General features: G+C 40.1%; 2 protein-coding genes across 2 annotated transcripts; both read left to right on the top strand.

Moving 5' to 3' along the window:
• Positions 1-30,550: 30,550 nt before the first annotated feature.
• On the top strand, positions 30,551-96,945 carry LPCAT1 (lysophosphatidylcholine acyltransferase 1). The gene is given in 15 exon segments (XM_086609128.1): positions 30,551-30,667; positions 37,520-37,662; positions 39,136-39,350; positions 52,872-52,984; positions 54,498-54,558; positions 57,001-57,059; positions 61,547-61,581; positions 64,204-64,217; positions 64,220-64,257; positions 67,708-67,790; positions 78,687-78,812; positions 86,988-87,141; positions 88,050-88,148; positions 91,376-91,514; positions 96,761-96,945. Coding segments are annotated over 15 exon segments (1,581 nt in total).
• A 12,365-nt stretch (positions 96,946-109,310) lies between these two features.
• On the top strand, positions 109,311-140,142 carry CLPTM1L (CLPTM1 like). Its single transcript, XM_086608504.1, has 17 exons — positions 109,311-109,490; positions 110,202-110,302; positions 112,274-112,463; positions 113,190-113,332; positions 115,299-115,377; positions 119,314-119,431; positions 122,171-122,265; positions 124,392-124,476; positions 126,191-126,294; positions 128,653-128,718; positions 129,822-129,872; positions 130,500-130,582; positions 132,391-132,425; positions 132,729-132,784; positions 132,866-132,910; positions 136,453-136,568; positions 137,851-140,142. The coding sequence occupies exons 1-17, from the start codon at positions 109,311-109,313 to the stop codon at positions 137,933-137,935; spliced, it is 1,632 nt and encodes a 543-aa protein (XP_086464630.1). The 3' UTR covers positions 137,936-140,142.
• The last annotated feature ends 4,037 nt before the right edge of the window (positions 140,143-144,179 follow it).

Raw genomic sequence — 144,179 nt, 5'->3', positions numbered from 1 at the left:
GAACTGTTACACACTCATAGCTAGCATTGTTTCTCTTCTGTGTAGGTATCCTATTTTCCCTCGGATGCTAGTGAATTTGGTCTGGTCTTTGATAAGATAAAGAGAATATGCTGAAATGGTGTTTATATAGTCTTCCCTTTCTTTTATTTTAAACTAATAACTAGTTCAGACTTGGTATAATACATGGCAGCTAGCTTTGACTGTACAAAATCCTTAAGGAACTAGAAATAAGAATATTTTTCCTGCTTTGGTCTCTGATTACATTCACTTCTTGAGAAGGAGTTGTTCCCTGAGAACCATGCATTTGTATGGATCTAAGATTTCTGAAACAAAGCATATTCAACATGCTATTTTGTCACCACTAGTCTTGATCTTGTGTTTATGGTTAAATAAATCAAACTGCAAACAGGTTTGCACACCCTTTTTTCTCTTTCAAGCAGCTGCTTTCAAGGACTCTTGTTGGGTGCCACCCTGGCACAGGGGCAGAAATAGAATTTTTAGGTGATTTTCCTTGTCTCTAAGAATTCGTTAGAGGAAAAATAGTGAACAGATGTTTAAAAACCAGTAAGTTGCAGCCATGAATATTTTCAAAATAAATGTTTTAAAATTACTCATTGTATTACATCCATTCAGGGCTACTTGCAGCTGCTATGACCTACAGGCTGAAGGTCATCTCTTTTCTCGGATCCGTGACAAGCAGCAGAGGAGAATTGGGTCATCTTCATGTTTTGACACAACTTTTTTCTGCTATGTAGCCATACCCCTGAAATAAAACTGCTGGAGGTGTTCCACTGAGGATATTTAACTCTTAATATCCAGAGATCATGAGCACTTACATCTCTGAATGTCGCTATATGGAGTAAATGTTGGTCTCTGGAACAGAGAAGTGGGCACACACACCGATAAACACCCACAATTCATTTCCTTGGCAAGCCAGGCTAGCATTCAAAAAGGAAAATCAGGGGCCATCTGTTAACTAATAAAAGTAAAAACACATTTTAAAAGCAGCTTTAGTCAGCTAGAGCTATCGCTTTTGTGCAGTGGATGAGGCAGTGGTCTTGTGCGGAAAAAAAAAGTGTAATTGTAAGCTCTATCATAAATCATTGCTTTAGGTTCCCTAATTCAGCTTACGTTTCAATACAAAAAAGTAAAAGTGCAAACCGTAGACACAGCACTTCTTAGCACAGTTAAGAGGAATATTTTTCTATTTTTCACTAGAAATTGTTTGCTTCATCTGTAGCAGACTTTTTGTAGCAGACTTTTTATGTTCAGGTGAGAGCCATTAGGCCTAAGGAGTGCCCTTCCATTGCCTCGTAACATTTCCTTCACCTCTATTAAGATACAGACTGTTAAACATCACCATACCCACCAGTTATATTTTTGTTACCGTGATAATTTTGACATTATCAGGCAATGGTAACTGAACACCAAACATTTCGAAGGGAGAATCTACATCAGTGTATGAATCATGGCACGATCTTCAGCTACAGTTACAGTTCTATCACTTGAAAAGGATTGGGAAATTTGCCTTTCTATCCACGAGTGACTGATTTTCAGAATCAATTCAATTTTCAAACGAGTGCAAATTTTACAGAAGAAGTGTTTAATGCACAATATATTATAACAAAATATCTACTTTCTTACATATGCTCGTCACCAAAATACCAGATAATAGCATAAAATGGAAGATTTTGCTGGCTGGGCCTTGCTGGGCCAAGAAAACCTGAAAAGTATCCAGCGTTTTCAAGCATCAGTTTGTTTGGCTATCGCAACAGCCATCCTTCTGTTTTGTTGGACTGCTGCAAACATATTCCCATCAGAAACACTATTTCAGTAAGCAAAAAATTGCTTGTTGATATAACCACCTCGTTTAAGAATTGAGACTTAAATCTCAAAGTTGCATACAAAATGTGTGTGTGACAGGTTCATGGCAATATTTCATCCTCTGGGGCGAATCCAGCAGGATGCGAACTGTTGGCAGTTGTGCTTGTACCAAACTCCAAGCTTGATTTTGAGTTAGTTTTCCTGCAAAAGCTGGAACATCTCACTTGAAACATTCTTCATCGTCACTGGCTGACAAGAACTTCCTTCCCAGCAAACAGTAGCTGTCCCTGCGTGCTGGTTGGAGTGTGAGGTGATAAGAAAACAAACTCAAGCACTAATATTTGGCATAGAAGTTGCATCGTTAACCCCAGTGACACTTCTACTCCCTGAGAAGGCATCTGAGCTTCTGAACCTCAGACAAACATCTTGCAGACAGCACTGCCAGTCTGGGTCTCTTTATTTCCAGTGTAAGAGATGGACAAGCACTTAGCTTTTCCTTTTTCCAAGACCTCATCAGTTCTACCCAAGTGGGCAGGCTTGCTTCACAGTCTCGGTGAAGTCTGAGGTTGTTTGCCATGTTCAGTATTGACGGTGGGACCGAATCGACCAGAACCTTGAGGTGGAACTGCTCCATATATCTCTGACGTGAGCAAACCAGAAGATACCATCTGCCTCCAGCATTTAAAGCAGGATTTATTAGAACTTGGCATAAAACATTGGTGCAAAGTAACTTGTCAGGTAGAGAAATCTCATCAACTGAATGGCATAAATTCTGAGATACGAGTATTTAAACAGGTCTGTTGCTCCTTGAAGCCCTGTAGGGCAGGTCCCTCCCTCCGGACTGCTGCCTGCCTCATCCTGCTCAGACTTACTGTCCTTGGGGCAGCAGCAGTCTCTTCTCTCTCATTAACAGGACGTACATAGGAAACACTGGCTGTCCCAAACTGCAACCACACAAACCAACCAACCAACACTATGAGCAGCAATGTATTCCTCATCTGTCACTGACAGCTGACTATCAGCTGTCATTTGATAAACAAGATCTGTCTTCTCTGCACCGTAAATGGTCCCGAGGTTGTATTCACGGAGGACTGAAAGAAACATTTCCAACCTCGAACCTCCTCCTCCTGCAGCAGTGCTTTGAGCTCACCAGGGTCTTGCTTCAGCAAAGACTCAGTAAAATTCCAAGGTGCCAGGAGGTGGCCAAGGAGCCCTGCTGGTGGAGACGGCCAGCCTGCACAGGCTTTGCTGAACTCCTGAACAAGCACATCTCCACGCGACTGCTCAGTGCCGTATGCATTTTTTTCCAATCGGCGTAAAATGTTGCTTGGTTTTGCACCAAGCATCGCACCAAGATGCTTTCCTGACTTCTCAGCAGACCACTAAAGGACATGTTCAGCACACTAGATTCTTTCATATATCAGACTGCTTATCTGAAGGTATCTCCTGTTCAGCTTCCAATTTCTTGCTTGGTGCATGACATAGATAAGCCTTTCCACTCAATGTTATTGCTGTTAAAAGGTTAAGTCTTTAGCTCATATCAGCCTCGCTGACTGCTTGCCATCTGACTTAACATGGCCACTGACATGGGGGCTGTAAATCCACAATGTATCTGCAGCTTGTAACCCAGTGTTTAAGCTGACATATTGGTCTTTTAACAACCAAGAATCCAATGGGAGGAAATTCCATTGTTATTGAGTGTGTGTGCACAGTTGTAATGACAATTTCTGCTGTAACAAGTAACAAATAATCCAAAGTCTCTTATGTACAAATCAGAAGGGCTGTGGCAGAGACTCTCTGTTCCAAAGAATAAGGCGATAGTGGTGAATCATCCCAGAGACAAATAAACCAGATTTTCTATATGTGAGTACGAGCAGCTTCTCCTGAACGACTCCCATGTCATATACTGTACAGGTCAGAAGTGCAAGAGAGCTGAAATGAAAGCCAAACAGCAACTGTAAATTGGGCATTTCCCGACTTGTGCACAGCAAGCCAGAACTATTCTTTGAATCATTTCGGCATGTGAATTTATTGATTTAGCCCGACATCCTGCATTTCCCTGGAGAAAACAAGCTAGGAGAAATGCTTTTTGCACCACTTCATAGCTCCGCCAAGTCTGAGCAGAATTTGGTAAGATAAAAAGAAATTGCTGAAGTTCATTACTTGAGCAGTGAAGAAGTTCTCAGCATATATCTGTACTCTGTCTGCATGAGTTTATAGTCTTAAAACTTCAAGAATGAAAGCAGTGCTCGAGCATTTGATCTGTGTTGGGACACTGAGGTGGGGCATGTATGTTTGTGTGTGGTGGCTCCTGGCTGCCCAGCTAGGGCTGTCTGGGAAGGGAGTGGCTTTTTAATAAGCTTTTTGATAACCTGAGTGATGATGTAGTTAGTTGCTATGTGGAAGTGTCCTTACAATGATTCAGGGTTTTCAGTGTGGGAGGCTACATCAAAGCTTTCTTCATTCCCAAGTAACAATGAGTGGGGATGAATGGGAAGAAAGGATCTTCTGTAAGTGTGAACAAAGAGTTGACGAAGGAGAACATACACCAGAGGCATTGCCTCACTTCAAGTGTCCCTCTAACCCCTCCAGACATGACGGTGGGAAAGGCAGGTTGATAAGGCATCCTTAGAAGACAGCATTTCCTCTCCATCCTTGTCTCCTCCTTCAGCGGCCAAGAGGATCAGAATACAGGTCAGGCTCCTCCAAGGCTTAGTATGGAGCACTCGCCTCAAACCTGTAAGATTGTGAAGCATGAAGTACTCCTTGTTGTACTTGACCTAGCCACTTAAGCAGATGACTCTGATAGTCTTCATTTCTTTAGATGACCTTATGGCCCCAGGTGGTATTTCATGGCACAAAGGGAGAAACTGAAAATAAGCCAGGTACCTGAAATCGTAAGAAATTACTGACACGCTATGATGGTTGCATCGTTATACCAGGTGGTGGAGAGTATGTCAGAAATATGTTGGGGCATGTTTATGAGGTTGTATGGGAGTCTGTCAAAGTGAGATGCAAGTGATTAAGTGAGATGATGCTGGAGAACCATTCTTAAAAATTTTCTCCACCTGTGTCTCTGTTTCTTGTAGGGTGCTGAAATAGTTCAGCAAATTACTCTTTCAAACATGCCTGGGTTTGCCACCAGATGGACCTACGTGGTCCACTACAGATGAGGATGCTACTATTCCAGCATGTATGCAGCATGAGCCATGAAGGAACAAGAGCCCTAGAGCAAACCAGGGAGCAGACATGCCAGTACAAGGAGAATATTGTTGTTTGGGGAACAACAGCATGTTGCCTCCCACAAAGTACAATTAGTGGGAACACAGCTTCACTGATATAACTGAGTTGTGGGTCAGGATCATAAAAGATAATGAGTAAAGCAATGGTAAAACCTTGTCAGACTACATGAACAGATTTTGTCTCCATTACTCAGCCTCAAGGCTGCAGAGTCTGTTTTAATTGAAAATATGAGGCATCTTACGAGGTAGATTCTGCCTGAAACACCTTGTTTTCTCTTTAAGGATATGAAGGATCAGGTGTAGCTTTCAAATACAAGTCCTTTCTGGGGTGGGGAAGAGTAGGTCACTCACCAGACTGTTATTTCTGGGTCTAGAGAAATAACCTTGCCAAAGCAAAACAAGTCTCATAAGACAAAAAGGAAAGAAAGAGAGAAAAACATAACTTAGAGCAAAGAGGTGGTATATGTGGTGTTGTAAAAGGAGAAGGGGAATGTGCATCTGCGAAAGACTTGGTAAGTGACTTGACAGAAAAATCATTTTCCTAGAAAAAGTGGACACCATATAGAATTTATTTGGGTAAATGATGTGTCTTTTGTGAAAAAGCCATATTTGTAACAATAATACACTAAGGAATATCATATTTATATCACTATGTTGGACAATCATCTGTCTTTGCTTTTTATTTTATATACTGTTAAGTAAGGGAAACTGAACTGGGAACTGATGTTTTATTCAGTGTCTGAAAGTCCATCAAGCAACACAGAAGTTCCAAGTTGAAATTGTATAATAACTCTCTTACGAAAGATCCAAATAAAGGTACTCCATAAGGCTCTGAGCGTATGTAGGAGTGCATTTTCAAACAATTGTGTCTGGAAAGTTGGCTGGAGATCTGGGAAGCTTGGTTGCAGACACATAACAGCTATTCATGTTGTTAATGCAGAGAATATCACAGATTCATGAGGAAACCCTGGAGCAAAACAGTTAATAATATCATGTAAACATTTTCCATACAGAGGTCACATATGACTGACACACAGCATTACCGATTTGATAAAACACTTTCGTAGACTAAAGCAACATAAGCCAGGCTGTCACTCATTTGAGCCTTAGCCTCAAGGCTTATTTAAGATATAGAAATGAAAACGAAGTTCTTTTTACTGATACTCTCTCCTGTTTCTCTTCCACTGGTGCTGGAAGGACCGGTAGGAGTTCAGTACATGTTGGAGGAAATTGTGGTACCTATTGGTGAATGACACTGCTATTTGTACTCTGTGCCCTACATGACCCAATCAATTCTCTCTTGCAATAAACACCACTGCCTGACTAAAGAATTTAATCTGAGAAAAAGTGAACCCAAAACAAATGTCATTTGACCTAGATTGGATTTTTTGTTTGTTTGTTCATTAAAATCGTTCATAAGGTTCCATTTCCTGAGGCAAACCAAGGGCTACAGAAGCAGAGATACGTAACTAAACATAATCCTTGATGATCTTATATTGAAACATCAGTGCTCAGCTACTGCCATACATGCTAATTATCCTGCTCTACTCAAACATTCCAATTAACAGTTCCAACCAGGAATTCATAAATATCAAACCTTACTAAAAAAGTCTACCTTCTATGTTTATCTCTATTGTATTAGTAATTTTATATCAGGCGCTCTACCCCAGTTCAGGATTTAGACTATTCCTGTCTCTTCACGCTCCTTTTGTAAAAAAGACCTGTTCCTAGACGGTTATAAGTGAGCGATGCTATTGCAGTTAGCTATCTGGGTCAAGAGTTTCCTTGCTGTTACTGTTACAACCAGTTTCTCAGGATGCTTTTCCTGGTTCAATCTTATGTCCAAGATCAAAATATCACTGAACTTGAGCTAGCCAGAGACTAAAACTGAGGGTATTTTTCTCAGTCCTTGCTAATGCAGGTGTCTAGAAAGGTTCAGGAATACTCCCCTTGATATTAGCTTGCAGACTAGTCATCTAACCTGCCTTGGTGAAGGAAGCCACAGAGCTGGCTGACTGATTTGTGAGCAAAATTAATATTTTGTCAACCTGCTCCATCAGTCTGAAGGACCATAAGCCCAAAAAAGAAATCCAGATATGTTCTAGAAGGCCAGAAGGGTGCCAAAACTTTCCCGGGGAGAATGAAGTATATCATGAAAACTATCAGAAAATTACAGTTGTATCTGGATAGTTCATGGGACCATACTTCCCTGGGCCTAATTTTGGAATAACACCAGCACTCCCGGCCATGCAAGAGGGATGGATGGGGGCTTTCTACACTGACACCACTAAGAAGAGAGCAATGCCTACACCAGAAGAAGACTGTAAACTTTATAAGGTTGCTGTAAGTTGAGTCAACTCCCTCTCCAGATGAACCCGCAGCAATATTTGTGTCATCCCCTACCAGTGGAAAGAATCCCATCATGGTACTGAAAGTAATATGCTGAACCTATGACAATTAATGAAAATATTACATCAATGCAAATGAATTAGTCTTTCTACGGAGAAGGTGTGTGCCATAACTCGCACGCAAAATGATTTTGCTGCTTTACTGACAATTTCTGGAGAAAGTGTCATTGTATTATCCATCAGGAGGCTGTTTATTCCAAAGATAGCATTTTACTGTATGTTTCAATCTATGCTAATTGCCTCATAATCTGTTGCATTAAACCTTGAAGATTTTCATAATTTATTTAATGAAATCTAAGAGCAAAGAGCAGGAGAGCTCCATCATAAGGCTCATCAATTCTCAGAGAAAAACATCACTAAAAAGTCTAGAGAATTGAGAAAACTAGTGTCAAAGTGTTGTGAAAAAGAGAGGTACATTTGTTGACGATTTCCAGTTACTGAAAAAACAAAGGCTAGCTATACAACCTCTCTTTACAGACAGCACCCAGAGTATTTTGATGTTATGGTAGCTCCGATAGTCTAAGGACATAAGCATGGCAAGATTTTTAATCATCATCCCTTATTAGACCAACTCATATTTGGAAAAAAATGTTAGGTTTTTGGGCAGAGAAGCTCTCGTGTACATGAAAGCTTGTCTTCATTTTCCATCACATAATAATGTTGGGGATATACAATATGAAAAACATAACAGTGCAGTTTCTTTAATTTCAGGCTTTTTGGAATCTGTTTTTGAAGAGTCTCAAATCATCAACCTCATCACTGTCGCAAACACGGTGATTGACTTTGCCTGTTACTTCATTTTGATCTTGAGAGTAAACCCAAATGAGTGACATGAGTCCACTTTGGATCAGGACTTGACACCGTTGTGAAGATTTGTCATGAAAAGGAATTAACCTTCATTTTAAACCTTGGCATGCATAGCGAAATTATATTTGTGTGATATATACAGTAATTTTGAGCAGGGGCTTTCTTACAAAAAGATAGACTCCCATGGTCACAAAATTTTATATCTTGGTGACTCTCTCTAGGGTCATCAAATCTGATTTCAGGGACTGATGACTTCATGATAAAAAAGACATTGAGCAATTGCCTTAGACTGTCATTGCAACACATCGATTGCATCCAATTTTGATCTGCATTGAATTTCATTATATTTTTATTATTAGTGTTAAGCACAGCCATGAAAACAAGCTTTGCCCCTGAAGATGCCTGTTTCATAATGCACAGTAATTTAAGAAAAAAATCACTACAGAAATCATTATTCACGTTAGACTGATTGTAAAATGGCTAAATGATGGTTGCCCAAATATAATTATTAATGAGTAATCATCGATAATAAGGGTTTTCCTAATAAAGTCCCTCAGGGACCAGCTGTCAGGATAATATTCCTCAATATTTCCTCGTCAACTCTGAAAGAAAATACAGGCAGGTTATGACTATGCGGGGAGCCCAGAGATCAATCAGCAGAGAAAAGGAACGGTCATTTACACAGCGGGGACCATTACTCGGTCAGATGGTGGAGAACACAGGCAAGGAGAAAAAGGTTATGTATAAACTGTGAACGTTTTTGCTGGCTCAGGGCTCGTATGTAGCCTTTAGAAGTGATAGCACATCTGTCTGGTTCAAGCTCTCCCAAGCAGAAGACCAAGAGAGGCATTGGCTTCTTGCTGCAGCAATCGCTGTCGTGGTCAGCCTGGAGGCACGGTGTGGGCGAAAGGGGAAAGGGTGGCAGCTTCCAGAGTGGCCCAGGGTACACACAGAAGGGACAGGCTGAGTGAAGAAGGCTGCTGCTGAGGATGTGAACCACTGCTGCCTTTTTTTCTTCTTTATTTGTCTCTTCCATCTCAACCTCAAGGCCTGATATTACTGAGAGGTCTGAGTAACATTTTTCCTTGATGGTGGACTCAGATCTCAAAGAAGGACATTTGGATGAAGAAGACAGAGATTGTTTCTAGTTTATAGTAAGAAATCAAGAAGTCTCATAAACAGGGCAGAACTAGTAGTAATAACAGGATGACAAAACAGCAAACTTGACTCACTAAGATCTTCTCTTTGAAAGAGTAATGAGCCTTTCAAATCCTTGGCTTGCAATATTACAGTGTATTGTGGATATATCATGACCACTTAGAATGTTAGAAATACATGTAATTATACTATTCAAAATCATACTAATATGTATTATTACTAAAAGTTAAAAAAAAAAAGAACTTGCAATATTTTAAAGTTACAGGGGTTTTACCCCAATTTTGCAAGATATTTTGGAAAAAAAAATTGTAGTTGACTTTTCCTCATGCAAAGAATGAAGTCATGCAATAGTTTTCCAGAAAAAGAAACCTGTAAACAAACAGAAGTTCAAATTTAAAAGAAACAACTAATAGTCTAAGGCAGTAATGAAACTAATACAGTGTAATTTTTTTTGTTTGTTTTTGTTAATCAGAAAAGATCTCCACTTCAGACAAAGTCATCTGGAGTAAGGGAGTGAGACTCTGAGGAGCAATCGAAGTTGAGTATGCTTCATTAACAGTAATTAACAGCATGTGAGCGGTACTATACTGTTGCAGTGAAAGAGGTTTAAGCAGGATGCAGGAACTCATTACATTACTTTGAGAAAGATTCCACTTACTTTCAATGCTGTTGTAAATCTGCAGTATCTTCAATCACTTTAATATAGTCACTCATGTCAGACAATAATAGAGAAGAGAATTTAGGCCATTGTCCTTTATCAGAATTTATATCTCATGCACGTTAATCCGAATTATTATTTTCAAATCTACTAATATCAAAATAAGTAGTAACTGCCTGCATACGAGAAGTTTTTGTGCATGTGATTATTCCATATCATTTTTTCCAATGTAAAAGTGAAAGCTACAATCTACACAAAAAAGACTTCTCGTCATTTATTTACATTCATTATTAAGCATCTTCTAGTGCTAGGCAACTATTTTTTTCTAAGAAAACACAAGGTCTATATCCAATGGAAATATGTTTGCTAACAGACCACATGGAACAGGATAAACAATTATGTCATTTTGAAACTCCAAGAGGATCAGCTATGCTGTAATTTGTCATGTTATTCTGGCTTTGAATACTTCATGGTAAACTGATTATATAAATTCATGTTGGCTCTCATTTAAAGGTATTTTTGCTTTTGGGTAATACAAGACCGAAAACGATTTTCTCTCTAGATACTGGGGGGTGGGAGTTCTTCTATGGAACCAATATTGCTTAGTGAAAAACCACCAGTTTACAAAACCCTGCAGGTGACTCTACTGTGAAGTAGTTTTATTTGCTAAAAGACTCAAGTATTTCCATCTGCCTTCAGCCAGTCAGAAATTATCCTAGGAAACTTTTCATAGAAGATTGAAATGGAAATGATAGAATTGTTTGCTAAGGAACATATAACCTATAATTGATTTTGCTCCCCTTAGTTTGAATAATACTTTCCTTTATCTAAAATGCATGAGCACATTTACATCTGTGGTTCGTTTTGGCACAAAACTACATTAAAGCTTCTCTCTGAAAAGGAGCTGATTTCTGCCCACATTGTTTACTGTCTTCTCATCCTTCTTCAAATATTAAATCAGTACCACAATCAATTTCAAACTATTAAGTTATAGACTTTAGTATTCTTGATGGATTGTTAGGTCATCCTGCTCAAAAGTGACACACAAAACCAAAAAACAAATAGACATGGTAAGTAAATGTGTTGTGATGTATTTATGCAAATATGCTGGTGGGAAATATGCTCAGTTATCAACTTTCATTAGGCTTCTTGAAGTCTGTAATCATGGCTGACATATGTAAAGTCAAAGAAAGCTTTAAAGAAGACTGTTGTTTAGATTATATATACTAGTTTTCTGGAATTGGTGTAAGATAGTTAGAATAATTACTAATCTAACAAATATTTAAAGTTTCACATTCGGCACCTGAAAGCCTTGACTTCACTGTAATACAGAACTGATTTTTGACAAAAGGAAATCTCCTTGTGATTTTGTGTACTCCCCCTGAGTCCGCTGCCTGCACCCTACCCAAAAAAGAAGATGCTTGAAGGTCATTCGTGGAAAGACAACTGATGTTTCTGTGTTTCCTGTATTTTAACTCAGTTTTCCTGTCTTTGCATATTCTGGTTCATGCATATTGTGTTCATTCATGTTCAGAAGATGTATATGAAGAAAGGTTACACTATCAAAACAATGAAAAATTAACACAGTTCAATAGGGGGAAAACAACGACAACAACAACAACAACAATAAACCACCAAAAAACAAAAACACATCAGCTCTGTCCTGAAGTTCTGAATAAAACATTACATGTCTTGACTGAATGGCTCAGTTCAGAGGTCTGAATGCATAAAGACCATCAGAGAGCAGTGGGTCCAAGACAGACAAGAGATGCATCTACTGCCCACATGGAAGTACTGGACTTCACAGAAGAGGCAAGTTGTTCGTGTTGGTGCTGACAAAGACCAGGGAGATCTGTTATCTGGGGGATCAGATCTGAAACTGAAGTGAGAGCAGGAAACAATTCAGAATAAATTCATGCAATGGATAGTAAAAGATCACAAGGACCACCTTTCCTTTTAAATAAAGAAATGCAGTGAAAGCATTGGAGATGTTTCAAAGGTTAAAAAAAATATTCAAAAACCGCAAAAAATGCCTCTAAGAGAGGGAGACTTTAAGGCTGCAGTCTCTTTAACTTATCAAAGAGAAGACTGAGAAGAGAAATGATTACACAGTATAATCATCTTCATGAGGGAAAAATACTAATACAGGTATTAAGTAGCTTTTCAAACTGGCAGTGAAAAGAGCAACAAGAACTAAAGGCTGAAAGCTAGAGCCTGACATATTCACATTATTAAACAGGCAGAATATTTTAATGGGGAGGGTAGTTTACCTCTGAAACCTGGTAACAGAGGAAGTAGTAGATTATCCATCTCTCATGGTCTTCAAATGAACTATCCTGCACTAACTACGGCTTCTTAATGAAGTAATTACAAAGAAAATGTTAACAGGTACAAAACAGGCTGCTTCTTGTAATCTCACTCTGGGAAATGACTGGACTATTTCAGGTGAAAAACAAACATGCATAAACTCAGAATCAGCTTGAAGCAGGCTCCTTAAAAGGGAAATTTTGCAAGGCTGTAGACAAATTAAATTAAGTCTTAATTATAAGCAGTAGTTCCAGTTCATTCTTTTCAAACAACCATTTGGTTTTACTGGTCTTCTGTACAGACACAATTTCCACAGAGTACTAAGCAAAATTATTGACAGCATCTAGTCACCCCTAAAGTGATTGCTTTCAAATATATACAAAATTCCTGTAGCCTCATAGCCGTATTCATACATATTTCTCATAATCTTGATTAAAATCTCAAATAAAAAAAAACATTTTAGATTCAGAAAAAATATTGTATTCTTTATGACATCAACCTTTTCAAAATGCATTGTAACATTAAGACAATTATCTGGCATATTGTTTAAACCAGAAACAATCTGAAATATAATGCAATTATAGGGATTGAGTAGATATTTTTTAATAGTGAAAACACATCAGGTTTTGAGAGCTTCCAGGTTTTTGAAAACTTTTTTTTCAAATTTTTTCGTCAGTGTAATACTAGGGGTGAAGCACACTGTAGCCTTCAATTACAAAATAAAGAGATAGTTCTGTGCCAAAGACAGACATATCCACATGCATGTAGCAACGTGGACTCATAAACATGGATTGAATGAAAGTAACAGAGTTTGGCTTCATGTTTGCAAATTACATTTTTTCTCCCTCCCCCTCCCCTAAAATTCAACTGTTGTAATGTAAGCCTTATTAGATTTTCTACTTATTATTAACCTGGAGGCCCTTCAGCCTCCTCCCTACTCTCTTTCTTATTCGTTTTTATACTTCTGACCCAATGCAATCTGCCTGCAGGGGCAAATACAGTTATCTCCTTCTAAATTAAAATTGTAACTCATTTGGTACAGTTTACACAAGGCCTCAGCTTTGACACATGCAATTACTATGAACATAGGAGGAACATGATTGCTGAGAGCCACCAGAAATAGAGTTTAATCAGAAAACATGGAGTTGTTCCAACAGATTTATAATTTCACCACTTGCTATTCTTTTATGTTCCTGAGTGTTCAGATAATTAGATACACTGGTTTTTTGCTTCCCAAGAGGCCAGGGAAAGCAAAATTCCTACTTTTACATTAACAAGATGAAATTATAATATAAACAATCTATAACTTTTTGGTTGAAGTGACCAATACATACAACAGTAATATTAGTACTTACAAAATGTTACAAATAATTTGTTCTGTAGTATCTGTGTGTATCTCATGATGTAGACTTATGTGAATTAATTACCCATTCAGATGGATTGCCCAGTCTGCCAGCTTTAACTCACATAAGAACCCCTAGATAACTCACCTTGCCTATCTTAAAAGGTAGCTTTTTAAAATCTTTAAAAAAGTAAGGATCACATTTTGTGCCACTGTTAGGGAATGATCCTCCGGTGTGGTGGATCAGACTGCAGATCTGAAAAAAAATGGAGATGTTACAAAGCCGGATTCATAGCCCTGCCTGATCTCTGTGCCTCAAGCTCACCTCTGAAAAAGGAATTTTAAATACATTTGATTGAGTTCAGTGAAACATAGAGTTGAATCAACAAAGAGACACCACTCACTGTAATTAGAAAGGAAGAGGCAGACTTCAACTGTATGCTGCCTTGCACGAGGCATTACATTCCTCTGATAGAGGTGTTCATGACTTGATTGCTTTTACAAATAAAAGCATCTGAACAGTAAATATAAATAAACAGCCATGTTCAACATTACAGGGCTTTGCAGTCTTTTTACTGAGGTCTGAATGCATTCATTTTAATTATACTTTAATATCAAGTTTCCCGGGCTGATGGATGGGCCTCTGGGAGGACTGTGGGTCAAGGAAGGAGTAAGGTTACAGAAAAGGGTTACAGAAAATACTTTGGGTAAAGAAAATTCATGGCTGATGATGTGCTCTGTAGTACAAATGTGGTCCTGGAGCTCTGGCTGCTTTTTCAAGAGGCCACCTGCTTTCTATTTCTCCTTTTATGTTAGCCATTAATTTTGCTGCCACAGGCACAATTCATACTTACAAGGTTGGAGGCTCAGACAGGAGCAGCTGCTCTTTCAAATGGCACTACTCCATTCCCAAGACAGCCAACTCAGCTGCAACAACATCAGTGACCTGGATACACCGAATTCACCAAAAGATAGACTTTCCCATCCTTAATACACTCTTTTCTGCTGAGTATGTAACAGCAAGGTGAATCACAAGGCCAGAAGGAAACGACTTAGAAGTATGACAAAGTTATGGAAAGGAAGAGTGTGGAAGAGCAATAAAGAGAAGCAAAAGATGGAAAAAAGAAAAGAGAAAAAAAAAAAGGAAAAAAGAGATTACATAAATATTAGTGCTGAGGTTGCCAAGCTGCCTCAAGCAAACTGCCTGGTCTAGAAGCTTTTCTGTGTTAGTAAAAGCCTAACTTAGGCGATAGTACTAGTTACCAAATTTACAAAGACATGGCAAAATAGAGACGTGTTGTGCCATCATGTTTGTTTAAGTTTCGGATGGCTGAGTCCAGCTCCAAAGGCAGATTTATTTCATTTGTCTCCTGGAAGGCATCCTGAGCCATTGGGATACACTGTCCTTCCGGCAGCCTGCACACCTCCAGCCTTCTCCCAGGGACCCTCTACTTGGAGGGCTCTGCAGTAGGAAGGTGAAGCACCAGCAGAGCCATCTCAGGTCTTAGAGAGTTTATGAGCTGAGCCATGTTCATGAGCAACCTGTGCTTTTTTTTTTTCTTTTTTTTTTTTTTTTACCCAAGCCCATTTGGTTTCATCTCGGCCCGTTCTGGGAAAATCCAGCCCAGGGATCCCTGCACCACACTTCCAGAACTGGAAATGCAGATAGTGCTGCTCAAAGCAGTCCAGTGCATTACAGGTGCAGCTCTTGAGCTGCATCAATGCTGATACAAGGAGACAGGAGCCTGCAGCCACGAGCAGGGGCAGGGAAGAGATGGAGGAGAGAAAAGGACCACAGCGGTCCCGAGCAGTCTGCCTTATGTTGCAGTGGAAACACTCCTGAACCAGCTGGAATTTCATCATGCCCCAGTGCACCAGGGAGAGTTAAAGGTTGGGAGCAGTGCCCCAGTAACATATGGGGACAGCAAGGGCTCACAGTGAGCGATTTTGCAATATCCTGAATAGAGAAGGGACTGGCTGTTCCTTGTCTCATCCAGTGCAAGAAGCAAAAGCCATCAAACGAATTCAGGAGCAGCCATGTTCAAAACAAACAAAGGGAAATAGCTCACCACACAGCAGATACAGGAGCTGAAACTCCTCGCCCAAGAGGCTGTGGATGCAAGAATCCTGGTGGGGCTCAAATGGAGGCTGCAGGAGCACTTAAAAGACCCTGAGTGTCGTGGAAGAGACCACAGCAGACTCAAGAAATACCCTCTGCCAGGGAAGTTTTAAAAGGGATGTATTTTATACATTTGCTTTTATTGTTCCCAAGCCATCTGCTTTTGGACACTATTGGAGACAGGATAATGGATTAGTTGGCCCATGATGCATACCAGTACAGCCACTCCTCTGTTCTTAAAATCAATAAATCCTACCAGCTTCCAGTTGGCAGCAGCTGGGAGATTTCCAGGGCTGCAGCTAAACCTCTGTGTTCAAAAATATGCATAATCCCTTTTTTTAACCTGTTTCTGGTCTCCACAACATCTTATGACAATGAATTCTAGACTTTGTATGTAAAATGTGTATAAAGGCGCTTCATCTTTGTTACTTTCAATATGCCAGTTGGCACCTTTATTGGAAGGGCTCTGCTTGCCATATTACCAGAAAATACTGGAAAAACAGGAGATCTTTCTCATACATTCGTACAGCTCGTCTCCAGCCTAAAGCAGTTCATTTACTTACTTATATTTATTTATAACTCAGTGCAAAATTATTCTCATAAAATGTTACAAAATACATATCTTGAGAGGTAGCTTTGAGAGTCCAATGTCAAATCTACTACAGATAAAACACAGGAATTTAAAGGATAAACATTTATTTCTATAGATTATTTGCAGTTCCTTTTATAGTCTTCTGTTGTGCTGATTTTTCATTGAATACAGACTCTTCTGCACTTCTCTATCCTAGTTCAGACACTTACAGGCACATAAATTGAATCTAAGGCAGTAGGTTAGGACACTGAGTACTGTAATATAGACGTGAAAACACCGAACATTAAGTATAGCAGTGGGGCATCTGCAGCACTTAAAAAGAAAGGACTGTGTAAAGGGATATGCTGTATTTTTACGATGGCCATGAAAATTGCTAGTAACGGTGGCTAGATAGGAATGACGGTAGAATAAAACCACTTTTGAAATTAATTTGATTTGTGATGCTAGACTTAAACAATTCTCCTGTGTTTGTAAATAGAGATAAAAGCAAATGTATACACTTCCAGTGTAAAGACAAAATCTCTTGTCACCCGCTAGGAACAGTTTGAATTATTTGCTGGACCGGCATAGGTTTCCACTAGATGGTGCTCCTATATTTACAAAAGCCATAAACGGATTAACCTGCTGCTATGCGAGGAGAGGAACAAGTTGTTCCATGGGCTGGTGAACCAACAAACGTGAAGCGGCTTCTTGCAGATCTCAATCCACCTTCCCAGATACCCAGGCTGCAGTAATTTCGCTCTTTTCTCATGTCTCCTAAGAACTCACATGCATAACTAACATTTTCAATCTCGTTCTCCTTTTCCTACAACTTCTCCTCCTGGTAACCCTCAGCTCCTGCCCGTGCCCCTGAGCTATGAGCTGGCAGCATGCCTTGGCCAAGCAGCAAGAGTGCCCACTGGCCACAGCCTGTGAGACGCCTCTAAGACATCTGCAAAGCAAGTTCATGCAGAAACACCATCTCTCAGAAAGCCACTTTAGGCAAAAATATGTATATAGATTTATTGTGCAGCTTCTTTATCTGGTCATCTTCTTTCTTGCTGCAATTCTTTTTACCTCCTCCACTAGTGCCATAATCTGTTACCATCTTCTTCATTTTTGACAGATGAACAAAAAAACCCACACTTTCCCTAAATAATGTTCCATACAGACACTTTTGCTACTCCTCTGGCAGACACTGTAGTGTTAAATGCCCCCCAAAAAAAGGCATTAATTCCTTTGAATTCTTAGGTGACACCTGCTGATTCCTTCCCCTACTCCTTTCCACCTGAGCAGCTCTTTTATCAGTCAACCTGGTAACAGCAACATACGTAAGAAGGTTGTTGAAATACTGGAGACATTTCAGAGAAGAGCTGCAAAAATGACTGCAGATAGGAAAAAGTATCTCCCATTGAGAGATTCCAAGAGTTCAAATCTTTATTCACCTTAAAAGTGCTTAAGCACCACCAAATCCCAAAAGAAAGGCAAGAATTAATACAGAACATAAAGATACAGACATGGTTAAGTCCAGCACATCATCTGCGTGCAGCAGAGCTGGTTCACAGGGATTTGGAGATACCTCACGCTCACTGGGGGCATGAAGAACAACTGCAGCCAGTTCCTGGGAATGTTGCGCTTGCCGGGCCGACGCAGAGCGAGCAGGCATTGCAAACAGACTAGGCGGTCGCTGAAAGCACCAGGCTCACTGTGAGTCGTGTACAGCCACCCTGCATATGGGCCATGCTCATACTGAGGCTTTCCAGATGCACACAAGCCTGGTCAGAGCCGCTGTACAATTATCTGAAGGGCTGACAGCATAGATTTGTGGGGTGGAAGAAGCTAAAACTGAGCAGATGTGTGTGGCATCCTATTATTATTACCCAGCTGGCTTGAATTGAATGTAATTAACTAATTAACTAAAGTTGAGACCCTGCCTACAAAAGGCAGGCCATTTCCTTGTGGCTGTGGAAGAGGCAATGGCATCCTTAGAGCTGCAGCCTAGTGAGCAACATCTGGTGATCCTGATGTGATGCATCTGAGAGACCCTGAGGACTGTGACTCCCTTGCCAGAGTAGCTGGAGCCAGGGCTGGAGCGAGAGTCCTTTGGCAAAGAAGGTAAAGCTGCAAGCCCTGATGTGATATTCATGGGAGGGAAGTGTGCTGGAGTTGGAATGAATGGACTGGGCCGCTGCTCACTGTAAAGCCTTTACTTTCCTCTAAAAACAAAAAACTGGTAAAATAAAAAGGGGGGATTATGGCATCTAATTATTATTACCCAGATGGCTTGAATTGAATGCAATTAACTAACTAAGGTTGAGACCCTGCCTACAAAAGGTGGGCCATTTCCTCTTGGCTGTGGAAGATGTAATGGCATCTTTGGAGCTGCAGCCCAGGCTGGTGAGCAACAGATGTGTCTATACGAAGTTTTCCCAAAGAGCCTCTTTTTTTTTTTTTTTTGCAAGAACTGTCTGTCTTTGGCTCAAAACAGCTACCACTGGTTGGTGGAACAGATGAATAGCTGGGAGCACCAGCAAAAACTTTGCCTCAAAAGACTGCTGCTATGGTTCACGAAAGTGAGATTTCTCTTTAGGATGTAAGATTTTCCTCTGACATCTGGAAGATCAGTATTTCAAATTGTTGTGACCACAGCACTGTTGATAAATCATTGCTGTGACAGTAGTACACACTGCCATCAGGAAGGATCAGTACTCTGTGTTGCAATGCATCTGGAAGTACTACATGCTCATGGGAGCTGCTGGTGAGATTCATGCACCCAATATCCTGAGCTTATTCACGGAAAGAATGCTTCTCTATTGTTTGTCAGTTACAGTAAGACAGGTTTATCACTTCTAATAGGGAAAGGCAATTTGTTTTCTTCTCTGGGTTGCAAATCCCTTTAATAACCACTTTGCTAGAAAAGAGGAATGGCTCAACTTGACCCTAGGCTGACTGACAGTGAAATTTGCACTGACAGACAAATGAAGAACTCTGAGGTTGAAGCTGACAGCTCAATTTAGCCTACTGTGTGTGAGTGAGATGTATAGAAGAAAGGGACAGACAGAGCTGCTGGAAGTTTGAATTGCAGATGTCCCTTCTATGAAATGGTGCAGCTGATGGAGGCAGCCCACTTTGCCCCACCACTTCAAGCCTTGACTCTGTGCTACAGATTGCACACCTGTGCACCTGGTAAAGCACTGTCCTTAAAGGGAAGCATCATGGACAGTGAGTGCTCAGAACAATGCCCAAAATACAGAACAGGGAGGTGCTGAAGCCAGTGTTGCCACGGTGTATTTGTGGTTGCAGAGTTGGCAGCCAAACACCTTTCATTGCAGTAAATGGTGGAGGTCCTATGCTCTGCTCTCTTCACCAGGGATTTCATAGAATCATAGAATCACAGAATCATAGAACGGTTAGGGTTGGAAGGGACCTTACAGATCATCTAGTTCCAACTACCCTGCCATAGGCAGGGAAACCCTCCACTACACCAGGTTGCCCAAAGCCTCATCCAGCCTGGCCTTGATGACATTTGAGATGGCATTGGTTTCTATTCCACAGCAGAAGCCCTTGGGCTCACTCCATTATCTACAAAGCCATCAGGCTCTCTTACATGTCCCCTTCCACCAGACAGGTACCTGGTGGATTGATGAACGCTGGTCTGAGGAGCCTGTGATGAAAATACAGCACAAGCTTATTGTGCTTTCCTGAACTTGAAGACCCTCTCAAGGGCCAGGCAGCCTCCCCCATGCTCACAGATACATGACTACTAGGTCAATGTATAGGTTTGCAGCCTCTTCAGTGGCTGCTACCAGCTAACCGTAATTGTTAGTTACTTGAAATCCATCAAAGGACAGATATGCACTGCTGCTACACTTTCTGGCATCTCCTCCTTTCAGGAGTCTCCACATGCAGATGTAGAATTCAGCTCCTTCACTCATTGCTGCAGAATGACCCTGCCCCGGCTTAAATGTTAGTGGGTGAAAACTTGAGATTCAGCCATCTGTCTGGGCTACCCATATGTGAGCACCCTGCCTGGAAATCACACAGGAACAAGGAAATACACCAAGAAATACCAAGAATTTTGAAACTTATTGAACTTGGTGCAACAAAAATCAAACTCTATCCATCCTACCAACAGATTTGTGTGTGTAAAAAAAAAAAAAAAAAAAAAAAAAAAAAAATTCAGCCTCCAAAGAAAAAAGCTTGAAACCAAAAGCTGCACACTCCATCACTTACGATTAAACGCAGTGGAATAGAAAAACTGGCTAACAAAACATACCGCTAAAACAAATGCCCACTGTACAATTTGTCAATGCATCTTTACCGCAAAATACATTTTTTTTTTTTGTATTTTGATCATCTTCAGGTTCTTTTCTATGAGGAAAGAGCTCTAAGTAGCAGTCTCAAATGAAGAACAGCAACATACAAGCGTAACAGAGGTTTGAGCAGGTTCGTGGAAGAACACAAGACATTGTGAGTTAATTGACCTGTATCTTTTGCAGAGTGATGTAACACCACATGTTTTGTGTGTGGTCTGTGGTGACAAACTACCTGCATGTAACAAGTTCCTATATGGTAAATGGGACCAAGAACTGAAAGTATGGTGTATGCATCTGCGTGCATGAATATAGAAAAATCATTGCTATCTATTATATTTTTTATAAATATGATGCAGTTGCAATGCTTCTGCTGAACTGGGAGGCTACCAAGCTATATTACGTGCAAGTTGGAGAATAAGCTGCTGACTAGGAATTTGACATTCATCACAAGCGAGAAGGCTAATCTAAGAGGGTGTTCCTTGCATGTTGTGGATCCTGGCATTGTTTGTTTTTGGAAAAGCAGTATAGAAGATTCGCTTCATCATGTCAGAAGGCAGTGCGTCAATGGCACAAAAGAGGCAAAGTTACGGGAATAAAGTTTTCCTATGCTTTCTGAAGAATCTCAATGAGCAGTTAAAAAGGAGGAGAAAAAAAATGCTTTACACCATAGTAGTCGTTCATCTAAAGAAAAAGCTGCCTTCTGAGAAAACTCCTTTTAAGTCATCGTCATTCCTTGACCTCACAAACACTTCATGTGACAACAGTCTCACCAATGTTACAAATAGGGAACTTGAGATTTTTAGGGCAGTTAAGCCCTTAAATATATTCCAACTTGGCTTCCTGTCACATTTTGCTTTTTCTCTCTGATGCTGACTGTGACCATTGCCCAAGTCCCTGGCTGCTGGTAGATCTGCACAGTTCATTAGTTTAACTTCCTAGCCAAAGAGGTAAAGTCCACCACTTCTGGAGCAATGACCATTCAAGCAGAACACCATATGACCACCTAAGTTGATCTCTATACTTCTGCCCAAATCTCAGACAGTAACTTTTGCATTAATTTCTATTTCTATTTAGAAAGACATCAAATCTTTACTAAAAATGTCTAGTGGGAGAGATGTAAGCATCTGAAAGGAAGCCTTTGAATGTTTTCTTTTCCCTAGCCCTTCCCCAAACATCCTCTTCTCCATTTTAATTTGAATCTGGATGCTTTTAGCTTCTACTTACAGTCATTGAATCTTGTTATGATATTGTTCTCTGCAAAGTTAGAGTCATCTACCACTAGAAATCCCCTTAAGTGCATGTAATTATGAATCCTACAGAGTACATCAGACTCCAAATTTCTCACCAGCTGTTTTTTTCCAGATTGTGGAATATTCTTTTGTATTCTGGCTGAAACCTCACTTAAAGGATGGTGCCATTTTTTGAAGGGAGGATGTGATACTCTGGTAGCAATCTCACTCATGCAGCAAGCAAAGGACTGCCAGGGCAGACACATGCTCAATCCAAACAGGAGAGCCATGTAATTGCATGCTTGACATGAGTGGGAGGATGCTAATGCCTGACGATCCCCTTGCTCTCTTAATAAGTTCATCCTCTCTGAATACTGTTTCCCTTCTCTCCATCTCACTGCAATGTGAGCCAGAGAACCTCATCCCATGCCCTAGAGGATACAGATAGGGCTGCTCCACCGAGGGGCTGCAGCTGCTGTGCAGCCATGCAACTGCCGCTGCTTCCCAGGTACAGAATGCAAGTAGCTCTCTATTGCCAGCAACGCCCAGGGGCAATAATCTCCCCAGCTCCCTCGGCAAATCCTCCACTGGCTGACCTGTGATCACTGGTGGTTGGTGGTGGAGCTGTGTGAAGTCACACAGATGAGCTTAAACCTCATGCAAAACATTTTGTTTAACAGGGACTGTTCAGTGGACCAAAGAATCTGTATGACTACTCTTCTCTGCCACTGAGTAGATTTTCTGAGACTTATCCATCCTTGTCAAAGCTTTGGGAAAACGATCTGATCCAGCCAGCAATAGCACACTACGAATGAAGCAAGAGTCACTAGCAGGGAGTTCCTGCTAACCAGTAATTGCATACCTAGTACCACCTTTTTCCACCTTACACAACTGACATTAAAAAATCCATTACCTTTGGCAAGGGCCAATGAAGAGTTTTAAAATCCGAGTACAAGATTGGTACAGAAAAGGACTACACCATGTAAAACTGAATCATTCCAAGTAATTATTACTACTTGATAGGGTTTTAAACTTTCACATTAAATTAATACATCCAGTTTCACCATCCTTATCGCTTGTCATCATGGCCCACTGTTGTAAAATATTTCCATTGAAACGTTACTAACACAAAATGTCATATTCAAATAATTGTCTTTTTATTGGCTATATGATCTTGAATTGAAGAAAAGCTATAGAAAAGTTAAGTACAATCAGCCATATTAATTAACCACTCCAGCACCTACAAATCATTCACAGAATGAAGAACAGCTAAATGATGCTCAGCTCATTCAAGAACCTATCTAAATTTAACTGGTGTATCATGTTAATGAGAGATAAAATGCCCTGCATCCACAAACAGATGGTGCTAGCCCACATTAATAAACTCACTGGAGAACTTAATATGCTTAGATTTAGATGGGCTATTCCACGGGATGACGCAGTCGGTGACGCATTCTGAAGCAACATATCTGTATTTGGCAGTTCTTTATCGTCTTACTCAGTTCTACTGGCTATGCCGTCTGCTCTCCCTGCGTCCTGTCCTGCCTCTGGGTTATCCTGACTGGCAGATACACAGGTGCAGCCCTTCGTGGTTCTTATTTGTGGAAGGCAAATGCAATCAGAATAAACCACTTACTGTTGCACAGCCATATTCTGTATTTTCACACAGTCCCCAGATTTTACTGACCCCAGAGAAGACCTGTGCATCTATCTGTAGTTGGAGAGCAGGCAGCGTACCCCTGCTCTCCCCACCAACACACACACACACGCACCCCAGCAGAGTGGGGAGGGGTATACAGGTATGAAAGATGTGTCTGCCTGTTTCTGCCTTGCCCTGACTCATTTGCCAGGGAGCTGGCATGGGCAGGGGCATGAGCTGGGCATAAAGCCACTGGCATCACTGTGAGTCCCATATGGTCTCTTTTTCACTACAGGCTGTGATTTTGCCTCCCTATAATCTGCCTCCCAAGGCAACAGATTGAATCTGGACATTCTTGCCTAGGATCTTTTGGCAGCTCATCCTATTTGCACTTCCACAAGCATAAAATGTTTGTATGTTATGTTTTGCATATTTAACCAGTGTTACTAGCTTATCGTAAATAAATATTTAAAACATATTAAATGGTAGACTTTACTACTTCAGAAAAATTAAACAAAGCATTTTGTGTGATTGCAAAGTGATATTGGACGTGATTGGGTCATGGTATTAATTTCACCAAGGCTGCTTCTGGTGAATTCATTTCTATGAAATTCATCCAGCTTATCGGCAATCTCCATGATTATTTTGCCACATGAATAATGCACAAAGCTTCCTAAAATAAATCTTTTGGATACCACTTTACTCATCTTCCGAATAACATTAATGCTCTTTAAATAAAGGTTGCCTAATACGAAACTTCTGTAAATACATGCAGCAACTTAGAAATGAGAAATCATAGGAAGTGGGTGGAAGGGAACATGTGCAGACTGAAAGTTCAAATGTGTTGGAATTCAAAAGGTATTTTGGTAAGATATTGTAATATTTGCACAAAGATATAAGTGTGGAGTTTGCAGAAAGCTTAAGATGTTCTTAACTACTTCATATAATGTGATCTGGAAGATGTAAAGTGTTGGTTCAGTAGTTAGTATTCCAACTTGCAGAAATTACCATGACAGTCATGTGGAGCTTTAGCTGCTGTATACCTGGGCACAGGCTTTAAATATGGGCAGAGGAAAATTGCCTCTTTTGAGCATAAGTGCATCTGTAGAATTTGATGAGCATATATGTCCTACTTGCAAACCACAGATGTACCTGAAAAGTCGCAGAAAAGAATTCAAGGATTTAATTCCCTACCTTCCAAGATTATCTTATGTCAGGGAGAAGCTGTTTCATTTCCTTAGGATCGCTCTTTCCTGTTGGGACTAAAGACATACAGTGTTTTTAGCTAAGCCATTTGGAGAAAGAAGAGGAAGAAGGTGTATGAAGATGAAAAAGAAATGAACAGAGATACAGATGGCTAAAAGCATAGGAAAGCACTGGAAACATTTGCTACTTTAATTTGTACCTAGTCTCCTTTATCTGTGCTCTATTTTCATCTTCATACACCTGTGTGTGGTCATTTACAAGGATGTGGTTTTTCAAGTAAGAACGGAGATCTGAAGTCTAGATCTGAACCATCTCTTAAGAATCAATATATTTAAAGGTCAGTTAGATATTACCGGAACCACCACAGCCTCTTTCATCTGAGTTTCAGTCTAAGAACAATAAGGGAGAAATAAAATACACAAGAAGAATCGGGATACTCTTGATCAAGTGATCAAGTACGAGGCAGATCTCAGATTCCAGAACAATTTGTTCCATTGTCTTGGATCAGCCTTTGAAAGAGTTGAGTAAGGCTCCTGCTGCCCAAAAATTTCTGTTCATCGGCTGGGGAGGGATGGAATCAGCACGCACTGCTCCTTGGGATGACCCTCATAAAGCTGAGTATTTCCAGTGGTGGGCAGGGGCAGGGTTTGTGCAACAAGTGTGGACTGCTCAGCACCTGGCGAAGACTCTGTGACCCCTAACACATGTGCCTTCTCCTACTCCAGTACTGAGAGGCCATTGTCAGATGGGAACTGATGAGTCTCTTTGCAATTGCTGAAGCCAAGGTCATGTGTGAATTATAATACAGGGAATCCTGAGGTGTAAAGTATACATTAAGTAAACAATTATTTCTTGAAAACCCTGAATTATGTTTCCTAATAATTTACGAATGAGAGAGGTCTCATCATTTTTTTTTTTATCACAAGGGCTTCTTATTTCTTCAGGCAGATACATCCAAGATAATACAGCACAATCAAACCAAGAAACTGCTCGTCTTCCCATAGGCCTGCCACTACCTCCAGTCATTCCTTTCTGGATTCAAGTCAGATGGATACTGCACTTCCTCATAATCAGAATTAAAACGTGAGCACATTTTCATCGCAAAACCTGTACTACTGCTGGTAATTTAACATGAACTTATTTGATTTTTCTCTTCACGAATACATTTTTTTCAAATATTTTTAAAACCTTTCCTTGTTTAAATACTGAATAGATTTGCAACGGGAGTCATGATAGAAAAAATAAAAAAGAAAGAAAAAAAAGACAGAAAAAAATCCTCTACGGAACATGTAAAATCAACTGCGGAGAAGTTGTTTTAAGGGCGTAGGTGAACCTGAATTGTGCTTGAATAGGTATCAGCTGATTCTACCAAATGGCCATCAAGGTCAAGGACCACCACAAAAATCAAAGCAAGGACTTTTCTGAGGCAAGAAAATATTTATTTTTCTTTAAATAAAGTTCAGTGCTGTGGTCAATATATTTGCTTTTTATGAACATTTATTTGATTTATTTTAGAGAAAACCACTTCAGTTTAGCTGTTAAATATTGAATATTCTTTCTCCTACTCCAAGGCTCACAGAAGCATATTTCATAATTAATATTTGTATGCTTTTTATACATGGGTCCTCTTATTTGTACAGCTCCCTATGAACGATATAAATGACTGACAGAAAGGACCAATTAGAGCTTTTGCACGTCAGAGTAGAATGGCACTTATATGTTTGTGCAGACTCATTTTAATGGTTTCAGGTTCCACAGTTTCCCTGAGGAGATTATTTGAGATATTACTGCAATTTATTCTCATGATAGTCAGCTTCAACATTTCCTTTTCCAATTGTATCATAATACACTTACATCCAACATAATGTATTACACATTTTGTCCTCTTGTGAAGCAATATAGATCCCATAAATCCTTCAATAAATTTGTCACCTCTTCTTCTTATGTCCTTACAAGTCCTTCTTAGATGACATTACATAACACAAGCCAAACTTGACAGCAACATCATAGTTGCAAATCTTTTGTGATTTGCACAAAGAAGTTGCAATCAAACACCAATACTATAGTGGAACTTTATTCAATCTCCAAATTAATTCACACACAAAAAAACAGGATACCTGTTTTTAAATAAGTATGTTATTCTATATATTATAACTGTAAAATGTTGCCCTTTTTTTATGCAAGCTTGCACAGCCTTACCCCCAGGAGCAAGTCTTGTCATGTATCTCTGGAACGACCCAAATAAACTTTCCATTTCACTGGTCCGAAAGGAGTAGCGTCATACAAGCGTGGCTTATTCTGTCCTGCCATGTGGGCCAGTCCCTTCACCCCCCTGTTCATCATATGCCAAACTGGTTTGTTTCCAGACTCCCAGACTGCTTTTCCCATTCCAGCCCTGCCACGGGATTGCCCCTATTCCAGGGCTCATGCTCAGCTCCTTCATTGGGTGAATTTTCTTTCACAAGAAACAGAGGTTAGATCCATCTTTTTACAATTCCCAATTTACAAAGGGACTACACAGATGGGGAAATGCATTCCTGCAAATTTAAGAAAGCTAGACTGGGCATTTTGACTTATTCGTCTTAAGTTACACTGATCACTGCAGAATTTTAAAGAAAACAAATGAGAACTCAAATCCAGGGAAGCACCTGTCAACCTCCTAATAGTTCGTGTATGTTCACATAGACTCTAAAACAACCCAGAAAATGGCCATCAAATTATAGCTCATGGAACATTATTCCTACCCAACAAATGAGGTCTATAAAACTATAAAGTCTCCTGGAAACTCTTTCAGGTGGTACAGATGTGGTAATTAGAAAATAATGGACTAAAACCATGAAAGCAGTAATAAAAAGTTAGAATGCTGCTTGTGCATTCAGTAATACAGAACAGGTGCTCTAACAGCGAAGGTTTAAGTGCTAAAGGAACAGGCAGATGTCTAATACTCCACTAGATTTTACGATTGTGGAAGATGCTACAAATACCAAAAACTCTGATGTGACTAATAATAATATTAGATCATTTTTGGAAGCTGGCTTTAGAAAACGAATAAAGCACAACTAGAGAACTAAAGAAGCCTGCTTGCATCTCGCAGCCAAACCCTTTCCAATACCCTCACCGCATCTTGTGTCCTATGCCTACTGGACAGGGAACAAGTGCATGCACTGGAGCCCTCCGATGGGCTGCGTGCTGAGTAGCCGGTGGCCACCATCTCCTGCCCACTGACCTGACAGGACAGCTTCTACCATCTGGCAAGCCAGGGAGATTCCTGTGGGGAACTGCAATGAAGTTGCAGTTCAACCAAAAGTTGAGTTCCCATCCCTGGATGTGTTTAAGAAAAGGGTGGATGAACTACTTAGGGATATGGTTTAATGGGAGATTAGGGACGGTTGGACTGGATGATCTCTAAGGTCTTTTCCAACCTAGAAAATCTATGAAATCTATGAACCCTTCCTTGGCCACGTGGCCAGAGAGGGAGTCTCTGCTTCCTTCTTCAAGAAGTCTGTTGTTTGTTATTGAAATAAGCCTTGTATGGCTGAATTAATTGCTGGCTTGAAGTCACTGGAGAGGGAGCAAAGGAGAAGGCAGCCAAATCCTTCCGAATGCAGCTAAAATACTTTAGAGAGTTTAAGGTTAAAAGGGATCATTGGGTCACATACTCTGACCACGGGCCAGTAAGTCCCAAACTGAACCAAGGAGCTTGTTTATGACTAAAATCGTTACATTAGGTTATCTCAGCTCCCAACCACTGATTCTTACATGTTTTTTCCTACCATTTGAAAAAGCTTTAGCATGTGGTACATTTTCCTTGTGAAGGTATTTGAGCACTGTGGTAAAGCCAACCCTTGCAGATCTTTTTGACAAATTAAATTGATGCAGCTTTTCAAATGTACGGTCGTAAGAGATTTCCTCCAGTCTTGTAATATTTTGGCAGGTCTTTTCTGCACTACCTGACCTTTATGTCAGAGCCACACACCTTGTTCTAGTACCGGTCTCATCAACAGACACAGTAATTGCTTTCCTGTATGCTAATCCTGGTAGTGCATCCAACAGTCACACTGGACATGTTGCACTGGGACCTTATCTGTAATAGTTTGCCTGAAATTCTTTTTAGACAATCTTTTCTAAGACACTAGCTCTCATTCTAGAGGCATGGCTTGTATTCTCGGAAAATATATGCACATTTGGCTGTAAAAGCCTGTTTGAAAGTGTTAATTTTACTAAGCAGTCCAGATGACATTGCAGTTGCTCTCACAGTAGTTTACAAGGTTACCATTTAGCACATCCACAGATTTCATTAACAGTGAGTTTATTTCGGATCTTTGGTAAAAATCTTGAAAGATGCTGAGCCTGCAGTACCCTACAAATCCCAATATCACTAAGATTAACCTCTGAAAAATCTTCTGATGTTTCAAAAGTCAAAAACTATTTATCTGCTTAACGTATTAACCATTTAATAGCACTAGCCATTAGAAGTGTGTACGGTATCAGTCACACGACTCGGAGACCATTTTGCAGTTCCAAGCCTAATCATTAGCAGCTGTAGAGTCATGATGTTTCTGCAGCTACTTTTATCCATATACCTTTAAATCTGACTTATTCAGTCAGATAGCCTTATTCAGGCTATCAGAATTGTTTTATGAGACCTGTGAGACGATTGACATTAAGGATCGCTTACGTACTTCTTTATCAAACGGTTTGCATATCTTTGCTGCTGCTTCGCCAGTGGTCAAAGCTAAACCGTCAAGAGTTGTACAGGTCATTCTGCTTGATCTTTTGAAAACGGTCAGAACACGAGTGCTTTTTTATTTCTCACGAACTTATTTTACATTTAAAGATTTATTAAACACTAGATACTCCCTTAGCCAACTCTGTCAAGATCCCAGGGTGCAAATTAGCTAGACTCTTCATTAAAGAGTCTGGGTTTGCTTGGAACAGAAGATTCCCCACAGACTCGACGAAGAGCCCGCCACGGGATGCGAGTACACCTCGCTGCTTCGAGGCACGGCAGAGACGTTCATTCAGTATTATCGACCGCCCGTGCCGACACTGCCGTAACGTTTAAGAACCGCCCCCACCTCAGAGGGAGTCCCCTTAACCCTTTTGTTTTCCATGATCTTTAACAAATTCCCCTCAGCTGTCCCACGGCCAGCAGCACCCCAAGCGAGACGCCAGCCTCGGCCCCAGGGAGCACCTGAGCCGCGGCGGCAGGTCCCCGTCGCCGCCCCGGCCTCTGGAGCCCCGCTCCGCCGCGCCCCGCCGCCGGCGACACCCTCCCTGCTCCGGTCCGCGACACGGCGCTAGCGGGAGCCTGCCGCCGCCTCATCCCCTCGGGAGCAGCCCCGGGGGGCGCGGCGGGCGGGGCGGCTCTCCCAGCATGCCCCGAGGGGAACGGTCGGAGGATGGATGGATGGATGGATGGATGGGTGGGTGGGTGGGTGCACGCGCGGGGGCGGCACGCGGCGGAGGGCGGGCGGGTACACGCGCTCTCCTCTCCCCCCCGCCCCGCCTCACCGACGCGGAAACCGGCGCCCCGCCGAGCCGCTATAAGCGGCACGCAGGGCGCATGCGCGAGCCCCCAGGAGGGCGGGGGCCGGCGCCGAGTGGCGAGCGAGCTGGTTGCCGGTGCCCGCGCGATCGTCGCCGCTACTCGGGGACCGGCGGTCGCTGCGCAGCGTCCGCGCCCTCTCCCCGCGTTGGGCCGCGCGTTAGTCCTGCCCCGCCATGAAGTTGAGCGGCCGCGGCCGGGGATGCTGCGTGGCCGGCAGCCGGGAGCGCGGGCCGCCGCCGCGGAGCCCCTTCGTGCACCAGCTGCGCCTCAGTCCCCTGGAGAAAGCTAAGGTAGGGGCGCGCAGGGCCCGGGCCCCCGGCTTCCCGCCGCCGCCTTCTTCCGCGCGTCCCCCGCGGCGCATCGGCCGGCGGGCCGCGTCCTGCGGCGGGCGGGGGCACCCTGTCGCCGGCGCTTTGTGAGCCGCCGCCGGGGGCGGCGGGACCGGGGAGAACCGGTGCGTGTGTGTGTGTGCGTGTGTGTGTGTGTGGTGCGTGCGCAAGCCGGGTTGGCGAGGGGTGGGCGGGGGCGGCGCGGTGCCCGGGGCCGGCGGGGGTCCGGGGGCGGCCGTGAGGAGAGGGTCGGTGGCTGCTGCGCCCTCCGCTCGGAGGGCGTGTTCCTTAACTTCTCCAGCGCTGCTTTCTTAAAAAAAAAAAAAAAAAAATGGTTGGTTTGTGTTTTGGGTGTTTGTTTTTTTGGCTTTTTTTGGTTTTTTGTTTTTTTTTTTTTAAATGGGGGAGCAGAGGAACAGTGCCGTGGAGGCACTCTTTTCCAGCGTCAAGTTAAGGTACGTCTGGGCCAAGGCATCCCGTCTGTCTGAAGTTCGGCCTCTGGGTAAATAATCTCAAGCGGCGTAATTTGCACTTTGTACGGGTAGTGTGAGATGACAGGAATCGGTATTAAAATGCACATTTGCAGTTGCACGGCTTCTTTTTGGTTTGGTTTGTGTTTTTTTTTTTTTGTTGTTCTCCACGCCTCTGCCTCGCCTCACACGGTGAGCAGTAGGTGGTTGGATATTCGGAGTGCATGGCCCTTGTCTTGGGCTCTCGGTAAGATCTGGGTCAGCTGCTGGATGAAGAAATACCGTCAAAGGCTCACATTATAAGAGGTTGGCCATTTCTGTTACTTTCATCACTGTAATACTTCATTTCCTTAAAGCTGTTGTTTTGGAGGCCTAACAGGCTACATTATCTATCAACATGGAAATTAAGATCCACTAATATTGAACCTCTTGGATCAAGGCGCTTCAGATCCAACTTAAATTTAATTTGCATTCAGAGCGAAGATCATTGTTGTGTTGCCCTGTTGCTATCTAGATACTTGACACAAGACATGTATGGCCTGATTTACAAAAGATTGGAATGTGCGTCATGTTAAGTATTTAGCAGACATGGAATTCAGAGTAGACTCCAGTGAAAAAAGTTTTTACTTTTTTTGATGGGTTTTCCCAGTATGATACAGTTAAATGCTGAATTCAGTGGTTACTGAGAAATTGTTGTTTGAATGGGAAAAGGGAGAAAAGCTGTATGTCGTTTGCCTCGTTCCGTTTATACCTAGAGCTTCCTCAGTAAATCACATAGTTGTAATGATTTATTTTCCGTGTAACCCTACTTCATTCCTAAAGTCATGTTTTCTATGTAGTTAATGAGGTAGAAGTCTTTTGTGGAGTAGAGACAAGCCAAGATAGCACGTGTTCATATGAACTGGGACTGTGTTAAATTATAACAGTAACAAGGTTTTATTTTGCAGTGCTAATGTATCTTTTTAATGCTGCTTTCTACTTGCTTATTTATAAGGAATTTTAAAAATACTCGTTGGGGGGCAGAGTACCAGTTTCACGGGTTTTGCAGTATTGAGTCTCATACAAGCTGCTGGCATTGCTGATCTGTTGTTAGTCGTAACAAACCTTTAGCTGCTTCACCAGCCAAGTGACTGGTCGTAGAATGTACCTGTCTTCTATGTGGGCTGCCCTGTACATCCATATGAGACATGAGCTTTGCCGCTGGATTTCAAGGATTTGTTATTTTCAATGAAAACTGTAAGATGTGTTTAAAGCTCTGTAGTTTTTTGCAGTGTGGCTTGGTCTTGCTTTTTAAGTGAACAATCATTTATTGATGTACGGTGGCACAGAGTTCTTTAACCTAGCTTTTCTTGCAGTCTTATTTCTGCAGTTATATGTGAGGAAACAGCACACAAGCCGACGTACAGAACTGTGATAGATTTTCTTCTTTGTCTTAATCATGCTCTCCTAACCTCTTCACTGATTAAAATAAAAGTTATGCTTGACAGAGAGGCTGCTGAAGAAGAGTTGTGGAACTGTTCCACTTCTGAGAATTTCTGCTTCTCTCCCAGAAAGGGAGACTTCTTGATCGAGGAGGCTGCTTTACAGTCAATTACAGCAGTGTGCGTTCTCTTCCGTACAGCCCTGGCCTGTTACTGAGGGTTTGGTATGAAGTATTACAGCTGAACTCGCTTCCTGTTCAGCTGTAGGTGCATATTGGGTCACAGTTCTTTCTGTCTGCCTTGTGAATCTCACAGGGGTGAGTTCTGAGATTGCAAAGCCTATTGAGGAAGGTCAGGAACACGTGGGGACTGGAGGTATGTGAAGAAGTTGGTGAGCACAGGGAACTGGGAGACAAGACTGCCATGTCTGATAGTCTGTCAGATAGCCCTGTTATTTTCACTACCACCTCATCCCTCCCTCATCCTGCACTCTACAAGAGATTAGTTTTTGTACTCATTAATGCAACTCAGAGTAAATGCATTTTAGAACATTTCAGCCTGAAACTGTGGGAGTGGGAAAAAGAAAGTAGAAAGTAAGAGGGCAAAACAACTGCAAAGAGGAAGAACAGCAGCAAAAATAAATCCATTTGAGGGCCAAGGAATTGTTCGCGTCATCTTTTACTTGCTTTATAAAACTGAAAGATAACAGGAGTAGAAAAGCAGTAAGGCTATTTGAGAGCTGAGTCTTGTGGCTCCTGTAGAAATGATGGTTGTTTCACGCTGATCTGAGGGTGACAGTGGGGGACGTTCCTGAAGCTACCTGTTTTATTTCAGTACTATAATAAAAATATCTTTTCTGGAAGAAGGACAGACGTAATGTCATTAACAATAAATTTGTTTATCCTACCATCCTCTGGGCACCTATCACGTAAGTCAAAACTCTTGATGCTAGTTACCTCTGCAGAACAGGCAGAAGCATTGCTGGAGCTGTCACAACGTGTTCGTAGCTTTGTTTCCCTGCCACTTAAAAACACAATACAATGCCGTTTTCCTTGCTTCCAGTGTTTCTGGCCCTTTTATTGCACCAGTGCTGGTGTTCCTTTGGTGCCTTGGTGAGCTGATTTGGCTCATTAAACTGGAAGATTATTGTGTTTTTCTGTATTCTGATTGTTTTCTTTTGCTGGGATTGCTTTTCTTCACTCTAATGAGCTGTATTGGCTCATTGCAAGCTCAGATAAGTGCTAGAGCTGACTCAAGGGTAGGATTAAGGGGAGAGTGATCAGGACCACCCTCTTTAGCAGCAATGATCTGTTAGATTGGCTTAGTTGCACACGAAAATTTCTGCTCTTGTGTTTATCTTCAGGATTGTGTCCATCAGGGAACTTGCAGAGTGGGAAAGTGGGTAGTAAGAGAATTGTTCAGAGATGAATTCCTAGCTCTTTGTGTTATCTTTGGTGAATTGAGGCTATAGAGATGATAAAAATGAGGAAGTAAGCGTGGAGCAAGATGTAGTCTCTATCTGATATGTTTAAAAGAAAAATCAAAACCTCTACTAAGTTCATTATTCTGTTTTCTTTGTTCACTATGTGACCATTACTTTGTAATAAGTCATGGAAATTTTGTTGTGAATACACTTTTTAAATTATATTTCTCACTGTACCGCTAATTTCAAAGATGCATTTTTTTTCAGCTTCTCTGTGCATGAGAGGTATGATACTGACTGTCAAGACAGGAAATGGAGATGTACAGAAGGAGAAACGAGGGTACTCTGATTCTCTTGCTCACTGCTTAGATATGTAGGAGCTGATGTTTTGGAGAACTTATGAAATATGAACTTAAGTCCTTTTCAACTTCGTTGTAAAGTTCATTCTCAAATCTGAATGCTGAATATGTAAACAAGAACATGATACCGATTTAGTTGAAGTGACTCACCTTCCATCAGATTGAAGCCCTTCTAGTGGAAGAGTATCGTTTCCCAGGGCAGCCTTCTGTTACATGCTGTAAGACCGTTCTCTCTTTTCCTGTTGTCCATGGGTCTTTCACAGCATACACCTCAACTTCTGAAAAACTAGGTAAGATCCCGTAGACCAACAAATGTTAAATGAGCTGCAGTCAAACACCTCTTGGGAAAATCGGTCATGACCTGAACCTCCTAAGGTACAACTCCAGATGGACCTTTAGGGTTTTTTAAATGTATCTTAAAGGTGGTTTGACACAAGTGTTTACATATGACTTATTACCAGATAGAATTTGTAGTTTTAATAGAAAACGTCTGGATGAATGTCCTAAACATGTAGAAATACGATCACTGAAATAATAAGTCTGTACAAGGTCAGGCCAGGAGTGTGTGTCTCCTGCATTCTGATTTCTGACAGCAACCAGTAGTGACAGGATCTTCTCCCTTTTTCTGTCTGATGCTGACTCTGCTACTGTACATAGGTTTTACAGGGTAGATGCTTTCTTAACTAGGAAGGTGTCTGAATGTAGATGTAGACTGAACTGCTTTTCAAATGTTAGTGTGTTTGTTGATTCCTAACCTTCTTCACGGGCCAAACATAGTTCTCTCTCCTATCAAACTTCTTGTGTGGACAGGTACTGCACTGCCACCTGCTAAAAGGGATGGCTAATGTCACAGCCTGACCCTGTACCACTGTGTGCCTGGAACTGCTTCTTGCTGGACATTTCCACCACTGCTGACTCTGGACACAGAAGACCAAGAGGCCTTTTCTACACATTTCATAGAATCGTAGAATGGTTAGAGTTGGAAGGGACCTCAAAGATCATCTAGTTCCAACCCCCCTGCCATGGGCAGGGAAACCCATTTATACCATCTTTCACAACCTTATGGATTCAACTACTGCATCCTTTCTGTGATGTGGCTCTAAAGTGATCTTGATACAAAAGATTGCTACAGAGATGCAAAGGACCAAATAGCTCACCACCAGTCACCTGCCATTCAGCTTTGCCCTGGTATAGGAGGAGACTTTGAGGAGTGAGAGGGAGAGGGTATGAATCTCAGGAGAGATCCTCACCTGCGTTTTGTTTTCAATCCTCACCTGCATTTTGTTTTCCTTTTTTCCTGATAGCTGGTCCTTCTCATCTTATGAGCCTAGAAGGCAGCTGCTCTCTCTTCAATTTGCAGATAAATGCTCCCCTGTTTGTTGCCAGATGTGGTGGTCTTGTCTATGGATGCAGAGTCGCATGAGTTGGTATGACTTCAGCGCTCAGCTGACCATTGTCAGTTTGGGAGGTTGAACTGGTTCATCTGGGAAACTAGCTTATCTAAGAAAAAAATTCCTTTCTCTTCCAATTCTGCAAACTGAAGCATTCCACCCAGGGACTGGAATCCTATTTTGGGGATTGAGACCAGGTTGTTCTGAGATCATGGTGCCAGTCTGAACCATCACTATAGAATCTGTTGTTGCAGTGGGCTAGTAGCTCAGGATTTGAAACTGGTAACTTAGGCTTTTCTCCTGCTGTGTTTTCCCTGCCTCTGTGCTAAATCTACAGATTTGTGCGGCTACAGGGTGAGTTGGTTATTAAGCTGTTTTGGGAAGTCAGAGGAAGCAGGAACTGATCAATGGAAAGCTGAGCTGCATGATGACTAGATCTCCATCAGGGAAGAGAAGAAGAATATGAATAATCCTTTCCACAGCAGCCTGAAGATGCGTCAGATTAAGCACAATGTGAGACAGCACTTATGCCTCATTACTCATCCTTCTCCAGCCATTGTGCTGCTGAAAAGTGCTTTTCTACCTCATCTGGTGCACCTGTGAATATGTAGCATATTTCCTTTCGAATTCTCTTTCTTTCCATGGCCCTTCTATTTCATAGTGTGATCTTCATCTTCTGCTAGCCTCTGTTGTACAGCTTGAGGAGCACTGGTGCTACCCCAATCAGCTTCAAACAATTTTTAGTTTAGTTCTCTCTCCCTTTGCCAATCACCTGAAGCTGTAACCTCCTACACTTTAAGAGATTTTTTTCATTCTTCCTGTACTTTGAGTGAGAGTGATGGGACTCTTGGCTCCTGGAACTGTTTCCTGGAGCAAGCGGATCATTGCACAGATAGTTGCAAAGTTGTGTTTTTCAAAGTACAGTTGGGAACAACTCAGAACAGCTCAGGAAAGCCCTATGTTGGGGAGAATTCCTCAAAAGAGTGTAGAAGAAGTTCCAACATGACATGTTTTGCACCAAAGTTGAAGGCAGAGGACTGACTGGCTGGGAACTCTGAGAACTAGAGTGCTGGGAGGAGGTGCAGAAGCAACTAGGTTCACTACAGCTTCCCAGGGGAGGATAACTTCTTGAAAACTGCTTACCAGCAGGTTGTGCCTGTTAGCACAGGCCTGGAACATAAATCCGTATGTGTGGCTAGATATTTGTCCAGAGGCGTCTCTGCACAGTATTCCCCACGGTGGTACCCCCACAACTTCTGGTTCCAAGAAGATAAAATAGAGGAACTGGTGCCTGCCCAGTCCTGGAAGAGCTTTCCAAGTTGGGCTCTGTATTGGCCATGTGAATGCACCCTGCTGAAGAAGTGCACATCACTGGCTGTGAGCTGCTTTGATGGACTGACTTGTCTGTAGCGCACTAAGATTTACAACCCACCTATGCTAAATATTTACTTAGTGTGAGGCTGCAGAAAGGGAAAAGAGCATGCGGATGTGTTTGCTGCAAACAGGGTCTGAGGAAGCATGGAAAGGTAAGACTGCGTTCGCTTTAAAGAGCGTGCTGTGTTTCAGCTGTGATCAAGATTGGTGAATACAAAATTGTTACACATACACCACAACTATTTGTTTGGAATTAAAGCATATTCTGCTGGGTTTAACATTAGGTATTTTTGAGTTAAGATCTGTTTCGAGGAATTGCTGGCTCTTTCCATCCAAGATTGTGTAAGAATTACACATTTGTTTTGGATTTTGCAGGTTGCCTTCATGACCTTGACTCTGTTTCCTATCCGACTCTTTTTTGCTGCTTTTATGATGTTGCTGGCCTGGCCTTTTGCATTCATTGCATCAATGGGATCTGATGAGCAAGAGCTTGAAAAGCCCCTCTCCTGGTGGCGAAGGTGAGTCACTGATGGGGTGAAATACTGAGAGAAGCGTTGTTTAGTTCAGCAGTTTGAAATAGAGAAGACTGGAAATACCTGATATCTGTCCCACAGACCTGCTTTTCTCTTCTAAAGAAAAATATAAACATTATTATTTAAACACTTTCTTCAAATGGGAAACTAAAAATATGTCAACTGTTTGATGTAGCAGGTGACCCAAGAGTTGCAGGGAGAAAAACTGGTCTTTTCTGGCCTCATATCTTTGTTGAGGATGTAGTCTGAAGCTTCATTGTGATGTCCTTCAATTTCAATTATTCTCGTAATGTCAACTTCTTGTTATGAAAATTGTCACTACAGAACATGCTCAGATTTCATGTCCAAAATTGTTGTTTTAAACTGCTTCACCCTGTTGTTTGCTATCTGGTGATGAATTGACAAAGCTTGTGTTGATTCTTTGAGGGCTTACCCCATACTTTGGTGCTTATTAGTAAGTCTGTGCTTGCTTTGATATTGGAATGCTAATTAAGGTAGAATGCAAGATAGTGTTCACCCATCCATGAAAACTGCCGTTTGAGGAGCAAGGAAGGAGCGTATTACCTCTTCTGTAGAGAACTTTAAAATTAGGAATTAGCGTGAGGGAAGCTGATTGTATTTTGCATCACAGGAGGGAAGGAGGTTGAGAACCACAGAGGCATGTCACTTTGCATTTCATTTGGAATGACATCAGTATAATGACTAAAGGAATAATGGACTGCCTTCAATCTTGCATACAGTTATTTTGAAGCTTTTTAGATTGTCCCTCCCCTGTTTCATCCAGTTTTCAGTGTCACCCTGCTCTCCAGCCTCCAGTTCCTGTGAGTATAACAATTTGTGATGTTTGGTTTTTGCACTCCATTGGTTCAGAGTAAATGTCTCTCTTTTCATGACTGTCAGACAGTTTAAAAAACAAGCAAACAAAACCTCACAAAAAAAAAACCCAACCTAGAATGCTTGAAGAGGAGATGGGGAAAAGGGAAGAAAGTAAAATATTTCTGAAGCTCCCTGTGTTTGAGTATCTCTGCCCTACGCTTCTCCACCATTTTGTTTCGGTAAATTTGAACCCAAGAATCAGGGTTGTTGCATTCTAGTAGTATCCTAATAGCATTTTTCAGGATTTGTTTTATTAGAGCTTTTTTGGTGTTACTAGAAAGGATTATTAGACAGTGTATAGAAGACGCTCAACTGTCAAAGTCTGAATCAAAATTAATTTAGTGATAAAATAAATTCCAATCTTATTATGATTAAAAAGCATTAATATTCAGGCATGAAAAAAATTTAATGGCAGTGTACCTTGAAAAGTGGTCTTAAATCTGCTGAGAAAGAGACAACAAAAGGTCTATGCCGTGTTTCTGCTCTCTTTAAACAGTATATCCTATCTGTACTTTTGTCGTGCTTATAAAGTTTTTATGTAACGTTTCCTGTGGCAGCGTAACTCTTCTCAACTCTTTACAGGATAGTGGATGTTTTGCTGAAAGCAATCATGAGGATGATGTGGCTTGCTGGTGGATTCCACTGGATAAATGTAAAAGGCAGACGGGCCTTGCCGGCCGAAGCAGCAATATTAACTGTGGCTCCTCATTCTTCCTACTTTGATGCCATTCCAGTAACTATGACGTTTGCCTCCATTGTGATGAAAGCAGAAAGCAAAGATATTCCTGTTTGGGGAAGTAAGTTGATAGATACTTAATTTTTAAAGAACAATTAAAAAATGATTACTTAGGAAGTTCACTGGTTTTGTATGACAAGGCCTGAAACACAAAGAAAATTTTAGTATAACTTATGGTGAGATTTTTTTTTTTCCGGTCTACTTTGTATGTCCGTAGAAAAAAAAGAGAGGGATGTGGGTTTGGTTGTTTTCCCTTTCCCCAAAATTGAATCATTGTACAAAGTCAAAACAATCCTACGGAACTCATGGTTAAATTTGCATTGAAATTGCAACATTTTAAGACCTGACAAATAGAAAAGCAATTTAGGATGGGGCTATAGAAGCAAAGGGTGAGGCTATAGGGAAAGTCCACCAAAACTTCTTTCTTGATGGGAGTTGGGGTGCCATCCCAGAAATGTGTTTTAGGAATGTTGTCTGCTCTGAATAGTACCTGCCTTGAGGGAGTGCTGCTAATCCTTCATGCGTCAATAAGCCTGTTTCGGGCAGGGTGTGAGAGATGAGCAAGATCAGATTGTTGTGCACTCAGATTTAGTCACAAGAAATGCAGATGTCCAAGTCAGTGGTGTTTGAATACTGTCTTTGGAATTATCAGTGTAGATTCTCACAAAGGCTTGAGAGAGACCTGTGATTTCTGGTGCAGTTGTGCCAAAAAATGTGTGAGCTTTTAGGCTTGTAGACTTCCAACCAAAGTCTGTGTGGAAGCATTGTGGAGAAACCCTCCTTGCTGTGTGTAGTTAGAAGAATCTTCTGTGTCTCATTGTGTAGATTTTAATGGTAGTATGAAAAGGACAAAAGATTTTACTTTGGCCTTGGGCAGGGGCTCTTAAATTTAGAAGTCTAAACAAAACCTTTGAGTTCCTTTGCAGCTAAGTGGAATCAGGCTGTTGGTGTTGACATCCTCCCAAAATTTTATTAGACAATGTGGTTTTAAGGTTATGTTTGAAACCAGAAGCTGAGACATGGCCACAAATGGTGAGTGGTTACATATGGAAACCTCATGTAAGGCATCTGTTGGTATAAAGGTGTGTCCGTATCAGGTAGAGCTGCAGTTCTGGTCTAAGCTTTATCTCTGTCATTGAATATTTGACTAATAGAGTTAAGTGAAAGTTTGTGGTAGTGAAAAATCAATGTAAAAACTAATAGATGCTTTGAACAAGAAGGGTTTCGGCATCTGTTTTTAAAAACAAATGTATACAAACAATCATTACATGAAAACAAGCAGAAATTGAACTCCCTTGTCCAATATTGAAAGAAGATATTGTTTTGAGGTGGTGTGTGGACACTCCAGTACAATATAGGTGTTCCAGGCCAACTTGGGATTTAGGAGCAGTCCAGCCATAGAAGTAGGGGCAGATTTATCTTCTTTCTCAGGATACTCAGTTGACTGTTTAATAATTGCTAGATCCAGCAAAATAACGTAGTGCACGTGGAACGCTCCTTCACTTGCAGCTGGGCTGTTTGGAAGATCCAGGCTAGGTGAGGTAACACCAGGCCACGTTGTGTTACTAAAACGCGATGAAAAGGCAGAATGGTGTTTGACAGAATGCTATAATAGCTGCTCAACTATTCCATATAGTAAATTCAGTGGGGATTAGTAGGAAAGCCTGAGGAAAATCTGTAGGGATACGGAGGCTGTAGTTATACTGGATGTTGCACAAATAATGCATATTGAGTAGTTCAAAGTATTTCCTATATACCTAATTTAACTTTGAAGTAACTTTTAAAGGATTCAGTTGAAAGTCTAGACTTATTGCAATAAATTTTAAAAATTACTCACTTGAGCAAAACCAGTTACAGAAAAACAGAAAACCCAGAAAACTACATATAGTGATTTGATGGAATATTACTGGAATGTACAGTGCAGTCAAGTAAATGAGTGTTTTGTCCTGTATAGCTGCATTCACTTTATGTCATGCAACCACAAAAATTACGTAGTCTCTTAAGTGTTTAGACAAATGCCACAGAAATGAGACATGGTAGAAGTCGTAACTGAGATCGAGTTCAAAAAAACTTTTTTTTGAGGACTATTTTTATATAAGCAGCATTAATCACAACAGTTTGTGTTATTAATGTAAATGGACCTAACAGAGGTAAGTAATCACTGCAATGATTAGTTTGGCGTACAATTTAGTGAAAACTTTTCAGTGGAGTAAAGTTGTGATTTTTTTTTTTTTTTTTTTTTACTTTTTGAAAGAAGTTGTCTGTGAAGGAAATGATACTATCCTCTCCTCCTTTGTTCTAGTGTTTTAATACCAATGTTATTTACACTTCTCTACATACACACACAAAATTATTTCATGTTATGAGACCACTGGTATTTCTCTTGTGCTATCTGTGAAAAGGTGGTCATATTTTTCTCAGATTGTGAATTGTCAACACTCTAGACATTCATCTAGAATTTATCCCAGAGAAGTCATCATTGATTTTTATGTTCTTCAGTTTTGCAAATCTTTTAAACTTGTTGTACCAGCTCCAGTGGAGTTTTGGAGCCAGCCATTGATAATCCTAACCTTGCTGTCTCTCAATTGAGTCTTGTTAATGGTCATTCACAATCTTCTGGGAAGTTTTGAATAAAGTACCTTCATTTAACTTTGTGAGCAGGCTTCAGCATGTGAAAAATGAAGCAGCAGAAGACTTTGGATGAAGTGTAGATCTTCAATATCCAAATATGATGTAAATACACTGTTTTTTTGATGTAATGACAGTGTTTATCAGGACATTGTACAGAATGTGCAATGGGATCAGGTGCTTTTGCAGGCACAAAAAGATCTGATTGCTAACTGGTTACCAGGATTGGTTCTGAGAGTACTTTAATAGGTTTCTGGAGCAGCTGCCTGTATTATTGTACCCTTAGTTTGCCAGTCATGGAATATGAAGCTTTTGATGCACTTTTAAGTCCAGATGATTAAAAGCCTGTTCTTTATGGGATTGGAAGTATTTCACAAGTGTTTTTGTGTATGAGTGTTTTATTGCTTTCCAACTTGAAGGCAGCTCTCCTGGACCGCGCAGTCAAATTTCAGAAGCAGACTTAAGTCTTGTGACTGTTTCAGACAACTTCCTTCTTTTTAGGAAAACAAAAAGAAGAAAAGCCAGATCAAAAAAATACTCTTTTGCTCCAACAGAGAAGAATTATGACCTCTTCAGTTAGTTGATCGGTAGTAAAGAAAATTACCCACTTGGCACACACAGAGAGTTAACAAACTCTGGGAGGAACAGCTTGCCGAAATGTAAATGAGATTTCAGCAATCATCAAAAAACCTCCCAATATCTGGTAAGTAGAAAAATGCCAGAACAGATGGAGCACATCACCACAATGCTGAAGAAGGACATGTATTTCTGCACAATGACTTTCCAGAGTTTATGTAGGTTGGAGATGTGACGTTCACTGGACCACTCTAGTGTAAAGTGTGCAGCCCAGAGAAGATGACATCTATGAACCTGTTGTTCCTTACATTGGCTGAAGAAGTAAGATGAGTTCATTCATCAGCACAGATCCTTAAACTTTCCTGTTTTGTCTACTGGACCTCCCTCACTACAAGTCAAGACAAGGTCTTTACATAAATTCTGGACAGTTACACGTCACTACCTTATTTTTGGCTGGTAAAGTAACCTGGATGAAAGTTATTTTTCATTGCTGAAGTGGTCAGTTCTACTGCACAAATACTTCAATAAGAAGGAAAAGGAATTTGTCAATAAATACGATTTGGTGGGGATTTTGTTGGACTACTTTTGTGTTTCAAGTATCTTCTGTGGTATGAATTTTTAAAAACTAAATCTAAGGTGATTAGCTAATTTAAACTTTAAGCAATTTCTCAACATCTGTAACCTCACCCTCTGAAAAGAGAAGTTGGTACCTGTGAAATGAATGGGGGGATATGTTAGCTTAAGTTTATAAAGGGGAAGGAGGTCGTTTGTACTTGACAGAATATAGAAGAGCTATAGAGGAAGGGAGAATCATACTGTGCTGTAAAAATGATCAGTTCTATTTTGGGCAGTGTTTTTCACATCTAGTGGACTTCTGATTTTTTTGTTCAAGCGCATCTTTTAAAAGAAGTGCTTTATAGGCCTTTCTTGAGCATCATGACTAAAAGACAAGAAGTAAGTGATTTAGTGGGAAATATTTATGCTATGATGGCTGCGTATGTTTTTGTCTCAGAACTTAAAAGATGCCAAATTACTTATTCATCAGCTCTGTTATGCAACCTAATCCTCCAGTCCTCCACCCCAATTGCTTTTTCCCAGCCCCTCACATACCTTCCAAGGCACACAAGGAAGAGAACTGTGCTAGACCCACCTGTAATTCTTCAGTGAGAATCTCACATTTAACTACTTCTGAGATTCATCAAAACAGTTCTTAAGTGCCTTTTGAAAAAACCTGCTTTAAGATGAAGGCATCACAGATTTCTTCTCTTCGTATGCTGTAAATCAGCAGCTTAAACACTGTTAAGGTCACCAGCTTGAATGCCAACATCATGTGCCATGTTGGCATTGTAGCCTGTCTGGAGTACACAAATGAGCTCCCCAGTTCTGAGGAGCATTTCGACATTATTGCCAAGCTTATCTATTTCATCCTCTCCTTTAAAAACTTCCGTTTCGAAATTCAATGTTTCCTTCAGGCTGTGGGCACCCAAATGGTCCTCACAGGAGCTCTCTTAGAGACTTAAAATAGTTGCAGTGTCACCCATGTGTTATAGATATGCCTTTATTGCTTGGGTTGGAATGCTGGACTCAGATTATTATTTTTTTTACCCACCATAAATTCAGTAACAATTACATCTCATTTAAGCTGCTGCTGCAATGCCTAAGCCACCATTACTTTTTTTAAGCACCCTAGTTAATATCCTTTATGGAAGTTACAAACTGCAGTATATAAGAAACCTGCAAACCAACACAACTGCCTTCATAAAATACTTTTTAGACTGGCAACAGAAAGCTAAAACATACAGCCATGCCCTCATACAGGTATTGCAGGTGTGAGAGCAAACAGCAATCTTTGTGGTATGAAAAGAGTCTTTGTCCCTCAAGAAGTCCTTAAAGGAAGTAGATCGCATTTTGAAAGACCAACCCAAATACCACAGAATTTACTCTTGTTCTCCTTGTCCTACAGACTGCATGTTTCTTGCCTTTCTCTTTGGAAATAGGGAGAAAAACTTTCCCATTAACACTGCCTCTATACCAGGAATACTTGGTATCTGTTCTGTCAGGTGGTCCATCTTCTGAGCATTTAGTCAAACTCAGAGAACTTGTTCTTGACACATATTTAGCTTTAATGGTTGGTTCAAGCTTGGGTTGAAAAAGTATGTATTTCTGTGAATGGTTGCTGCTCTGATAGGATGCTACTGCTAAATTTACAAATCTCATGTAGAGTACCATGACTACAATAACGTTATTTCTGTAAGAATGGTGGAACTCCAAGTGGAAAAGATCCTAATTTTGATTTAATTCAATTTTGTGCATTGATACAACTTTGTGTATTTGTTGTGTGTGGGTTTGAGGTTTTTTCCCTTTTTAAGATCTCTGTGTCCATATACACAGGAAGCCATGTTATTCTGGAACCTTAATGTTTTTTTTCTCTATAACCTTCTGAAGACTTTTGAGCCCCTTGCAGATTTGTTTTCTTCTTTTCTGTCCAGGAAAGAGCAGTTTTCCTATTAGATACTGCTTCATTAGAAAAGATGCGAGTTCAGAACTTGGTGAGCATGTTCATTTGAGTAAGGCAACTCTTCAGCCTTTAACCTTTGTGGTTTTGTAAGCCCTAAATACAGAATGCACAAAAGGGCAACTGCTGTTAGAAAAGTAATCCATATTTTTGCCCATCGTAGGAAAAATCAAGGAGTCAATACTGTAAATGGGTATCCCGCTGCAAGTCTTGTATTACACAGCCTGCCTCTATGTTAAATGCAAACAGTTGTGTTGGCCCTGCTGTCAGAGGAATGTACATGGTGGGATTTTATGTTGCTCAGAGGAGAGGTGGAGTGGAAGCCTCAGGTTCAGCATTCTCTACTCTTGCAGCAGATCTGTCACGCTGATGCTGTTTCTACAGTGGTGAAAACGTAGCTGCCTACTCGAAAATGTATGTATGGATATGTTTTAGAACAACAGTATTTAGTGCCACATTGCCATTCTGTTGCTCTTTGTGTTCTCTGATGCCTTGTAGACCAGTGGTGATGCTGCCAGTGTAGCTTTATCTACTATATGGTTGTAACTGTCAAGCATAATCTAAATGGTTTGTTACAATACTTTCTTCTATTGTATGTTAAATAGTGCTTTGTGTCTTGATTAGGAATAAGGTTTCCTCACCCACATTTGCCTGGAAACAGAAAGGTGAAATACTTTTTTTTTTTCCTGTTATGCTGAGAAGTTTGTTGACACCAATTTTATGTGTTTGGCTCATCAGAGAAACTTTTTTTTTGCTTATGCATCAGCTGATGCTTGAAATGATTACATGGGAGTTATGGTTCTGAAATCAGTTGGACGTGACACCTTGCAATTAAAGCAATACTGAATTTTCGCAGGTTCTCTCAGAAAAGGCTGTTTCATGCTAGAGCAACTTTCTGTTGGTTAATGTATCTGTGGCATTCTGGCTGCCCTGTGAGGCAGAGGTTTGGATTACTTACTGGCAGTGCTGTTTAAATTACAGGCTCCTGCTTGAGAAGGTGAAGTACAGCATGTGTCACCTGTCTTCAGGACTACTTGCAATGAGCTGAAGTTGGGGATGAGAGTAGCTATGTCAATTACGACTGACACTGCTAGAGAAAAAGCTGGAATAATGATACTGGCAAGGTCAATTTTGTGAATTGAGGGATTGTCTGCCATCACCTACTGGAATTTATAATTTAAGCGTGGTTTTAGTGGAGTGAGAGGAGATGGGCAAGCACATCTTTCAGCATCTCTGAACACTTGAGCCGTGGTCTTCGCTACCTGGTCACAATTGGTCTTGGACAGTTAAATTGATGAGCAGAAGAGGTTAAGATTCCCTTCTATTTATTATGCATAGTGCACAGTGCTGCTTATTTCCTTTAGTTGCTCGGTATGCCAGCTCTCTGAAGCATTTTCATGTGTACTGGTTTTTCTCCTGTCTATTCTTTGCGTCATATATTACAGTACTGTCTCTCCAGCCTTCTTTATGTTTCGGCTTGACTTCTGACCACAGTCTCATCTTGTCCTCCTATTTGGTACGTTTCTCAGCTTCTCTTTACAGACCTTTGGCCCTGCTGCTTATTATTTCTTGCACAGATCAATGTGGGATGGCCTTTGAATTTTCAGATTCCTGTGTATTTACTGAACGTGAAAATATGTGGAGAGAGTAAAGGTCTATGTAGCCTTGTATTCTGTTTTCAAAAGCGGTTATGAAAAGAGTTTATGAGAAAAGGCAAGTACAGAGCTAGTCTTCCCTTGATATGTACTTTCAGCTTCTTACTGATGACAGAGTTTCAATTTTACTTAAATTGCTGAATTTAGCCACTAAGGGCCTGGTAGTTGGTGTCTGACAGGATCTTAAGTTGCTGTTTAACATTAAAACAAGAATTCTGTCAGCTTTTTAGTCTGATCCCTAAGGAAGTAAGATTTAATATGATCACCCTGTCTATTAGGCTAAGATTTGATGTGATGGGTTGAAATAGTGATGGCTTCACACATATCTGAAATATGTTAATAGTTTAAAAGACACTAAGTTCTCCAAGCTCCATGAAAATAGTGTCTGAACCATAAGAGAAGAAACAAGCTTACCTTGCAACCTATTTTGTATCAAGTAATTCAACAGGCAGGACAAATCCATAGGAAACCAACCTTTCCGTTGTCTCTGTTCTTTTTCAGCATACCGTAACAGTTTTTCTCTTCGTGTGGGTGTGTTGCTGTTCATGGTGTTGTCCATTTGTAAGATAATTTGCAGTGTGTTATTCTGGCGCTTGGTAACATTGCAGTAGCTTGCTTTTGGGAAGGTTGTAACAGAAAAGCTCCCAGGTTAACCCTGCTTGCTTGTCCAGTTTTTAGATATAGTTTACATTAGTGGTTAGAGACTCAAAACTGGTAAGTTGTCTATAGTCTGATGTTTCTGTCATACTACCCTAAGTAAAAACTATCTGCCTGCTAATTTTGTGTTATAAAGAAGATCCTGCTTGTAGCATATTCTCAGATAAGAACCTCAGAGCTCTAGAATTATCTTTTTCATTCCTTGGCCTGAAGTAACCTGAATTCCATCATTTGGGCCTACTGTAGAAGAAATTTCAGGGCGATGGCTGAGGATGCTTGAGTCTCTTTTTGCTTTCTTTTACTCAATAATCTTGGGTTTGTTACAGAATAGTAATTTGCAGCAGTAGGGGAAACTCAGGACTACCATCACTAAGAAAAAAAACTGAACAGAGGTATGAAGCCAAGTATGATTTCCTTTGCATTTCTTTTTCCTTGTTCTTTTGTTTCTTTTTCTATTTTTCTTGTGTATGGTTGTTTGAGGGGGGCGGGGTGTGTGTGTGTATGTGTTTTTTTTACCTTCCCACAGTAGTAACCCTGGCTGGTCCATGATGATCTTTGCTCCCATAGCAAGCATTGTTCTATGGATGTTGTCTAAGAGCAGGCATATAGGAAAAAGTGAAAGAGTATAGTAACTTTTATTTGATATACTGTTTCCTAAGCTTTGGCAACTTGTGAGATAAAAGCAGAATTTCAGAGGCTGGCTGAATGTTTAGTAACTTTCTATAAGGTGTTACAGATTAGTCTCGCTGAACCATTGAAGGATTTTGTGGGAGTTGCTGGCTAAACTGCCAGTGGGGTAACACTAGAACCAGCATCTTTTACTGAGTACGGGACTGTAATTCCTTACACAGTTTTGCTTTCTTCACGTTTCAAGCTTTGGCTGATCCATCAATGCAGCAACATGATCCTTCACAAAAGAAAATTATGGAACTAGTGTCAGGAAACTCATCTCACGGTAGTTGGAAATATCAGAACTATATTTTAGGCAAATAGAAGAGCTAATGATTTAGTGACTCTTGAACCTTCAAATAAGATTAGAAGATAAAAAAATGATAAGGTATTTGAAGTCAACCTGCTTAAATAAAAGCATGAAGTAGTATAGCTGAAGATGCTTCTCTTGTAGTGCTTTTTGATACTGTAAGAGAGTTGTATATGCTACTTATTATTTTGTAAGTGGGCCTCAGTGTCTTTGTGACAGAAATGCATAGAGAGCATATTATGGATTGATTTCTCATTCTTACTCATGCTTTTTTTGTGTCTGGCTATGTAAGATGTTTTTCATTGAGCCAGGGAGAGTGTGCCTGATATCTGAATCATAGACTGGCTTTGATTGGAAGGGACCATGAAGAGCATCTAGTTCCAGCCACCCAGCCATGGGCAGGGACACCTTCCACCAGGTTGCTTAAAGCCCCATCCAACCTGGCCTTGAACGTTTCCAGGGATGGGGCATCTACAACTTCTCTGGGCAACCTGTTCCAGTGCTTCACCACTCTGAGGAATTTCTTCCTTATATCTAATCTAAATCTACCCTCTTTCGGTTTAAAGCCATTGCCCCTTGTCCTATCACTACATGCCCTTGTAAAAAGTCCCTTTCCAGCTTTCTTGTAGGCCCCCTTTAGGTACTGGAAGGCTGCTAGAAGATCTTCCTGGAGTCTTCTCTTTTCCAGGCTAAACAACTCCAACTCTCTCAGCCTGTCTTCGTAGGAGAGGTGCTCCAGCCCTCAAATCATCTTTCTGGCCCTCCTCTGGGCTCATTCCAACAGGTCCATGTCCTTCTTATGTTTGGAGCCCCAGAGCTGAAGGCAGTATTCCAGGTGGGGTCTCACAAGAGCAGAGCGGAGGGGCAGAATCACCTCCCTCAACCTGCTGGCCACGCTTCTTTGGGTGCAGCCCAGGATATAGTTGGCTTTCTGGGCTGCAGGCGCACATTGCCGGCTCATGTTGAGATTCTCATCAACCAGCACTCCCAAATCCATCTCCTCCAGGCTGCTCTCAATCCATTCTCCACCCAGTCTGGATTTATGCTTGGGATTGCCCCAACCCACATGCAGGACCTTGCACTCGGCCTTGTTGAACTTCATGAGGTTCTCACAGGCCCACCTCTCCAGCCTGTTAAGGTCCCTCTGGATGGCATCCCTTCCCTCCAGCATGTTGACCACACCACACAGCTTGGTGTGGTCAGCAAACTTGCTGAGGGTGCACTCGATCCCACTGTCCGTGTTGCCGTCAAAGACGTTAAACAGCACCAGCCCCAGTACTGACCCCTGAGGAACACCACTCTTCACTGGCCTCCACTTGGACATCGAGCTGTTGACCACAACTCTTTGAGTGAGACCATCCAGCCAATTCCTTATCCACCGAGTGGTCCATCTATCAAATCCATGTCCCTCCAATTTAGAGACATGGATGTCATGTGGGACAGTGTCAAATGCTTTGAAGGAGTCCAGGTAGATGACATCAGTTGCTCTTCCCTTATCTACCAATGCTGTAACACCATCGTAGAAGGCCACCAAAATTGTGGTTAATGGTTTGTTGTTACTGAAGCCATGTTGGCTGTCGCAAATCACCTCCTTATTTTCCATGTGCCTTAGCATTGTTTCCAGGAGGATCTGCTCCATGATCTTGCCAGACACAGAGGTGAGACTGACTGGCCTGTAGTACCCCCAGGTCTTCCTTTTTTCCTTTTTTAAAAATGGGGCCTATGTTTTTCCTTTTCCAGTCGGTAGGAACTTCACCGGACTGCCACAACTTCTTATTTATGATGGATAGTGGCTTAGCAACTTCATCCGCCAGATCCCTCAGGACCTGTGGGTGCATCTCCTTAGGTACCGTGGACTTGTGCACTTTCAGGTTCCTTAGGTGGTATCAAACCTGATTGTCTCGTACCATGGGTGGTTCTTCATTCTCCAAGTCCCTGCCTTTGCCTTCTGCAACTTGGGCAGTGCGGCTAGAGCACTTACCAGTGAAGACTGAGGCAAAGTCGTTGAATACCTCAGCCTTCTCCATATCCCAGGTAACTAGGTCTCTTATTTCCTTCTGGAGAGGGCTCACCTTTTCCCTAGTCCTCTTTTTGTCAACAGTGTACCTACAGAAGCTTTTTTTGTTGCCCTTGATGTCCCTGGCCAGATTTAACTCTTATTAGGGCTTTCGCTTTCCTAACCTGATCCCTGGCTGCTTGGACAATTTCCCTGCATTTCTCCCAGGCTACCTGTCCTTGCTTCCACCCTTGGTAGACTACTTTTTTTTTTTGTATGAGTTGGTCCAGGAGTTCTGCGTTCATCCATGCAGGCCTCCTGGTGTTTCTGCCCAACTTCCTCTTTGTTGGGATACACGGCTCCTGAGCTCTCCTGCTCTCCTGAAGTCCAGGGTAGTGAGCTTGCTGTGCACTGTCCTTGCTGCCCTAAGGATCTTGAACTCCACCATTTCGTGATCACTGCAAAGGCTGCCCTTGAGCTTCATGTTCCCCACCAGCCCCTCTTGGTTGGTGAGAAGAAGGTCCAGTATAGGACCTCTCCTTGTTGGTTCCTCTGTCGCTTGGAGAAGGAAGTTCTCATCAATGCATTCCAGGAACTGCCTGGATTGCTTATGCCCTGCTGTGATGTCCCTCCAACAGATATCAGGGTGGTTGAAGTCCCCCATGAGGACCAGGGCTTGTGAATGTGAGGCAGCTCTTATCTATCTATAGAGGGTCTCATCTGCTTTGTCTTCCTGGTCAGGTGGCCTGTAGCAGACCCCCACAATAATATCACCTGTCCCTGCCCTCTCTTTAATCCTGACTCATAAGCTCTCGTTCAGCTCCTCATCCATTCCCAGGTGGAGGTTCGTGCACTCCAGCTGGTCTTTGATATAGAGGGCAACACTTCCTCCTCGTCTCCCCTGCCTGTCCTTCCTGAAGAGCCTGTATCCTTCCATTCCAACACTCCAGTCATAGGAGCCATCCTACCATGTCTCTGAGATGCCAGTAAGACCATAGCCCTGCAGATGCACACACATCTCTAACTCCTCTTGTTTATTCCTTGCATTACATGTGCGTGCATAGAGGCATTTAAGTTGGGGCCCCTAATGAGGCTGACTTACTGGTTGGGGTGTCTGGGTTCCTTTGTGCTACTCTTCAAGTGCACTCCTGCTGACTTGTGATCCTTCTCCAGGCTCTGGCCATCTATTGCTGGTACGGGCATCAAACTGGTAGGAGTGGGATGGATTGAGGTTCCCCTCTCCTGCAACTTGAGTTTAAAGCTCTCTTCACCAGCTTGGCAAGCCTATGACCGAAGATGCTCTTCCCCTTCTCTGGCAGATGGACTCTGTCAGCCCCTAGTAGACCAGGTTTCTCAAACTGAGTCTTGTGGTCTAAGTAGCCAAACCCCTGACTGTGGCACCAGTCTTGTAATCATTTGTCAATCTGCCAGATTCGACTGGCTATTTCAAACTGCTTCCCTTTGGCTGGGATGGTTGATTAAAAAAACGACCTGTGCTCCAGTGTCCTTTACTGCTGCTCCCAGGATTCTGTAATCCTTCTTGGTGCTCCTCAGACTGCTCCTAGCTGGTCACTGATGCCCATGTGAAACAGCAGCAGCAGATAATGGTCAGTGGGCTGTATGTGGCTTCATAATCTCTCGTTGACATCCCTCATACAAGCCCCCATTAAGCAGCACACCTCTCTCGAGTGCATCAGGTGGGTAAGTGGGTGCCCCTGTACGTCTCAGAGAAGAATTGCTCACCACTATCACCTGTCGCCTTTTCTGAGTTGTGCTGGTTGTTACACAGGGAGCAGATCAGGCTGCCTTATTCAGCTCCAGCCTCTCTCCTGATGTGATGGGGGTCTTCAGTCTGCAGAGCGGTGAAGCAGTTCTGCAAGTGCGCCTCAGGCTTCGAGGGAAGTCTGTTCCTCCTGCTGGTCCTTGCCATTGCAAGCTTCCATTCTATCTAGTATAAGGAATAGCCAAACAGGTGATGGCTCAGAAAATAAGCGTGGTTTTTCTTTTGATGATGCTGATTCCCCAGAAAAGGTAGTGTAATCCATGTATGGCGTACCTTTGATGGTGTACCTTCAGTGAAGCTGAGCTGTCATGGAAGACAAAAGCTCTAAAGACAGTGCCAGTTGGACCCACAGGATGTCTTTTGGAAGCACTTGCTTAGGGAGATTCCTGCTATTTTGCTGAGTTGGGGGTGGCTATAGATTTTGTGATTTTTGTGATAGGAGGAAATGGCCTATAGTCAGCCATAGCTGCTTTGTTGCTAAAAGCTATGCATAAAATGTACAACCATGTTTTCAGTTATCTGTGATGTATGTGTATTGGTCTATTAAAAATTGAACTAGTACAGAGTGCCAAAATTGTGAAAATGGTTTTCCTCACAGAAATTCATGAAAATATTTCAATAAAACTGCAGTAATTCAGCGGAGTATTTAATTTTTCAGTGTAGTATATTAAAGTAGTTATGTACTTGTACCAAAATTTTTGTCCAGAGGACTACTGGGTGAGGGAGTGAATCTTTTCCAAACAAAGGTGAAGTAAAAGCTGGTTTACTTGTTTTCATTTTCCCTCCTCTTCAGCTCTAATCAAATACATCCGACCAGTATTTGTATCTCGGTCAGACCAGGATTCTCGCAGAAAAACTGTTGAAGAGATAAAGAGGCGTGCGCAGTCTGATGGTAAATGGCCACAGGTACTGTATACTGCTACTGTGTGACAGATGGTATTTGGCATTTCCAGGCTTTGGAGATATGCAGTTTACTTTTTTCCTTATGGGATGCTTTAGATGGTTTGTGGGGGATGGTGTTTCCTCCCCTGCTTTCTAGAAGATACAATGTAGGATTCTTATCTGTGCAAAACACCAGCTTTTCGTTGCAGTATGTTTCAAGGGGAGGCTGGGTAAGTACACGGAAAGAGCTCTATGAAGTGATGCTAAATGGACAGACCGTAGCAAGTTTTAAAAGTCCTCCAAGAAGAAAATAAATCAGGTGCTCAGCAGAATTACCTGGGAGATTGTTGTGTGTTCTTGACCTTCTCAAGATTTGGCGAACTGTCGTCATTGGAGATGCGATACTGGCCAGGACAGCCCAAGCAATTAAAATATTCCAATAACTGGAGTACACCTCTGTTGGACCATGTGATGAAAGCATTGCTAAAACAAGTGGCTCGGGGTTTTTTTTGTGTGCATGTGAAATGTGACTATTTGTAATGTGCCTTGGAAGAAAGTAATGGGAAGGAAGGGATGACTACCTAAGGTCTCGGTTTTCTAGAAGCATGTGATTACTTTGAAAATTTGAAGCATTCTTCTTGTGAATTTTTGAGATTAGGATACAGTATGTCTTTCATGGCATTGTTTACTACTACAGTGGTTACCTCCGCATACTGGACCACAGAAATGTTATAGACAGTTATAAACAATGTGACAGGTGATACATAGTTTTCACATTGTGACTTTCATCAATGGATTTCAAAGCACTTTAAAATAAAAGATTCTTACTTACAGATGAAGAAACTGAGTTGCAGAGCTGAAGTGATTTCCAGAATACCTATCAAGCTAGTACCAGAGTGGGCAATAAAACTAGTAATGTTAATTCTAGTCCGTTGCTTTGTTCTCTTATAATATGTATTTATTTCGTTTAAATATCTTGATCTGTAACACAACAGAATTTCAGGAGTTCGTGGCTTTTTGCTGTCCAAAACGTTTTTTTTTTACAATATAACCTCTTCCTCTGAATTTGGTTCAACTTGAGCATTTTTTTCCTTGTTAGAGTTCTGTTTAGATATTTTCAGCCTCTATCATTCTGACATCTGTGCACATGCCAAGTAAAAAATGCAAAAAGAAAATAAGTCTTCCTTTTCTTAGCCTGGAAGCAGGAATTTTATTTTGGTGCAAAACAGAATATGGTATTTTTACCAGCACCAAAACCTTTTGTGAAAATTCTCTTGCACTCACAAGTGTTTCTGGTTGCTGTCAATGTTTCAATCAAATAGAATTATCATTGGAGGTCAAGAAAGGCAAATTCACAGATAAAGAAAAATATTTTTACCATTAAGACAGAACTTTACTTGACTTCTTTACTGAGCACTGTTTTTTCCCTGAAAACTTTTTTTACTATATTCAGTTAATGTTAGCTTTGAAAAGATGTGTTTATAAATAAATCCACATTGTAATAGTTCTTAAAAGTCAACTTTTTTTTTACTTCAAGATAATGATATTCCCAGAGGGCACTTGCACAAACCGATCCTGTCTAATTACATTCAAGCCTGGTAGGTATGATGCTCATTTCTCTGTTCTCTGCAGAATGTTCTTGTATCTTCGTTTTCTGAAATACCACTTGCATTGTAATTTGCTTGCTGTTGCAGAAGTTGAGTTAATCTTGCAGTAGGGTGGAATTGGAATAGAAATTTTCTGATGCTACAAAAGGATTGTAGTTCCACTGTTTAGCAAAACGTTTTTGATAATTCAGATTCTTTTCTTGGCTTCTGAGATGCATATGACCTGGAGGACTAATGCCTCTTACTGGGTTTTTGTTTGTGGTTGTCTTTTTCTTTTTTTTTTCCCCTTGCCTCCTCCATTTCCTATTTTGGGTCTGTCATGCAGCATGGAGATACCTTAAGCTTTATAGTGTATCTATTTCAGGCTACTGCAGCATTTGTTGCTGTGTTGTGTGTGGTTGATTCCCTTCCAACTCTTCTGTTGAGTTGCATTCTGGTGAAGATGGCACCAGCATCTTGCTAGTAAAGCACTGTTACAGAGACTGTAATTTTTTACATTATTTTTTTTAACGTCTACATTCTATGCTCTTCAGTTAGTATCACCTTTTTAGCTTACATTAGTCGAGGGTGTAACACTAAACATTGTTGCAGCTGTAAACTGCAGTTACAGTAGGGAGAAATGCCAATACTGCAGTGAACCACCGATGTTTAATGTAAACTTGCCTTTATGATGTAGGTAGGGAGATGGGGAACGAGGCAGTTGTGAATGTGTTTTTTGACTCTTCCTAGGTTTCTGTGTAGCTCGTTGTGTTCTGGTCCTGCTGTCTGTCTTCTATTTTGTGTTGCTTACAACTTACCTATTGCTGTTAGAATATCATGCAATGAGTCAGCATTGTGATTCCTTGCACTGATTCATTTTGCTGAAGGAATCTCAGTATTGTCTCCTGAACAAACACTCAGAAAGCTTTTCTTCCTCCCCTCTCAGCTTTTACCTTTTTAGATGAATGAGTGGCGGTTAGGAGAAAGAACATCCACTTTCGCTCTTTTCCTCTCCCTCTCTCTCTCCACCTGAATCCTGGCCATGCTTTGAAAACCAGCCTGAATCCTTCATTAAAGCCTTGATTTCCTGCCCTCCCTCTGTGCTATAGACATTCCAGGCATCATATACTTTCTGCCTCAAATCCCCACTCTACCTTCTCTCTTCTGGTCTAGTACATGCTGCTGTCTGCCTCTTGACTATCTCACTTTACCTCCTGGAACCTGCTTCTGTATCCATCCAGCCTCCCAGAAATCCTTTGCCTCAGAATTCCTCATGTATCAAATTACTTTAGGTCTCTATTCAAGTACCTGCCTTCAGGATGTCTTTCCCATTCTACTGGTGTGGCCTACACTCCTTCCTCTTACTACACACTTTTTCGGTTTTGTGTTTGTGCGAGCTAGTCATACAGGGCAAGCTAGTCTAGTTTTGTTTAAATTGGTGGTGTTGTCATCTACCAGTCAGATTTTGCTGTCTTCGATTCTTTTGAAAGTTGTTTAGGCTGTTGTTCTTAGAGACTGAATAGAAAGTACCACAGGGCCAAGAACCAAATGTCTGCAGGATCCCATTCAGACAACCTTCATTTAAAGATGTTTATACTCTGTTAACAATTACTACTTTTACATTTAGGCACTTATTCTGTAAAGCACATGTAAAGCTAAGAATACAGTACACTTCCGTTGTTTGGTTCTTAATTTTAATCGAAATATTAGGCAGAACTTAGCAAATTGCTATAAACAGCAGTTTGAACGCAGCTGTCTTTGTTTTCACAAGAAAAAGATGTTTAGAAATATCTTAAACAAGATAGTTATGCTTACCCAATCTTTGTGCTAGAAACTAAGAAAATGATTAGCAAACGATACTTAACGATCTTGTGCTACTTATTTATCTGAGCTGTAATTTTATATGAAATGAAGCGATACTTCTATACAATAGCTCTAGTTGAATACTTTCTAACTATTAGATTTTCCATAGCTGCAGATTAGAAGTTACATTAATTCTGTTATTTCAGAGATGATAAATTTCTTATAAATCCATGTTGCTCAGCTAAAAATAGAAAGCTGCTTTTGCATAAGAAAGCTTAGGTTCTTCACTAAAGAATACTGTTGACCACAGGGAATATATTGACTTAACTATCTTGCACATGCTTATATTTTTTTTAATAATTTATCAAGCTGGATTTGGTACTGGGCTTTGACTTGTATACATGACAATTTATGTAAGTGGTAGAGGATAATTTAGAGAACGTAAGCAAGCGTTCTTGGTTATTTATCTGCTGAAAAGGTGGGTATACATTGTCATTCTCCAGTGCTTACTTTAGATTACCTTTGAGGCTACTTTCGAATCTTATTTTTTTTTACTGTTAACTAATTCTTATGCATATTTTTTTCTTTGCTGCAATAAATTTCTTCTGTACCAATATGCACTATAAAGTAATTGTCATATGTGCCTTCTAGGAGCATTTATTCCTGGAGTTCCTGTACAGCCAGTGGTTTTACGTTATCCAAACAAACTGGTAAGTTCAGCTTGCAGTGTTATTGGAAATATTGGGCATTTTCCTCTAAATATATTGGCAGTTCTGTAATCTTTTAGGTTAAATAATTAGGTTTAGAAATTTGGAAAGCATTAATAAATGCCTATTGACTAAATATGTATTCCTTAAGCATTTAGCAATATAAATAGTCTTAACCGAGACAGTTTAAATGTTCCTGCTTTTATTAGGTTACTACTTTAAAACAGAACTCTGAAAGTTATTTCAGGTTGTTATGAGAAGTACTGTACAAATGAGAAGATAAATGTCAATTTCTGTCTAGGATCCGTGTTCCCGTGTGCTCTCTGTTACTGCAGTGTGCGCTGGAGAGTTTTCTTAATGTCATTTATTGCTGGAAGATGCTTCTGTGCCTCCTGCCAGTGGGGGTGTTAGTCACAAATTAATGCAACTAGCTAAATGATAATAGAATAATGTGTTGAGGACCTTGGCACCTTTGAGTTGTCATCTTGTCTGTGTTTTACATTCAATGTGCTCTTGGCCAAGGAATGCTAGGCTCTAGCTAACTTGAAGTAGTCCTTCAATATAAATCAGATTCAAGTAAGATGCAAATTACAATGTTTATTTACAATATCTAAATTAAACAATTTTTACAAATGCTTGTGAAGATACAGGCAAACAAATTAAGACAAAACTCACCTCAGCTACTTCAAGATCAAGCCTACAGGAAAGCAGAGAAGAAAGGTTTGGGTTTTTTTTATTATTATTCAATTTACCTGATGTAGATACTTTCCTGTCCTACTGTAGCCAGAATCCTGTCTGTCTGCATTCCTCAGTTAATTAGAAGATGCTTCCTGGTGAAATTTGCTAGCTTTTATACTTGAAGTTTCTTTTTGAGCCCTCTGCGGCTGTTTTCATGTCCAGTCTGTCCCCTTCTAAAATAGAAGTTATTTAGGGGAGGATAGGAGGAGTGTCAAAAGTAAAATAAGGACTACCTTGCCTCTTTGCTGATGCGTGTCACGTCAGAAGATCTTACGTTATCTCTCTTTGACTATCCTATTAACAACGCCTTGATCTAAGGAAGGATTTTGTTTCCTCTTGGTACTTGAGTGCTTTTGTTTTGTAACTGTTTCCATTCATTGTTCTTTCTGTCAGTTTGTAGGTTGGTATAAAACACATGCTTGATTAAAAAAGAAAAGAAACAAAGTAAAGTTAATATATATAGACCACCACTTGCTCTTGACTGAGACAAGGTGTGATGGCAGTCAACTAATTTGCAGTAACAAACCCAAAAATTATCTTTGTGGATGCTGTGACGAATATAGCAGCCTGTTATACTCACACACCGTTAAGTGCATTGTCGCAGGTTACTTGGGACTTCATTACATAATTGGTTTAATTTCAGGAAAAAAGATTATTTTCTAAAAATATTTTTAAACTTTTATTGCACTGCCAGTTTAAATTGCAAATATGTACATGCCTTATGTTGTATTTAACATTGTTACTTCTGGTTAATATTAAACTTATAACAATATAAAGCTATCAAATGTTAATTTGCAAAAATCTTCAAAAATCTGTTTCATACTGAAATTCATACTTACTACTTGTAGTACATAATGATATGCAATGTTTGTAAAATAATATTAAATGTTCCCAGTGCTCTATTAACAGAAATTGTGAACTTTTTACATTGAAGTAAATAAATACATTTTTAATGAAAATGTTTATAACTTTTTTATGTGACTGCAAATGTCATAAAATAAACTGTAAATATTTGTATAGATATCCATCGGAGTTGGCCTGAATCCCTGTATGGAACTTTAGTTTTTCCTACTACTTTTGATTGCTGTAAAACACTTAGTTTTCTGTGCCTTACTAAGTCATTTAACCTCCTAAGCATTAATGAGAGGAGTGGAGAGTTGCTATTACTATTTTGTAAGCTTAGAGGCTGCAGAAGAGTTGCAGCAAAGTTAGACTGGGGAGAGAAAGGAGGAGTATGATGTGATATGTAAAGATGAGGTTAATTTTGGTTAGGATGCAGTTAAGGGTTAGATAGCAAGTAAAAACAACAGAGTAGGGACAGAACATTGTTTTTAATACAGTAAGATAGCATTGCTAGCAAACTCTAATTGTCTCTGGGTTCCTATGTCTTGTCTTGTTTGACTGCTGCATATTATAATTTTAGGTTTAGAAAGGAATTTCTTAAGACATTTGCTTAGCTGGTGAATTCCAGATATGCATCATGTGCAGTTACCCCACTGCTTTTAGCTTAAACTACCTTCTCTGATCTACCTTTAGAGCTCTGAGTTGCACAGTACAGATATGAACAGTCTCGGACTTGAGTGCACCTGGCTGTTTTGGGAGACCTTTGAGATCATATGTTTTTATCAGAAAAATTTTGGATATGCTGGCAGGAGTCTCCTATAAATAGGTCTGACTCTTGCAGACCAGAATCCTGTTTTCCACTATATAGCATTTATAGCCACCACTCTTGCTGCATCCTGATGTTCTCAATGAGAACGAGTATGCACATCTGCTGTGACATTCATGTTGAGAATTTGTTGCAGGATTCAAGGGTAGATTTAGGTGAGATCTAAGGAGGAAATTCTTCACTCCGGAAGTGGTGAGGCAGTGGTACTCGTTGCCCAGAAAAGCTGTGGATGCCCCATCCTTGAAAGTGTTCAAGGCCAGATTGGATGAGGCTTTAAGCAAGGCGGTCTAGTGGAAGGTGTCCCTGCCCACGGCAGGGTGGTTGGAACTAGATGATCTTCAAGGTCCCTTCCAACTCAAACCATTCTAAGATTCTGTGACTGTTGATAGATGTGACTGATTTGATTTTTGTCGTGCCAGCGAGCCAGCACAATGGCTGCGTTCTGAAAATACCAATTCATTGTTCAGTGGTCCGTTGCCCAGGCAAGATACCTTTGTAGAGCTCACCTTTCCTCTGTCTCTTTCTGCAGTGTTGCAGTTTAGAGAGCTGAGTTGGATATGTGTAGTGCTGTGGTGTTGGTCTATATGGCAGACCTAGTCTCTGATTAGAGAAATTATCAGCTAACTACATTGCAATAGTCAGTATTGCAAATGAAAGTTCCTTATGGAAGAAACAAGCCAGTAACATACATACTTGCAGTATTATCAGGCAGGAAAATTGCCAGAAACAGTTTAGCAGTAAAACTATAGACATTAAAGTTCTACGAGATCATTACACAGCGAAGTCCATTTTCATGCACGTGTGTTGATTGCTAGGGATTTCTTAGTCATATTTTGCTTGATTTAAATAATTGAAAGCCAATATTTAAATTTTTAGTAGTCCTTCATGATATATTGACCTTACTCCAAGCTCTTAATCTATCTCATTAATCACATTTTTCAGCTTTTATAGATGCCTTACTTTCTTACATTTTACGTGTGACAGCCTTTTGCTCTAAATGATAGTTAAAACATGAATTTGACTTGATTTTTCAAGATCATGGTTTTAGATGGTAGCATAGAGCTGAGCTGGAATGTTTTCAGTAGGTTCATTGAAATATCTTTCTGATCTGATCTCTGACTTAAACTTGAATTTACCAAGCCCTCTTGTCTTTCCATTGATGACTTGTATATTTTTTTTTCCCAGTTGATCAGTACAGTAGCTTGGAACTCAGGTTTTTGGATTCTTACTTCTATGCTTAAATCTCATCTCTAAGTATTGTACTCTTTTCCTTTGCTGTTTCTTAGTCTTTACAGTTAAAAATATGACCTCTACTGTCATATTCCTTCTTGTCACCTGTTATATACTCTTTTCCAGGTCTCTGTTCCCTTTTTGCTATTTGCATCTTGTTCACTTCTTTCACTGCTATTTGTCCTCTCTTAGTGTTTCACACACTGCTCATCTCAGCCTTGTAAAAGTGCTGCTGGTCTTGCCTGAGAGTAAATTGGTGGATTGTTATAACATACCTTTTGATTCTTGGATCGGGCAGGTGGATATATGCTGCCTGTGAGTAAAGGCAACTGGAAAAATACTGTCTGAGGTAAGACATAAGGTCTTACTCATCCTACTGCTTCATGTCACCTCAGCAGACCTCCTTTCAGTCATCTCCACAGGCCCCAAACACTTCAAGTGTTACAGAGTGTTTGTATCTGTTGCTGGGAGGTCCAACTAAAGTGTTAGGGACACTTGAGGGACACCCTGTCGAGCAGGGGGGTTAGGAAAATACACGTGGACCATGCGTATCAAGGAACATCAACTTAAAGTAAACAACGTCTTTTTCTGAGGCTAACAGCATTTGAAGAATCGTTGAATCTTTAAATGTTTTAGGAATATTGATACTCTGTGTTTAAGAGCAAGGTTGCTAGGTATTTCCTGGCTGCATAAAAGATAGGCTGGTTGTTATTGGCGCTAAGAACTTTTGCAAAGAGGATGTTGGAAGTTTCCATGAAAACCTTTTAGTCATATGTCATCAGTTATACTATCTATAATGTAACAAAGTTTAAAGTACAGTAATTAATTGCAACTGTCACGCTTCTTTTCTTAGGATACGATCACATGGACATGGCAAGGGCCAGGAGCGTAAGTGGTTTATGTTTTATGCTTGTTACCATGATTGCTTTCCTTCATTAGTTTTATTTACATGACTTATAGACTTATATAGTCAAGTAGTAATTGCTGGTTATTGGATTATTCTTTGAGATTAATTTGTATCTTTTATCTATTATTCTCTAATTATGATAATATTCAGTTAGAGGAATCCAGTTATGAACAGTGTACTTCTGCTGCTATGGTTTTGGTGGTTTGCAGAATATGGATTTTAGGTTTTTATTTCAAATATATGTTTGGGGTTTTTTTTATCCAAGTACCTAAAGTAAAACAACTTGCTTCTGCTCTATGTATTTTACTGCCTGCAAATTTATTTGGTGTGTTTCTATATAAAATCTGTGTGGCTATTGGTTTGAAATTGGTCTAGTTTCACAGAAGCAGTCAACCTACTCAAGGAATTGGAGATACTGTTTCCGTTATCTTGCCTGAATGTAACTTTTGGTTTTTTGTTTAAACAAAAATGTTATTCTAGAGGTTCCTTAACAATTCATATAATGTAACAATACTAAATGAAGCAATTCTTTCTTGTTTAAAAAACTTGGAGAAGTTCTAATATGTTTAGATGAAGATGGAAACGAGAAATTTTGAACCCGAAGTGAAAGGGAGTTGGATTCTGTGGTTAACTGGCTTGCCGTTAACCTCCTTTTTGGGAACTATTGGTTTGAATGTCCAATCTGAGATCCTATATTTTAATAGTAATGAGGGAAACCATGGGGATAGCCAAGATTCCAGTAATTTACAATTTTGTTAATTAATTTAATTGGATTAATTTTGTTAATTAATTTTAAGTGGACTGGGAACCAGGCCTAATAAAGGGCATGTCTAGATTTGGAGACCAAGGAAATCACTGATCATTTTTAAAGGTTCAGCTTTAAATTTAATCATCACATTGGAAGTAGATGAATCCATGATAATGTCCTAAAGTAAGTAGGTACTGCAGCATTTACTGCATGCAGGGATTTCTGCTCTCTTCTTGTGAGCTCCTGCCTCTTCCCTTGCATTTGCACTGCAGTTCATCTAGCAGATAACTTAGCCAGAGGGAGGAAAGGTGAGTAACTTACTTTTAGTGTCCTACCTGAGGAGGTCAAGGACACAGAGGAGGAAGAAGAGGGAAAGAAACTTGTAGGTGTGTTGCCTCAGATAACTTTTAATGTGTACAAAACACTTATTTGGAAGTGCTGACCTCTGCTAATAAAGGTGAAATAAAGTTAAAGCTGAATCAGAGTCTGAGGCAGCATGTGATGTTATACAAATTCACTGGGTCAGTTTAAGTTACAGCTTTAGTTAATTAGGATTAATTCTCCTGAGTGACCTAAAATGTATTTTCTGATGTCTTAGCAGAAAATACTGTTAGGACTGATACAGTCTTCACTTATTCAGCAAATGTCTGTCTTCTGTCATAGTGTTAACTAAAACTTAATCTGGAAATGTTACTGTATTCAGGAGTACCTGTTTGTTCAAATTTGATGTAGCCTATAAAACGGACGGAAAACTTTTCACGTGGAAACTATATACTTTCTTCCGCTTAGGGAAGTAATGTTTTTACTAGTTTGACAGTATTCAGAGCAGATCAACTGACTACCTTGAAAAAAAAGATGACTCTAGCATACAACTTAAATTTTCTCTATATTGGATTTGAGTCAGATACAGGTTCTATAAGGGTTTTTTAATTGATATTTATAATTTAAGTTTAATCTTTGAGGATTACAGAGACTTGACAGAGAGAGTTACTTATAACTTCTTGGGTGTTGGACAAGGACATAGAAACCAGACTTTCACGTTTCCTATCTGTGATGTAAACTTCAGATCACAAGTTCCACTGTTATTCTTGCTCCTTTTATTTGCTTTAATGTGTTGGAAGTTCAGTAAGAAAGAAGGGGGGGGAAAAAAGTATGGCAGCCCTGAATGAGCGTATAGCAAAATGAGTAGGGTGTTGCTTCCAGAAACTACACTTTAACTGTCTAAGAGGATTTTGACCAGCCCTCCCCTCACAATGATGACTGCGTAACTACCTAGACACTGCATAAAATGTAGCTACTAATGCTGCTCCCTAATTTAGGTTTACCAAATCCTTTCCTGGATTTGAGTCTTACTGCTTTCTAAGGTCAAGTTGACTCCAGTATCTTGTGTCTTAGGCCACTAAAACACATGTACTGCATTTCATTAACAGACTTCTGAAGTGTAATGAACTTTGATTCCAAACCAAGGTAATGATAAAATCTTAGTGGCTATTATTAATCTTGCCAGCTCTATGCGAATACATCATTTTCCTGAAACAGACTTACTCTTTCTTTACACACTATACACGCATCATGTCTTACTGTATGTGTAGTACCTGTATAGCGTATTACTGTTCGTCTTCCTGCTTTTGGGTATCTTTTAAGATGCAACTTCAGTGTACATTGCTTTTGTTCCACCTTACAGAATGTACTGTATAGAAGTACTCTCAAAGACATTTTCTGTTAATTTTTTATCTGAATATGATCCTACCTAGAAGTAGGAGTGTTACTTGAAGATTTTGGAGCAGAATATACTACTGTTTCACTACATGTAAATTTTTTCCTCCACCTTTTTCCTTTTGTTTTCTCCTTTTAGGTTAGAAATTCTGTGGCTACTTTGTGTCAGTTGCACAATTCGGTGGAAATCGAGGTCAGTAAAAAAAAAAGTGTATTCTGAGCAGTTATCAGAATACATAATATTGTACTTAACTCTGCAGTAAAAGTTAGTATTCAAACTTTGTATTTTAGCACAGAACGTAAAAACAGGATAAATTTTAGACAAATTACTTCGGTTGTCTGAAAATGTAGCCCTAAAATGGAATAACAAATTACAGTTTTCCACTGGCTTAAGACTTTACTTTCTTACGCATTTAAATTGAGTAGATAGATTTCTGACACTGTTTAAGAGTCTTTTGTGAACAAATTTCTTGTCTTTTAATGACCTAATTGCTATTCCAGCTGGTTTATACCGACTGTGTATGTTAGATATCTCAGTGTGTAAATGCTGATATATGAACTAAAGACAGTCTTCTAGAGAAAAATCACTGTAGGTGGTTTCTTATAGGCCAGATAGCCAGACTTATTAAGTAACTTAATATTTTTTTATTAAGCTACACTGTTCAGAACGTGAAATCAGAAACAGAGAAAATCTATGTATATTCTTAACTTTGTTTTAATGAAAACACTGTGTGATCCTAAGACTGAAGACTGTTTTAGTGAAAATGAAAAACAGTTAACCCTTTCCTTTTTAAATTGGTTGTCCTTATGCATTTTACAGAGAGTAATTACTTTTTTGTGGAGAAGTACAGTATTTTAAAGGTGTTATATGGGACATTTGACAGATGTTCTGTAATTCTTTTACTTACATATTTAATAACGAAGCAGCTATTTCTTTGACGGAACTGATGGCAGGATAAATTAGTAGAAGAACTATTATGTATTTACATACATATATATTACTGTTGTAACATATATGTTAATCACAGTATTTATCATTGCTATGCACTGTGTTTACCTATTTATGCTATAAATGTCGTTTGTGTTACCACTTTAGTGCATGGTTTTAGCTATTAAGAGTATATATTTTTTTTTAAAAAAAATTTATTTTTCAAAATAGTGGCCTTTTTTTGGTAGAAGGGCTGGGGAGGCAACTGCCTCATGCAGGGATAAGACAAACAAGCTGATTGGCAGGATTTTTTTTATCTCAAGGACATGTTTTATGCCCTAGGCAAGTAAAATGGGTTCTTTTGCACAGAAGTGAACACTACTGAGCTCTCTGATTTTTGAGGCAGCAGCTGCTAGCAGATGCTGAGTTTCTGTAGCTCATACAGATCTTGCATAAGGACAAGTTACGATCTTTGGTCGTCTTCAAAACCAAACCAAACCAAAAACTAGTGACTTTCTGAAATACTCCATACTAAAGCAGGAGCTGCAGAGTAGAAGAGCAGAGCTGTTTGCAAGGCTGCTCACAAGTATGACGCAAAGTACTTAAGAGCTACTTGTTGAATATCTTTATGTAAGGAAGTGTGGCCGGTTTAGGAATGTAGAGGAAAAATGAGTTTTTCTGTGTTCAAAGTCATGTTTTTCCCCTCGTCTCCAAAGTTTGTTGGCTTTTATTCCTGCTTTGTTCTATCAGCACAGAGCTACTGGCAGGATACCAACCAGCCTTGATACCAGAATTACTGATGAAGATCCAATAACTCAGGGAGATTACAGCAAAACAACACGGCTTCAGTATGTCTTTGATTAAAGATTTGGTTAAGGTCTAGCAGCCAGCAATCAGGATTTTGAATTTGTTAGTCATCCAGCATGTATATTGAGAAGCAAGCATCTGTGTAGATTTTATAATAGGTTACTATAAATATTGGCCTGCCTATTCGTCCTGTACTTGCAACTGACATGCAAGCAATCTTTTAGAGAAGAAATGATATACGATCATCTGCACATGTAGTTGGTTTTGGCTCATGTCAGTTTGTTTTGCTGGCCTGTCAGCTTCAGTGTTCATAGGTCCCATCACAGTCTGCGACAGCTGAGAGTTCTTCTCTTAGTTTTGTTAGTGGGTGCTGAAATGATCGTGCCATTTCATCCAGTAGGCACAGACATGTAGAACACCTCTGAAATCAACTCATATTCAACCTTGTCCCATGTTTGGATGACATGATCTGATAGCAATTCGCAACTCAAAGAATAGAATGGGGACTTGAAGTTGAAGGAACAGTCTTTCCGTCTCTGTTAGCTTCGCAGTCTTTGTCCTTTGTATATTACATCACATCAGACTGGGTAGGTACATGCTTGTAAACACAGAAGACAGCAGTTGTATGTTTTCAGTTGCAGTGCTGCCTATAGGGAAATTGTAGTAAACCCAAAATAAATTAAAAAATTGTCCATCGTTGAATACTGCTAAGAACCAGTTAGGCAAGCATCTAACGGCAGCATTTTGGGGTACTGCTGATTGTACCATTATGCGATTCTGAAACTACAGCTAACTTCATAGTTACTGAGAAGTATTTGCTTAAATGCTAAACTTTATATTATTCCTCAATTGTTATTTTCTTTTTTAAAGATGAGTGTGAAATTTGTGGATCATAATTCCCATTTTGTACTACCTATAGGTAATTGTATGAAATATAACTAAGTTATGAAAACTTTGGTTTCTACTTCAGAGACTTTCCACAGGATTATGATCCTTTTGTTTCACTTAGTGCATAAATTATTCCATGGCATTGCATTACTAAGGCAATTGTCTGTCTAGTACTGAGCAGGGATGAGACTTGCAGTGATACCTTGTTTCTTGTATCTGGGAAGTTAGTTTAGTGGCAGAAATAGGATATTTTAAGGGTTTTTTCTAGGTGAAACTGGCCATGATCTTGAGGCTCACATCATATTTCAGTGAACACTTAGAAAATAGTCAAAAGCTGTAAGATCTTTTATATAGGCCATCCATTCTGAAAGCTGCCTTTTCTGTGCAGGTCTCCATCAGTTCTGGTTTAATTTTCCCCTTCCAGCCCCACTGATCTGTGATTCTGTGGCCATCTGCATATATTCAGAATTTTTCTTTCAATGAATATTAATAACTGATGTTCAATTTGAAGGAGAAATTTTTTCAAAACCTCCAACAACAGAAAATTAAAACACTCCTGAGGTGTACATTTAGCAGTCATATATGACTTCAAATTTGCAGGGGAACAGTAAATACTGATGTCCTGATATTTAAGCTGTAGAACAATGTTCACGTAGCAGATGCTTTTCTTAGTTATCTGAAAAGAGCTGAACAATATAGGATTGTAAGAAAACAGTTTGTGCAAGAAAATGCTAATACTTTTAAATGATTTAAAAACTCCTGGTCCCACTTATGAAGGAAGACAAAACTCTACTTGAGTTCCATGAGGTAAGAACTAACGCAGAGTCCACTTTTATGTGAATTTCTAGAAGTATGATGCATCCTTAAGCACTGAGTGTTCATTTTTATTTTTTTTATAGTCCTTTTGTTAATATAATTTTGTAAGTAGCAACAAACTGTATATACTTTTCACCATAGTGCTACAATAGAGATTGTTTAAAGTGTTAAATATTCTTGGTAAATTCAGTTCTCTGTACGCAGTTTCTACCTGTGTATATTCCCTCAGAAGAAGAAAGGAAAAATCCAGTGTTCTACGCCAATAACGTCAGACGTGTAATGGCAGAGTAAGTATATGTAATATGGAATAAAATAGATGTGTGGTTTAATTTAGGATCAAGACAATGTCTGAAATCACGTCAGTGTAGTTGCCTGCTTGCAAAGAAGCTTGTATTCTGCAGTAGTGTATACCAAACTTTAATATAGTAGTTGCTTTCCTCTCTGAGGAGGCTGGGGAGCCACAAATACAGCAGGAACTGTAGGAGATGGTGGTTTTGCATTTTTGGTTTTTGTTTTGTGTTTTTTTATCATGTGTTCATATAACAAGCCAGTTCTACTTGATGCTGTGGGTATTTAGTCTTCTGGGGAGAAAAGTATAATTGAATTTTATGAAAGTTAATGTAACTGAATTTTGCGCTACTGAGGTTGCATTTTAAGCTATGACTTTTTTAACACGGTTTAAGAATTTTCATGTATTCATTGTTAGCCTGTGGTTATTTCAAATAGTAAAGTACAGGAAAGCTACTTCTGTTACAAGTACGGCACTGGTACAATGTAGGCTAATTGAAGTTGAATGTTAATGAGAGGACACTGAGAGTGCTTGTCTACAGGTATAATAAGCCACCCATCGACTACGCAGACCTTCATTCTCTTTTGTTGTATTTTGCTGTTAAGAAAATCCAAAAATCTTGTTTGTCTTTTTTGTGCTTTCAGTAAATCTTACATTAGTCAGTAGATGTTCTTTTCAGTATTTACAGAGAACACTCAGGTCTGTGATCTAGAGATCCTCATCATTTGCATTTGTGGCTGCCCACAGAGAAGCTAAACAAACAAGCCTAACTGAAAATTCTCTATAGAGTCAACAGTAGAAGCAGCATAAGGATCAGACGTCCCGTCAAGTGCTTTGTTCAACACTTACATATAAATTGAATATTTGACAAGGAAGATGCTGTCATTCATGGAGGTTTGCTTCCTTAGAATGTTAGGTTCTTGCAGGACGAATGAATTTACTTGCCCAAAAAGTGAAATCCAAAGCAAACCTTTTGGCTCTCTGTTTCAGGCCAGGAACTTCAAGCATAACTATTCTCCTGTGCTTCAGGTTCCCTCAGGCAGCCAGACCAATAACAAAGGAAATGCCAATTATATTTTTTTTCAACTGCTGTAGCACTCTACATGTCTTTATTGTGTTCCTTCTCATCCAGGATGACAAGGATTGTATACTTTTGAAGATGCTTTCAAGTGTTAACCCACCAGTTGTATCACTCACGTTTTCTGCTGCCATATACCATCTGTTTGAGTATGTACACACTGGTTTGTTTTTCCTGGACTGTGGTGTTCATTGATGTGAACATTGTGACCAGAAGTTACTCAGTCCAGCTTACTATTCTGCAAGCACCCTTTCCTGCTCCTTTTCAGGACCTGATTTCACAGACTCTTTTTTCTAAACTGAACCTAGTTTATGTTTTAGTTGATTCAAATGTAATATGAGCTGATCACTTGATTAATGGTGTTTCAGTATTTGTGCACTGATCTGTCGCCAAATTCCACAAGAATCCAGGTGATACATTTCCATGTTTTAAAGGATGCTGTCATGGTAGGAAATGGATTTAAGGCTTACAACTTCCACAGACCTTTCACTTGCACCTTGGGAATATTTGCTTCTGTGATGCTAACTTCTGATAACTTTCCTTGCAGTCCTTCTCTTCAGGATGATGAGCAAGACCCAAGCCTTAGTGGCTGATCCCTTTACAGCATCTATAAAAATCCAAAGTTTCTTTCTAAAAGGGTTTCTTAATCTCACCTACGCAATTACCACTATTTTAATGTTTGTGATCTTCAACCTTTTTTCTCATCAACTGATGTTTATTCAATAGCATTAGGTCAAAAACTAGAAACGTGCAGTCTTGTTACAGCCCACTTAGCTCATGTTTCTTCCATTTTGGGGATTATCTATGTAGTCAGAACTGGAATTAATCATGCAGGATAGCCACTGCTGCCGAATAGTTAACTCCATGCTTGTTTTCCTTTGGCTCATTTTTTTATTTATTTTTTCTGCACAAAAGGTATGTGCAGATCTGATTAATATGCTGTTTAAAGTATGGCCCCTACTTACTCTCTGTTATCAATATGCTTTGCATTTGATTTTGTTGTACAATCTATTTTTGTTTGAGCAAGTCTGTTGTCTTTGGTCTTTCTGGCCTTGTTCTGACTGCTACTCTGTTTAGTTGATGTCCATCTCATCCTTAACGTGCTGTCAGGAGGTGTGTGTTTAGAGTCACTTTCAAATCACCGAAAATGTTGAGTGCTTTTGAATATGCAACAGTTCATGCAGGTTCTCTCTTTAAAAGAAATAAATAAAATTTGGTGATATCTTGTATTTAATTCTGAAACCACCATGCTAGTAAGTCATGCTGTGTAGATACATATTATATGGCTCACTTTTGTCATTATCACAATTGCAAATCATCATTTGGTCTTCATGTGCTTGAGCTGTTACCACCTTACATTGATGACAGTCAATGTGGATTATTTTGATCTGTTAATTTATTAATTTCAGCACTTACTGTTTTGTTATGTTTTCTAGTTGAGTGTCAAGCTTTCTGGCCTGTGTCGTTACATTTATAAGTTACTTTTTTTTTATATCTTCAAAGTATTAACTCATGATTTACTGTAAATAACACACTGTATGTATGATAGTGTTGTAAAATTGTCGGTGTGTAGACCTGAGACTTCAATCCTAGCTCTTCTAGAATTATTAGGAACAAATCTGGCCTTGCTATCACAAGTACTTATTTCTAAAAATTTCTCAGTGATTAAAAAACATGTCTACCACTGTTAAAGCATTGGAAAGTACTTCATTTTATTGTAAGCTATGTCATCTTAATTATTTCCTAATGTAAAGTATTTACTGCTATGGAGGCTTTTTTGCCTCTTGGCAATTTTACTGTCCTCAGCTAGTAATGTCGCTGTTTATATTTTTTCCTTATGCTTTAAAAGTGGTCTTATGCTCTTAATTGCATCAATTGCAACTTGCTCTCTTAAGTTTCCTTATTGTTTTTATGTGTCGTAGTTTCTAATTTATTGATACCCATTTAAAGTTTGGGGTTTTTTTTGTTTGAGTTTTTTCCCCTAAAAAAAAAATTAGTTGTCGCTCTTCATTGTGTGATTTGTAGCCTTTTGCCTGTTGAATAGATTCTTGGAACACTGATTTTCATTAGCACTTTTGTTCTGGAAGACATCTGATAGTTGTAAAGTAAGCAAAGTACTGGTTAGGCTATAGAAATACTGCTTTAAAGGAAAAGTTGGTAACTCCTGCGCTTCCGCTTACAAACAAAATTTGTTAGTTTGTTACTTACTGTCCATGGGGCTCAAATGTATTAAAAAGGAGGATGTCAGTAGCTCAGCTTCTAGTAAGTTGCATGTACTTAGCACTGTTCATTTTGTACACAAATAAGCTCGTCGTAGTGCAGGCAGCTAATTATGAAATCTGCACCGCAGATTTTTTGTGCAAGTCTAAAGTGACCTCACCAATAAATACAGATGTAAGCTGTTTAGATAATTATACCCAGTCCTGTTGGATGCTTGTTAGCATATTAACATAATTCCTTTGCTTTAGTTTGTTAGTTTCTCTTAGAGAGACTGCAAAATAGGGAAGAATAGGTTTAGATAGTACAACTTGGGGGAAAAAAAAAAAGAAGTTAAAATATTGCAACTTGTTAATGTTTTTATGCATATGGCAGATGTTTAGACTGAAACCAGATGGAACCTGGACAATGGCGCCCTTTCGTTTTTTCCGAACTGTAAACATCTCAAACTGAAGTTCTGTCAGCATTCCTGATTTTGAGCATTTAATTTTTCTGATTTTCTGGTATCAGAACTCAGCATTATGACTACATACATGACACTAACTAGGAGTTTTGCAGTTTCTTTTGCGGTGAACCCAGAAAGCACGCTGCCTGTAGAAATATCAAAACATTGTAGTCTGGTTTACATTTTTCCAATAACTTTGCTTTTCTTCTCCATTTACACAAACGTTTAAAGACATATTTTTATATTTACAGTAGATGCTTACATCAATTCAAGTGTGGAGTCTTAGACATGAAACTTGAATGTTTCTGTCTTCCTTATGTTTTCTTTGTCAAGTCCTTGCCAGGATCACTTTCCTCTTGTCAGAGCAGTCATGCTGTTGAAGTAACTCTTATCAGCTGATATGAGGATTACGTTTTTTTCTTTTTAGACTTTTGAGAAGTGAATCTTTTTTTCCAGCATGCTGGTGAAGGCAAAAGATACTGCGATAGTCTTATGTGTCCATTTCACCTCTTGTCATCTTCTACATAGTCAAATGAAACTTTTTTTTCTTGCAGGATTCAACAGCATCAGAACGTGATCTCTGCCACTGTATGTGATATGGTAATGCTAGTTGCTGAAGAATAGCCTGGAGGATGTGGATTTACAGTAGCTTACTAGTCTATCTCATGGCTATTTGTGTATTTTCAGTGGCCAATTAAATCTAACTTTGGAAAAACTGCTGTGTGCTGTGGCTGTGCTGTCTGAAATTTATATGTGATTCTGCAGAAGCATGGTTGGATGCTTAGCCCTCAACTTTGAAATTCAAGACTCTTTTTTTGTCACTTTTATACTGTCAAAGGCATGAGGATCAGTATAAGTGGAATTATTGAAGTGCTGGAGTTAAAAAGCATCTACTTTGTTTAGCTTTCAGCCATATAGAAAAATGGAGATGAGAACTCCATTGTGCACAGTTTATTTCTGTGAATTCTGTAAGTGTGACAATGAGGCCAATGTCGTTACTGAAACAGGGTTAACTATGCAGCTGCTTGATACATTTACTTCTCAAGGAAGAAATAAATTTTTAAAAGTTAAGTGATATTTTGCAACAGCCTGGTTTGAACTAGATTTTGAATGCTGAAACATGAAGAGAACCTGCTTCATTTTTCACCCCTTGAAGATTTGTCATGTACAAGCCTACAAAATCTTATCTGGATCAACAATTACAGGACCCACTTTCTTAACACAAGGGATAAAAGCAGCTGTTAGCAGCTGCTTTTTCAGTCTAAAAATTAAACCATCATGAAATACCATGTTCTTGAGGTGAACTCCAGACTCTTATGACTGGTCATAGAATCATAGAATCATAGAATGGTTAGGGCTGGAAGGGACCTTCAAAGGTCATCTAGTCCAACCCCCCTGCAAGGAACAGGGATATCTCCAACTAGATCAGGTTGCTCAGGGCCTCGTCCAACTGGCCTTGAACATCCTCCAGGGATGGAGCATCCACCACCTCTCTGGGCAACCTGTTCCAGTGTTCCACAACTCTCATGGTAAAAATTTTTTTCCTAATATCCAATCTGAATCTACCTCCCTCTATTTTAAAACCATTACCCCTTGTCCTATCACAACTGGCCCTCCTGAATAGCCTCTCCCCATCTTTCCTGTAGGCCCCCTTGATGTACTGGCAAGACCGCTATAAGGTCACCCAGAGCCTCCTCTTCTCCAGGCTGAACAGCCCCAACTCTTTCAGCCTGTCCTCATAGGAAAGATGCTCCAGCCCTCTTATCATCTTCGTGGCCCTCCTCTGGACCCTCTCCAACTGGTCCATGTTCTTCTTATGTGGGGGCTCCAGAACTGGACGCAGTACTCAGGTGAGGTCTCACGAGGGCAGAGTAGAGGGGGAGAATCACCTCTCTCGACCTGCTGGCCACGCTCCTCTTGATGCAGCCCAGGACGCGGTTGGCCTTCTGGGCCGCAAGAGCACATTGCCGGCTCATATTGAGCTTCTCGTCCACCAGTACTCCCAAGTCCTTCTCCTCAGGGCTGCTCTCGATCCATTCTCCGCCCAGTCTGTATTTGTGCCTGGGATTGCCACGACCCAGATGTAGGACCTTGCATTTGGCCTGGTTGAACGTCATGAGGTTGGTACGGGCCCACCTCTCAGCCTGTCGAGGTCCCTATGGATGGCATCCCTCCCTTCCAGCGTGTCGACAGCACCACACAGCTTGGTGTCATCGGCGAACTTGCTGAGGGTGCACATTCCATGCCACTGTCCACGTCACCGACAAAGATGTTGAAGAGGGCTGGGCCCAACACGGACCCCTGAGGTCCTTCACGGACCCCCTGGTCCTTCATTTGCTTGGAGAATGTCACAAAGTAGGACTAGTCCAAGGAGATAAAGGGCTGTCTACCCTGGCCTTCCAAGACTAAATAGGTGAAAGACTCTTTGGCTTGGAAAGAAGAAAAAGAAAAGAAAAAAAAAAAAAAAATTAAAAAATGGAGGGTTGTTTTGAAGGTCAGTAAAATCATTAATGTTCTGGAAATGTATAGTAGGGCAAGTCTGTTACTTTCCATAGCAGAAGAGAGAGAAAGCACTCAACAATAGATCAGCTAAAAGTAAATGGAAATACTCTTTAAAACCCATACAAAATTGTGGCATTCACTACCAGATGCATAAAATTAATTCATCAGAGCTAAGATATACTGTAAAAAACTTGGTCCATCAATGATTCTAACCACAGTGGTACAAAATAGTCTCTGGTTCAGGAACAGGAGCTTCCTATACAGATGACTACTAGAAGCTGGGTTTGTTTGTCCACCATGTTCTGTATGTCTTTTCCTAAATACCTAATAGTGAAGTAAAATACCGAATTTGCTATCCTTGAATGTCTTCGGCACTTTATAAAGATTATAGCCCAATTTACAGGGGCTTTTTTTGAGCAGCCTGTGGAATATTTTCTAGAATAGTTCACAGTTCTGCTTATTAACAATGTAAAACATTGTGAAAATGGTTTTGTTGAAGCATAGATTCAGAATGTCACAATATTGCCTGTACTATTTTCATTCACTTTGTATAGTATTACAGCAGTCACATGCTGGTTTGCGTTCAGAATTTTGTATGTGTAGTGGGTTGGTATGCAGAAAATGAGAAAGTTGATTGTTTTTGTATTATGACTGCACAAGTGTTAGACATAGGGAGCTGTTTGGTGTGAGAAGTCAGGATATAACAAGTACAACTGTTGCATGTAACAGATTGGGAAGGCTTTGGGGTTTTTGTTTGGTTTTGTTTTGTTTGGAAGTGACTTGCTGACTTTGGAGTTTCATGTAGTGTGATACCATGAAGGTAAATAGCCAGCATTTCAGAGAAAGTAGGGAGGGAGAAGCTCTCAACGTATGTTGAGCCAGACATGCACATCTGGCCATATAAATTGCTGAATATTAAAAAGACCAGGTGCAGCTTTACCAACTGTCAAAGCAGAGGTAGTAGGAAGAAAAGAGGAAAAAAATGCTTCCAAATGAAGATACAGGAAAAGCTGTTATGTTTCTTAGTTTATAAAAACATTGGGTTGCACTAGGAATTTGCATCTCAAATTGAAATAATCTTTTTCTTCTTTTCCCCTAGCAGTTGAAATGAAGTAGAGAAAGATTGCCCGGGAGAAGAGGTGTAATAGTTTAGTAACCGGTTCTGTAGAAAAGCTGCGAGTTGCAGTTCACCCAGGCTTTACAGTGAACTCTAGTAGGCCAGTCTTTATTCTAAGAAACTGAAAAATTCACAAGTCTTAGCTCAAATCTTTATATGTTCCCCAGCTTCAGTTTCTATGACATTTTGAGCTGAGGTTAAGGTCCTTTGTGTTAAACTGCTAGCCCTGTAAGCTTGTGATTTATCTTCTGAACCCAAGAGCCCCTTGAACTCTAATTTATCTGGCCTTGGTTCATCCTATGACTGAACTAACTTTACTGTGAGCAAAAGTTGTTTCTTCTTCCTCTTTTATTTCTAATCTTTGTAATTCTGAAAGTCTGTATGTTGTATATAAGCACACTGTTTCAGTTCATTTGCTGTTGGTTTTTTTTTAAGTCCAAAGGCTGGAAAATTGCCAACATGTGAGCATGAGGAGATGCTTTTATCCTTCTTAATCCTGTTTTGTGTATGTGTTGACACTGGGCCTACATGCAGGCATTAATTGTAGTGGGATTTTTTCCTGTACTGATAGCACTGTAAGTCTGGCCAAATTACCCCTCCTTCTGTAAGGGGTGCATGCAGCCATAAAAACATGCATGTTGGTTTTTCCTTTTATAGTTTGGCTGAGTCTGAGATGATCCCTCCTTTTGTTTGGAATTTGTTCTGTGTCGTAAGTTTGGTTTTGGTTGATTGTTGTTCGTTTGAGTTTTTTTATTGTTTTAATTCCTCTTTGGTTAGGCTTCTTCCATGTGTTAGCAGAAGTTATTTAGATTTGGCATTGGTTCTGGGATGGCAGTCAGTCAGACTTCTAACCTTCCTCCCAGCTTGAGTGGCCTGGTCTTCTTAGTCATCTTCCTTTTGATGTGTTTCAAAGCTTCTAGCTTTTAGTTTTAACAAGTTATGTTTCTTGCTTTGGCTTGCCACCTTATGGTTATGTTTTAACTTGTCTGTTTTCTCTGCTTTCCTTGAGAGAATATGTTTGGGTTGTTGTTTTTTTTTTTTAAAAAAAAGGTCTTTTCGTTCTGATTACCACCTTTAATTAGTGGCTGAGTCATACTGGATTTTTTTTGTCCTTTCAGAATCTTTTGGTAACTGTCTTATCACTTCTCCTGATTCCCTAATACGGTGTGTCGTTTATACCACCAAACGAACACTTTACCCTTTCAGTTTCTTCTTTTAACTTATTTTTAACCAGCTTCCCCTTTTCCATGTAGCTGCCCTGGGCTTCATCTCATCGCCCATAAGTTACTGTATTTCTGTTGCGTGCTCTACCTACTGTTGCCTTAAGATCTGATGAAATTTGGTGTAAAGCGCCTGGCTGGACAAGATCTTTGGTATTACCACATTCTTTTATATAAGCTGCTCTGGATAGTACTGCTTACAGTGTGTCCTTGCTGCCCTTGGAGTTCAGCTTGACAGTTGACAGGGAAGTCTTATAAGGATGATCTAGTGCACACACAGTACAAAAGAAGGGAATAGAAAGTAATCTAAACTGGCAGGATAGACTCTCCTTCTTCAATCCACCCTTTCTTCTTCCAAGGAAAATTGATTTTTATGTTTGTATAATACCAGTGATTCCATATTGTATAATACAATGCTGTACTGAATACCATATAAGTATTGAACAAGACCTGAAATACCCAATCTCTAAGTCAGGTGGAACTTGGAAGTGGATTTAAATCCCCCACAGCATGGGAGAGTTCTTCATCTGGATTTTACACACCGCTTACTAACTATTTAAACTTTAGGTCTATGGGAGGAATATGGTATCACAAGAACCTCTTGTCCATTCCAGTAAGGTGGTTTACTGATTTGCACATGCTCCTAGGACATTCCTCATAGGAGGAGTAGAGTGATGAAATGGGAACAGCTCAAGAGTGAAAAATTTGGAGTAACTGAATGTAGTTGCTTAGGATCACTCGTGAGGCAATCTAGCTTTCAACAGTCTGCAGGATTTTAAAATGCTTTTTCTATGTACCTGTATCTTTTTAGTTTAGTTGGCTTGTTTGGTTCCTTCCTGTTTATTGTTTCTTCTTGCAAGGAGGAGGCTGTTCATCCAGAGTCACTACCCTGTATATCCTTGGCTTATTCAATAAGTAGCTTATAAATAGTATCTAATTTTTTAAAATATTTGGTACTTCGGAGCTTGAGTATCTATTAGTGGGATGTTCTTCCTGAACGTTTGGCTTTCTCAGCCTGAGAGAGAAGTGAGAAACCCTGATCAGTAGCTTCAATGTTAAGCATATGTCTCACTAATGTGTTAGAATTCCTGAAGTTTGACAATTAATTGGAGGATAAAAGAGAACTGGCTTATGTTATTTACATTGGCATTCAAAGGCCTTGTAACAAGATTCTGGGGAAGAGGCTGCTTAACAGAAATCAAGTGGTGTTGCACGATGGGAAACTGCCATTACAGATCAAACTGTCCATAATAAAGTGTAGAATTGAATGCAGAGTTTTCATCAAAGCCAGAATGACTGTGGCTTGCCTCAGAGCTTTGTATCAATCTTGCCATTACTGTGTATTAACTTCACAGATGAAAAAGGTGGCTAGTAGTGAGGTAGAAGAGTTTATAGATGAAAAGAATGAAGGTAGCCAAGAAAAATTTCTTGTCAGAATCATCAAACTAGAAAAGGCTGCACAAAAGACACAATGTTCTGTACTAATAAAAGTAAAATCAAGTGTAATGGAAAACATGGCAAAGTAAACTCATATAGAGCAGTGTTTGCTTCTAAATTGTGTCTTATGTTTGTACACTGAATTTTTAGAGGCCTCTTCCAAACCAAAGTGTCTTTCTCTCAACTTTGGCACAGCAAATTCACTGCAACTACAATATCAGGATTTTTTTGAATTATCTTTTGGTGCTGCTATTACCACAGAGCATCAAGTCAGAATAAAGGAAAATAAGTACTTAATTTGTTCGGCATATAAAAACTGGGCAGTATTTTTTTTCCCTACCTTTCTTATGTCATGGACTTAAAAATAACTTGTGTTTCCTTGGAGTTTAACACTACTTGCTCTTATACTTCTGTTCTAGCCATTGTTTACAGAGAAATGTTGCCTGTTGTGTTATTTTAGTATTACCTGAAGGTAATAGTTGTTCTGCTCAGGTGTTTATTGGTTTATTATTATGTTAATGTAACAATATACATATTTACCATACTTATTATTAACTATAAATTTTTGTTTAGAGTAATAATTTGAAATCCTTGTTATTACTTCTATGAAAATATGAAGAACTTTTGAAAGTCTATGCACTACCTAATTTTTCCCTGTGTTCTTTTATGTTTTCATGTACCTCATAAAGTCAAAATAGATGTCTGCAATGGACAGAGATATTGCATTCTTTGTATGTGAATTTTCTTTTATGGGCTCTTTCTTGTAGTTCTTCAGAATAGAAAGCATAATTGGCTTTCTTTTATTAAAAAAAATAGTTAATATTCTGCTCAGTTTTCTTAAATTATCTTGCTTACTGTGTTTCTTTGGTTTATTCAAGGGCGTTGGGAGTTTCAGTGACAGACTATACATTTGAAGACTGTCAGCTAGCTTTGGCTGAAGGACAACTTCGTCTGCCTTCAGACCCGTGTCTCTTAGAATTTGCAAAGCTTGTGAGAAGCCTTGGGTGAGGCATATGCAATATTCTATGTAAGGCGCATCTTTATTATATATCCATGTTTATATAGTTTTGCCCCCATACAACAATATTGTGTTTATGAATATATTATACAGAATATTGTCACATTGCAATTGAGGAAGCACTAATATAAATTAAATCAATATGTTCTGTAATTGCAAGCAGCACCCTTAGATCCTACTGAGCAGAGTAGGTTGCAAAAGTATGTTTTCAGTCTGACAACTGAGCAGAGTGGTCTGAAGTGTTTCATTCCTGAACAAAACTAGAAGACACCTCCTGAAGAAGGTCCGGAATACTGTGGGATTCCTTATATTTGATGCAGTTAAGAGTCAATTGCCCTTTCCTGTGACATCTATGAAGGGAGGAACAGTGCTTCCATAGCAATCTTATTGACTGGGTTAATGTTACAATAGTGAGGGCAGAGGGGTCATCCTTTTCCAAGAAGCACAAAGAAATGGTTGGTCTTTTGAGTAAGTTACTGCTAGGTGACTTTCTAATGAAACTGTAGCTTAGTATGTGCAGTGTAGCTCCTCTCTCTTATCACAGCTTCAGTTCCCTCTAACTTTAAGTTTCAGAAAAAAATCACATGAACCAAATAGTAGAACTTGTTGCTACTGTTTTCCATTTTTTTCCTGTTTCTCTTCTCATCTTATTGAACAATGACAAACTAAATTTACAACCTCATCCTATTAACTGCTCTAGTACACAAACACCCTTTTTGGTTTTTGTCTCCTCACTTGAAAGTATAGAGCATAGTTTCATGTTTTCGTTCTATACTTTATTTCCTTTCACTAATTTTTACTTCATCTTCCAGCTTGTATACATAAATGACAAAAGAAGAGAAAGATCTATTGGAGAATAAGGAATGTAGGACAGCATACTTTATGCATTCAGATGACAACTATATATTAATTCATTGTCGAGACCTCCATCTGAAAATTTTTCCAGTAGGACAGGAGAGACTTCTAAGAGGAAACAAAGATTCTTGCTTTGTTCTAAAGGCTCTGAATTTACAGTATTAAGGGAGGGGAAAAAAAAAAGAAACCAACCAACCCAAAAGCCACCCACCTCTCTTGTTATGTAGTTGATAATCCAGGGATTCAGTTTAATCCTCTTGTTAAATTGTCTAGCTTCTGTCTGCTCAGTTTAAAGCTGTTCTTTCAAATCATACTTTTCTCGGTTTATGTTTTGGCCTCAAACAATTGCCTGCATTTGTGAGTGAGGTTCCCCGCAACCCAGAAGTTCTCTGTCTGGTTTGAGCAATTGTACATTAATGAAATATTATCCTGTCTTGATTTGAGTATGTGCCAGTAAGAAGGCTATTATGATGGTATTTTTCTTGGATGAAGATTGTAATATGACTTCATCTCTAATGCGTGTTTGATGGCGATGCAGTCATTTAGCTGTTTATTGGAAGGTTTTGAGGCCAGGGAGGCATTAAGATCATCCAGTTGCATCTCTAAATAACTGGAACAGTAAATTTTATCCAATGCATTTTGTATCTAGTCTTAATACTTGTTTTTGAGCAATAACATACCTTCAAGGTAACATCCAGTTTTAAATGCAAGATTTTTATAGTACGGCAAATACAGACTTGTTTTTGGTTTAGATTCTGTGCAATCGACTTATACCTCAGTTTGCGACACTGGAGAGTGATTTCTGTTCACATTATGTATCTACAGGATTCACTAACATTGGCTGTAAAATTTGCTTAGTCTGTGCTCAGCTGGATGGGATCCAATCCAGAAGCCATACAGCCACAGCAACGAGTTCTCAAGCTTCATCTAAGGAGGAGCTTGGGCTCTCTTAACACACAGCTGTACAGCTGCCAGGTCACAGCTGGCTGAAACTCAGCTGTCTCGTACTGAACTCTCTGGTAAAATGACCTGCTCTATCAATGAGATCAGTTGATCGTAGTCTCACTTTCTCAAATTCATTAGTCCTCAAGCAGTTATGCTTCTGTTGAGCCTGATAATCTGTGTCTGACCAGTGAGTTGATTACTAAGCTATATGCAGTCTTTACTGTAGCTTTCATACATTGTAAATACTCTGCTTCATTTGATGATTTATTCCACAATTAATTGTCCCACTGTTAAAAGTGATTCCCTGTTTGTACTTTGACTGGGTCTATTACCACATATAGACATTGAAGCTTTTTGGAATCTTATGCCTTATTAAAGACCTATTTGGATATCTTCCCTTCAGAAAGTGTTAATACAGTATAATTAAGTCTCATCTCCATCTCTTTATGAGATATTTTTTATGAGCTGCTTTAGTGTAGTTCCTGCAAGGAGATCGTTAAGTTCTGATTTGAATTGTTTGTCTCAAACTTCTGTTCATTCTAATTCCTGCACTCACTTTGCTCATGAACTAGAAGGACCTTCTGGCTGTAATTGTTGTTCAGCTGCCTTATGTAACCATGGGTTTTGGCCACCAGTACCTCCTTAGAGAATTTCCAGCTTTCTGCCAAATGATTTTTCTAATTTTTTTTTTAGTTGTGATTATTCTCAGTTTTAATTGTTTTATTTTCTGAAAATTAGATATCTCTCCTCTCTTAAAAAAAAAAAATCCAATGTAATAAATAGAATTTTTTTTTCAGTAACTGTTCTGCTTGATGTTAGATAAGGCATGTTAAGTCAAGTCTTGATGTAACCTGAAGTTTTGCTCAAGTAATTCTAGTGGTCCAGGTGTTTTGCATCTTTTGGGAAAGGGAAGAAAACTTAAAAAAAAAAGCCTCAGCAAAGTTCTTGCCAGATTAAGGATCATCTATTTGCTTATCCTGTGCTATATATATATTTTTTTACTCATCTCTTCTTTTTTCTTTTACTTTCTGTCTACCTTTCAATTTGTTCGCGTTCAGTACTCTGCTATTGCATTATTACTTAATTGCTTCCTGGTTGTTTTTCCTCAAATCTGTCACTTTTAAAACTCTAGTACGATTTGGAACATCTAGCAAGTGTTTTAGTTGCTGTTTTCTACTTTTTTCTTATCCATTTATCATAGAAACATAGAATGGTTTAAATTGGAAAGGGCCTTAAAATCATCTAGTTCCAGCCCCCCTGCATGGGCAGGACACCTTTTGCTACACCAGGTTGCTCAAAGCCTCGTCCAACCTGGCCTTGAACACTTCCAGGGATGGGGCATCCACACCTTCTCTGGGCAACCTGTTCCAGTGCCTCACCACCCTCTGAGTGAAAAATTTCTTCCTTAGATCTAATCTAAATTTACCCTCTTTCAGTTTAAAGCCATTGCCCCTTGTCCTATCACTACATGCCCTTGTAAAAATCCTTCTCCAGGTTTCTTGTAGGCCCGCTTTGAGTACTAGAAGGCTGCTAGAAGGTCTCCCTGGAGTCTTCTCTTTTCCAGGCTAAACTCCTCCAACTCTCTCAGCCTCTCTTCACAGGAGAGGTGCTCCAGCCCTCAAATCATCTTTTCTGGCCCTCCTCTGGGCTCATTCCAACAGGTCCATGTCTTTCTTGTGTTTGGAGCCCCCAGACTGAAGGCAGCATTCCAGGTGGGGTCTCACAAGAGCAGAGTAGAGGAGCAAAATCGCCTCCCTCAACCTGCTGGCCACACTTCTTTGGATGCAGCCCAGAATACAGTTGGCTTTCTGGGCTGTGAGCATTTGCTGCTGGCTCATGTTAAACTTCTCATCAACCAAACACCCCCAAGTACTTCTCGGGGCTGCTTTCAATCCATTCTCCACCCAGCCTGGATTTATGCTTCGGATTGCCCTGACCCATGTGCAGGACCTTGCACTTGGCCTTGTTGAACTTCATGAGGTTCTCACAGGCCCACCTCTCCAGTCTGTCAAGGTCCTCTGGATGGCATCCCTTCCTCCAGCGTGTCCACAACACACACAACTTGTTGTCATCAGCAAACTTGCTGAGGGTACACTCGATCCCACTGTCCATGTTGCCAACAAAGATGTTAAATAGCACTGGCCCCAGTACGACCCCTGAGGAACACACTCCTCACTGGCCTCCACTTGGACATCGAGCTGTTGACCCAACTCTTTGAGTACGACCATCCAGCCAATTCCTTATCCACCGAGTGGTCCATCCATCAAATCCATGTCCCTCCAATTTAGAGACAAGGATGTCATGTGGGACAGTGTCAAATGCTTTGAAGGAGTCAGGTAGATGACATCAGTTGCTCTTCCCCTTATCCACCAATGCTGTAACTCCGCTTTTTGCAGTCTTTTTGGCAAATATTTTTTTTAAAATTGAGTTTTTTTGGGTTTTTTTTTTAGATGCTAGGCAGCACTGATACTTTGTACAAGATGGCACATTTTTTCCTCTAGTATGGTAGTTGGCTTGCAGTTTGTGCACCAAAAGCAGGTGCGTGTAGGAGGTACAGCAAGAACATAATACGTTAGCCTGGTGAATGTGTGCATGTCATTTATTGGGTACCTGTGACACAAGAACCTTTGGCTTGGCAGCTTCTTGACCTGCTGTATACATTTAGTACACAGACTCTGAGGTTCTTTGTACTGGTCACTGAAGGACAATCTGGCTTTGCTGATTACGTCCTCTTCTATTAACAGTCGTGGTTTGCACCAAATCATCTCCTTTTCAGGTCAATTTCAGAAAAAAATCCCTATTCTTGCCTTCTAGATTTCTTGTCTTTCTCAGTAGGATTACTTTTAGTAATTTTATCTTTAACAGCGGTCAGCAATTTATTTTGGAATTCTCTTTGGATCCTCAACTATCTCCTTGCTTTCCTGAGCCTGAGTGTTTATTGATGTCTTGTACCATTTGATGGGTACTAGGGATGTCTATCCTGGAAGAATGTTCTACAACTTCAGCAAACCTGCAAGGTTTACCATCTTACACACTCCCTGCCATAGGGAATTTCCATGTTAGTAAACCTATTTGTGTTGAATCAATTCTACTGTCTCTTAAAAGCCGTATTATTTTGGCAAGAATGACCTGAATTAAACAACAGTTCCATTTGGGCCACTACTCTTCACTATTACTCATCCAGTTGGCCATGAGTATCCTTCTAGGCAATACCTGTATAGGCTTGTAAGATCTGTAAGGAGGAAATAATTACCTCATCGACCTGTGCCTGTTTATTCTTGCTCAACAGCCTTACCGTCCAGACTACAATGCAAACTTCTGCTGTCCATGAGTGCCTGAAATGGTGGTGCACGCTGTAGGTGGAGCTTTGCATCCCCAAAGTAATAACTCCTCACAGCTAACCAACAGCTCCATGCTTCAGAGTGTTCAGAGATCATCTTTAACAAGAAAAAACTTCTGGAGGATGTTGTCCATCTGCATTCATGAGAAACGCAATACTGTCTATTATGGGAGGTGATCATGGATCAGGCTTAACATAGCAAATACCAACTATGATAGTCCCTGCCTTGAGGATCAAGGCAGAGTGTGCCAGAATATTCAGAAGGTCAGTTTTGCCGGCTGTTCAGTATCCTTTCTCCATTGTAACAAGAAGTTGCACAGAAGTACATCAGCAGACATAAAACTGAATGTATTGTGCTTTTCTGGCTTAGGGCATATTTCTTTGAGCTCGCAGTTTATAGTAGCTGGCTGCTTACGGATCCAGCTGTTCCTATGCAACTTCCAGCTCTGTGAGACACCAGAAGTTTTTTGGCAGGTGCCCAGCGTGCAAGAAAGGATTTTGTTTTCAATAGTCAAATGCAGCTAAGACTAGCTTTAAGGAGGTAAGACATCTCACTTGCTAAAAATAGTGGTAATTATGCTGAAAATATCTTACCTTCAGGGTCCAGTTTTCCTTGTGAAGGATTTAATGTTCAGAGCTGTTATCTTAAGATGCCCATTCCATCTCCATGGACTCGGGAATGACTTTTTGTTCTCTTCAGTGTGCACTGGCCTAAAAAAATGAAGCAAAACACCACAACAGCCAATAACGTTATGTATCATAAAGCCTAGATCCTGCATTGAAGCCGTTAGGCAAACAAGTGTGATTTCATGAGCAAAGACATCTGCTGTTAGCTTTCTAGCTTTTATAGCCTCCATTGGGATAAAAGTAACAATTTAAAAGGAATTGAGACATTCAAACCATTTCACATGGATTCAGAACCCATTGTGGGATTTGGAACACTTGGCTTCAAAAGACTTCAGCATAGTAGGTCGTGGTCGTCCACACATCAATTGCTTTCTGATTCTGGAAGGGCTAGAGGGATGTGAGCCCCGCTTGAATTACAGAAGTACAATGCAGTCCTACCCAAGCTGAAGCCACGTTTGCCACGCTGATCCACGTGCTCTGTTTTGAGATTGACTCACATCTCTTTCTATATTTACAAAACCCAAACTACAAGATGTCTGTAAGATTAGTGGTAAGCCATGCTACTTTGCGTACAAGGTTTTACTTTCAAACTTTTTAACTTTTGGGACTTAATTGACTCGTGAAGAGGAGATCTCACAAGTCTCAACTGCTCACCAACTGAGTACTTACTCAGTTCTAGAAGGTGAATTCTGAGTCAGTTCGTTGCAAATCAGATCTCTCTGAGACAGATGTTAGACTCTGTATTCTGTGTCATTGGTGGCTTATCTCAAGGGAGGATTTGGATGCCAGCTGTCCTTCATCCTACAGTTAAAATCCATTTTGGCTACTACAGTGGGGATGTATTATCTGCGCACGCTTCTTAGCTTCTCACATGCAGGATTACATATGAGTTCTGTGTGCATCTCAATTCCTCCATGGATTCCTTTGTCATTGTTCCTGCTACTTTCTACTTGATCATGGAAAATGAATGCTTGCAGAGGAGTGGTGCGTTGCTTTTTTTGTATTGTCTAGGACCAAAACGTAAGATAGGCACTTTAATGCCAGGATGGAGAACATATGAGTGTTCCGCAGGGGCCATGAGTCTCTGGAAGGATTCTTGATAGTCAGGTCTTACAATTCAGAAATACAGGACTTCATGTTGCTTAGTACATTTTTGGTAAGTCAATTAGGTAGTGGCAGACAGAATAGTAGCTGTGTTTTTACTTAAAAGCAGTGATTTTTAGGAAGAGTTGTTTCAGCAAGTGATGAAGGTCTGGAGCTGCCGTATTAGATAATGTTTCTATCAGACATGCTCTTATCTTTTTTCAGAAGCTCCTGAGAATGCTGATATAAAGTATTTTATTCATTCTTGTCACTGAGAGGAAGCTGCTGAGGAGTCCCAGCTGCAGTCTGGGAACAATTCTGATGTGAGCTTGTGAATTCTGTAAATAACTGCTTTTCCTTGTCTGCAGCAGCAAAAAGCAAAACAGACAACTGCAGAAGGATATTGTAGAAGACTTATTGTCTTCAGATTGGAAAGTTTGGATGCCCACGTTACCTTAAATCAGTTCAGAGGAACCTGCTGATCAAGATCTGGTCGATGTTGTAGTTAGGGAGAGAGTTTACTTTTCTGCACATACCTGCAGCACTGTTTATTATATTCATAGTCAGGCTTATTTTCACAAAGCAAAAGCAGGAAGCTTGACATAGAAAAAAAAAAAACCCAAACCAGCCATGCAGTAGATACCTGCATAAATATAAAGCTGTTCATTCATCAGTCTAAATCTGGTTTTGCAATCAGAAGGACTGAGGGAATTTCTGTACCTGTATTAACTGCTGTAACTTTGGGTCACCTCATAATGATGTCCAACTCTGAACTGAACGTGAAAAACGAGGACTGACAAACGAGATTAACAGTGTAATCGCTATTATGTAATCCCTGATTTCTTTTAGGCAAGATGCATCAGGTCTTTCCTGTTCAGTGACATTAGTAAATTTGGAATCGTAATTGGTTTATGTTACTGTCCTACAATACGGCCATATTCAGATGACCTAAATCCCATCTAGGAGTACTGTATGCCTGGTATTTCTTATTAGCTAGTTCTAGACTGTGTTTCTTGTTCCTGTTGAACCACTTACACATATGGCTTAAAATCAAGGTAGAATAAAGGACACAAGTTTATGACCAGGGTTCCTAAGACCTTGCAGTAATTTCTAATGCAGTTCAAGAACTAATGGGAGCCTTAAAATTACAGGAATACATGATTTATAATAATAAAGTTGCTTAGTAATTCTGATTCCAGATTTTGTTATATTTTATACCATTATAATCCATTGCTTCATTTGGCATGTTGAAATTCATATTGTTAAAACTGGGGTTATTTTTAAAATGTGCAAAAATAATATGCTTTCTAGGCTGAAGCCAGAAACACTTGAAGATGATCTTGATAAATATGCTGCAAGTGCCATGAAAATGAAAAAAGAAAAAGTTGATCTCAAAGAATTTTCAGCATACTTGGAATTTCCAGTTTCTCACACATTAGAAAGTATGTTTGCACTTTTTGATGAGGTAAGGAACAACATCATGTTTAAAAATCATTCTACTTTTGGTCAACTCCACTGTAGCCTAATTTGGTTCTGGTAGAATTCACTGAAGTCTGGTTTGGGCCAGTGGTAGGTGCTTTTGAGCACGTCACCACACTTTTTGCCTACTACATTTCCCTTTCAGCAAGGTAACAGCATCTGTCATCAACTAAATAAAGCATTTATTCAGGTAGAAGTTAAAAGGAGTATCAGTTGGACAAAACTGATTTTCTTTCTAGATGCAAAATATGAGGAGGAAGAAAGATGGGTTCAGGCTAAATGTCTGCTGCCGCTTGTTGCAACTGAATGCAATGCCTATTAGCTGATATTTTGCTTACCTTTTAAATAAATCACTTGTTCTTCCAGGATGCCTGAAACCTGAAGGATCTAGGAACTTTGCAAATGAGCCAGTTTTTCATTCCTCTGCCATCAGTCAGAATGGAGAAATCACTGTTATCTTTGTCTGGATGAGGTGCTGTTTGGACCAGGGGGTGGATATGTCCACAGTGTTTTCATTTAGATCAATGAGCAGATGTCATGTATTCAGGGCTTAAATTAGGCTACCTTGTTGTCTGGTTCTCCAGTTTTAATTTCGACCTGGTAATTCACATGGTTTAACATAAAAAAATTAAATATACAAGTGAAGGGTGACAGTAGCAGCACTGTCTACCAAGAATCTTTGAATTCAGACTTCTGACTGACACTCTGAAAAGGATCTGCAGAGCTTTGATGACCCAGGTTCTTGCCCTGAAGTAATTCTGTTTCAGTGAGACTTTTTTTGCAGTGGCATACATAATAATCTTTCTGAATATTCTGCATCTTCAGCAACTGTTAGTTATTTATGAAAATTCTCAGACAAATTGCAGTATTTTGAGGTGAGGTTTTTCTTCACAGAATGAAGATGGCATAATTGACATTCGGGAATTTGTCATTGCTCTGTCAGTTGTCTGTAAGCCATCCAAAACTCTGGAAACAATTGAGTTGGCATTTCAGGTAAGCAGCATTTTTGCTTTCTATGTAGTTTATTTATTTTTAGAAATTATCAATACTGCTATTAGACTTAACAGAAGCTTGTTTCACATGCCCTTTTAATACCTAATTATATTTTAAATAACATTAATGGAAAGTTAGATTACAAGGTCATGTTCAGAGGAAATACATTGCAAGCTTAAGTTGTGTAAAAATTATGGAAGTTGACAGTTTGAAATTGTTCTAGGTGGAACTCTGGTAGAATCCTTTTCAGCACATTGAGTCTCAAACCTGAAGTCCCTTGTGTTGATTCCTCTAACCTAAAGGCTAATGAGTTGTGCTTACTGCTTTTATAACATTTCAATCAAATTTTATTTTTCAAGTTGATAAAATATTTAAAAACTTTTCCTACATGTTAATTTTTTTTACCTCCTTTTGTCATCTTGGTAAGATTTTCTTCCCTCTTATTCTTACCATGTTTTAGTGTTGGTACTGCAGTCTCCGCCCGGATTTTATGCTTCCCGAAGTGCTCCTGATCTTGTAGCTTCAGTGGTTTGTTGCAGCATCAGCATAGATGGTTAAGGCAGGCTTTTTGGGAAAGTAAGAGCAGCAATACTTCATGTTTGCCGTTCCAGTGGGTTTATCTGATACCTGAATTTATTGTTTTTTTAATTAGTTTCTTTAATATTGCTATTTCAACATGCAAATTCTTCTGCATCCTGCATCATCTTTTCCCTTTGCCTTGAATTCACATGGTCTTTAGTGTTACTGAAACTGAAGAGTGCTAACTCTTAATGCTGTCTTCATTAGTGAATGCATGGAGTTGAGAACATTCAATTGCCTGGTACTACATGGCAGCCTTATTTTCCGAGTAGTTGTTTCCAGGTTTTTCAGCATACCTCTATTATTCTCTTTAACTGTTTCGCTGAAGAAATGAGGCTCCTGTGAATGTTTAGTGTTCATGCCTATCATTCTTACCCTCTAGCCAGTATCAAACAAATTTGACAGAGGAGGAAGGAACAAAAATATTTAGTTCCTGCAAATATTGGGGGAAACCTGTCTCTCATAGTTGCTGTTACTTACTGCTACTTCTGAGGGAAAAGCAAAAGGTTTTCTGCCCTTACGTCTTCTGTTTGATCTATATAATGGCATAGATAAATGATCAGGTGCTGTTTGGTCAGCTCTGTGTCTTCATACTAAAATGAACAAGCTTAAAGTAAACTTGAAGGTGGCTTTTGAGCAGTATTTCAGTGAAATTTAGCTGTTGTGCTTAATGTGCAATATACTTTTACCATTTTAGTGGAAGAAAAGTTCAGATTGGGCAGTTATTTTCTTTTTGGAAGCACCTGACTTTAAGTTAATAGAACTGTTTCTTAGAAAACTTCAGTTCTTCACTATCTGCTCTATTCTTCAGCTCATAATACATAATCTTGCGTTCTCTGGTTAATTGCAAAATATGAAGTTAACTGTAGAACTGCAAAGAAGTTCTATGCATGTATAAGAAGGGAAAGCACTCAGCAAGGGAAAGCACATATGGTAGGGTTAAAAAAGTCTTCAGCTGAGGTAGTTTTTCTCACAGTATTCTAGAAAAAAAAAAGTTTTTTTTTTAATCCTTTCATCCCCCCCTGTCCTGGGTTCGTGTACAATGAGATATTCACACAGCTTATTGGGAGCCATTGAAGGATCTCGCTAGTTCATGAATGTGACTTTGAACAGGTGCTGTCTTCTGCCGTGTGCTACTTTTGCAAAGCTCATTGTCATTTGTTTTCAGGCATAAAGTGCAACGTTTCACATAGCTGAACAAGTTTTCAAAGTGGAAGTGTTTAGTATATAGCTTAAGAACTCAAAAAATAGGAGTTACTGAGCCATCAGAGTTCTAAAGCAGTGGGCAATTAAAAGAGAAGGGGGAGGTATGACAATCAAGTCTAAGCCAAAATCCAGTGTAAGTGCTATGCATACTCCCTTCCTAATTGCTAAGGAAACAAAGGGATGTTGCCAATATGACTCTTGTGAACTTTATCATCAAGTATCACCATCGGACTACTTGATCTGTGAAAATACAGCAGGTTTTATTAAACCGGTGTCTTGTCCTTGCCTCTACTCCTTGTGAAACCGTTTGCAAGTTAGGTGCTAGGGAGGAAAAGGCAAGATTTCTGATTTGAGCATGAACATTGTCTTCCACAGAACTTCAATTATTTTTTTTATTCCACTGACTCTTTTTATTCCATTGAGGTGTGCTGTTTGTGACAGCAAATTCTGCTTGTGTGAAAAATACATCCTTATGCCTGTTTTGTTTGATCTTACCAGTTCCTACGTTCTCAATGATGCAGGGAAACTAAAAGGAAGTTTCCAAAATAACTTTTTTTTACATGGTTTGATATTTGCGGTGTTGTCATGCTTGAAAACAAGACAAGGATGTTTTAGGCTTTTCTGTCTCAATTTCCATTGCACAGGCAAATTGAGTTATTTTAGAAAGGTTAATGAATTTGTATTTGTTATAGATGTTTTGAAATACTCAAGTCCCTTTTTTCCAGGAGAAAACACTGTACATATACAAAGATAGAATGAGACTATGAACAGTTATTTTTAGTTATCAGTCTCCTGTCAGTAGTAAAGCTAACTTTCTGTTAGGAAACTGCTTCAGGATTTAAGATTATGCAAATTATTATTTTCTAGAAAAAAATATTTGTAGAAAATTATAGGCCCATCACTTTATGGGGAAGATTCGCCTGATTAATATAATGCCATTTAGATGTAGGCATTTTATGCAAACTGACTTTCGTATCAGTTAGATGTTGGTCAAAGGAATCTTGTTTTATGTCTGACCAGGTGGAAATGGTATCTGCTATAGGCTGACCTAAGTACATCTCCTGATTCCACAGACTCTCTTGGAGTTGGCAGACGTAGCTCAATGGACTAAAAATTATTCTTAGTTACATATCTGCAAGACATGTTAGTGTTAAATAGTCTTGTCTCTGAATATCACTGAAACTGCAGTGGTTAGGCATGCAAACGTGTTTTTTTTTTCTGACTATAGCAAGCTTTACTTTCTGAGCGTACACAGTTGAACTAATAATCAATGCCATCTTTTACCCAGACTAATCGGAAATCCTTGGTAGATCACATCAATCTGAGAGCAACTGGAATATCCAATACTGAATTTTAATTTTGCATAACTTCTTAGTGTGGTGCTGTTTATAGGAGTTAGCATTCAGCTATGTGATGATTTATCTTGCTGTCTTGATTCATAGCTGTACCAGTCAGAAAATGGAACTATAATAGAAGAGGATTTAGCTCATATTCTGAAGACTGCCATGGGTGTGTCACAGATTAATGTTACGCATCTTTTTAGAGCTGTAGATGAAGAAGAAAGAGGAGAGATTACATATGGTAAGTATTTTAAGTGGATCTGAAGTGTCACAAAATGTCAAAGTATATCATGTTGATATACAAACCAGTTGTATTTTTATTAAACTTTATCTTTTTTAGTTGACTTGTTGACTTTAATAATGATAAAAGCACTGCAGACAAAGTAAATTTACATATTTTTTTTTAAATTGAGTTTTACGTTTAGTATTGTATGTCATGTTTACATGTTTTCAGAGGTTTTCCCTTCCATGCTAAGTCGGGCAATACCTAGATGAGCTCTTTCAGCGTATTCTGCTCTGGGACTTCCATGTATGTGAATATGTATTTTTAAGAAAGCTGTCTTAGCTCTGTCCTGTTGTCTTGTCTTTTGTATCTCTTCTCCCCTATTTCGGGCCTCCCAGAGTACAGGGGATTGACATAAGATTTTCTACTGCCATAATTATTCCTTAACCTGTTTTAAAAAAAGTCACAAAGGTGTGCGTGCAGGGGAAATGAAGGGGTATTAACCAGGCTGCTCAATATGTAGTCTGTAATGCAGGTGCTATGGAGGTGAGAAAGTTGCATTTGAAAAATTTTGAGATCTGGGTGGATAGATTATGCTGAGAATCAAAGTACTCATGTGTTACTTAAGATTCTTCATCTTTTATGCAGTAAGGTTCTAAACTTATTTGTATCATTTAAGTATGAACTGAATTGTTGATAGCCAACATACCACCTATCTCCAGTAGGAGTGCTTATGGCATGCCCTGTTTTAGTGGTTTTCCTTCAGGATAATTGGTATATATTTAATTTGTAAAAAATCTTACAAATGAAGACATTGGTGTTAGTAAATCACAATTTTGACACTAATTCCTGTGTTTCAGTCATCCAATATGTATCTAAAGCTTCAACTACAGAACTATTTTAGAGTTATTGGAATAAGTATCGTTGTCACTGGCCTCCCCTTTTTTCCTGACTGCTATCTCTTGCCTCCTTGGTTCCTCCTGTACTACCCCTTTCCTTTCTGTACCTCTCATCTGTCACATCCTCAACATTTCCATGTCTGTCCTGCACCATTGTCTTTTTCCTGCCTATCTCTGGTGCTTCTTGTTGTCTCCCAACTCATTTGGGTGGTGACTCAACTCTCCCAGCCCCCATCACCAGCTTCAAAAATATCAGCCCAGAATCTAAGCTGGTAAGCCTAGCAGAACTCTAATTTTGGCACACTTCGTTGCTTGAGAATAGCTAAATTTGAAATAGTATATGAGTGAACTCAGATCAGTTCATGTGTGTTACTAAAGAATTTATATTTAAATATCCATCTTTAATAGTGCTTAGTTGCACTTAAATCTGTGCCTTTCCCCTGAGTGGTCATGATGTGTTCATGTCACATGGAAATCTGGACCACTGAGTCACAGCAGCGGCCACTGAAATGCTTAGCTCTCATTTTCACTATTTTATTTCCTTCAGTCAAGAGTAGTCTTGTGAGGCTACACTCCTCTCTTTTTCTGAGAGGAGTGTTCATTTTATAGTATAAACATTGTGAGAAGATGAAGATAATTCATTTGAAACACATAGTGAAAAAAAAACTGATTTTAATGTTGGAGATTTTAACATAACTGAAAGCTTAATAGTAAGAATACATGTCCAATTTATTGTGGTAGAGAATTAGAAGATGAAAGTAAACTTTTGGTATTGCTTTTCTGTCTTGAAAGTTCTTGCCATGAATATTCAATCTCTTGCCTTTCCTGCGAATATCTGCAACTTTACACATACTCAATTTGTTGCATGTAAACACTGCGAAAGAAGAGGTGGAAAATCTGCAAACTACACCTTTTCTGAAGGTGTTGTCCAAAGAACTTCTAAGAAATCAAAACTTTGTATCTATTGGAAGAGTACTGAGGTAACTTTGGATACACATAACAGAGGGTTCCACTCACAAGCTCCTTCTCTCTGGGCTGATAGAATGTGAAGCAGGAATATTAAGTCTTTAGTCTTACAAGAACAAAAAATAAAATATCCGAAGTATCAAACCTAAATTGTTGTGCATATAGCAGAGTCCTTAAAGCCAGAGATCTCATCCCAAAGGAAAAGCTCAGGTTGCAGGGAAACAGAATAACCAGTAGCAAAATTGAGATTTTATAACTGTGTTGATGATGTTGGATCTGAATTGTTAGATTTTGTTGCATGTTTGAAAATACACGAGTTGCCAAAGATCTGTGTATTGTTTCAGTTGTCTTAAGCAGTGTGCTGTTGGCCTAACTGTTTAGATGAAGGCTGATTCCAAAACTCATCCACGCTGTAATCTAGAGACAGGCAAGATTTCTCACTCTCAAGATATGATTCTGGAGAATTTGAACAGGTTCTGTAGGTGGGCATCACAAATTCCAGGAGACTCTCCACTTGCTCTTGATAGACAAATGATGACTGTGAAAGCATTCTGAAGAATCTACCTTGCTTTCTGCTAACAAGAAGGAGGAAGGGACTGACAGTGTTGTGAATATTCATATGGATGAATGTTCAGAGAAGGAAGAATTATTTGTTCTTTAAAATGTAGTATTCTTATCTATATTAACCACAGGATTATCCTATAAAATTCCCATACACTCATCATGTAGCTGAGAGGGAACAAAAGCTAGAAGAGATTCATGAGCATACAGCTTTCATCAGGAGCATCGAGTAGTGGGATGGTATTGCAAAGGCAGGACGTAAACCTCTGGAAGTTCTTGTAGTATATACACATACTTAATGCAAAAGTATAGACAGCAGTCTTAAAGAACTCCACTTTGGGTTCTTTCCTTCTTTTTGTCTCTTTCCTTTTGTTAGGGGTAGGAAGCTAAATCACTTTTTCCCAAGTAAACAACTATAGTCATCTTTTCCACTAGTGTAAGGCTTCACAGTTGCTTTAAGCTTGAGCTCCAAGATGAGACCTGCAATTAGAAGTAATGCTGGAATAGCTTGTTCTTCCTGCATCGCCTTGTCTCATGTTTCTGATGAATGAGCCAAATAGGATTCAAGCACTTTTCTTTTGGCTCTGCTGTGTACAACTTCAATAAATATTCCTTAATATCTTCAGGACTTGTTTCAGCAAGACCCAAAATGTCTCCTTACTCAGATCCATCAGAAACATTACCCTGTTCCATTCAGTCCTCCCTGGAATCTGAGGTTTTTCGTTTGAATCCAGTACTATCAGTACTGGAGGGATGGATGCTGACGGAGTTGTCAGGATGCCAGTTTGGATATAGACTATTATACTTGTGTGAACAACTACTTCAAGGATGTTCTGAATTTATTTTCTGAAAAGATACAGTAGCTTTTTGAAGAATTGCTTAGAATGGCATCTACAGTAAATATTCTAGTCTTTCCCATGCAAAAAAGATTATGCTTAATGTGATTATAAGAGCATCTGTGGTACTGCTGGTTGAAATTTTTATACTTGTCTTACCTTAGTTGGGCTATCAGAATGACCTTTCCCAAAAAAGGCTGGTTTTTTCATGGTGATTAACATGATGCACACATATGTGTTATTACGAAAAAGAATAGATCCTCGTGATGGGCTTGAAGCGTCTGTGTGAAAGAAGGGAATGTTTTCATGTTCCTGCTGCAGGCCAGACCCAGTTAAGGCTGATGGCTGACTGCTCTCTCCTTGTTAGCTGCAGAAAAATAATATACTCAGTTGGATTCACTGAATGTGCTTAACTGTTTTGATTCTGATGAACCAGTTTGCACTCAATTGTTCACAATATATTATGGCAACTACTACCACTGCCGCATATTTTAAATATAAAAGAATGCTTTACATTTCCTTCTTGGAAAAAAGTCAGATGTATCACATTCTTTGCTATAAGATTATTTTTTAAAAATGTTGAACTTGCATTAAGTATTATCAAAAGGAAAATTTTAGCTATATGCATTTGCAAACACAAAAGACTTTTTTTTTTTTCTCCTCTCCACCTCGAAGACTTTATCATTTACACGATCAATGACCCAGTTGTACATACAGGTTTTTTAACTCAGGTGATAGTGTTGATTTTTCATGGCCTGAACATCATCAGCTTTTGTTGAAGTTATGGGGTCCAAAAAATACTTTAGATCCATTTAAACTGTGGATAAAAGATATTCTTCCACAAACAAAAAAGTGGATGAAGTTACGTTCATTTCATTCTCCTTGCCTATCCTTTTGCAACAGTTCAGAGGCAGTGACCTACAACTTCAGTGCCCCTGTGAGCCAAATGACATTCCCTGCCCTTTGCCATATTGAGGAGAACACGCCATCTCAAACAGAAGGGTGGTGGCGAGGGAAAGCTTCCTTCTTCCACACCAGCCCAGTTGTACTAGGAGGAGCTGGGCTTTACTCCTTGGAAAGGCTACTTCAGCTGTCATCTGCGCTGCACTCCAGGGAACTCACAGCATTGTCTGAGCATGAGCTTTTCTGGGATAACACTGGTGGGCTGTGTGATACACTGTAGGTGATGTAGTTAGGGATAATGTTCACATCCAGCTTCTTCCAGTATCAGTTTACATGATACAAATAGATTCTTATGACTTGGGTCCTGTACAGTATCTTGTGTTCAAATCATGCCTGAATAAACAGTCACATGGGCAAATTGTGACAAGGCTTCCATGTCTGATTTTTAACACAAAATGTAACTTTTTGGTGTTAAGGATTCCCCGCTCCCCCAAGAACTAATCTTGCTCTTTTTATTGTCTCATTAGTATCCAACATTAAAATCAGTTTTTTTCATAATATGTTTCAAATTATCTTCTCACAATATTATTCTCTAAAATATTAGGAGTTTTGAAATGCTGACATCTTAAAAGGGGAAGGCAGCAATGACAGCTACTGTTAGGTCGAAGAGAATTGCGAGGGCAAAGCATTAAAGGGCATGTTTGCAAAAGACTTCCCAGATCTGAAGAAATGACTGCTCTTGCTCTTCAATTGTTCCTCAGCTGGACAGCTTCTGCCCTTGCCCCAGTAACCAGTGAGATGCTGTGTCGGGGCATGTGGTGCTCCTTCTGTGTTCTAATGCAAATCTGAGCCTGTTTACGCCTTCACCGTGCAAGCCAAGCTCTGGTCTGAAGTGCTTTAAGAGGGCTTAGATAACTCTTTGCCGCAGCTCGGCTCTAGGGATGTGGTAAACCTCTGCTGATAAGCTGTGGGGATAGCGTTGTGTTAACTGCTGCTATTTTTCTCCAAAGTGATCGTGTGATTATATATGTGTAAGTGTTCAAATTTAGCGTCCTTCTGTTTCAAAGAGCTGATTCTGTGTAACAACAAATTTTTTTAGATGACTTCTACAGATTTGCTGAATTGCACCCACACTTCGCAGAAGACTATCTCTATGCTGATCAGATGGGAGCTGAGAGTGGCTTGGAGACTTCATCTCCTTCTGCTCCTAATGGTATCTGTACTGACTTCAGCCCTGAAAACGCTGAAGATAAAAACAAGCCCCTGCAGAAGAAACTGAACTAACACTACAACTGTTACCTTCCTCTCCTGGTGAGAGGATTGTCTTTTCTTGGGATTTTCATAAGTCACTCCGACTATACAGCAAATACCAGTTTTGTGTGTGAAAGTTCTTCTACCTTAATACCGTTCTTTGAATCATATGTGCTATATTTAACATGTTCCAGGTTACTTTGGGGAAGGTGGTTTTATTTTTTTCAAAAGGTCTTTGAAAGGCAAAAATGTGAATGTGCTTCATTATTGATGTTCATATTTAAAAGGAAGCGGCACACTTATTTATATTCCATTGGCTAGTTCCATGTACAAAGTGTCGCACAAACTGTGCATGTATAAAGAAACTGTAGCTACTATGGTGTTAAGTGCACTTTGGTGATTAGTGTTCTCCCTGGTTATGGGGATGTTTATTTGGGGCCAAACTTTGCTGTCCATATTTGCATAGTCAGTCTTGTTGATTTCAGTGGGATGATTCTCTGGAGCAAGGCAAGCACATTTTGGCCCTTTGTTTTGTTTCAGTTAACAGTTTGGAAACTAATGCAAAAGACTTGCTAAGGATTACTTTTTATTTTCGTTGTTGAGTGACAAAATTGTTTCTCTTTCAGTCTGTTCCATGGTAGAATGAAAAGGAAAGGTTCCTTATCCCTCACCCCAACACTTTCCTACTGTAATCTTCCATATGCAATTAAACGTGATTTTTTTCCAAACTGACATGCCACATCCTGTTTGCAACTACATGACAAAACTGTTTATGCTTTTCTCTTTTATAATCAATTCAAATCATGTCCACCCAACACTTAAATGGGAGATGCTTATGCTATTGTATTTAACCCAGATTTATCAGGAATCACAGGTTTCTTTTGTAGCAAGCCTGTATATACAGATTACTTAGCATGAAACACACTATGAAAACTTTGTTGTATCAGCCCAAGTTTGAAAAGGTTGCAGTTACTTCAGAGGCCAAGCGATCAACAAGTTACAGAACATCCTGAAGAAATGCTAATTAAATCTCTATAGCAACATTACATATACTGCATGTAATGTATATGAAGCTTAAAATAGTTTAGAACTGTTTAAAAAAACCAAACAAACAAACCACAACAAACCAACCTAAAACACTTGTATTAGTAATGTTTCTTATTTTTCCCTTTGTAAAGCCAGATGCCTTAATTACTGATGGAGGGAGGTCTCAGAAAAATTTACATTATTATAAAACTACAGCGCTTCACTGATTACAAAATGTGACAAAAGCCTCAAGGAGCACGAAGGACTCTGTCACAAAATAACTCAGATGGCAACTCTACTTCCAAACAAACAAAAAAATACTTTCAGATCATTCCTGTGACTAGTTTTGCAGGGCTGTGCTAAAATATGATGGTTTTGTGATTGGAAAACTGCTGTTGAGATTTGAACCTTCCACATGTTAGAGTAATTTAAAACTAGATTTGAAAGGGAACAATTTTAGCGGAAGGAAATCTTGTTGGTACCAAATGCTTTTATTATTATTTTTTAAATAGCAGGAGGTGTTTTAAAGCTCATTAGGGTATTGGAATGTGTCCTTAGAAATCCCTAACCGTATATGGCAAGTCTCCAAACTGAAACTGGCTGTAATAGAAAGAGAACGTCTCACATTTTTTTTTCCCCCGTAATGCTTTCTGTGGGGTATGTGGAAGTAGGTCCTCATTTAGAGGTAATAATTAGATTTTTGATTTATCTAGGTAACGCATGCTGAGCTGACAGGGCTGCAGCAGACTGGCATACAAGATTCAAAACTGATCATGAAAAATAGGATAAATGGTTTGGAAAAATAAAGCACATGAGGGACTATGCTTAGGTAGGAGTAGTCAGCTGCACAGAGAAGGGAGTGGGTATTACTGCATAAAATATCTTGGGGCAGGGATGGTGTAGAGTATGACAAATTGAGCACTGTTAACTCATTGCTACAGAAAAGATACTCATTATAGTAGAATACATCAACAGTGTAGCCTGAGAAGCGTGGTGGTATTTCTGTGTTGCCAAGGTGTGATAAGGCCTTACCTGAAGTACCAGTCCATGTTGGGGCACCTGAGAAAGACGGAGAATAGCTGGATAGAGTCTAGGGGACAGAAATTACTCAAAAAAGAGATCAAAAGTAGTCTCCTCTCCTTTGGATTAAAGGATGAAGGAAGATGTGAAAACAGTCTTCAAATATGGAAAAAGTTGCTATAGAGAAGGTAAGAACAGTCTCTTTTCCACACTGGTGGTAAATAAAGGCTATGCATTTAAAAGGCAAGATAAGCATTAGGAAAATGTCCTTACAATATACCTAGTTAAGTTAAGGTGAGTGGGAGTGGGTTATTCCAGGTGGGGTGAGGAGCCTTTCTTTGCTGGTGGTTCAGAAAACAGAACAGCTGAGACAGACACACTTGATTTTGTTGATCATGTCCCACAGTCATAGGGATACTTCCTGAAGGTCTACTTCTGTGATTGTACAGCATGTATTTTAGTCGGTATGTAAGGGAAGGCACATGAACTGCAGTCTGGGCATGTCGCATCTCCTGAACAAGACTTTTCATGGCATGTGGTTCAAGCTGGCTGTCTAAGGTATCTTTTCCTTTGTATGTGAGCTTGGAAATTCGAGAATTTCAGAGCGCAAGGGATGAGATAGAGTTCCCTGAGACGTGTCTGAGAAGAAGAAAAAGGTAAGCTTAATATGCCATGAACAACTTCGGTGTGAGAGAGAAGTTCCAGAGGAAGAGATACTCTGTTCACATCTGTGATAGAGCAAAGCAAGCTGACTGAAGTTGGCTGAGTGCGCTTAATTTCCATGTGTGGTGTGTGTAACTTGGGGGCCTGCCTTCTGAAAACCAAAGGTTTGTTTGGTTCCATGTTTGTTTTGATGAGAGAGGTGTTTTCTAATTGTGGTGACTGTAATAACCGCACTTGCGCGCAGCTAAGCTGGGCAGAGTGTTTGGGTTGAAGGGTGCTGCAGCAGATAGACGGGCCCTTAAACCATGGCCACACTGTGTGGTGAGGAGGCACTGAAAGTCGTGTGCGTCAGCGAGTTCAGTCCAGAGCTCCTGCTGAAGAAGGCCAGTGACCAGCACGTTGTTTGCTTGGTGAGCAAGTAGACTTGTGGAAACAACCATTTAAAGAACCAAACAAAACAAACCCAACAAAACAAGACTTAGATTCTATAATGAATTGTGATGCTCTCTCTTTTGTGAGATTGTTGAACAAGGTAGAGACATAATAGGATGAATGACAGGGTGAGGTCCTGATCGGCCCGCATGGAAACATTGTAATATCACACGTTATGTCACAAAAGCTGGGATGAATTAATATTATTCAGGTGATTAAGAACAGAAATAAGAATATAATATTAGACTGCCTTATAGTGACAGCAAAGCCACGTTACTGTAGGGTGATAAACTTGAGGCTTTGAGGGCTGGGACCTGTGACACGTCGCATCACTGCAGCAGTGTTCATCACAGCTCATGGGTCAAACTGGCTGCTGAAGAGTTTCAGTGGTTCCACATAAGTAGCTTTCCGAAAAGGTGCCCGATTGGGGAACAGCTGGGTTGTGACTGTCAAGTTTCAGTGGCTTGCTGCAGTGTCAGGGCAGAAGCGAAAGCTTCCTGTCCCCTTCACCAAACATCGACGTGTAAATGCTTCCAATTAAAATATTACAGATTTTACAAACATCGTTTTGCTTTAACTGGTGATATCAACAGCCCATAAATTTCCAGGGAGACATATGAAGAAATTACTTAAATTCTTTGCAACAATTTAACTTAAAAAATGATCCTTACATAAAAAATGCCGGGATGTAAAGGCATTTGATGTGTCTGATGAGCATTTTCCTATTTTTATGTAATACTGCCATCCCTTGCCAGTAGAGCTCTTGCATTAGACTGAATTTTTGTATATCGTATGAGACCCCCAGCCAAAGCTTTGCTATTGTGGAAGGGTTGAACAAGTATACCCTGTGTTTTGAATGTATTTAAAGTAACACAGAAAACCATGAAATCCAAGACATTTTAAATTTTTTTCTGTCTTTTTTTTGGCTTCATTTATGTTTCTTCAAACATAATAAAACCCCACCAAAAACACACAAAAGTTTAGGAGGTACAAAGCACGTTTAAACTACAGTAAGGCAAGTGCTGTTACAGGTTTCTCAGGAGTCCGCCGCTATAAGCAGATGCACTTAAAAGGCATTATAGGCAATTTGTTAGCCTTATGGAGAAGTTGGGTTGTATGCTTAATTTTATACTAATGTATTGCGCTATATGTCTCAAAGCATTTATTGTAGCTAGGGTAATCTTACTACGATAAAAAGCAACCAGGCTTGTGCGTGTGTTTGCTAATCCCACTCTGAAGGTGTAAATCCTTAGGTCACAAAGGTTGAAAAAGAGACGCGTGTGCAGTAAGGAAATGATGCGACCTCTTCAGTGGCAAAACTGCCAGAAGTAACTAGTTAAATTTTGTACACAGCTGTTTATTAATATTTTCGTGCAAACTGAATAGGTTTGTTAGCTAGTTTAAGCATTGGGCTGGTTGGAATATGGTTTTATTCATAATAGGTAGTAAACGCTTTTCTGGAAGATGGATTGTTGCACTTCAACATTTGCACAGCTTGATAAATTTTTCTAAAGCAGATGTATTTTTATTCATGTACGAGTTCCCTTACAAGGCCAGCTTTGGTATTGCCATTAAGTTATTTTTCCTATGTTATATTATCATGCGGTAAGTACAGCTTTTCGTGTTACCTGTCTTAGTCACATTCTGCTCTCTGCTCCTTCAAAAATTATATTGTTATTTAGCAAACAAACACAAAAAAACAACCCAGGACTCAAGTTCTGCAACTCGTATTCTTTGAGTGCCATATGCTGTAGATCTCCTGATCTCAGAAAAACTATATAAGCACAGCTTTGCATGTATTGTGGGACTGAACTAGGATGCAAAAAAAAAACCCAAATCTGATAAAAACTCTAAAGAAGTCAGATCCTTTTCCTTTAGGTCAGCATGGGTTATAAGACCTTCTGAAGTGTTGCGTTTTGCTTTATGTGCAGCCTTTGACTTTTTTTCTAGCAGCACTTTCATGAGTGTCCCAGCATTAAGAAATTATAAATACGTTGGCCGAGAGTTTTACAGTAGCAAAATTTAAGTTCAGCCCCTAAACTCATTGAAGCACAGAAGTTCCCTGTGAACCAAGTACTTCAGATGGGTTGTTACTTTTTAGGAATCTGAACTTGAGCTAATTTGGAAAACATCAATTACCTAATTATATGGTGCAATCCTTCACAGAAACGGAGAACAAGTATATCTGACAGTTCAAAATGGAAAGTAAGAATTTGTAATCAGCACCACTGATAATTAATTATTAATTAAATTAATAATTAGTTAGTCCAGCACAAGCACAAGATCTGTTTGACAGGTGAGCAGAAAGACTGAGATTGTCATTCGGGTAATTTTTGCAGTCCTAGCTAGGCAGAAATGAAGCCAGCTGTTCTTCAGTCAGAGAGCAATTTCCTGAAGGTACTGCAGCATCGTGTATCCAGGTGTCGGCTGGGTCACTGCCAGTGCAGCCAGTGAGGTTTCATCTGCTCTCCCAGCCTTTTTCCTATGAAGACTGGAAAAAAAGCGTTCAAACTGTGACAGGAACCTTGTAAGTTATCCTTAAAGGTAAAATTCTCCAGCACCACCTCAGAGGAACACACACAGTTGCTCTGTGCTGTAGCTAAGGCAGTGAACTGGGTATACACGATAGCCACAGACACACCGTGGTCCAAACGTGCATAACGTGTATGAGACTGAGGCAAAACCACCAAGAGAATGCAGCAGCAGCAGGGAAATCATCTGCTGGATGTGCCTGGACTTGCGCCGGCAAATATTTCCTGCATCTCATGGTGATCAAGTTAAGACAGTTCCTTTCTCTAGGAAACCTTTCAGGTTTATTTCAAGGTAATAGTTACCTGGACTTTTACAAGTGGAGGACTGATTTGTTGTGTAGAAAACAGCTTCTTTTTCCTTAGATGACGTGATGCGCTTTATCATGCGTAATGGGATTAAAGTGAAGTGGGTGATACCAAGAGAGCAGAGGATTTAGGAGGCTTATAAAACGGAGGGGTTATGTTTCTGTGGAATACGCTGAGACCTTTTCGCAGCAATTGACACTCTGCCTAGATTATCTTGCGGGCTTGTTAGGCAAAATAGTTTTACAAGTTGTATGGTGGCAGCGGCTGCTTGTTCCGTTTTCTTTAGCAGAGCAGCAGAGCCGGGTACTCCCGTGCAGGCGAACTTTGGGAGGCTGCCTGTAACCACGAAAGTTGTATTTGCAGTTTTCAAGTGGTCAGTCTCTGGGAACGGAAACAGCAGAATCCGCTTAGCACAGATTGCACCTGAATATGTTATTCCTGTTAATTAACTTATTTGTTGGGGTTTTTTACCAACATAGTTGTCATGCTTCTGTGTTCTGAGCTAAATTGCACAGGGCCATACAAACATCCCGGCTTACTTGGGGTTAGCTTGGGGATCTTGAAAAAGTGCTGTACGATGGATAATCTGTGGATCTAGCATTACGCTTCAGTTCTTTCACTTTGACCAAAAAAAATGTTAGAAGCAAGAGAAAAGTCATAATGACTTTTGTAATTTCAATACCATTTTGATGTTATCAACAGGGTGTTATTTGAGAGTGCTAGTTCTGAGCCAAAAAGTCAGCTGGAGAAAAATCAGGCCGAACTTCTGGCCCTGAGCCAGCAGGCAGTACAGCCCAGCGAGGCCAGCGTGCCAGGGAAGCTTTTGCTGTGCAGCTGGCCTTTTCCCACTGTAGAGAAGGATCTTTTCTGTCTCTTGGGCTGGCGAATTCAGTTTTCTGTATCTCTAGCTCTTGCTTGCCCTGTCTGTTCTTTGTAGGTGTGCTGCAGCCGGAGGGAGACCTTGCTGCCTCTTAAGTGACATCCGTGGACTTTTCTCCCTGAGCTGTAAGCGGCAGGTGAATAATTATTAAAGCTGTGTTCTGGTAATGCCACCCAAAACTAAGGGCCTGTGAGTAGTGTTTTAGCTTGTGCCTGCCATCGGGTGAAGGATTGCTTTTTTTTTTCCCCTCACACTTTAACCATTGTCACTTATGTCCAGGTGACAGCAGGCCTGAAAGCTTATGAGATTCTCCTTCTACAGTAAGAAATTAAATTTAGAAATACATTACAATGAAACCCTAAATTGGCTTGACTTTTGACTCGCTATGCCACTTTCAGTGTGTGCCTGTTTATGTCCAAGTTCTGAATGCAGCATCTATAAACATGAGAGCAAACACAAGTCTCCTCATGAATACTGAAGAAAGATGAAGCTCAGACACTTTTCATCCTACCATGGTACTGGAAATGAAATTCATCTGACAATAGGTTATTTCTAAGTCTGTGAATGTATATGGGGGAAAACCCAAATACACGTCTTTTATTCACTATCCAGCATGAAGACAATTTTGTATTTTAAATGCTAAAGAAATAAACTTTTAAAGATCTTGTATGCCCTAAGTATATATTTTTGTCCTATGTTTTCTTTTATAATGAAGTTCAAGCAAAATATTTCTTATATTTCAGGAATAAGGTTTAGGTTAGCCAGTGCTGTACTTTCCAGACTACAACAGCAGTTTTTAAGTAAACATCTAAAAATGAAATTGTATTTTTAAATATGCGGATTAGAATACCTGAAGTTAAACATCTCTCCTTAGCAATTGTATATACTTAGACAAAAAGCGAAACCGTTGCAGCTGCTTGTCTATATAGTTGTTTGTGTTTGGTGATTTGTTTATGTTGCTTTCCTCTAATTGCTCTAAGGGTAGTAAGAGCTCCATGTAAATCAGTAATGTTAGAAATAGAAGTAAATTTCTTTAGACGTGATGGGTTTTTATTTCCTGGAGGAGGACCAAGACTAAGCATCTGCTGACTTTGTATTATGTACTATACAACTTCACTGTTGTGGCATTGTGCTGAAAGTATTTGGCATCTGTTCAATGAGACCATTTTCTAAACCTTTTTGTGATTCCCAGCATCTCTCCAGGTGTGCAAGACATTTCTAATTTGATTGCAGGTACTAGTTCATCTTTGTGGAAGAATAAAACTGAGTTATCAACAAGCTGAGAAATAATTCAGGAAGAAAAAAAGTATGCGTTTGATCTCTTGAATTATTGTTAAACTTGCATTGAGGCTATCACTTACATATTTTGAAAAAAATATTGTTGTGTTTTTGAACACACTTCAGAATTTAAATGCAAAAGCAAAAAAGCTAAAGTTTTAAATGACGAAATTTTGGAATTTTCTCTTAACCGCTACTGAACCCCAGTTAGGCACTGCCATGAAGAGGATGCTTTTACTTGAAGACCCGTGCTGACAGAGCAGGAAGCTGTTCTGTAGGAACTCCCTTGCAAGGAATTGTGTGCGTGTTCCGCCAGGGGTACAACTTCTGTTGGCTTCAAGGCTGCTCAGGCAGACCTGGTGTGTTTCAAGACGCATATTGGCTGCAAGCTTTTTATTCTAATAGCCCGTGGATACACAGTGTAAATCCGTAACAATATGTAGTGCTACTGGATAATAACAGTCTGAATGCGCATTTTCTGCTGTAAATTTCTCTCCTGTAGTGTGTGTACATAGACTATTACCTTTGCACTGAACTGACTGCTTCGTAACTGAAAAGCAAAAGCAAGTAGTGGACTGAAGATGACCTTAGCTTGTGGGTCCAGTTGTGGAAATACTTTTGCAGAACGCAAAGTATAGCTTCAGTGCTACAAATTTGATTTTTATATTTTTTATTAACGTGCATGGAAGACTAAGGACAATATTTTTTAAAAATGAACGTGTTTTTGTACGTTTTTCAATGTTTAAAACTGTATGATTTAACATTACCTCTGAATACCAGTGATCAGTAAATTCTTAACGGAAATACCTCAATTTGAGCATTCTTTTCTTGTTAGTTGTCTGATCGGTTGAAATGGACTGTAGCGTGTGATGAACTGAGCCAAATGATGTAGACGGTTGAACTATGCTGTATAAGTCCTCTGATGATTTACGAAAAGGGAACGGAATGATACACTACAAGTGTTGATGTGCAGTATACAATCGTGGCTCTTTCTGCCCAACTGGATGTTTTCCTTATGAATGGCTTGTAAATTGAATTTTCAGCGTGAAGCCAAATTAAAAATGAAACAAAAAATGTTTGGTTTCCTCTGGATTTTTTTTTCCCCCCAGATTTTAAGTGATTGTGAATAAGACCAAGTCCATATATGTGTAGGTGTCCTTTGTTGAGGTACGTTCTCTGTGGCAGTGCCTGTAGAACAGTGTTTGTTTACCTGACAATGTATGGAGTATGAAATATAAGGTTTTAAGGCGTTTCGTTTGGGTTTGGGTTGTTCGGGTATTTTTGTGGCGGTGTGTGGGTTTTGTTTGGGTTATTGGGTTTTGGTTTGTTTTGTATTTTTTTTTTTTCCTTTAAGCATGATAGGGATATCGACTCCGGTTCTGTTTTCTGTGCCCAAAGAAGAACATTGAAAGATCAAAAAAGATTCAGAAAAGGGGCTCCAGTAGTCTGGAGAACAAATCTGTCTAAATTAGACTGAAGTAGTTCTGGCTACTTTTATTTATCCAGGAAATAGATGAGAAGTGATCCAACACTCCAGATACCTACAGACATAAGAAATTCATTATGGAGAGTGGAAAAAGGCATAGTGAAGTCCAGTGGATATAAGCTGAACCATTAGTAGGAACACTTTTAAGAATACAAGTGAAAAATTGGGGGAGTTTACTGGAGAAATGACATACATTCATCACGATATGAAGATTTCAAGGGAATGTTTGTTAAATATTTTTCTTAATGTTAATCTCTAATTTCAAGTTCTGGGGTGGATGCAGATTTTGAGTATGTTCTTTTGCCCAAGTCAGGTTAGTCATGCTGTGGTATGTGTGAAAGAATAGACATCTGTAGCTGATAGAAAGCGTGCGTAATTTTATTCTTTGTAAGAAAAAAGATTGAATGCTGTATGTGTCCAAAACAAAATTTAATCTAGTTATTTCTTCTTCCAGTGAAGTCCTACTGGTCATGCAGCAATGTGGCGTGCTTTCTTATGAAGAAAAGCTTTAAAACCTGAAGCTTTTTTTGCTTAAATATGTCATGGTTTAGCCCCAGGTGGCAACTAAGCACCCTGCGGCTGCTTGTAACAAAAGGCCTGAGGGTCGAGACAAGAACAGGGAGGGATCATCCACCAGCCATGGGTGTGGTTGGGGACTCTGCCTGGGGACAAATCAATTTAATCTGTTGCCAGTTACTTCAGAGAGGATAAGGAGAAACAAGGCCAGATCTTAACACCTTTTCCCCACCCCTCTCTTCTTCCTGGCTCTACCTCCTCCCCTCAGCAGCGCAGGGAGACAGGGAATGGAGGTTGCAGGTCAGTTTGTCACAAGCTGTTTCCGCCACTCCTCCTTCCTCAGGGGGAGGGCTCCTCACACTCTTCCCCTGCTCCAACGTGTGGTCCCTTCCCACGGGAGACAGTTCTCCATGAACTTCTCTGACATGAGTCCTTCCTGCAGGATGCAATCCTTACCCATCAGTCTATTTCAGCACAGGCTTTTCCCACGGAGTCTTGACTTCTTAAGGTGCAGCCACCTGCCCGGACACAGAGTCCCTTTCCACAGACTGCAGACACAGCTCTGCTCCACCACTAATCTTCACCAGTGTGGAGTCCTTTGCCGCAGGAGACAGTCCTCTACAAAGTCCTTTGGGGGCAGGCATTGCTGCTCATTCATTACAAAATGGAAGTAATTGACATTAATGAAATATTAAAGATGTGTAAATGTACAAAACGCATGCAATGTTTCCTTCTTCCAAGGGTAAAGATTCCCCTACCTGATACCATCTGGTTTTAACTCCGTTTTTCCCTGCTGCTTGCCAGGGCAGCGTGAGGCCTGCCAGAGATGACAGGCCATAGCCCTGGCTTTACTTCTGTGCAGTGGCAGAGCCCTCCTCTGCTGCTCCTGCAGCTGTGCCGCAGGATCTGCCAAATTCAGGCAGGGTCTGAATCTGCAGTCAGCCCTTCCTCCCCGCTCTTGTTTTGGCATCTTTTCAGGTGACGTGTAGGTACGGGAACCTGCTGTAAGGTAGCAGCATGACCTGTAAGCCCTCACATCGTGCCCTCTTCTCCTTCCCCACTCTCATTTTCCCACCTTTCTCCTGTTACTCTCCACTACTTTCTTCACTTCAAGAAGATACCCATCTTCGCCTTCCCCTGTGGCATTTCCAAGCTCTGGGCATCCTGCGGTGCGCTTATGGTAGCACCCCGGACTGCCTGAGCCCTTGGCCTGCCCCTTTCCTCGCTTTCCTGCATTGCAAGGAAGCTCTCTGTGGTGCTGCTGAGCTGTGCTGCCGCGGCAGTCATCTCTAACCCGTGCTTGTGCTTTTTCTGCCCGTCTGCCTTCTGCACGAAGCTCTCGGCTGCATACTTCAGGGGAGTACCCATGTCACCGCTTTCTCCTGGCTGGCACCATGGGAGCAGGCATGTGAGCACCACGAGGAATGCTCCTTTTTTTAACTCCCAAGTGCAGGGCCTGGAAGAGCTGTCCCAGCCCCTCGTGGGGCAACGTTTGGCAGCCCAGGCCTGCGCGATCAGAGTGTGACTGACTGCCGGGCAGGAGCGATGCCCGTGGGCTGCTTCCCGCACTCACTGACGGATGGACACCGCTCCCTGCCCTTCTTCGGGGTACTGCTCCAGTTGCGTTTGCTCCTGTTGCTCCTTTCCCAAACTTTTTTTATCGTATTACACCACCTTTCAGTCTGCGTATCGAAGGCAATCTCTCGTTAGTCTGCTGGAGGATGTTTATTATTATTCCTTTGCATTAAGTCCCAGGCTGGCCCTGCTGTTCTCCCGGGGGTAGATGGGCTGGGGGGCACCGTGCCGCACAGGGAGCCTCCTCTTTCCCCTTCCCACCCCTCTGCCCGCACCTCGCTGCCTCACGCCATGGGCTCTCCCTGGACCCCGGTGAGGGACCCGAAATGCAACGTGCACCGAAACACATCGCGGTCCCCTTCTGGCGAGCCGCACCCGCGGCGGCGCGGACACGTCAGCAGCCCCCTCGGTGGAGGCTGCTGCCGGTTCCGCTCCCTCCCGGCCCGCTGCCCCCGCACCGCCCCCTGACGTCACGCCGTAGCGGCGCGGCGCCTCCCGGTGCCGGTTGCCAGGCAGCAGGGCGCGGCCCGCGGCGGCGGCGGCGCTTCCTCCGCGCGCCGGAAGTGACGAGCGGGTCGGGGCGGTCGGTTGCTTGTGGGATGCGCGGGCGGCGGCAGCGGGGCGGCCCGGGGCTGCCCGGCTGATCCCGAGCGGGGCTGCGCCGGGGCGGGGGGCGGCCGCCGCCATGCTGAGCCGCAGCTCGTTCACCAGCCTGGTGGTGGGGGTGTTCGCCGTGTACGTGGCGCACACGTGCTGGGTGATGTACGGCATCGTCTACACGCGGCCCTGCCCGGCGGCAGCGGCGGCGTCGGGCGGCGCGGCGGAGTGCGTCTGGCCCTACCTGGCGCGGCGGCCCAAGCTGCAGGTGAGCGGGGCGCAGCGGCCAGAGGCGGGCCGGTGGAAACGGGGCGGGCGGCTGCGGGCGCCCGGTCTGCGGTGACGGCGGGAGCAGCCCCTGCTGCCGAGGGGGGGGGAAGGCGGCCGGGCCCCGCTTCGGCCCGAGGCCCCTCAGCTGACCGCCCGTGGGAGGGGCGCCTCGGTCGCGCGTGGGCTCCAGCCACGGTCCGGAGGCGGGAGCGGCAGCGCCTGCCCGGGCCCTGTCCCCTCCGCTGCGCTCGTGTGCTCCCCTCTTCCCCCCGCCCCGTAGGGCCGCCGTTGTGGCGGGGGGAGTGCCGGCCAGTGCCGCGCGCGGCTCCCCCCGCCCCGCTGGAGCGCGGGTGAGTGACGGCGCGTTTTGGTCCTTGGCGTCGGCCCTCCGCCGGCACGTGCGCTGGGTCCAGCATCCCGGCTGCGGGAACGGCTCGGCTCGCGCTGGAGTCCCGGGCTGCCAGTGCGGGTCATCCTGTAAAAACGCACGTGGTGGCCGCGTTACGGTGCGTTTCTGCCCCGCCGGGAGCGGGAAGGGATGGCTGGAGGCTGTCTTAGGCTCTTATTGGATACGCTTTTTTTCCCACTGTGCGTGATCCTCGCGTGGCTGGGGAAATGAGCGAAGCTGACGTACAGCTCTCTGAGCGCACCGGTGCGTTGGTTTAATATTTCTGCACTCTGACGCCTCTGTACTGTGTTCTGATGTCAGTTAAGCGTCTACACTACCACACGGTCAAACATTGGTGCCGAGAGCAACGTAGACCTGGTTTTGAACGTGGAGGATTTTGATATCGAGTCCAAATTTGAAAGGTAGGTGGTGTCTGAGCTACGGGTTCTTTGTTTAACCCTGAAGCATGTATCCTAACTAGTAGTTACATGTATGGAAGTGCGCGTGAAGTAAGGTAGACTGTTCGTGATGGTTGTGCCCAAAGAGTAGAGTCGTTGTTCTTGCATTCTTTGTTTTGGGTTTAAAGTGTTTTTTGCGTGTTGTACAGGCTATTCAGTTCACGCTTGTTTTCATAAAGTAGCAACCATACTTGCGATCCTAAGGTAGGAAGGATGCTAGCTGCATTTGAACCTTGGAGTTCAGGGTGAAGTGCTGATAATAAAATAAACTCAGTATTTTTCTCTTTAATTAAAGATTGCCAGAATATTTCAGGAATTAACCATTGGCCTGCTTCGATGGAAACGGTGTGCTAAGTTCACCGGGTACTGAGGAGTAGGCTCATAGACAAACTGTTCTTATAGTGAAAATCATCTTGTACTTGCAAGAAACAAAGCTTGCAAAACAAAGCCATGTTAGTAAAGATAGAAATGCTTGTTTCTCTCCTGTAGATTTTACAAATCTTGAATGCTGTCCTGGGTTGTCTATCTTAATTTTCAGATTCCACTCTAAACATCCATCTCACTAGCTTTACTGGATCAGTAATGTATGTGTGATTTGCTAAGCTTTAGTATTGGTTAGTTTGGATCAGCATAGTGTTTTCGACCATATAGACAAATGTTCTACAAAAGGGTACTTTGCTTATAATAGTGAAAATGACTTTCTGTTGTGAAAATCTGTCAAAGTGCCTGGAAACGCGTGAAACTTTCATCTAGTAACATGTGTTGCTAGCCTACTAGCTACATAGCTAATAGCTTAATAGCTGTGGCTTCACACCTGGAATAGAACTTGGAAGTCAGACTGTGTTCTCCTTTCCTGCAGTTTAGCAACATGCTTTTCTATAACTGTTTCAATGCTCATAATCATAAAAATAAACCTTCTTTTTCTGGTGGTTCAGGGTTCCAGGATCTGCTGAAGGGTTGTTGGTGCTAAGATGGAGATCGTGCCCTAAACAAATTTTTGAGTATAACACTGCATTCTGCCTATGTCTCTATACAATTAAAATGATTAGAACTACTTTTGTTCTTCGTATTTGCTGTCTCACTTTTTTTTTTGTTCAAAATAGTCACCTTATTCTTGACTCTTTTGTCACAGGGTCCCCCAGGTTCTTTCACATTCTGTGTTTTCTATAATTAAAGAACACGTTGGTCTGCAGTTTAGGTCATATTAAATTTAATCTCTGGCGGAGCTGAACGTGTAAGAATTGGTTTACTGACATAGTCTGCTAAGCCATCGAAATTATTCAGAGCAAAATAACCTGAGCAAGCCTACAGGAATAGAGGAGGCATTATGCAAGGTTGCAAGTCGGGTGATTTTTGGCCAACACAAGGGGAGTGACTTCATGTATCTGAGGCTCCTATCTAGAGTTCTGTGCTTGGCGTGCCACAGCTGAGGAGATGTTTTATTAATGCAAAGTGCTTGGCAAAACTGTGATTTTTCTTTTTGAACTTTCTATCGTGTATACTATCTGTGGTACGTGCTCAGCACACAGAAGGCTATTTTGTGCAAGGGCTGTGATAATTTTGACCCTACGACCTGTTGGCAGGGGAAAACAACAAAATTGCTGATTACGCAGTCCTGTGTTATCTGGGGTAATATGGTTTGAATTGAACAAAGATTAGAGTATGTTAAGACAACAGTAAAACTTTGGAAATGCAAATATTGTGATATGTACTGGAGTGCATAAATTGATCCCATCCAGCCACGGTTTATTAGGGCATATTAGCCAGAACTACTTGTTCTGTGCCAGGCAACCCAAATGTTTCTTCTTTTTCTTTTTTATGTCCCTAACCTTTTTTCACTTGCTTCCAGAACGTCTTCAGTGATCCTTATGTATAATAGCTAAATATTTCAGTATGTGCTATGTCATCTCACAGTGTATTTATTTTATATTTTAGGACAGTGAATGTCTCTGTACCAAAGAAAACCCGAAATAATGGCACGTTATATGCCTATATATTTCTTCATCATGCCGGCATTTTGCCTTGGCATGATGGTAAGCAGGTGCATATAGTAAGCCCTCTGACCACATATATGGTCCCTAAACCAGAAGAAATTAATTTGCTCACAGGAGAATCAGCCACACAGGTAGGTGGTTTTTCTATTTATAGATGAACAACTGCAAAAAAAATTTCTTTTATAGATACTTCTAGTGTTAGCATCTGCTCTGCATGCGTCATTACACTAATGATGATATTAAAAAAAAAAAACACAACAAAAAACCAAACTAAACCCTTTCTTCTTGATTATCAGCTTGTACACCAATAGTAGACTACTCAGCACAGCAGAGCTAGAGCCCCCTATAACACTGACTGCTATTAAGCATTGACTGAAAGCTAAGGTCCTGCTCGATTTCAGCACTGCTTTACACAGCATTTGGAAGCTCAGAAGTTCAAAACAAATGGTCTGATCTTTTTACTCCCAAAAATTAATATGATTGGTCATCCTTATCCTTTTGACTGTTTTTAAGTAATATCTGATTACTCTACAGTCCTTATTCTGAAATGGCTTTTTCCGACTGGTACCCACATTGCTAAGGGATTAAGATTAGTTGGCTGAATGTTCATTCTTGATGAAGAAGGCTGTGAATGGGCACTGAAGTTTTTCAGTGTCTGATTAGGGTGGGCCTTTACAATCCGTTCTGTTGTACTTGAACAAAATACTTGATCTGGTCAAAATTAAGGTAAAGTGTTTCTTAGTAGGGTTCTGTTTTGTGATGTAGTTACTGACTCCATAGTTTCTGTGAGTTAGGGTGTTATCCTATTCAAAATTCTGTGTTATTTAGCAGTATGTATGTTTGTTCTATTTTTAAAGCAAATTGAAGCGGAAAAACAGACCAATGCTCTAGATGAACCTGTCTCTCACTGGAGGTCAAGATTAACCTTAAATGTCATGGTGGAAGATTTTGTATTTGATGGATCATCCCTCCCTGCTGATGTTCACCGTTACATGAAGATGTAAGTTGATTACTTAATTTTCCTAGATTTGTTATTATAAACTTACCGCACATTTCTTCAAAAACCCTCCCAGGCCTCCTTTAGTATTTTATGTTTAAACTGGCACTTAGGAGACAAGAATAGATATTCTTAATGCTTTCATTTCAGTAGCAACAGTTAGTAAGATACTACCTACTAGAAAACCTTATTGGAAATACCTTGTTCCTGGGCAGCTCAGAGTTTAGAATACTTTCTTGTGTGACATTATCATAGTAAGACAAAGCAGAACTACAAAGACACAAGTGAAATGCTACAGCAAACTTCATACCCCTTTGCTCTCAAATCATACTTCTGGCCTTCAAAGCAGTTACTGTCCCTGACCTTTCCAGTTTTCCTTCATCTGAAAATTATCTGTACAAACTGCAAGTGCTGAAGAGGCACAGCTGATTTCCTGTGACATCTTTTTTCTCCCTTTATGATTGACTTTATTTTACTTTGACAATGTGTCTTCCTACATTATGTTATTTTCTCAAGAAAATACTAAAAAGCAAGGATAGGTTTTTAGGCCACTAAATGCAGGCTTCTGTTTGCAGCTTGCTTAAATTACTTCCAATGTTAACCATATAAATAGTGCTGTATTGGCTTGTGCTGCTGTATGTTGATGCCTTTCTCTACAAGTATCCTGTTAAATCCAGAAGTAGTTGCTTAATCAGCAGACCCTGGGGTTCTGGGATAGCTTCCCGGCCAGAATAGATAAACTTAGCAACTCATAAAATAGACACATAACAAGAAGGGATGTGACTGGGGTTGATGAAGGAGGATACTTTTTCTCGTCATGTTTAGATAACGCAGCAGTGCTGTTTTGTCATTGTATTATACAGGAAATAGTTTGGATATGAAATAGCCTGCTGCAATTCCACTAGCAGTAGCTTTAGTTGTAGTTATTATATAAAAATCTAAACCTCTTCAGTTAAATAACCAAACTATTTCTGAGCCTTAGTTTAGTACTTCTCTATATTACTGTTGCCTGTCGCGTATTTAGTATGCAGTCTTTCTTAGCATGCATGAAGACCTCTTTTTTCAACAACTAAAATTCAACTTTCAGGCCTTAAAAAGCTCCATTACGCTAATTCCATAGACTTTTACCGAAAACATCACAGTGCAGGTAACTGCCTTTCTAGTGAAGAGCTTTAAGAACTTGTCTCTCTTGGGGGATTAGGCTAAATAATTTTCTAAGATACTGGCAAAGCATTTACAAATAGTTCATAATTTGCTAAATAACTTTCCAGTGGTCAATTCTGTGGAGGACTGAGAGGCTGGTAAATTTCTTTTGGTGTCCTGCAGGTTGGTGAGGTGGCAGAGCGATCCAAATGAGTGCTTCTGTTGAGGAGGCAGAGAAGATTTCTGCTCCTTGTGCATTCTCTCCAGTAGTATCTAGCCTTCTGGTGTGCGTACCAGCCAGCGTGTTCCTAGTCCCATGCTAGCTAGAGCACGTGCTGTTGCTGGACCTGATGGATGTCATGGGGGGTGCAGAGGAGCGGGGGAGATGGTGGAGACTTGTCATTGTTGCAGTAGGAGGGGGATACTTGAGACAAAGGATGCAAATATATGGTAGTAAACTTTAGCATGTTTCTCTTCAATGAACTTTTAATTTCCTCTACCCTTGGTCATGCAACAACTTCAGCATCATCACAGCCAATGTCATTTGTATTTTTTTTTCTGCTTATTCTGTCTTTCCACAGAAAAGTAAAAAACAACTAAAAAGATAAATATGACATACCTCATTTTTTATACAGACATCTCTCTGTGAAAGACTCTAGGCTAGTTGCTTTTTTCTTGCTGTGTGTTACAGGAAAATGTGCCTGAAAAGGTGGTGGGAAATATCTACATGGGTAGATCTGAAAGTGGTGAATGAGTGCTAATTTGAATAAAAGTAGTTTTCTTTTTAGATCACTACAGTCATAAAATCCATGTTTAAACATCCTAGGGTTCAGTTGGGGAAGACAGTGCATTACCTTCCAATATTATTTATTGATCAGCTAAGCAACAGAGTGAAAGATTTGATGGTGAGTAATAGAATACCTTTAATTACATTTAACAGTTTTAACAATAATCTTCAATGTTATTTTAATTAAGATTTTGTCATAAATTGTTTGAAAAAGTATACATTTACAAAAGAACTCTCAATGACTGTTTAACTTAATGTGGTCAACTGTGGTAATTGCAGAGGCTGGGTCTGGGTTTTGAGGCTCCCCTCTGGCAGAAGTCTCTGCCAAGCACTCCCATCTATTCCACTAAAAGATACTTGGATTCTATTGCTTCTGCCTTTTGGGTAAATATGGAGGACATCACTACAGCAGCAGCTGTGCTGGGAGCAGTCTCATGAGCCATTTGACTCCCTAAGCTGAAGAAGTTGTGCCAGCATCCCAGAGCTGCTTCTGATATCTTCTAGGGAAATGACCATACTGAACACAGCTGATACTGGAGCTAAGCTACTGACATGCTGTTCTCTTATCTCCGAAAAATTCACTCGTGGTTAAATGTTCTGGTGGTGCTCTCTGTCATGTTAGATTAACTTGAGCACCTGAAAGTTTGGCTTTGCAGTACCTCCAATGATTTTATGCACTCAAACAAATCAGGGCTTAGAAACTTCAAAAAGGGAATTACAAAAGGATGAAGTCGGATGAGATCTCTGGAGGTTGCTAGTCCTACACTGCTGCTCAGAGTAGGGTCACCTAGAGCGGGTTGCTCAGAACCTTCTCTAGTTGGATATATCCAAGCGTGGAGACACCATAACCTCTCTGGGCAACCTGTTCAAGTGTTCAGTCACCCCTGCGGTTAAAAAAAGGTATTTTCATACATTTAAATAGAATTTTCTGTATTCGTTTTTTGCCCAGCTCTTTGCTTGTGGGAAATCATGCAGTTCATTTACTACAAGTTTCATGTGGCAGTCCGTCCCTTGCATCTAAACTATGTTCATCTTAGCAGCTCTTAGTTAAGCCCTGCAGTTCTTCCTGTGCTGACTGGAACTTAGCAATCGGAGTTTCTAACAGCAAAAGTCTTGGGGAATATCTCAAAACTGTTAGACAAGTATGTTTGGATTCAGCATCTTCTAGATGAAAGTCTTAGTAGATGTAAACTTTCCGTAGACCTTCTAAATTGTTTTTCCAATTCATTAACTGTAGCTCAGACAAAGAATTCTGTTACTTAGTGTTGGGGAGAATCTTCTTTAAGAACTTGTATCCACCCCACACACACCCCAAGCTTGTTTGGCAAGATAAACTCCTGAGCATTTTTACAAATCTTGGTAGCAGATAGTTTTGTCCAGTGTTTCTTTAGATACACTTTTGTGATGTCTTTGTTAGTGGTCATTGCCCTTGGTTTTAAGTTTCTTACCATAGCTCATTCAGTTCAGTACATTCATATGAGCTTCCAACTGCTCAAGTAATTTACATTGTTTACAAATAAACTCAGTGTTCTGGTGTTTTTAATAACATTCCTGCAGTTGTCATGCATGTCCCAGTTAATGCTGTTGTAACTCTCTGCCTTAAAGTCGTTAAAGATCCTGAGAAGGGCTGCAAAGACTGTTCCACCAAAAGTAGCAAACTTCCCCTTCAGCACTGGCTTATGTGACTTCTCAGTAGTGACTTCCCAAACTGCTGGCAAGCCCTGCAGAAGGAATGGTCTGATTGTGTACTGTGAGGTAACGAGGGGTAAGCGAAGAGCAGGAAAGAATAAGGGAAGAAGATGATACAGCTTTTGTGGAGCAAGATTGGCCTTTGACTGTAAATAGGGGCATAGGTGCTGTCTATTAGTTATGCCCAGCCGAAAGTCACGGAGCTGAAGATGTGTTTTCCCTGCTTGTGCGAGGCTGTGTAGATTTTTGAACTGACTATTATTTTGACCCAGATAGGGGTAGGTCTTCTGTGGTATGTACTGTAGTCTGAAGATTAGGTGTTCCTCATGTTCTTAAACATTCTTGCCAATGCTGGGGGTTTGAGGATTGCACAGGATTCTGATTTAATAAAGAGGAAACACTAAAATTCATACCACTGAACTTATTTGCTTTGTTTATGCACTGTTTTGTGGTACTGATAGAGTGCTAGAAGTAATATGTGATGTTCCGAGGCCGTACTACAAGAGTAGGTTGTATTGCAGAGGTTTGGTAACTTCCTAGTTTTCAAAGGCTTAGCAACCATTACACTCCACTATAGGTTCTGAGGCAGCACTTGTGGACTTCAAATTGTCCACTGAGAAAGAGTTTATTCTTCTAATTTTTATATGTTCACTTAATTTGCTTTTGACGTTGAAGAATTCCTATCTCTGTCTTATATTGCAATCTGATTTTCTCCCTCTGCTACCCCTAACTCCTTAGTAGTGCCTTGTCTGTGTAGAGTGTACTTGCTGCATGTCACTTGCCCATGCATTTGCAAAGCTTTTGTTTTCTGTCTGTCCTGCACAGATAAAATTTCTTTTATTTTTCTCCCAGAAATATTGATGCTATCTTTGATAGACTGAGAAATTGGAATCAGAATGGAGGGATTACAGGCATCCTTTAAAAAGGAGAAGAAGCCTGGAAGATGTTTATGTAGCTTTGGGTAAACAGCTGTAGAACCTCACCAGCATTCTCTACAGTCAGCTCTAACCACGTTGATTTCACCTTGTTTTGTTTTGTTTTGTTTTCTAGACAGTTGCAAGATCTCTGGCACCATTCTAGTTTCTCAAGCTTTCTCCCTGCTTTATTTATAAAACTTTCTCAGTTTCCCTTTCTGTCCATTGCGTGCATGCATACTCTGCCACTGTCTGAAAAGCTTATAGAGCATGGAAGGGTGGTGAGATGGAGAATTGTTTGTACTTGCTGGAGGAAAGAGCAAATGGGAGAGTGAACGTAGTCCCCAGTTCACACCTGGCTGATACGTAGGGAGGCTAAAACCATGTTCTGTAACATAGAATCATAAGAAGCCCATTCATCTGAGATAGGTGTCAGCTAACTAATTAGTGTAGACAGAGATACAGTGTAGGGTCGCAGTTCTGAGGTGGGAGTTGTGGTTGGGTAGTAGTTAGGAGCTGGGAGCAATAGATCTGGAACTGTTGCAATTCAGAGTGCCTGCCTGTCTGTAGTCTTGAGCTGTCTTTGCAAGTTGAAAACATACTGCCTGAACTTTTACCTAGGTAGCTGAAGAGAATTCTAACTTCTGTGAGGACATTTTTTTTTTCTTTGTTTTAAACCTGTTTGAGAGACTGTCGTGCAGAAGGAGCTGAGGCAATTTGAGACTCTTGTGGGGTTTTTTTACCCAGTTGAAGGGGGCCCCACGTACTTCTAATCATAATTAAACTGTAGATGATACCATAGGATTAGCTGAAATTTACTTCTCTTGGAGCAGGAAGAAGATTTATGTGATACCCCATATCCCAAAGTTTGCAGGCAGGGTAGCTTGCTTAGCTTTAGCTGTGGTGTTTTCACCAGTCTGAGCAAGTAGCATCATCTTGCTTCCCCACCTTTTGTTTTGGTATGAATTGTGAAATGATTTCTCTCAAAACCAGCCTCTATTTAGTAAAGTGCTGACTGTGGCCTTTGGGATATGATTTTTTCTTCTTTTTTTTTTTAATCTTCTAGTTTAAGTAATCTGAAGCATATATATAACTGTCAAAAGAGATAATTACCTTAAGCACACTTTTCCCACTTGAGCTGAGATCAGCAGAGGGAACTTTATGTAAATGTCTCAGAGGCATTTGTATATAGTAGCAGTGAGGTTGCTATAAGAACTTGAACAGAACAAACTGCTAATTTAGCATTTTTTGGAAAAAAAATAAAGTCTTCAAGCATAGTATAAAAGTCGAAGATCTTGTTCCTCTTCAAAAACCAAACTGTCCTCTTAGAATTGTGTGATTAAATCATAATGTAGTATAATCACTTTCCTTTCTTTTCAAAAAAATGAATGGAAATAATTGTTGCAATTTTCCTGCTATTAAAAATGAAACTATATCCTTTTGAAATACAGGTTATAAATCGTTCAACAACAGAGCTACCTCTTACAGTGTCATATGACAAAATATCTCTTGGAAAACTCCGGTTTTGGATCCACATGCAGGATGCTGTGTACTCCCTCCAACAATTTGGTATGTTTTTTGTTTTTAATGACTTTAGACAAAAAAACAAACAAACAAAACTCCTAAATTTTTTTTCTTGTGGGTGCATAGATGACGCTTGACCTGTCTTTTTTTTTTCTGGTTAGCTGGTGAAAAGATTTAATGCTACAAATCTTACGCTGTTTTACCGTAAGGTAAAGATGGAAATAAAATGTTGACATGTGGTAGGAAACAAGAATACAGAGGTGAATTAACCGTTTTTAAAATAAATATTATTTGGATAGTACTACTGTAAAAGCATAAGAGGCCAAAATAGAGGAGAGAATTTTTGCCACAGGTTTCCTCTGTCATCCGTGGAACAGAAAAGCTGGATCAATGTTACATTAGCTTTGATATAACTTATGTATAGCTGGTCACTGTAGCTATATTCCTACAGTGAAATACTGGTAAGCACAGCAAAGTCTTTGGGATCAAGCTGAGCACGAAGGAGGAGTCTGGGTTCTGATCATACTGCTTCTGACACTTCAGAGCTGTCTGGCCTCTCACTTTGGCTCAGTTACAAATTTATAAGGCAATTCAGATAAACTGGAGTTTTTACATGCATGAGACTATTAAATTCTGTGTTTCACTTAAATGTAATGGGGCAAGCGTCCACTTTCACTGTGAAGTTCATATGCTCTGTGATGGTCATGGCACAGCCAAGCTTTTTCTGTCTTTACATGTTTGTTCCACTGATGCACATCTTTGTGAGTCTAATCATCACTCTTAAAAATCCGCATCTTATTTTCAGGGTTATCTTTGCTGACTTAATTTTTCTCTCACGAGACTATGGTTGGCTTCTTTAGAAGTATAGCGTAGAACTACATCATAAGTGAGCTGGTGTTGATGTATCTGAATGTAGGGTTTTTTCTTATCCTCTTTTTTTAAGCTCTTCAGGCAGCAATTTGAACTTTTTTTCAGGCGAAGAGATCTTAAAAGCTTCTGTGCTGTGTTTTTTAATGATTTTTAAATCCTTCCCAGTTTATCTTTTTTTCTAATGCATATAGATGCAGTATTCTATCAGTTTCCCAAGAGACATGTGCAGGGGTAATGCTGTTTCCATACTACTTAGTCGTGTTCTTCGTTCACCAAAATTTAATCAGTAAGAGGGAGAGGATTTGGTTATTCGCTGTCATCTCTGAGTTAATATTTTATGATGGACAACTTAACATTTAAGGCATTGATTCCTCTGGAAAAATAAAAAATCTGTTGTGGTTCAGCACTAGTTTCAGAGTGTAGTTTTGTAAGACACAGTACCTGTATACAGTATAACTTAACTGAGAGTCTGGACTTTCTCCTTTCTTTTGCAGCTTATGCTTTTCTCATGTTTTGTTGAGGGAGGGAGGGCGGGTAAGGAATATGGTCATCCTAAGTAGAATCCAGCTGCTTCTCTTTAGCTCAGGCTAATGTACAGCAAAGCTGCAAATGTGTCTGCTTAAAATAACTGGCTTGAAAGAATCAGGTAACTGCTTGCTCAGAATTTGTGTGGGGCATTTGATCATCATCATTTCTCCATAAATTTTTGTGATCCTGCTTAGAACTGCATAATTTAAATTATCATGTTCCATGTCTTCGCTGTCTTGTGATGGACACGTGTATCAAGACCTGTCATCCTAGGAGTACCTCCTCTGCCTGGAAAAAAAGCTTACCTAAGATCCTGCTTGTTCACTATAAGTATTCAGATAGTGAAAAGTAAAGTTTAACATTTTTCTTTTGGAATAACTTATGAAAGGTCACCTTAGATCAGCAGCAAAACTATAAAATCACTTGAAAATGGGCAGGTTCACACTCTTCTTGTTGTGATGCAGGAGAGCTGATATGACAAAGTAAACTGGTACTGAACTCAGCAGTGCCATAACTAGCACCATTGCCGTAAATGCAGCATTGTGTGTTTTCTGAAAGCAGTAGACTTCAATCACAGGGGCTGGAACTTTCTACTTTGTGAAGAAGGCATCTTAACGCTGGCTGAAGGAGTGCAAAGAGATGCTATATCTTCTGGAAAAGACACTCTTTGGTGCTGGCAACCATATTTATCATGGACAGGCTCTAACTTATTTTTGAATTAATGGTTGTCCAGTATATAACAAGAAAACATCATTCCTCCTTTAGGAGATTTGATAAGACAGTAGATAATATGTGTTCAGCTTACAGTTTGTGATTTCTGGAAGATGCTTTGCCTTTTTTCCATTTATCAAAGAGAAGCTTCCAAGTTAATTCTGCTAGGACTGTCAAAAGCGTTGATGTCTAATCCAAGATCTGGGGTCTATACTGTTGTGTATATGACCGTGTTTCCCACTGACCTTTGTTGTCTTCCACAGTGTAGCCCTTTGTCTCCTTTCTGTTTTTAATGTGAAGCTTACTTTTCTTACGTATCAAATAAAAGCTCAGAGGCCAAGTTGAATAATCCTTTTTCTCCCCACTCAGGCCAGAATGACTTCCTGTGTCTTGCCGTCTGTGTCTCTGGTGTTCAGCTTGGGTTGTAGTTACACAACACGTTAAAGGCACATCAGTCTGCTTGTAACTGATGGGTTTTGTTATTAAGGCAAGCCACATAACTAGCCAAAATATAGATAGACTTGGGTTTTACCAATAAAGCTGATATCCTGTTTTGGATTTATGATTCCTCAATAAAACGTGCAGGTGAAATAAGATTCCTTTCATACTGGACTCTAGCATAACAGCAATTAACTGTCTAGTACTTCTTGCATAATTACTTGTTCTTTCTCTTAGGGTTTTCAGAAAAGGACGCAGATGAAGTAAAAGGAATTTTTGTTGATACTAACCTGTACTTTCTGGCTTTGACATTCTTTGTAGCAGCATTCCACGTAAGTGAAGAAACTTTGGTTTTTAGGAATTACAGCATATTAAAAAAAAAAAGGGGAGGGTGAGGGTGCGCTGAAGTTCAACTCTTCTATTGAGTTTTATCTCATTTACTGAGATCTGTTCTTGAAAATATTAATTTCGGTAGAGCAATAGAAGAGATTTCTGGTACATGTCAATATATTTCCAATACCAAGTGAATACAAAAATCTCGAAGAAGATAGAAACATGAGATAACTAGATATAAGCTAAACAGTCTTGGCTGAAATATCAAACATTTAACTTCAATGTCATAACTTTTTTTTTAGCTCGACCAAAGCACCCAGAATTAATATGCCTTTCAACTTTGGTTCACATTTTCTGCTAAGCTGAATTATCACAAAGTTTACTGCTGCAGTGGCATAGCTCGGGCACCAACAGTGGGGTTTGAGCCCTGACTTATAACTTCTGGAGAAATTTAGATCAGCTGATGTAGATTATTTAAAAAAAATTGTCACTGTAAAGTGCAGAGCTTGTGTCTCTAGGCATGGTTGGTTGTTGTGTCTCTCTGTCAGCATTATGTGTGTCTTGGTTTAAATAACATTAACATTTGTTAATTAACATTTTATTTTTAGACTTCATCGTTCTACTTGGAACATTTTTGTCCCCTATAATTATACTTCATATAATTTCCATATTCTGAGATAGATAAGAACTTGGGGGTTTTTATACTTACATTACATACAATTAAATTGCCTGTAAACCTTTGAACTTCCCAGCCATTTTAATTTATTTTTTTCCCATTCCGTTAATTAGGTTGTAAGGTATCTGTTGACTGGGACTTGCTCTTCTCATGTGTTTTCTTTTGTGTATCATTTGCCCAAATTGAAAAAAAATACACTTTTTCATTAAAATTCTCTGACCCAAGAATTTCTTGAATCTGTAATGCTTCTTTTTAAGACAGTGAATGCTTAAAGGAAATACTGAAAAATATCCTGGCAGCCAAAAGGGCAGACCATGTTCTGGGGTCCATTAAGGACAGTATAACCCACTGGTGAAAAGAGGTGATTATCTCGCTGTATTTAGCACTGGTGCAGCCTCACCTTGAGTACTGTGCAGTTCTGGGCCCCACAATTTAAGAAGGCTGTGAAGGTCCTTGAGTGCACCCAGAGGAGGGCAACAAAGCTGGTGAAAGGGCTGGAGGGCATGTCCTGTGAGGAGCAGGTGAGGACTTTGGGCTTGTCTGGTGTTGAGAAAAGGAGGCTGAGGGGCGACTTCATTGCTCTCTACAGCTCCCTGAAGAGGGGGAGTAGAGAGGGACATGCTGAGCTCTTCGTCCTGGGATTCAGCGACAGGACTCCTGGGAATGGTTCAAAGCTGCGCCAGGGGAGATTTAGACTGGATGTGAGGAAGCATTTCTTTACCAAGATGGTGGTCAAACAGTGGAACAGGCTTCCTAGAGAGGTGGTCGATGTCCCAAGCCTGTCAATGTTTAAGAGCCGTTTGGACAATGCCCTTGATACCATGCTTTAACTTTATGTCAGCCCTGAATTGGTCAGGCAGTTGGACTAGATGATTGTTTTAGGTCCCTTCCAACTGAAATATTCTATTCTGTTCTATTCTATTCTGAACAAAAATGCTGAAAATACTGGAAAAAATAGTCAGTACAGATAAATTTAATGTTAAAACGTCCTTGAGATTGAGATCAGCTTCTTGGTGATGAAATAGACGAGAAAAGGACTGGCTGTATTTTAGGAATTTTTGAAAAACTTTGGTACTATCCAAGCCTACATTGAATCTAATTTAGTGTGACTTTCCCTGGTCTGTGAAGGAGGTGAGCAATTCCTCAGGGTCCTCAGTTCTTCATCCTCTATCATGTGTTACCCTGTATTGGATCATTAACTTTCTTTACCAGATGCAGCATTGTAGTAGTGCCAGTACCCGGAATTCCTCCTGTTGTTTTGCACTGCTTTTGGAGCTTGGCCTTCTAAAGCCATTTTTAGCTTTTATTTATAGCATTTAATGTTTATTTCTAAGGCTTCTAAAACAGGGTTTTCTTGCAATTCTATCTTAATGCATTTTTAACAGTTCAGCTGGTAGTCTTCAGCTAGTGCGCGTTTGAACAAACAAGTGTATTTCTTGCTATTTGCAGCTTCTCTTTGATTTCCTTGCATTCAAAAATGACATCAGTTTCTGGAAGAAAAAGAGGAGCATGATTGGGATGTCTACAAAAGCAGGTAAGGGCCAGAATGCAAGATGTTGTCCTTGTACTATCTAATATATACTGTGCATTTTTAGTCTTACTTTTAAGTTAAAACTTTGTAGATTCACCAAGATGGCAAAATGAGATGTGTTTGTGTATGAAAAGAAGATGGCTTACAGGCTGGTTCTAACTTTCTTAGCATTGTGCTCAAGTATCACTTACTTTTAAGCACTCGTGTCACTTCTGAGGTTTGACTGTCTTAATGAGAATAAATTTAATACTAAGTCAGTCCCCACATTTCCTTTGCTGAAGGAACAGAAAAATACTTTGAGGAAAGAATGAGGAACAGAAAAAGTCCTGTGGGTGGAGAGAATGTGCTGCCATGGATAATGCTTTTCTGCGAGTCCCATGTGTTCCTTGTAGATAACTACATGTTCCGAAATATTTAGGTGGAAAAACGCTGTAGTGTAACACTGTTGTTTGATTTAGGCTTTGGTGTAAACATGGGCAGTGGGAGCGGGTGGGGGAAGAGCACAGGAGGGTTGAATTGACTTGGGTGTTGGAAAGATGAGAAAAACATAGTGGTCTGACGTCTTGTCAAGCCTTTCCAGAGACAGATGAAGGTTTAACACACCACTCCCCAGCCTTGTTTATTGTGCTAATACTTACTGCTCGTTTTTCTAATAGATTTTTCCATTCTGATTATAAACCAAAATGATAAATCTGTAGTCACTTGACCTCTGAGACTATCCCTAAGTCTATCGTATTTACAGATTGATTAAAACATGTGAGGAATATCAATGCCAGGAAAAAAATGAGACTTTCTAAATTACGATGAACGGCAATGTGTTTTTCTCATGTGGAGAATCTGTTTATTATCTTTACTGGAGTGCATTTGTTTTCATAAGGCATTTATACTGCTATTGACATGTGTGTGCCAAGAAGTTAGTAAAAATTCAAAACGGTCCCTGGAATTTCAGGGTTAAGTGTTAATTGCCAGTTTAAAAAGTGAGTAAAGTCAAATTGGAAAGACTGAGTGACAAAGATTTTTTAACCTTACTGTCAAAGTATCAATCTTCAGTCTCCAGTAATTGATAGTTCCATCCTCTCTTAGCAAGCCTTAGTCACCTTTCTGCCTGTATCTCCTTCTTGCCCTGAGGGAGAAGTTGGACAGGCAATTGCTCTGGAATGGAAAGGTGTAAATGTTGATGTCTGAGTGTGTTGTAGCTCTTCTCTCTTTCTGTCTCTGCTTAAGAGGATGGATATCTGAATCTAAGAATTAGTTGGTAGACACTTGTAATCATCCAAGGATTTGCAAAACCTGAAAAATAACCCTAAAATACACTACTTAACATTTGCAAACATAAAATTAGTTGCATGGGTTTTAAAGACCAGCATTACATTACCTCACAGCCTTTTAGCTTCCTTGAAACAAGAATCATGAACGTAGTTCCTAATAGTACTGGTACATTGCTGAATTGCTGCAGTACAGAAGTCTTCCTTGGATATTCTGATGTCCTTTCATCTTTTGTGATAATGATTTCATAAAATGTTGTTGTTCCTTATTTGCCTGGAAGTATACAGATCACTGACTGTTTCTAGGACTACTTGATATATCAAGATATGTATAGAAGTTCATGCTTAAACTGCATAATACAGAATTATAGTAAATAGGCCAACAGTCTTCTGTCATCTCAGCTGTTCATTTAAATATTAATAAGCCTTTCATTTTCATTTTTTCTATCCAGTGCTTTGGCGGTGCTTTAGTACTGTGGTAATATTTCTTTTCCTTTTGGATGAACAAACAAGTTTATTGGTGCTGATCCCAGCAGGCATTGGTGCAGTGATCGAGGTGAGTTCTTAAAGCTCTAGAACCAAATACCAGTATTTGCAGCAACATCCACAGTTTCTTGTAGAAAAAGAATGCTAAACTAGTTCCTGGAAAAGTACTGCTTAGTTATGCTGCCTTAGCAGCGTTGTTTAACCAGCCTTCAGTGGTAAAGGAGATTGTGTCCCTTTATCACATAACTGAACTGCAAGTATCAGGTTCTTCTGGGATGGGCCAGCTGGTATTGTGGAAACCAAACATAGAGCTGTGCTGAGGTTCCTTCCTATCACACCATCTGATAGGCATCGCTCCTGACCAGGCATGTGTAACCATGTCAACAAAGCTTCACGGAAGCACTTGTCAAGGAGCAGGCTGCGTGCCGTGCTGTCAGACAGTGCTGCAGGTCTGCGCCTTTCTCCCCGGTCGTGACTGAGGTGCTCGGGGAAGGAGGAGACTGCTGGCTGTGTTCGTTATTCCAGCAGACCATGTCCAGTCAGTGGGTTGCCGGTACTGCTTAGAAGCCTGCCTTGTGTGTGGGAAAGCACCAAGTCGGCAGCAATGGAAGGGGAGATCTCTCTACCTATTGTTGCTTGCGGATCTAATTACTTCTCAGTATTTAAAAATAAGTTCAGGACTCTCATGTGAAATTTTGGCTACACATCTGTTCTAGTTGCAGATAATCCCTGTGGAAATAAAACAGTTCAGGATTTGTTCCTATAAATAGAAATTTAGTCTTATATTTCAAACTTTCTTTAGCTGTCTGAAATTTTAACAGTTTCAGGGATAAATATATATCCCTATAAATATGCTTCTCCTTTGTAGAATGATCCTATATCTAAACAACTAAATTTTAAAAAATCCTTGAATCTGAAGACTTCAGAAGTTGAAAAGCGTCAAATGATTTAAAAATCTATTGGGTCAAGAAAAATTATAGCTTTGTTTGTTTCTAGTGGAGAAGAAGAAATAGCCCTGGTCTCTAAACCACTTGTTTGTGGGGTTTTTTTTAAGAAGTTTTAGTGGAAACCAGATCAGGCATGTATGTTAGGATAACAGGAACGATCAGCTATGCTGCAGTATTTAAGTTCAATTAAAACTGTTAAGACTACATTTGTCTCTTATGATGAAGATGGATTTTTCAGTTGCCGCTACCTAAGAACCGGCAGATCCAGATCTCATTTGGTTGTTGTGCCTGTCTGAGATTCTTCTTGGAGCTGCCCAGAGATCCGTTAAATACATCTCTCTCAGATCTGTAGTCCCTATGAGTGTTTGGTTCCTATCATCTTTCTCATGTGCCTTGTTTTCCAGTATGGTGCTTTTGGATTGCAAGCTGGGGGAACTGGCTTGAAAGGATAATATAGGAACACTGTGTGGGACACTTAAATGAAGGGGAAATGTTCTGTTGAAGTAACATATCTCTCCTCTCAAGTCATGGTGAGATAACATGGTTGTCTCAAGGTGAGAGCGAACATAAGGACTAGACATCTCAAAGGCATTTGCTAGGAATAGCTCTTTCACAGTTTGTTCTTGAGCACCTGTTTCTCATGCAGTACTAATAGTGACATTGCTTCTGTAATAAGTAACTTTTGCACTTGCATCAAAGATGACAGTAAAGGATCATCTTTACCATATTGCACTTTTTAGTTGGGAAGATATGGTGGGTGAGAAGAGAATACTGATGTATCTGAAGTTAAACAAACAAACCTTGTCCACAAAAAGCTTCATGGAGCGTAGCTCTCCTGCTAAACTTACTGCATTGCCTAAGTTGTTGAATCTCTACAGCACAGTGGGTGCATGAGTAGGTTTTCAGGTGCACTGAACCTTTGGTTACATTGGGGTCAGCCTGTTGCAGCTGTACAGTAAGTAGCCGGACAATTCAGTGGGTTCACTGACTTTTGCTTGTAGCCCACTCCTGTAATGCAATGATCGTGTAAGTGCCCACTTAATCCCTGGTAGGAGTTCTGAGGCAGCTTCATTTGCAGATCCCAGCTGACATCGAAGGCATGTAAAAACTTGCTTGGCAGGTGGTTACTGGAGAATTCTCTGAATGCTTGACCCGGGGTGCATGCTGGTGCTAAGAGCACCTAACCCCCACCTAAGCGCTGCAATCCAGATATCCTGGAAGGAGTACAGTATTTCACCTAAAGTACATCATTTGATTTGGGGGCTTATTAGCGCATGTTCCCAATATTGTACTTGTCTGGTGACACAGCGGTTGATTTGTGTAGAAACGCAGGTGGTGTGCTGCAGTCATGCTGTAGCTGCCTTACGCAGTGGGTGCTTAAAATAGATATTCTGGGATCTTCATACTGAGTATCTGAATCCTGCATAAGACATTCTTTCGGATAATTCTTTATGTGCACGTTTTGTTTTTGCTAATCACAGCTCTGGAAAGTGAAGAAAGCTTTGAAAATGACAATCAAGTGGCAAGGCTTGAGACCCAAAATTCAGGTATAGTATAGCAGACAGCCTGTTAGTGATTACACTCTTGAGCTTTCCATCTGTTTCCAGGTTACTGTGCAACTTGGCTTTTGGTGAAATGAAGATTCAAAAAAAACTATAAAAGTTTCCTATGTGCATCTTCTTTTTATGGATGGCTTAATTCAAGAGCTGGATGAGCATTTTCAAATTTACAAATTTCTTTGATGAATTCTGTAGGAGAAAAAGCTATTTGTGTGTATTTATGGTGTGAGAAACTTCAGAACTCCTCTGTCAGTCCTGGTAAATCTTAACAGGTGGGACTGTGCTCCGCCACTGTCTTAGAAAGGCACTCTTAACTGGCATCATGATTTCAAGTAAGAAACTGAATTTTTCATGAAGCTGTATGTATAACTTCTCCATTGTGGAACTAGCAGATGATGTGACATGCTCTGGGGCAGGACACTCTTTGACAAATCCTGTGGGTAAAAATAAGATAAGTCCTGAGACTGCTTGCAGGACATGCAGAGGCAGCTGGGATTCAAATTAACATTTTTTAAAGTACAGTCTACATTGAAAGTTTCCCTTGTTGGTAGGAGAAACAGTTGTCTAATCTTCAGTGTTTACTTCACAAGAAATACTGGGGGTTTGTGCTGCTTGAAGTCTGTGCATCTGGAGTGGCTCAGAGCTCTGGTTGTTCCTTTGTCAGTATTGAAGGAGCTGTGCGTAAGCAGTCACAGTTTCGGGAGATGTGGAGATCATCTGTAGCTGACCTCTTCATGCATGAAAATGGTTATGGCTTTTAATAATGGCTTCCTGTATCTGCCACATTCTTAGCCATTTGGCTTTACTTTTGCTTTGTGAAATCTGCTGTCTCAACAGCATTTTCCTAAGCAAAGAAGTCCTGGGTGTTTGATGTAAAATATGAAGGGAAAAATTGGATTTTTTTGCCTACCCGGTATTTGGCATGCTGCACAGGACATTTATATGACTCTCTTGTATAGAACCTTATAAGAACTTTGAACTGTTACCTAGCTTAATGTCTGAGCAGTTCAGTTTGCAGTTTAAATCTCTGTTTAGGGAGTTGGACAGCAAGTGTTTTTTCCCCAGTTCTGACTTGATTATATGTATTGCAGTTTGGTACATACAATGACTCTGAAAAGAAAACTGAGGAGTATGATACCCAGGTAAGAGGGAATCCTCTGACTTCTGATCTATCACGTCTGTGTATGTGGCCTGCTGATTGACTTGTTTCACTCATTATTGCTACAAGTGCATTTTCTCATAGTTGTCAAGTGGATAATCATTATGTGCATGATCAGATAGTGAAGATTCATACTAATGAAAGGAAACAGTGGAAGAGTTGTTTGTTAGCTGAATCGGGTTGAAACATTTCTCTGAGAAGCAGAATTGCAAGTGTCTTATCTGAAGAGAAATATCTTAAAGGGTCTTCATTCACAAATTTGAGAATTTGTACTCATACTTGTTATTTATACTGGAGCACATTTATTCATGTGCTTCCTGATTTCTGAAAGGAGTTGAAGAAATCAGGAAGTTAAGCAAAGAGCAACTCTTAGACTCTGATCTTCATGCTGCCTCTTGTTACTTATGCTCTAAGGTTCTTGGTCTGAACTGAGCATTGCAATTTTCACCACCTTCTCTAGAACTGGAAGAGTACTGGAAATAATAGTAGATATCTGGAAATTGGAAAAGATTCTCAGGAAAAAAATTTTGTGGCTGTCTTCTAGTTAATGCTATGACAAATCTGCTGTATATAAAATGTAAGCTAACAACCTATTTTCATTGTCTATTAGGCTATGAAATACTTGTCATATTTGCTCTATCCACTGTGTATTGGAGGTGCAGGTTACTCCTTGCTGAACGTCAAGTACAAAAGGTACCATCAATCTTATACGGAATTGAAACATTCCTCATTTTTCCTGTATTAATTAATTGGAGATTATGAGTTATGAGAGTCAGTTAGTTTCTTTTGCTTGGTTCATGAGCTAGGAACCGGAAACTTCCTTGTTCTGTTTGATCTAAAGCTGAAAAGTCTAGCTGTTTTTTTTAACATCCTGTAAGCTACAAGCTGTTGTATTTAGCAAGTAACCTGATATTACTGTAGTACAGAATTCAATAGCTTACATAAACAAGTACCTGTGAATCAGAAGAGGAGGAAAGCTGCCGCTGATGTTCACAGAACTGATAAGATGACAGGAGAGATAAGTTCAGTGGTTAAACCTGTCCAATAACAGAGAGAAGCAAAAACTGTTCCAAAATTATTTGCTCTGACCAAGAGGTGGTTCTGTTCCTAAATATGAGAGCTAGGATGGCAAGCAAGCAAAAGTGTTTTTAAGATAGGACTCTGTATTCCTTTAGAGCCATGGACTGCAACATAGTGATTCTTCAGCAAGAGCTGAAAACTCAGTATTTCGTGAAAAGATGAAACCCCTGTCCACTTTCACTCAAAATAATGCAGCTAGTTCATTTTTTATTGAAGAGTTGCAAGCAAGTATGCAGCCATGAGACTGCATCGTAGAAAGCGTGGTGATGGCCACATAGACGTATTTTTTAATAGTCTTTAGGCCCCGAAGAGATGGGAGGGAGAGGAAGCAGTAGCTTAAAATAACATCAGGAAGAACCACTGTTGCTGCGTATGCGGGCTGTAGCACTTGTACTACAAACAGGCAATTTCTGGGCTACTAGAAAAATATTTTTGTCAAAAGGTTCTTGTCTTAGTAAAGAGCTACAAAATATGCGGCGCTTAAAAATTCTGCTTTTCTGACAAAATTCTTAAGTTCATGCAGTACTGAAAAATATTCTATGCCAGGTGTTCTATGAGCTGTAGCTTAAGAAAGTGAAAACAATTGATATCATAGGATTTTTATCATTGTTAAATCTATTTGTAAGGAAATGTGATGAAACAAGTAATCTTAACAGTGGATTATCCTTTAATCTCGCAGGCATTTTCTGATGCATTTTTTAGATGCTTGTGGATTAGTGAAATGCTGCTACAGCTGTAACGTTGCTGTTAACAAGTCACTAACACAGCCTTGCAAGTTTAATTTCAAATGATAGAACCTGAGCATCACAATTACTAGCTGTTCTTACTGTCGCTAGCAGAAGTATGCAATTTGACCACTATCTGTAACGCTACTATTATGTTGCTGAGATTGTGCTCCAGTGAACATCTAGGAAGGGTTTTTAGATGTACAAAGGGAAAAATGTAGATTCCTTGTTATTTACGTTTTTAAGTGCCTACTCTGGTGGTTTGCACTGAATGGTGTCTGTTGTTTGAAATTTGGTAAGTCCTTACAGTGCCATGTTAAGTATCTCATTAGTATTTAGAACACAGTGTTAGCTTTGGGAGCCTTAATACAGTCAGGGTTTGGTGTGCAGTATTATCTGATGTCATTTTGGGTGCAGAAGTCTTAGAACATTCTGAAATACTATAAAATCAGTTGATAAAGCTCTCCAAACTTGTTGGATACGCTGACATAAACATGCTTTGCTTAAACTGTTAGCACCTTCTCCGGAGCCCTTCCTAATCAGAGAAAGATGTGAGGTATTTAGTTCTTGTGTGAAGCAATTCACAACATAGCCGTTTCTTGGAGTAGTCAGCATACAGACCTGTAGAGGGTGTATTACAGGTACGTATTTTTGGCTGGGGAGGAAAAATAACTGGACTGTCTTCTTCCTTTGTAGCTGGTATTCCTGGTTGATTAACAGCTTTGTCAATGGTGAGTCCCTTCTTATGTTTTTTTTCTATTCATATTCCTTCAAATGGAGGCCAAGACTCAAAGGTAGAAGATTAACTACTATCAGCTGGATCACTGTAATACAGAGCAATAACTTGACGGTAGATTCCAACATTATCACAGTGATTGAGAAAGGGAAAATAATCAACCCAAAGTGAAACAAAAGGATTAAATGCATCTTCTCTCTTTAGGAAAAGGAATGTAAATCTCTGATTGTGAAAGTGTAGTTGTGTGGTGTACTTCTATTGTGCATTTGTCTGTGAGTTTTCCTTCTTTTATCTTCAGGAGTGTATGCTTTCGGATTCCTGTTTATGCTGCCCCAGCTGTTTGTGAACTACAAGGTAGGATTAAAAAGTGATAAAAGACTACTTTTTTAGTCTCTTCTTCCAGAATTTATTACAAATTGGTATTTTTAATCCTAGATGAAATCTGTTGCACACTTACCGTGGAAGGCTTTCACATACAAAGTAAGTAAAGCTCTAATTTAAACATTGATGCAGTCATTTTGGAAATAATTTTCTGTGAGAAACAGCTTAGTATTATGTAGCTTATGGCTGACACTGCTTTGTTTGTTTTAAGAACTGACAGTAAAACCAAATTTGTTTGCAAATGTCTTAAAAAAAAAAAGAAAAAATAGTAACATCAATTTCCATTTTTCATAATGACTTCCATATAATGAGAATACCTACATCCTAGTTTTGATGATAATATTGTTTTTTCTAGTGCCGTCTGTCTTGCAGGAGTGCAGATGTTGGTGCTGCAAATAAACTACTCAGTCTCAAATTAATACATTATTTTAGGAGAGAGAGATGATATTAACAAAGGATAGTTCTCAAGAAAGAGATAGGACCACTAAAAGACCTTATTTTGGCAGATTCCAGGAGCTACCAGAGAGCGAAGTAATGTATACACTGTTCTGTCCTTGGGTGGTAATTCTGAGCTTCTGGGCAGTGTAGTGACAACTGTGTGGTGGGTTGTTACTCAGTGGAAAAGGGGCTGCACTGTGGTGTCCCCACTGCCTGGACTGCCCCTGTAGGAAATAACGCGAAGCTGTAGCACAGCTTAACACCAGACCTTGGAGGAGGGGAAGGTGAGTTTATTTCAAAACAAAGTCAACCCAGTAACATTTTGGTACCTGCATACCCACAAGCACCCACATGTGTGTCTGGGTGGATTGTGTAATATGCAGGCACCAAGATGGATGTACCTGAGTACCCCAGTCAGGATTCCTTGTGCTGCTGGTATGGAGGACAAGGGACACCCACTGTTGAGTTCCTATGTCTCCTACATTGTTCCTCAATCAACAGCTACATGCTAGTTTTGATCTTGTAGCCGTAAAGAGCTGATAGTATTTTGACTCAATCCTTTCCCACCTGTGAGTCATCAGGATTTTTGTGCTGTCATTTGCTTTCCTGACCATTGTGTCCTGAGAAAAACCTCATATAGATGTGCTGGGATCATCAAGACCTTGAGGCCATCAACATGTCCCGTGTTTTCTTCTGCTTCCACTCATAAATGCTTTCATTTATTCTTCCTGTGTGCCAATGTATCACAATTCTTCAGAACATCAGTACTTGAAAAGAAACAGTGTTGAAACTGCTGAAGACACAGTGTCCAATTCTGAACAGGTGATCTGGGACAAAAGAACGAAAGTCTTAAAATTTGAAGTGCCTTTCATAGCTTTTCCATTTCTGTGAGCCTACAGCAATAGTCCAGCTTTCTGCTGCTTAATATTTTTAAGGAATCCTGGGGCATCTAGGAAAACATTGAAATATAGCTGATAGCAGAATAGCAACTAAGCAGTGTTTGATACAGAAATAGAGTCAAAAAATAAAAATAAACATCCAGTATTTCAGGCACATACTAGGCAAATCAGCTTGCTTCTTAAGAGAGAGGAGTAAAAGGTATATTAGTGAAGTAATTTAACAATTTTACTTCAGTGACAAAATACAGTAACTGAGCAGAGACATCAGCAGTTGAATAGACAACAACGAGACAGTATTCAAGCAGTAGAATTCCCTTCCTGAACAGCCTTTTCTTACAGAGCCTTTATGGTTCCTGTTAAGATGCCAGAGGCTACCCACAGCAAAGGCTTGTGTGTCTGTAGAAAGAAGTATGTGATGTTTTCAATTATATTTAACTCACTGGTCTTTGGAGGGGGTAATTTCCTTTCTCCTAGTGGATGTTTAAAGTTCCTTGCTCTCTTCTGCACTTTGAAGAGTGGAAAGAATAGTCTGAGGTCTCATCCACAATTGTTGTTTTAGAGATCTTTGTTCTTGTCCTGGTTTTAACTGGGACAGAGTTAGTTTTTCTTTTTAGCAGCTAGAAGAGCTCTGTGTTCTGGATTTAGTATGGGATTTGTTGAGAAGAGTGTTGATAGCGCAATGATGTTTATAGTAGATACTGAGGTCTCAAAGACTTTTCAGCTTCCTGTGTTTTTGCCAGTGTCCAGGAGCACAACAGGCTGGGGGGAACATGGCCAGGACAAAGGGCCCACATCTCTCCTTATGATTTGAACTCAGACCTAGGATTGAGGGCCAAATGGGCCAAAGGAGTATTCCGTATCATGGAGTGTCATGCCCAGTACATAAAGGAGGGTTGACCAGGAGGAAGAGCTTCTGGCTCTTCTGAGGATTCTCTTCTGAGGGCTCGGAGTGCTCGCTCTATCTCACTCTGTTTTCGGGCCTCTCGCTCATCCGGGATTGCAGTGTTGGGACATACCTGTTTTGGAATCATTTGACAGGACAGGACAGGCCTTGGTCACCAGGTGCTGAGCAATTACACTGTGCATCACTTGTTTGTATATATTTTTATCATTATATGTTTGCGTGTGTATATTCATATATTATTATTATTTTATCATTGTTACTTTTAATTTTATTTATTGTAGTATTGTTATTATTAAATTGTTCTTATCTCAACCCACGAGTCTTCTTCCCTTTTCCCCTTTAATTCTTTTCCCCATTCCCTGGGGGTGGGGGAGGGTGAGTGAGCGGCTGTGATGGAGTTTAGTTGCCAGCCGGGCTAAACCACAACAGTTTTTTTCCTTAATTTCAACTCTTTCCTATTTTGGAAGACTTGGCAAAAATGGAGATCAGTCTAACTTTACAGTTTCTGTAGTCTTTATGTTTGGACGCTTTATACTTTCATGAGAAGTACCTTCAAATGAGGTCATCTCAAAAGAAAACTCTCTAGGCTAAATACTGTTAGATGGGCTGCCTTGATGCACTCCGTTCCAGTGACGTACGAGGACTGCTGGAGTGCCTGAAGGATGGAGCATTCAGCTTTTTCTTACTTTCATCGCTGTAGGATCACTCATTTGGGTGTTGACTTGGAAAGGCTGCCTCTTCCAACTTGCCAAGTTTTTTTTTCTTGTTTCATGACAAACCTTCTTTGCACAGGCTTGAGCGGTGCCATCCATATTCTTTGATCACTTCAGATTGATGGATTTGTTTTGACTTGCCAGAAAGAGTTTTCCGGTTGTAAATATTCAGAACTCTCTCCTGTCCAACACCCCCATCTTATGCTGATGCTTTGCTTCATCATGTAAACATTCTTAAGAGCAATAAATTAACAAGTTTTTACACAAATTTCAAATTTCCACAGAAAATGAAGGTGAACTGACATTTTGTAAATCTTAAATCATTTGAGTAATGAATGCATAAAAGTTTTGCCAGTTTCTTTTAAAGATTTGACTGAGGTTGAATGCATGTTTTCCCTCTTGCATGGCAACACTCCTGCTTACTTGAAGTTGTCCTACTTCCTTTTTACTTGTAACTATAATTGTGTTGTTTGAAGTAGACCGTATGGTCTTAATTAAAATAAAGCACTTTAAAGTTTGCATTAATTAGTTTTTCAGCATAACCCTTAAGTATTGTTATAAATATACCAGTAGTCTGTGTTCCTACTGAAAAATACAGTTCTAGGAAGCCTGTTTCCTGTAGCTGTGTATGACAGATGACTTCCTTTCTTCACAGCCAACTGAAGTATGCTTTTCTTTTCTTTGTAGGCATTCAACACTTTTATTGATGATATATTTGCTTTTATCATCACTATGCCAACATCTCACAGGCTGGCGTGCTTTAGAGATGATGTCGTGTTCCTGGTCTATCTCTACCAAAGATGGTAGGTATGCCTTTCTTTGATATTCATCAGAGTTTTTACAGCGCTGTAGATGCTGGCAGTCTTGTTGCTATAAAGAACTATGAAATAGTCTGGGACAGACTTCGAGCAGAATTTTTATACCATAGTAATATATAGTACAGTTGGGATAATGATAGTTGTGTGTATGCCTAGTGAAGGGAATGTTGAGCAGGGAATCCTGAAAAGGAGATCTCAATACAAAGATGAGGAGCAAAAGTGCTTTCCTGTAACTGACAGTATTCTTGGACCCTTTTTAGCATGCTGAGAGTAGTCAAGAAATTCCTCTTCTCACAGCACTCGGAATTTTTGTCAGTTACCCCTTCTCCCTCCCCAAAACAGCAGTCTTCCTTTCAGCAGATAGTTTCGCATTTGTAAATGCGAATACCAAAAAATATTAACCTGAAACATGATGGCTACCTGAAGTAAGACGAAGGAGAGCAATTCTTAAGCTTGTATTCACAAACCCTCTTAGGAGTTCTGGGCTTCTAACGCTTGCTGGGGGGCTACATGCCTACATATGCTCGGTATCTGAGGTGTGCTTTCCCCATTACCCTGCAAGGCACTAGGGAAAGTTGTTTTCTGATGACGGATTTCCCTGCTTGGCTTTCCTCTTTATCTAGTTTCCAAACACAAGTTATTGAGTTCTCTTGTAAGTTGAGAATCTAACAAGTCTCAGATTCTTCAACTAAAATCAGATGGGGGAGAAGGCTATATGCAATAATCATTGAAATATCGTTCATAAGTGAAGCTACAGAAAGTGTATTCTTGTTCCTGAGAATTAATATTTAGATGTGGAACAAACAAGAATTTTAAGCCTAGCTCACATTATACCAGAATATATGGATGTGTATGTCTAATCATTAATACTAAATGTGAACTTCAGTTCTAAGTTTATATAATCGCACATAAGTGCAGTAATATAGGTCCCCTTCCAAGGTATTTTTCCGGAACTTAAGAGCTCAACAGCTTCTGATAGAGGCTGGATGCTGGTTTCAAGTTTAAAAGGCATCCTGCAATTGCTTGAGAAATGCTCTCAGCCAAGCCTTAGGGGACCTAATAGATCTCTTAAGAGGCCCTGTTACAAGACAGCTGGTTAAGTCTTAATGTGAAGAAGCTGATGTACCTGTAGCTAATCTTTAAAACTCTCATATACTTTGCCACAAATGTGATGAGAAAGAAATTTCACTTTTTAAGTAGCACATAACTGCTTAATTCCTCCAGGTAGCACACAATATTGTAACTAATAATTTGTTTTTTCTGCCAGGCTTTATCCTGTGGATAAGAGCAGAGTGAATGAGTATGGAGAATCTTACGAAGAAAAGCCAAAAAAAAAAGCTCATAGAGAATAACTAAGAATTGAAGAAGATTCTGACCCCTGGACTCTTACTAGCTTCATGTATTATCTGGTCTTAAGGAAGGAAAAACTTATTTAATAAGAGTATTTTTAAAGCTTATGACAGAACTACATGGACAATGCATCTTCTATATTGCCAAAATCTAGTTTTGATATCCTCCTATTTCAAGATCCTCTTTTGTCCTCACAAGGTCCACAGTCTGCCAGATGTCATTAAGTAAACTTCCTGCATTTAAACTTCTCTTCAGTGAAAACCAAAGTGTGCTGACCATTGTAATTAATATCCAAATCTACGTTTTTAAGACAACTGACTAACTGGAAGTGTGGTGCCTGTGCCACTAGGCTATGAAAAGTGAAAAACGAACCAGTGTGTTACAACAGAATTGAGCATTATTGCCAAACTGGAGGCTGTCAAAAATAAAATTTATAATATTGAATTATACGCTAATTGCAGATTGTTCTTGTTCAATAATGGACATAATGGAAATTCTAGAAATCACGATTACAGTCGTTAGTTGTATGTGGGCATTTAAGTTCCTAGCTTAAAAAAAAAAAACTGTTGGAAATAGGATGAGAGAGATGGGGTGGTTAAAATGAAAATTCTGCCACATTCTTAGCCCACAACATGGCAGAGGGTTTCAATTGTCTTAAACTGAATGAAGATGTGAAAAAACTGTAACATGATTTCTTTCAATATGTATCCAAGTTTATATAAATCCTTCTACATTGTTGACAAACCTGATTTCTTCACATAGCAGACATTCATATAATGCAAATCATTGTTACCTGCTAGGAAAGTCTCTTAACATGTCTTAAATTCTTCATCATGTGGTACCCCAGTGATGTAGTGGGCCAATTCTCTTGTGTTTCAAAGGGAATAACTCCTTGGTCTTTCCCTTCTCCCTCCCTGCCCCATTCTATTTCTAAGATGAAACACGCATCATTAAAGTGGAATAATTTTGCTCAAATACCGTGCAGGTTCAGCAAACTACCTGGATACAGAGGGGAAAAAAAACAGCCTGGTGAAGAACAGATATCTTCCTTTCATGCAATTTAAAATGCATATTCCATGGGAACAGTTCATTAAGGGAGGTATTTTGATCTGTTTCTTTCAGATCAGTACAAATAACCAAGTTGAATTATTATATCAAAATTCAAACTTCACAGCCATATCTAGAAAACATGGTTCTAGATTTTTTAAAAGCAAGTTTCTTAGGAAGTGGAATATAGAGTGCATTCCTTTCAGCAGCAAATAAAACACAATTTAAAAAATCCAAAAGGCAGGATTCTAGTTTCCAATATGGTCAGTAAGCTTGCAAATTAACTCTAATGATTTTTAAGTTTCATTATTAAATTGCATGCTGTTTGTGCAAGGGTATTTGACTTCAGTTCGTCACTGGTTGAAAATACTAGTTAAATAACCTTGAAGAACACAGATCTACTCCTATAGTCTGTAACTACTTTATGAAATGGATTTTATCCAGTTCTAATACTGCGGAAATCTGAACGTAGAAATACTTGGGTCTCAAAAAGACACTGAAACGTGCCTAACTTCTTTTGTCACAAACTATAGGGTTTTTAATACTGTACTCCTCCTTACATGCTCCTGGCAATGGAAAGGAGTCTTGAAGTGAATATTTAACTGATGTTCATCTTAGGGTCTCTTTACACTGTTAACTGGAACTGAGGAAGACTGTTGATTTTAGCATTAAACTTTCATAAATAAGTCTATGCAAAACCAGAGTTGCATTTGCTGTATCTTGTACCTGTTTTGGATTTGTTTGGAAGGAGCTCTTTGCTGTTAGGCAACTAATTTGGGACTTCTATTTCATGATAATAGTTAAATGTAAGTGTGTGAAAATTCTTCCTGACATAAATAACACGTATAGCAGATTCCCTTTTTGTGCCATTTCAAAACAATCAAGTTCTTGGTGGTTCTAGCATAGCACTGAAAGTCCAGAACACCATATTCGGGTATTTCTCATGTTTAATCATTGACTTTTGTATGTAGCTGTGGAAAAATCACTCTTGCACCTTTACATACTGTGAGTTGATTGGTCTTCTGTCTTGCGTTTCTGATGACAATGACCTCATAATGCTGTATACAGTAGTCACAAAGGATATAAAATTAGAACATTTTGAGACTTTAAAATGAGCGAGACTTTCCTGTTCAAGTCATTGTTTTATGCATTCCATTTCCAAATAAAAGACTTGGCATACGGGATAGAGAGTTACCTTTTGTTGTTGGAAAGATGGCGAAAAACTACGTAAGTAGTGTAACTTTGGAGATACTAAATGAAATGTTTTAACTTTCTAGTTGTGGAAATGACATCAGCTTGAAACAAAAGTGCGGTTCTGTATGCAGTTAATGCAGAAGAAAAACTTCCTATGTCTAAAACTTCCTTGAATGTATTGCAACTCATGCCAGATTATCGGTATCTGGGATCTGTTTAAGAGTTGGAGAGTAATTTAAAAACTTCCTCACTCCTGATAAGGTTAACTGTGGTAAGCACCTTGGTGACCATCTCACAATCTCATCTTCATTAGGCTTGTAATAGCTTTGGAAGTCAAAAGATGACAGTGATGTGGGGGTGGGGCTGCTCTAGAGGTAATTGGGCAAATCCTCATACGCTCCTGGAAGGTACTCTTCCACAGTACTTAGTAGTGCATAGTGATGTAACAGTCATGATGCTCTAGGGTCATAAGTGAAGAAAGGCAGCTGACAACACTTTCTGCGGGTGTACACGACCCGTAGCTCCGTGCCTCTTGGCTGTCTGTCTTACAGAAACCGTGCTGTGGTCCCCCACGGTTCTTCCAGCTCCATACCGTGCTATTTCCTGCTCATCTTCACCTGCTGCTGACTGTTCTCCAAGAGGTGACCTTGTGCCCCTGTGGCTGGTTTTCCCTGGAGCTGTAGGGCTAACTGAATCATGGAATGGGCAGCAGCACAGATGGTTTTATCAGCTGAGCTCAAGAAGTCTGCTCTGCTCTTGTAGATGAGGTGCTGTGTACGCTGCTGATACATAGACTCAGCACAAGTACATGTTGCCTTTTGATACGACATTACACTCCGGTAATTGTCAGCTCCAACTTCTCCACCTTGGCACCGGAAGCATTAAAACAGAGAATTCTGTAATTTGTCTGCTTTTAAACATCGCATTCTCCAGTTTTTCCACCAGAAGACAAATCTCAGGTTTGTGAGGAAGTGAAACATGATCATTTGCTAGTAACGCCAGTCCTCCTTCCATTACAATTTTCAATGTCCTAAGAACTAAAATAACACAGGTGGAAGGGACCTCAGGAGGCTATCCAGTACCAGCACAGCATCTTCCCTCCCTGCCTAATCAGGCTTTCCTGATAGTCCTGTGTAAAACAGTCTGAGTGAAGAGATCTAGCTGTAAGAGTTGGGAAATAAAGGCAGAAAGAGCCCAACTTTCCCAGACGCCCAACAACAGTCTCTGACTGCTTCCCCTCTTACACTAGGAGAGGTTTGGTTCTCTGTCTGTGAGGATCCATGCAATTTTCCAGTGGTTATAGACAAATTTAAGAGTTTCCTCTTAGTACAGAGGGGAAACTGTGATGTCTCCCATGTTTTCATCCATCTATGTTAAATACCACTGTTCCTTCTTAAGGGTATCTGGAGCTAATCAGTTTGCTCCAGTTTTTCCCTTACTCCCTTATGTTCTCTTATTTTTAACTGCTCCTTTTAATATCAGGTCCCCAAAAATCCTGTATTGTCTTTTTTTTTTATCCTGACCTCCACCCAGATGAGAATACATGCATCAAAAGGAACAAAATACTTTAGATTCGAAAGACAAACACTTCAACACTGGGGAATTCTGGCTCACGTCTGCCTATGTTTGGTTTAAAGAATAGGGTAGCTGCTCTCCTCCTCCTCCCAGCTTTCTGTTTGGCAGTACTCTGTCCTTTTAGTCCTTGCCATATCATACCCATAAAACTTCTTGCAAGCTGTTTTTGGTGTAGTATGTATGTATCAGCCTCTCAGTTTCTGGCCCCTAATGTTCTCCTTAGTCATCCACAGCTCCACAATCCTTATTAACTTGAGAGAGCTCTTTGATCATTGCCTTTATGACAATTTGTCCTCCTTCTGTTCTCGCACTAACGGAGTCTTGCATGCCTGCAAAGACTCATGAGCTGTCTTTCTTTGGACTTTGAAAAGTTCACTCTGGACATTTTCATTAGGCATTAATTGCCTCCAGCAGCCTCTAGCCACAGGTTAGTCTGTGTTGAGCAGCCCAAAGCCAGGTAGATGTTTCATTTCTGTGGTTCATCTGCATGCTGTGGTCCAGGTAGTGACCTGGCCACTGAAACAAGAGCCCTTAAGCATAGACTTTGGAAGCGCAGCTATGCTCTTCACTCCATTCAGAACACCAGGCCTGGCACAGCTCCAGCTTAGTGCTGCATAATGCTCAATGCCAGGCTCATGGCCAGCCAGCAGCAGCTATCCAGCACGCTTCACCTCCTTGCTGCTCTGCAACCTCCCATTTGCATCACTTGCAAGCTTCAGCTCAAAGAGTAGTCACAGACACCTAGCTTGGACTGACTTCCACAGGATCTTCTGGAGTACAGGATCTGCTTTTCCAACTGGACTTAGCAATTTACATTTCCTATACTGAAATTATCAGCTCTTGCTGCATCTGCTGTTTAGTCTCCATCAGAAGCAGGCCTTTCATTTGCCTAGTGCTGACGATGAGAATAGAAAGGAATAAGCGGTGTTTCATTTGCTAAAACCAACAAACTCTTCATCAATGGGCTTGAGAAAGGACTGGTTAGCCTCACCCCCTTTGCCATCCCAGAAGTTGTTATAAATATACGTAGGAGAAAAAAAAAAATGTGAGCTAAGAATTTGTGTTGGTTCAAGCTGTCTCTGATTTCTTCAACTTGGGCATCTCAGAAGATTTAGTGTCAGAGGACCACGCAATCTGAAAAAATCCCCATCACAGACCTTGACTCCATTATCCCTGGAACACAGTGAGCGTTGCTCTGCAGCCTTATATAGGCTACCTCTGATCTTCTTTAGTTATGCCAAATGTGCAAGGATCAGCAGTACATTATGGATCTGCTTGCTTATTACCAAAACCCTCCACTGAACAGCAGTTTGAAAAGCAGACTTGAAGATAGAAGGCTCTGCAAGCATCCATGTCCTTCACTACTGCTCTCTTTAACCTGTCAACTTCACAGAATTAGAATTTCAAGAAATAGCTGTTGCTTACAAAAAGGGAACAGAAACGCGTTCATCGCTTTTGGGGAAGGGAGAAGGGAAAAGAAGAAAGTGTTCCTTGGTTATGCTTTGTTTTTAAACGATTGGTTATAAGAACCTCTAGCTGGAGTGCCACACAAATCCCTTAGACTTTCTGGTTTTCTATCCCAGGAATTCAGAAAGGACTGGGGTCTTCTCCTGCTAATCAGCTACAGCTATTCTCAGTCTGCAATAATCTTTTTAGAAAAGCTGCTCGTTTCTGCTGACCTCTGCTTTTCTAAAGGAAGCACAGTCTTTGACTGAAAGCCTCCCAGTGACAAAGGCTGATTTAGTTCATAGACACAACAGGTATTTCATTCTGCTGAAGGTTTGACCGACTGAAGGAACATTCAGCTATCAGCACAATCATCTATTTTGCTTCTTTCAGATTACTCTTCCCCAGCATCTTTTTCCCAGGTTAAATGTAGTTCCATAGTTCTTTCTTGGGACTGTATCCTGGCATCAGAGTACTGGGGCAGAGCTCTGCAAGACTCAGCAGAGAAGTGAAAGGATGCTCCCTTCTCTAATGGAGTTGCCACTACCAACTCTTTTTCAGGGTCAGGCTGAAAATTTCTTATCAGAATGAGCCATCTTTGAGGTGAGATAAGTTTGTCGAGGCCAAGAGTAAACGCTGAGAAAAGTGTTTTGTTTATAGAAGCAGAATTAGACTCTTCAGCACACAGAGCTTTTCTACCATGGCACAATTTCAGGACACTACTAAGGTTTAGTGTACGTGGACCTCATCCCACTGCCTCAGGGGCAGGACTTGCTTTACATTGGGCTGTTGAGCAGCCTGCACTTTTGCCTTCTAGCACAACACGAGCTAAGTAAACTTGGAGTACTTGCACAGCATTTACTCCACACATACCAATGTAACCCTGAGAAGTAAATTTTTTTGCAAGTGCTCCGGGTCGGTGGCAGGTACCAAACAGCCTCTTCAGGGAAATGCTGGTTTTCTTTCTTCTTTCCTCGAATACCC

This window comes from Tauraco erythrolophus, chromosome 3 (assembly GCF_009769465.1).
Source record: "Tauraco erythrolophus isolate bTauEry1 chromosome 3, bTauEry1.pri, whole genome shotgun sequence".
Taxonomy (NCBI): domain Eukaryota; kingdom Metazoa; phylum Chordata; class Aves; order Musophagiformes; family Musophagidae; genus Tauraco; species Tauraco erythrolophus.
Note: the sequence above shows the minus strand (reverse complement) of the source record. Positions and strands in the feature narration are given on the sequence as shown.

Coding starts and splice junctions, on each gene's coding strand:
- CLPTM1L (XM_086608504.1), top strand. CDS start 109,311: ATGCTGAGCCGCAGCTCGTTCACCAGCCTGGTGGTGGGGGTGTTCGCC. Junction 115,378..119,313: donor ACAGAGTGAAAGATTTGATG/GTGAGTAATAGA, acceptor TTTGAAATACAG/GTTATAAATCGTTCAACAAC. Junction 124,477..126,190: donor TGGGATGTCTACAAAAGCAG/GTAAGGGCCAGA, acceptor TTTTCTATCCAG/TGCTTTGGCGGTGCTTTAGT.